This window comes from Equus przewalskii, chromosome 20, assembly GCF_037783145.1.
Source record: "Equus przewalskii isolate Varuska chromosome 20, EquPr2, whole genome shotgun sequence".
In the NCBI taxonomy this organism is placed as follows: domain Eukaryota; kingdom Metazoa; phylum Chordata; class Mammalia; order Perissodactyla; family Equidae; genus Equus; species Equus przewalskii.
This window is the reverse complement of record NC_091850.1, coordinates 52192260-52336438: the sequence shown is the minus strand read 5'-3', so window position 1 is coordinate 52336438 and position 144179 is coordinate 52192260. Positions and strand designations below refer to the sequence as shown.

At 46.6% G+C, this 144179-nt stretch overlaps 2 protein-coding genes across 3 annotated transcripts; one reads left to right on the top strand and one right to left on the bottom strand.

The window, feature by feature from the left end:
* Window positions 1-55583: 55583 nt before the first annotated feature.
* NSUN2 (NOP2/Sun RNA methyltransferase 2) lies at window positions 55584-84826 on the bottom strand. Its single transcript, XM_008518838.2, has 19 exons — window positions 84663-84826; window positions 84386-84543; window positions 83097-83201; window positions 78888-78993; window positions 76066-76137; window positions 74905-74989; window positions 73440-73632; window positions 71550-71624; window positions 70591-70721; window positions 67964-68037; window positions 67261-67391; window positions 66794-66890; window positions 63905-64089; window positions 63442-63534; window positions 62485-62620; window positions 61581-61661; window positions 61065-61203; window positions 59561-59600; window positions 55584-56650 (listed from the first exon to the last, which is right to left on the bottom strand). The coding sequence occupies exons 1-19, from the start codon at window positions 84756-84758 to the stop codon at window positions 56347-56349; spliced, it is 2301 nt and encodes a 766-aa protein (XP_008517060.2). The 5' UTR covers window positions 84759-84826; the 3' UTR covers window positions 55584-56346.
* A 274-nt stretch (window positions 84827-85100) lies between these two features.
* On the top strand, window positions 85101-107585 carry SRD5A1 (steroid 5 alpha-reductase 1). Of its 2 annotated transcripts, none has more exons than XM_070587232.1 (5): window positions 85101-85664; window positions 92174-92340; window positions 95621-95722; window positions 98122-98272; window positions 105634-107585. In XM_070587232.1, the coding sequence occupies exons 1-5, from the start codon at window positions 85384-85386 to the stop codon at window positions 105698-105700; spliced, it is 768 nt and encodes a 255-aa protein (XP_070443333.1). In that variant the 5' UTR covers window positions 85101-85383; the 3' UTR covers window positions 105701-107585. The 2 variants fall into 2 exon arrangements, with proteins under 2 accessions (XP_070443333.1, XP_070443335.1); XM_070587234.1 differs by lacking the exon at window positions 105634-107585 and adding an exon at window positions 99178-102833 and having other exon boundaries at window positions 85139-85664.
* Window positions 107586-144179: the final 36594 nt, after the last annotated feature.

Sequence of the window (144179 nt, the reverse complement as noted above, 5' to 3'; positions counted from 1 at the left end):
GGGAACGTGAGATGCCTTGGGCTCGACAGGGCTGGGTGGGCACAGGGAGGGGCTGGTGCTTGTCCAGGGCAACCAGGAGCCATCTCGGAGCTTCAGCAGGGGATTGCCCAGCCCTCATGATCCTCAGTGCCAGGGGCAGAATGGTCCATGGCTCTGTAAGTGCTTATGGCAGGCGCCCAGGCAAGAAGCCAGCCTGCACACTGGGTGACATGGCTGTGGACGTGGAGGAGAGGGGCAGCTCTGGAGTCTCCTGGCGGCTGCTGAGCACAGGCCTAGGCAGGACAGGACTGGGCTCTCTCCCTCCATCTCTGGCTCAACCCTCGCTCCATCTGACAGCAGAGCTCTGGCTTCCCAGCAGGGCAGGAAGGAGGGGACAGCAGGACAGAGGGCCAGGTGCGAAGGTCCCCGGAGCGGCTGAGTGTTAGGGGGCCCACAGCCTGGAGACAGCAGCAGCTTCCCTCTCCCCTGCCTCCAGCCCTGGACCCAGGCTGCTCTGCTCCTACCCCACTTGCCTATGTAGCAGCTGGGGGCTCATGGCAAGTCCCTAACCTCTGTTTTAAAAAGAACTCAGCTGATGAAAGTACCTCTCAGAAGGTGATTGTGGATGACTAAGGAGGAGAGGATGACTCATGAGCTCAGAGCAGAGTGCCCGGCAGAGACAGCAGAAGGACGCAGGAGCCCCCGCTTTCCCGTCACCTCTGTGCTCCCCTGGGGAGGAGCATCTCTGACCCTGGCCCTGGGAGTCCGTGGGACACAGGAAACCAAACCTTCTGCAGCATCTGGGGAGTAGAGCACAAGAGAGTTGGAGCCGAGGCTCAGTTCCTTCTTGCTTGGGGAGAAGGCGCTGTCCCTGAACCCGGCCACCTGCCCAAGGGCCTCCAAACAGGACCTCCACATCATCACAGGACAATGGGAGTGAGGGTCAGCTAAAGACCTAGGGCACCCCTCAGGGTCACAGCTGGGAACTTTCCAGAATCAGGAGCAGTGGGCGAGGTCATCCCGGAAAATGGGAAGGGTCTCAATCCTGACTCGATTTTCCACGTGGATCAGCTCTGGAAACGGCAGTACTGTAATTTCAGAACACAGTTCTGAAACCTAGACCTGCGACGGTTTCTAGTGATTCACCAAAGGCCAGTGTGGCTGCTGAGCAGCATGTCGGGATGACGTAGCCTCCTCTCCTCCGTTTTGTGACGTGTCTGGAGGTAGTGCAGATGCACACTTGGCGCATTTGGTTCCAAGGCATGTTTTCCAAGCCTTCCACGCTATCCTGTGGACAGGATTATGGAATACGGAGTGGACAACAGCATCTTCCAGTGTATTCAAACCACCAGACAGCCGTCCCCTGAGGGCAGTGATTACTGGTGAGGTGTTGGCCCGAAGAGTCCTCCAGCGCCCTGAACGTGGTTCTGTCTAAGGCGAGTCTCCTCTCAACGCCCGGATGAGAGCTGGCCGCCCAGGGGGTTGGAGGGAGCTCGTGCCCTGAGAATAACCTCCCCAAAGATCTCACCAGCCGTGTCTTGGCCGACGGCTGGAGGGAGCTATGGATGGAATGCTTATGAGGTTTGCAGATGGCCGGTATTCAGAGGGAGAGTTAATTCCACACATGGCAGAACGAAGGCCCAGAGACACATTCACGAGGCTGGAGTGCTTGCCAAACTGAGCTAGGTGAAATTCAGCCGACGCACACATAAAATCCCGAATTTGGATTGCATGGATAGAGGCCGAGAGGACTTCTCTATGATTCACGGAGGAAGAAGATCCGGGATGCAGCACAGTGACACTCTGGCTGCTACCAACTCGATGCTGGTGCTGTGGCTTGGATCGGGCCCAGGTCAGTCTGGATGGTGCAGTCATGAGTCTGCGTTGCTGGGACCACACAAAGTGAATTGATTTAATTCCAGACTCCATGCTTCTCTGCTCAGCAATATCCGGGAGTGGTGAAACTCTGAACACTCTCAGATGCCATATAATAATGTATAATGTACATTATATATTTTTAATATATAACCTTTATTTATAAAAATATATTTTATCTATGTATTTTTTAAAACATTTAAATGCATAGTTAAGCTGACAAGAAAGTGAGGAAAATTCTCAGAATAAATAAATAAGGCTAGACCCCATGTTCAGAGAAGTTAGGAGGTCCCGACCCAGGATGCCTGGTGATTCCTGTCCCAAGAGGTGTCTGTTTGTCTGGATATGTGGGGACAGGACATAAGCCCTTGATGAGATGCCTCCCATGCAGCCAGGACACCTGAAGGACCCACCTCCAGTTAAAGGTGAAGAGGGAAGCCTGCTCGATGGATACAGTGAGAGACATGTGGGAGCCAGTGGTGGAGGGCAAGGAGGAGAGAGAGCAGGGCCCTGCAGGACGGGAGTGAGGGCACAGCCAGCCAGAGGGCACCCGAGAATGGCAGCCAAGGGCACCCTGGGACACACGTCCACAGCGTTTTGGGGTCGAGATGGAATCTCAGTGTCGGCTGGATTTCGGCTATAAGCCTGAGGGCTCTGCCACTAAGGGGCAGGACAACACGCTGTAGGTGGGAATGGAGGAGCAAGCACAGCAGGGCACAGGGATGGAAGAGGACAGCAGTAATGTCCAAGCTGGGAGAGGTGGGGATGATGGTGGGGGGTTGATGAGGTGAGAGCTTAAACCCAACTACATTTTCACCCAAGCTGCACTTCTTTTGTCTCTTTTATGATGTTTCCACAAAGTATGGTTTGGAAACACAATTGGGCACCTAATTCTTTGTGGTTGTGCAGACCTTGGCTACTGGCACGTGGAGATGGTAGAGGGGAGTGGAGGGAGTCCCCTGGTCCACAGTTATGGATGGGAACTGCCTTGTCTCACTGGAAAAGAACTCATAACGTGACTTCACTGAACCTTGGCCCCAGCCTCGTGGCTTCTCCTCTCCCCACCTGTCCCCTCCATGGGTTCCTGGCCGCCCTTTTTCCAATCCAACATTCCCTTCTAACCCACTTCCCCCACCCCACCCCCATCCACCCCTCTCATCCTCCCACCCTCATACCCCCACCAACCTCACTTCATGGATCTCAGATGCAGAGTGTTGACGCAGACCCACTTCTAGTTCACTCTCTCCATGCATGGTCTACCTAGATACCTGTCCTGCTTTATGAGTTTATTTATCCCTGACTACCCTCCTTTCCCATCCTAATCTTCACACACTCACTCACACATGCAAAGCCCCCCCTCAACCATTCCAGTGTGAGTGATACACATTCTTTCATTTGCTCCTGTAAAACATGGTGGATGTTTGGGGCACATGCATTCTTACATAATTTACGTAAGTGTTGGCTGTCGGTCTTGTGCTGTTTCTTATTTTTTCCATCCAGCCCTGTGTCCTTAAGACCTATTGCCGTGTGTACAGGCGTCCTGTGGCCTCTAGCTGCCTCCACTGCCTGATGGGGTGTGTATCAGTCAGGGCTCCACCAGAGAAACAGAACCCACAGGAGACACATATACGAAGCGAGTTATTGCAAGGAATTGGCCTGCCTGGTTGTGAGGCTGGCAGGCACGTCGGGATCCGTGGGCCAGGCCTTCAGGAAGGGCAGGCTGGAACTCCTGGCTGGGCTGAAGCTGTGTCCACGGGCTAAATTTCTTCTCCAGGGAGCTCCAGCTCTGCTCTTAAACTCTTTCAGCTGATTGACTCAGGGCCACTCAGATTATCCAGGATAATCTTCCTTACTTAAAGTAAACTGATTATAGACCTTAATCGTGTCTACAGAATTCCTTCACAGTAACACAAGAACAGTGTTGGTTTGAGTAGCTGGGGACCGTAGCCTACCATCTGGCCTCCAGTGTGCCCACTCCGCACTCTGCCGATCCCTCCCCTGGAGACGACACAGACAGCCTCCGCCATCCCACGGTATGAAAACGCTGTGATGACCATCTTCACACAGGTCACCTAAAGATTCTTGGTGAGAGTTTCTTTAGGATCCAAGTGCAGGAGCAGAACTGTGGGCCATAGGTATGTATATACTTAATTTTACTAAATTCTGATCGATTGCCCTAAAAACGACTGCACCGGTCTATGCTCTCTCCAGAGGTGCAGGAGGGTTCCATCCCTCGCACCAATGGCATCACCCAGCTTTCAAATTTGCAAATCTTATGGGTGGAAAGTAATGTTTTAATGGGGGTTTTTCAATCTGTAATTCTTTAATTACAAATGGGTTTAAACAACCCCATCTGTGTACATCTTTGAAGTTTTTTCTGTAAATTGTCTCTTTGTCCCCCCTGTTCATTGTTTATTTCTCTATTGGGGTTCTTGACTTTTTCTTGTTAATTTCAGTGTTTCCTTGCATAACTTATTTTCCAGTTATTGTTTTTCAGGCCTTATATATATATTTTTTCTCCCAAACAGCACTTAACAGAAATCTGTACTGTGGTATTGCTAAATTCATCAATAGTTTATTTTGTCGTATAGTTTGTCTTACATTTGGGATTTCATTTAACAGGTCCTTCTGCACCTCTGTACTACAAAGGTATCCATTTACGTTGTTTTCTTTTACTTTAGGGAGGTGCCACCTTTACCATATATAATATTCCCATGTTTCCTGGAGTCTCTCTCATCTCTGTCTTCTAGTTCATTGGTCATATTTTCCTTCAAAAATACCATACTGTTTTTATTGCTACATCTTCATAGGATGTCCTGCTATCTAGCAGGACAAATCTCTCCTCTTTCTCTTCTTTTCCAAAGTCTTTAGAGATTTCAAACAAATTTGATAGTAGGTTTATCTCAAACAAAATTCCACTACAAATGTGATTGGCCTTGCATCAGATTTATGGCTAATTTGGGAAGAAATGTCTTCTTGATGATACTGTCATCCCAACCCAGTGCACGGATCGTTTCCTATCTATTCGTATCAACTTCTAGGTCTGTCACTAGAGTTTGCCATAGAAGTTTTATATGGCCCTAGATGATTCCTACACACTTTATAATTTTTGTTATTATTGTGAGTAATATCTTACTTATTATATTCCCTAGTTGATTCTTTCTGGCACGAAGAAGCATAGTTGATTCATTGATTTTTTTTTGACTTAGTCGGGTACCCATCAGCGTTGCTAAACTTTCCTATCATCGTAATTTGCTGACTCTGTGGTTTTTCTTGTAAGATGAATTTGCGTATACTGATCTTGTATTACAGTTGTTCATGTATCTGATTCCTTAGAGAAGACAGAATCCATGCTTGACCCACCTTTTTTCACCATGGCACCAAGCAAAGTGCAAAGATGTTCAATTAATATTTTGAATGTATAAATGAATGTCATCAAAAGAATGGGGTAGACGTATTGAGGTCATTCAGAAGCGAAAAATTCTGTCAAATTGGCTTTTGAAAGTGGGTCCCAAACAAAGCCTACATGTCTAGTTGACTCGCATGAGTATCTGATTGAATCTAATCAGGGCCCGCGTCTTCGGGGACTTATTATCAAAGAGACACTACAGTTGAATCAACAGACATAAAAACAGTCTGGACACATGAATAAAGGACACACCAGTGGCAAAATAGCACCTGTCAGCTCCACACTGTCATGCTCGGGTCTCGCCAGGTAAGGCCAGCAGAGCCAGGGTCCCTCCAGCTCCGCCTCCTGCCTCCCTGTCCAGAACCCATCCTGGCTGCCGTGGTGGTTTCCATCCCGTCTGTTGCCTTTCAACAACCTGAGGGGCTAGAACCGGAGCACTGTTGAGTCATTACAGCCCATGGGGTCCCCTAACCCAGGGCTGCCGCCAGGGCACTTCACCCTCCACAAAGAACTCCGCTGTACCCATTCACATCTCACATCTTCACTGATCACCCAGAGCTGTCAGCCCAGTGCCTCGTGAGGTCCCCCTGCAGGGACCAGCAGCTAAAGTCAGCTGCAGCAGGACCCGCTGTCCTTGTCCCACCTCCAGTCACCTAGTTCCTCTGTTTCTCCATTGCTCATGTTGAAATGCTCTAGGATCCACCAAATGAGGGATTCTCCTTGATCTGGGCCATTCTGAACTTGGAGCTGCTGCCCCTGCAATGAGTGGGCATTTGGGGAATGCCAGGAGGCAGAGACGAGCCCAGTGGTCTCCTTCTCCGGGGCCATACTAGTATTTCCACAGAAGTCCACATCCAGCAGGACCTGGTTATGGCCAACTCCGCTCCTGCCCTCTGCCCGAGGGTGCAGATGCTCAGTCCCCAAGTTGTCCAGGGCCTCTGAACCAGCTCTACCACTCAGTCTTTGGGGCAAAATGACAAAAGGGCCCCCTAGTTGTTATAGAGCCTCTGCCAGCATCGCTGGTGGTGATCCTACAGCATGAGCGTTCTGCCCTCTTTCACTGCTCTCCCCCTTCCTGTCTGGGGCTGGCTTAATGAGGATGTACAATCACCACTGGAATCTCCAAGGGGGGCAGATTTTTTCCCTATTCTTTACCAAAAAAATACAATGCTAGTAAGTCTGATTTCTAGGTAGAGCAGATTGGTATTCGAAACTTGCAAATGTGAGCTGTTCTCTTCCCTGTGTTGTGTGTATCATTTATCTTCTTCTAGAAAGGATTACACAGGTCCTTGCAGAACTGTGCTTATGAGCTATAGAAAATAGCCCCGTGTCTGCTGAAGGGAGATCTTCCAAAACTCTCTCCTCCATATAGAAAAGAAAACTAGATTCCTCCCCGAGCAACCCTCACAGTATCCCCCACCAGGAAGGAGAGGGGACACTGGGTTCCTCCCCCACCAACCCTCACAGCATCCCCCACCAGGAAGGAGAAAGGACACTGGGTTCCTCCCCCACCGACCCTCACAGCATCCCCCACCAGGAAGGAGAGGGGACACTGGGTTCCTCCTCCACCGACCCTCACAGCATCCCCCACCAGGAAGGAGAAAGGACACTGGGTTCCTCCCCCACCGACCCTCACAGCATCCCCCACCAGGAAGGAGAGGGGACACTGGGTTCCTCCTCCACCGACCCTCACAGCATCCCCCACCAGGAAGGAGAGGGGACACTGGGTTCCTCCTCCACCGACCCTCACAGCATCCCCCACCAGGAAGGAGAGGGGGACATGTTCAGTTTTCTTGGGATCTACGTAGCTTCTTCTCCACAGCTCAGCTCCCAAACTTCCCCCATCTTAAACAATGCCTCTCAAACCCCTTGACTTGTTCTTGTGCAGCTCCTTGGAGCCTATGATGGTTAATTTTTACTGTTAACTTGACTAAGCCATAATGTGCCCAGATATTTGATATTTGATACATTGTTTTGAGTGTGACTGTGAGGGTGTTGTGGATGAGATTTACATTTAAATCAATAGACTGAGTAAAGTGTACTACCCTCCTAATGTGAGTGAGCCTCATCTAATTAGTTGAAGGCTTGAATAGAACAAAAGGACTTACCCTCCCCCAAATAAGAGAGACTTCTTCCTGCTTGAGGGCCTTAGAACTGGGACATCAGCTTTCTCCTGCCTTCAGACTCAAATGGAAACACTGGGTCTTCCCAAGTCTCCAGCTTGCCAACTCATCTTGTAGATCTTGGAGCTTGTCTGCCTCCATAATTACAGAAGCCAATTCATTATAATAAATCTATCTATCTATATACCCACAGCCTATTAGTTCTGTTTCTCTGGAGAACTCTAATACAGAGAGTCAGGAATTTCTTTGTTTCATGACTTCAGAAAATGGCTGGCTTGGTTAGGACGTACAGAGTGCTGGTGAGTTCACACTGCCCTCTAGGTATAGAGTCAGGATGTGTGCATTCCCTCCAGTTCCACCACCTCCTATATCATGATGGTCAAGTCACCTTTCTGGGCCTCACTGTACACATCACTAACAGGAAGACATAAGAATAATAATCCTTTACATCTCTTCATTTCTAACATTTTCTCTAAGTGTTATGAAGGCTGGATTCTGGTCTGTCATGTCTACTGCTTATTGTCAAGGGACTGGCATAATGTCTAGTACATAGCAGGTACTCTGTGAGAAGTTGTCGAGTGGATGGATGGATGGAAGGAGGGGTGGATGGATAAAGGAATGGCTGGATGGATGGACAGATGAGTGGAAAGATGGAGGGATGGATAGATGGTTGGTTGAATGTTTAGATGGATGATGTGATAGTCAATTTTATGTGTCAACTTGACTGCATTACAGGGATGCCCAGATATCTGGTTAAATATTATTTTTGGTGTGTCTGTGAGAGTGTCTCCAGAAGAGATTAGCATTTGATTCTGTAGAATCTGTGGTAAAGTAGATTGTCCTTCTCAATGTGCATGGACATCATCCAATCATTTAAGGATCTGAATAAAACAAAAAAATGGAGGATGGAAGGAGTCACTGGCTCTCCACCTGACTGTTGAGCTGGGACATCAATCTTCTCCCACCCTCAGAGCTCCCGGCTCTCAGACTTTCAGATGCAGACTGGAATCTACACCATCAGCTCTCTGGGTTTCAGGATTTTGAACTACACCTCTGGCTTTCCTGGGTCTCCAGCTCGCACATGGCAGATCATGGAAATTCTCCACCTCCGTAATCATGTCAGCCAACATTTATAATAAATTGTACGTGTATATATGGAGATATGTATATACTGGAGATTCTAGCACTGATCTGAAACACCAGAGTATGAGTACATTTTTTTCAAACGTATATTTCCAGATGTTTCTCTGTAAAACCCTGACAATATTGATGGATGTGTAGGGGACTCAATGAATCTTGTTACTCTGTACCCTCTTTCTTTTCTTCGTACTCACACTCTGGTGTTTCAAATTAGTGTTGGGATCTCCAGTAGATTTCGTCAGTACTTGCCAACAAAAGCAGTGACTGGCAGGTATGCGTGCTGCTGTGCCCCTGTGCAGGTGCACAGAGCTATAACACAAAGTGAGGATGGGGAAGCAGTGGACGGAGACTGGACACGGGCCATGATCTGTTGTAGACACAATCCTAACCAAGTGAACGCAGAAATGGAGGACTCATTGGTGTAGACCTTCTGAGTCAGTCTGGCTGGGAAGAGGGCTTCTCAGCAGCCAAGTTTTCCTGGGACTGCCCTGCCATGCCTGTCCCTCACCAGGTCCTGAAGGACTCCAGTCTTGGACTCCTTCAGTAACCATTGGTCAGGCCAGCCTTAGACTTATCCTGGTACACCAGCCTATGAGCTCACTTTCAATGACCCTTTATCTTCCAGCATCATTGCAAGTTAAGCTAATCCACAGAGGTGGTTTTCCACATCAAAAAAATCTTATATAATGTTTAGATAAACTTTAAGTGTTTTAGCCATCTTTGATGAAAGCACTCAAACATGGATGCTCATGACCTTACTCTTGGATCAAGAATTCTGACCCTCGTTAAACATTGTGCTGATCCAGTGTGAGCCTCTAGAATGCCAGTTGTCCTGACATCACCCAAATCCCAGTCTCCGGCAATGTGGTGGTATGCCGGGGAGTTCCCCAGTGCACGGGCGGCTGTGACTTTTCAAGTTCTCAGTCTGCTTTGGATGATTCGGGGCTCTCATCTCTTATTGCAGCTTTCAGTCTGAATCTTCCTCCTCTGCGCCGTTCTGATTTCTGGTACCCGGCCTGTGGCAACCTGGAAAATCAGCTTGCAACATTTATTGGAAATTTACCAAAATTCGGAGTCATAAACAGATTCCTAGTAAGAGCTGAAGAGACTTTTCTTTGTTAAAAATACACATACACATAAATGAGCATGAGCAGATGGATCAGCAGCAGCAGCGTTATCATCAACATCAGTGTCATCATTAGCATCAACATCAACATCAGCAGCAGCATCAACATCATCAGCAGCATCACCAACACCAATAGCAGCAGCAGCAGCAGCAGCAGTAGTACCAACAACATTCTTAACTAGCTGAGGGTGAGGCATCCCTGGTTGTGCCCCTGCCAACCTGCCTTGCAGGGCAGAGTGAGATCAATCTTCCTCTAACAGAACCAGTTGTTTTGTGTGGCTTCCCATGACCTTGGGCATGCTCTTCGTCCACCTCTGAGGCCCCACCCTATTGCTGAGCTGTGGACCTTCCTACTCCAGGCCTGTGTCATCTTTGGCACATTTCCTGCCACCATGTCTGTCTTGCTGTTTCTTTTTCTAGAAGTTCTCTGCTTCCTCCCTCACCCATCCAGGTCTGCCTACCTGCTCCAGGAAGCCTTGCCCGCCTCTTGCCTTCACCACCCCAACGCCCCACCTCAGTCTGCACCTCCCATCCTGGAAATCAGTTGCTACCGTGCTCTTCACAGGCGGTGGTTCCCACTGTTTGAAGCTGATCAGGTTTCCATTTGTGGCCTCCACGTGCTGCCTCTGCTGTGGTCTGGAGCCTCAGGGGCTCCATTCCAGGCTTGGGTGACCTCTCTCTGCCCGGCCCAGCTCTTCTCTCCAGAGACAGGGAGTAGGGGTGGGGATGGCCGTGTCACAGCTGCCAGCCTTGGGCATGACCCCTGCCCTCAGCAGCCCTGCCTTCCCCCACACTCCCACACTCATATTCCTTTTCCTGGGGATTTTTTACTTAGTCACGTTAAATTAGTTACTGAGTTATCTGCTGTTATTATACACTGTAGGTACTTTATGTGGTGCTCATTTCTCATTGACTTGGTTTTATTTGTATTTCCTTTTCTTGTCTGCATCGAATTGTTCTGTAATCTAGTTGTTCAGAGAGAGTGCTCCTGAAACCAAGCTCCCCAGTTTAATTTTAGGAACGTGGATGGTCATCAGTGTCTAATCCCGTGTGATGCCCACTGAGGCCTCGTGCCACAGTCTGGGCTCTCGGTGGATACCTGGGGCCTGGCAGGTTGACTTGTACAACCAACTTCCAGAAACTAAGGTTTGCCACAAAATGCAGGCATAAGATGGGTTCACGGTTCCTGGCCCAGGGTGGACGCTGAGCAACATTTGAACCAGTGGGTGGTTCACTGAGTGAGTGAAGGAGTGGAGACTCTCTCTCCTACGTGAGCAGACGCTGCCAGGAGCTCAGCAAGTCTCAGCCCGGCCTTAGCAGGGGCAGAGGGTCACGCCAGGCTCAGCCCAACCTCCCAGATGGTTTCCTCATCTTCTCGTGTCCTGTGAGAGGCTGAGGGTCAGCGGTGCCGGGAGAGTAGACAGAAACCTGAGAAATGTGATAGAGCTGTAGAGATGGCTCTGCATGCCCAAGACAGACATTGCTCTGCATTTTTTTGACATTTATTGAAATAGAATTCTCTTACTATACAAGTCACCCATTGACAGTGTACAATTCGATGGTTTTAGTATATTCACGCTCGTGCGCAACCATCACTGCAGTCAATTTTAGAACTTTTTCATCACCTCAAAAGGAAACCCTGTGCCCTTTACCTCTCACCCCCAGCCCCTCCAGCCCTGGACAAGCGCTAATCTTCTCTCCGTCTCTATAGATTACCCTGTTCTGGATATATTACATAGGTGGGATGATTCGGTATGCAACCTTTGTGCCTGCCTTCTTTCACTTAGCATAACGTTTTCAAGGTTCATCCATGTTATATCAAGACATCCTCCCTCTTTAAGGCCAAATAATATTCCCTTGTCTGGATAGACCACTTTCATTTGTCCATTTGTCCATTGGTGCTTGGTGGACATTTGGGTTGCTTCCACCTTTTGGCTGTTATGAGTGATGCTAAGAACACTGTGTGTTGCTGGCTGCTTTGGTTTGTCTGTTGTTTTCCAGAGGACAGTGAAATCCAAAACAGGCTTTCCCATCACTCCATGCACATAAGCCCAGCAGGCACATGCTCATAGCCTCGCCTGCCAGGCACAGAGCTGATTGTGGCCACAGTGGCACAGCGAATCCTCCACTGCAGGAGGTCACCACACAGCCCCCCACGCTGGGGGCAGGGGCATATTTTAAGGACTGATATCCTGTGGGGGACAGTGTGGCCTGTCTTCCCTCAGTGTCTGCTGGGCATTCCTGGGCTCTAGCCCCAACCCCCTGATTCAGAAGCGGGGCCAGGCTCTCTGCAGGTGTCTCAGGGTTAGTCAGCGGAGGGGCCCTGGCCTGGCCCTGGAAGAACGGTTTGGGATTTTGATGGGAAGAGCATCGTGTACCTTTTGGACGTCTGTAAGTAAAGCAGAACTATTGGGCCCCCAAGCCTCAAGCAGAAGAGCGCTCCAGTCAAGACCATCTGGCTGGAAAGTCTCTGATTCGTTCATAGCCCTGAGCTTCCAGCCAGGACGGCTGCTCTGGGCACACCCATCCCTGCTGCTCCTGCTGGTTTGCGGGGCCAGCTGTCCCCACAGTGACCCTGGGTTCCCTTCCCTCCCTCACTTCCTGCCTCCCTCTTTCCTCTTCTCCTTCCTTCCCTCCTTCCCTCCTTCCCTCCATCCTGCCCATCATCCTTCCTGCAGGATGAGAGTCACTCAGCCCAGAGGAATCAGAGTGTTCCCGTTTCAGGAAGATGAACACCCCTCTCCTTGTAGATTTTTGGTAACTCTTCTGGAATAACTTTTTCCCTTACAGTAAACTATAAATGTCTGGCTGGGGAGCAGCAGCTCGCTGCTCAGGTTTCCAGGGCTGCTGACACACTGGTTACACCCCTGGGCCCCCTCAGGACTGGCCCCATACCCGTGAGATTGCCTACTCTCTGGCAGGGATGCGTTTCCTTGGGGAAGTGGTGACGGGGGCCAGCGCTCCTCCGCCAGGCCTGGGAGAGGAGACGAGCCGATGGCCCTGTCGTGCTGGGCAGGACACTCGGCGCTCAGAAGGCCCTGGCTCAACATCAGCTGTCACCTTCGCCTTCCCACCACCAGCACCCAGCACAGGGTTTGCACGTAAGAGATGGCTAATAAATATTTGTTCAATAAATAAGTTTATTGGTGTTGTTCCCTTGGCAGATGAGATCAGCTATTTGAGGAACCCATTTGTTTTTCTGGATAGAAAATTTAGAACAATGTCTAATTGTCGAGTTAGAGGAAGCCTGAGCTCCTCCAGCCTGTGGTTCTCAACCCTGGTTGCACAGGGGGTTTTGAAATGCTGATGCCCAGGCCTCAAGCATCCCACAAAGTCGGGTTCTCTGGGGCGGAGTATGTTTTAAAGGCACCCAGGGGACTCGAACGTGCAATGTGAACACCGGCCATGGTGCAGATGGAGAAAGCGAGGCTCAGGCAGGGCCAGGTCAGCTCTGTGAGGCCAGGCAGAACAGCAGGCCAGGCAGAAGGCACAGCCCGGGCAAAGGCTGGGAGAGGGGACAATTTGGTGCATTTGGAGACTCACAGAAGACGAGTTGGCTGCAGCGGAGGAGACCAGCGGGGCTCAGGGTGAGCTGGGAGCCAGGCCGTGTTTTAGCTTCTGAGGTCCTCTCTCTAGAACTCTTCCATACAGCGTTCAGCTCATTTTGATGTAATTTGGGGCAAACCAACTCAGTCCATTGCAGACGTACTGTATTCACTTTGATCACCGTGACAGGAGAAGAGTTCCCATGAGATGCAGTCTTCATCCTCCAGGGGGTTACCATGGCATATGGGGGACCACAAACGATTTGAGCACCATAAAATTTTGTGCACTAATGTTAGAGGGCATAGGATTAAAAGCAGAATAGTGAGGTAGAAATAAGTGCAGTAGGAAATTGGAGGGAGAGAGGGATCGTTGATGGGGTAGATTTGTGAAGTCTCATGGACGGCGTGAGCTGGGACAGGCAGAGAAGAGGGTAGACACTTCCATCAGCACAGGTCAGGAGCCAAGGTCAGAGGGGAGCAGAAGAAACCATATGAGCATTGCACACCTAGGGTAGCGAACACTCAGCTCCAGAGACAGAAGTAAGGAGAGGGGTTACTCTTGGGGAGGGGTGTTGAGATAGAAGAAACAAAGGGGCTTCTGGGATGCTAGGAATTTCTTATCTTGGGGGGTGGGGTCCCCAAAGAGGCATGATACGGTGACCTTGAGGGTGGGCTAGAGGTGAAGGTTCATGTCGAGGAAGAAGTAAGTTGGGAAGGGAAGGTTTTGGGTGACCTTGGCCGAGCCTTGGCCTAGATTATGGAGTCTCATAAGTGGCAGGTGGCCATTTTACCCAACAGGGTGGCAGCTCAGCTGTTGGAAGGCCGCTCTATAGCAGCAGGGAGCTGCTGGGAGCATGGACTGCAGGAGAGGATGCTGAGTCCAGGATGGCAAAGTCACTATAGCAATCATCTGAACATGAGGTTGGAGGACACAACTCAGATGTTGGCATTGGGAATGAGTGTTTGATGAGATTTAAAGTCACTTGATGGAGAAATTGGCATGCTCATGCACTGCTGGTAGGGATGGAAAATGGTGAAGTCACTTAGGAAAACCATCTGGAAGTCCCTTAACTGGTTAAACACAGAGTTACCACATGACCTAGAATTTCTGCTCCTCAGTACATGTTCAAGAGAAATGAACACTGACGTCCACGCAAAAATTTGCACCTGAATGTTCATAGCAGCATTATTCACAATGGCCAAAAGGTAGAAACACCCCAAATGTCTATCAACTATTGAATGTATAAACAAAATGTGGCATATCTGTACAATGGAGTATTATCTGACCATAAAAAGGAATGAAGTGCTGACACATGCTAGGACATGGATGAACCTTGAAAACATTATGCTGGGTGAAATAAGCAATTACAAAAGGACAAATATGGTAGATTTTGTTCATGTGAAATGTCCAGAAGAGAGAACTCTACAGGGACAAAAGTAGATTATGGGCTCAGGGCAGGAGGCAATGGGGAGGGGCTGGGCAGGAAGTCGATAGCTGACAGGCATGGGGCTTCTTTGTGAGGTGATGAAATGTTCTAAAATTGATTGAGGTTGCATATATCTGAATATATAAAAACTACTGATATTTATACTTTAAGGGATGAATTGTATTGTATGTCAATTATATCTCAACAAAGTTGTTTAAAAAAAGTCATTTCAGCGGAAGCATAGGCAGAATCTTGTGAAAGACTGGATATGGGCGATGAAAAAAGGGAAGAGAAATCTGACTAGGATGTAGGTACAGTATCTTGGTCAGAGGAGTCTGTTCTTGTCTCATTCTCCACCATTTCCACTGGGCCTTGATGGCCTTCTGGGCTCCAAAGTGAATAATGGTGCTTAGGATGGGAGGAGAGAGAGCCAGGAACAGCCCAGGTGCAGCCAGAGCAGGAGATGTTGAGTTACATCAGCTTGTAGCAGGAATACACACAGTCATGAACCTGCTGAAAGGTAATGGTGAGAGCAAGGCTTTGAAAGCAGGATTTAAGCATCTTGAAAGCTAGAGGAAGAGAAGAAATCCATAGTCACCCATTAGTATTCAGTGTGTGTATCTCAAGGCCTCCCCACTTGTCTGAGATGTTTCCCAGATTTGGGCAGGAAAGCACTTTGAAAGTGGCAGGTAGATTTAAGAGCCTGGTAGGAATGGAGCCCAAGGACAGCCACCACGTCACTACTGCTTTCTGACTCGGAACAAGCCGTTCCATCTTCCACCCCAGGCTGTGCAGTGGACGCCACAGAAACACATCTTCAGAAACTTGTCTGCGCTAAGAACACAGTAAAAAAAGTTATCGTACAGCGTTTATATCTGTCAAGTCTTTAAAAATGCTGAGTGCTAATAAAATAGCCGTGTCAAGGTCATGGCCGTTCGTCTCTGATGATACCTTTTACAGAACAGCAGCAGAAGAAAGTGGAGAAACTTTTATTAAAAACAGGACACTTGAAGGAGCAGGCAGGGAATTTTTCCTCAACATTTTCCAGACTGCAAATTTTCCTTTTCTACTGCAACTATGAACAAAGCTTAGTAAAGTGAAGAATGTGTGGAAGCAAAAAGTGAAGGGAAGGAGCAAGTCTGAGACTCGCTCATCCCAGCATGTGAGCACTAGAAGCGAGGCAGGTGAGCCTGGCGGCCCTGCCCCTGGGTCTCATGGCACATTTCAAGTTCCTGGGGCCGCCATGTTGGACAGAACAAACCTAGAGCATTTCCATCCCAGCACAGCAGCCCTGCTTTAGGAGAGGTCAGGACTCGGAAGAAAAACAAAGGCAGGGAGAAGATAGGAGGCGCATTTAGACAGGGTGCTGGGAAAGCAGGTCTGACACGGCACTCCCGAAGCAGGGATTGGGAAGAAAGGGAGGCGAGTGCCTGTGGAGACCCAGATGCATTCTACAAAGGGTGAAGCACAAGCAGAGGCCCTGGGGATGGAGTGGGCTGGGCACGGTCCAGGCCTGGGCTGGGGAGGCTGAAAGGAATGACATGATGAGGGGAATGCGGTGGAGCGGGGTCAGGAGGTGGGAGGGACCTGACCAGGCGGGCTCGTGGTAAAGACGTTGATTCTATTGTCGGTGAGTCCTGGAGAGCAGGCCTCGTGGGAGAAGACCAGGGTGGAAATGAAGAGACAGGCGTCCACTTTCACATCAAGGAGGATGGTGGCAGGACTGGCTACGTAAATTGTGTACCCAGTGCAAGTGAAAATGTGGGATCCCAGGGCAAAAATGATTAGGAATTTCAAGATGGTGACAGCAGTGCCCTAAACCAAGAGTGGGCCTTCTAAATGCAGGTCCTGCATGACCTCCAGTGTCACATGCCCGGGAAGCCGGCCCCTGTGGAAGTGGTGTGGAAGGGGTGGGAGGTGAAAGTGGTCATTAGCCAATGCTGCTTGATGGTGTGGACAAGACGAGGCCTGAATCTGCCATCGGACGTGGTGACTTAGCAAGCACACCTTCAGTATGGGAAGAAGAGCCACGTTAGTGTGATTTCCAGAGAAATGAGAGGAGGGAAAGTGGAAGCAGCAAGAATAGATAATGTGTCTGCAAATGGGAGCAGCGAAACGTGCAAGAACGAGACATCCGGGTGGAAGAAGGGGTTGGTTGGTTGGTTTCCAGCTGAGGGAGCTCCCAGCACGTGTGCGTGCCGTTAGGCATGATGCAGACAGAGGGAACAATGACAGAGCCATGGCGAGTCCTTATGTGGAGGAGACAAGGAGGGCCTTGGGCAAGGAAGGGGCACGGGGTAGCACAGGTAGCACGGACAAACAGGGCATGAAGTGAGTGGCACGATGGGGGAAGGTTTCATTTCCTCCAGGAGGTAAGTTGCAAGGTGGTCAGCTGTGGGCAGGAGGGCAGGAACGTGGCCATGGAACCGGGAAGCTGGCATCAAGGAGGGAATGAGTTTGGGAGTTTGGATGCTAACTGGAGGCTCCTGGCCACGAAGTCATGGGGTCATGAGGCCACTGGCTGGCCTGCCTGGTGGGAATGATTTTTCCAGCCACAGTCAGCTGCCCAGATTCAGGTGCCAAGTTGGGGAGAGCAGGATTTCACCAGGTATTGAGACGGTGGAGAATTATGACACTCACACTGGCGGAGGGAGGGGCAGTGGGTGTGTGTGACCCGGGGTCTGGGGGGAGTCGTGTGCAGATCACCCAGGACCTTGCAAAACACAGGCACTAATTCTGGGGTGAGCTTGACATTGGGCGTTTCTAACAGATCTAAGGGCATTTCTAACACTGCTGGTGCCAGGACCCCACTTCCAACAGCAAGGGTGGAGGACTGCAGTGCAGAGTTTGTGGTCAGAAGCAATGACACAAACTTCCGAGGAACTGGGTGGGGGGCGGAGGGGGAGAGTGTGGTCTGCAGGGGCCAGTGAGGCATTGACGAGCAAGGAGGACACAGCCCCCGTCCCAGCACCGGACAAGCTGGGAGGGCAGAGAACAGGAGCCCAGGCAGAACGATTCCTTCCAGGAACTGTCAGGTTTTAGCTGAGGTCGAGCAGATAGAAGGCCTTGCTGACGGCCCGTGAGTCCCTGGGCTCAGGCACAGGGCTTTGAAGAGCCTGGGAAATGAGGAGCCTGCAGGCTTTGGGCAGGTAACCCGGCCTCTCTGGACTCAGCTGCTTGTTTGCAAAACCCTGGCCAGCACTGGTTCAGGGACAGCCATTGCAGGGCCCCGAGTACGCTGCCATCCACACGAGCACCAGCAGGAGCAAGGAGAGCAGGTGCCTCGAGTTCAGGGAGTTGGATGGTCGTGCTGGCACTGTGGGGCGAGAGCCAGGTCGGACAGGACTTGAGAGGAGCATCAAGCCTTGTACTGGCTGGGGACCCTGTCCCCTGGTACAACCATCCCAGGCAGCCTGCCTCATGCCCAGTGCCATGGGGGCACCGAAGGCTCCATGTCCCTAAAATGTTTGCCCACTCACATGTTCCTTGTTCTTTTGATGAAGGTTACTAAAGATGTTATTAAATTGCCCATGACATCTCAGAGTGTGTATTCCTTTCCTGGGGCAGCAGTAACAAATTACCACAAATTGCATGGATGGAAACAACAAAAATATATTGTCTCACAGCCCTGGAGGCCAGAAGACTGAAAATCAAGGGGGCTGTGTGCCCTCTGAGGCTCTAGAGGAGGGTCCTTCCTGCCTCTTCCAGCTCTGGTGTTGCTGGCCATCCTTGGCGGTCCTTGGCTTGTGGCAGCATCACTCCAGTCTCTGCCTCCGTCTTCTTGTGGCCTTCTCTCCTGGGTGTCTGTCTCCAGACATTTCTCTCCTTATAAAGACACCAGTCATTGGATTAGGGCCCACCCTGATAATCCGGTATGACACCTTAACTTGAGTATATCTGCAAAGACCCTCTTTCCACATAAGGTCACCTTCGCAGGTATGACGGGTTAGGACTTCAATATCTTTTGGGGACCCAGATTTAACCCATACCAGAGGGGGAAGCACGTGAAATAACCACCAGTCATTAACTCCTTAGTTACCTTTTTTCTCTCTAATTAGCCCGCTGGTTGCTTAGTGCGCAGAATCGGAGGGCCCATTTTGATGGGTTGTGCAGGAGGCAGAGCCAGCAGCTCAGCAGGGTCTGGGGCAAGAGGATGCAGGGGTGGAGGCAGGGCAGGTGGGTGCTGGAGCTGGGGTTCGGGTGAGGGACCAGACGAGGGAGAAGTTTCTTCTGTGCTGCACACGCTCCTTTCATGGAGCCACACACACCACTCTCTCATGCTGACAGTCGGCGACCAGGCAGGGTGTCCTCCTGTCCCCAGGGGGCACCGCTTCTTCCCCCCACAGGACACTCCAGCCCTCATCTGTCCTTCCACATCTGCATGAGCACCACCACCATCTGTCAGCTTCGTGCCGGCAGGCCATCTGCCCTCCCCCAGAAATTCCGCCCCCATCCGGACCTGTGTTCTTTGGTCATTGCCTCCAAGGGGGACATTGTCCATCTGCTTTACATATTCAAACTACCGGGACATTTGGCATCTTGTTATTTGGAGATGAATATTTATACTGGTAGAGTTCATAAGCTGAAATTTAGAAGTCCCTGGATTTGTTATATTCTCTCCCTCATGTGTTTTGGGAATTATTTTGATGTTTGTGCTTCTGGCGGTTTTGTTCCAGGTAAATGGAACATATGATGAAATTAGCTCAGTGCAGGTGAGGGTGTTTTGTGATTGCAACAACGCCCTTGTGATTGCAAGAACCCCATGCCCACAGAAGTGGCTGGGTGGGGCAATGGGTTCCCCTTTCAAAGCAGAGGGTGTGGAGGGTGGAAGAGGCCAGACAGGGCTGGAGCAGGGCACGAGCGCCTGTGTGCAGACACATAGAAGCTTCTGGAAGCCGGGACCAAGATCATAGCTGCCCCCCCCCCCAGCTGGTTGTACACCCTGCTTTCAACGCTCTAAAATCCTTCCCTGTGTCTGGAGATGTTCCAGGGCTGCTTATAGCCCAGGAAGGGTGTTCTTAGAACATCTGCACTCATCCACTTCAGTACTTCTGGCTTCGGAAGGAAGAGTCCGTGTCCTTGCTTTAGGTGTCCTTGCAGGCACCTCCTCTGGGTCACAGGAGGCCCAGTATCCCCTTCTGTTATGGAGTGAATGCATCCCCCCAAAATTCCTATGTGGAAGCCCTAACTCCCAACGTGACTGTCCTTGGAGATGGGCCTCTAGGGAGATAACTAAGGCTAAATGAGGTCAAAAGGATGGGCCTCAATCCTATAGGACTAGTGTCCTTATTGGAAGAGGAGATGAGGACACAGACCACGTGCACAGAGAGAAGACCATGTGAGGACACAGCAAGAAGGCAGCTGTCTACACGCCACGGAGAGAGGCCTCAGGAGAAACCAACCCTGGCAACTCCTTGATCTCAGACTCCAGCCTCCGACAGTCAGACAATAAATGTCTGCTCTTTAAGCCGCCCCGGCTACGGTCCTTTGTTACAGCAGCCCCAGCTGACAAACGCACCTCCCCATCCAGATGGGAGGGCTGGAGCAGGGCTGGGAGGAGTCCCACGTGTATGACTCTGGCAGTGGGCAGGACGGGGCTGGGGCCTAAGGGACTAAGAGTCCAGGTACATTAGTCAGCTCAGGCTGCCACATCACAACACCAGCTGGGTGGCTTGAACGACAGACATTTGGAGCTCACAGTCCTGGAGGCTGGAAGTCCAGGACCATGGCGCCGTATGGTCGGGTCCTGGTGAGGGCTCTCTTCCTGGCTTGGAGATGGCTGACTTCTCGCTGTGTCCTCATATGGCAGAGAGAGAAAAACTCACTTCTTCTCCTTACAAAGGCACTAATCCTGTCATGGCGGTCTCACCCTCATGACCTCCTCTAAATCTAATCACTTCCCAAAGGCCCCACCTCCAAATACCATCACACTTGGGGTTAGGGCTTCAGCACAGGGATTGGGGGGGACAGACATTCAGTCCATAGCACCAGGCCAGGCATGAGGGGAACCTGAACTGGAGGGAGGTCTGGGGATGAGGCCCATGTGGACAGGTAAGGGGTACTGCAAGAGAGCTGCTCGGATGTGGGGAGGAGGCAGGCCGAGGCAGGATGCCACACGCTCTGTGGAGGATGGGTGGATCACTGGCAGGGCAGCGGAGGGAGGAAAGGGATGATGTTGGCCTCAGGCAGGATTTCCATCAGGAGAGGCAGGAGCTGCCCTGGAAGCAGACAAGGGAAGATCTGGTCCCTGCTGATGTGAGGCGATGGGAAGACCCAGGGAGAACAGGCTCAGGGAACAGCAGCGTCTCCAGGGCGCTCCTCCTTGTCACCAAGGATGTTGGCACCCATTTGGAGACCTTCCTCTCCTCCAGGACCCCTGCCCTCCCTGGGCCACCTCGGAGGTGAGGCCATCTCCACCTGCACCTCTCCTCTGCTGTGCTCCACCTCTGAGGACATGGGACATTCTCGCCACTCTGCACAGCCTCTTGTCCCTTTATCCCAACTCCCTCATGGCTAACAACCATGGACACCACCAAGGCCTTCTTGTTTCCTGGGTCTGCCTTTTCCACACCTAACTTCCTCTCCACCCAGTGCGTGCCCGTCCACATCACCCTGCCTCGCCCTCCCCAGCAGAGCCTGGGCACCCCCCCAGCCACACCCTCCTCATCCCCACGTCCTGTGGGCCCCTCACCCTGACACTCAGAGCTCTAAGCAGGCTTGTATCTGCCCTCAGGCAGTACCTGGACTCCCGTTCTCCTCCTACCAAAACCATCCCCTCAAGAGGAGAGTGTAAATGCCTCTGTCCACACCTTACACACTGGGTCCTGATCACCACTCCATGTGTCTCCTCCCCGCCCCTCCCCAGAAGAACCTGGACTCAGAGGGCAGGGGCCAGGCCTTGCTCACTTGGCACCTGGCGGACAGTGCATTTAGCAAACCCTCTGGGGCATAAGAGAACCTCAAAGTTCTCAGGAAAAATGAATGATTCTTAGGAAAAGCTGACTAAATTCCCAAGAGAAGCTAGGTCATTACTTTTAGACAATCTTGAAAACTCTAAGTTAGCATTACATGTTTAATACTGACATTTTATTATTTAATTAAATATTTAATGCTTTACATCTGAGATGCTTGCATATGGTCCAAGAAAATTAATTTCCAAGTGAGCTTTTCACATTTCCTGGTTGTCCCTGTCTGATCCTGCGCTCTGTGCCAGGAGGGAAATAGGAAAGGACAATCAAGACTGACTCTCCTTGCTTCTAGAACAATCCAACAGCTCCTGAGGCCCCTCCCAGGTCAGGCTGGTGGTCAAGGACCATGGTGGCCGCTCCTCCTCAGAGTGAATGACAGTGAGGACATCTTCTGGGCAACCCCCCACCCCCACCTCCCTGCAGGCCACAGGGAAGCCGCCTCCAGAATGACCATTTCCCACTGGCATCCCTTCATTGGGGAGCAGTTTCCTGGCCCTGGGGGCTCCTGGGAACACTCTCTGGCTGAACACAGAGCAAGCCACAGGGTCCAGAGGCTTCCTGCTAACGTTTCGAGTCTGACCTCTCTCCAGTCCAAACTGGTGTCCCACAGACGTGCACGGAGGGTTCCCGTTCCCTGGGAGAGGAGGTGGCCCACTGGGACGCCTTTTCCAGCCTGGAGGGTTTCGGGTAAGTCAGCACCAGGTGCTGCTCCTCATCCAAACCCATCGGCCACCTCCTTTGTTTCCTTTGATGCAGGTCCTGGGGCTTGGCGAGCTGGCTGTCTGGCCGCCAGGCTCTGGCCAAGGTGAGTTGCTTTCTAAAAGAGCTTATGGCATTCTTGGCAGAGATGAAAGACAATGGCTGCCTGCAACATGGCCAAGTAAGGCTCTGAAGAGCCACTGATGCTGCAGTTCACTTGCAAGGGTTTCCCTCCAGCAAAGCCTTCAGAAGCACGGTCTCCCTGGGAATCTTGCCCTGGCTCAGACAGTCCATGAGGGCACAAATTGAAGAGGTGAAACTTAACTGGTCGCCAAACTCCTGCAGGGACCTGGTGGCCCCTCCCTCCGTGATTGGTGACACATGTGGTGGATGGGTTGTTTGGGGGGCCCTTGGGCTGCAGCCCCTGCCAGCTGAGGGCTCTTGCCCTGCATCTAGTGGCCTGAGTGGAGGAACCCAGCAGACTGTGCTGCCTCTCCCCGAGGCTGTGCATGGGCTGGTCAGCATCCCTCCCAACTTAGCTGCAAGGGGCACTGAATACATTGATTTTTTAAAGGGACGGAGTTGCCTCACATGAAATTGGGTTTCCATCAGTAAAGAAGGGGCTAGTGAACATTGGACAGGCAGGCAGCATGGTCCACCCCAAACACGGAGAAGGTCCTTCAGCAGGAAGTGGGTGACCCAGTGACACTGTGGCAGTGCAGGGGGCAGGGATGCCAGGCTCGCTAAGCTCAAGACTGAATGGGGCCAGGAAGGGCTAGGGCAGCAGTGGGTGCCAGTGATGTTCCCAGGTTCCGTGGGGGGAGGGTGCTGGAGGAGATTGTTTGGGGGCGGGACGAGGTGGTAAATTGATGAATAACATCCCAAGGATGGAGGGGCCGTGGAACCACCTCCCTAGAGGAGGGCAGGAGGCAGGAACTGAGTGGAGGAAGACGTATCTTGTGGGGGCAGGTCTACTGAGCAGGACCCGGGGTCTTGCCCGCCCGCCCCACTCCCTGCCTGAAGTAGGGGTGAGTGCTGCCATCAGCCCCAGAGCTGGGCTCCCTCCCTGCTCCACCTGCTACACTTTGCTCTGTGGCACTTGCTTTGGTCTCTGAGTCCACACAAAACCCTACGTTTGCTCTCTCAGGCCTGACCCTAGGCGGTTGCAAGGCTTTGCCCGGTGGCCCTCTGGCGGAGCTCCCTCACACACCAGACTTGGTGAGCAGCAAGTGCATCGAGTTTTCTGGAGGGAATTGCAGTCAGGACTGAAGACCCTAAGCCAGACATGCTCATGTCCGAGTGTCTGAACCGCCAGCCCAGGCGCCTCCACTCAGTGCTTTTCTCCACCGGGCTCAACACTTTCCCACTCCTGGCCTCCATCTCCCTGCCCCAGCCCCTCAGGTCCTTGAAGAGGCAGGAGCCCTTGGTTTGGGGCTCCTCAGCCTGGGATGACTTTCCCTACCTGCATTGATCCACCTGCCCCCACCTGGTGCGTCTGGGGAGCACGTGGGACCCTGGGCAGCCGATGCCTCCCTCCACCTCCCAAACCGTCCCACAGAGTCAACGAGGGCTTGACAGCTGCTTCTGTTTAGCTCCTTGGTCTAACTGACCGCCTTGACACCTGATTCGTTTTTAGTGTCAATCTGAGGGCCTCTGACCTCCTAAAACGGGGTGAAGATGCCAGGAGAGAAGCTGACTGTGCGCCAGCCTCAGAAGGCAGCATGGGGCCGCAGCTGATGCCCTCCAGGCTGAGCTGGGGTAAAGGCTCCCAGGATCCCCCCAAAAAGGCCACCCCCTGCTGCCAGCTCCAGAGGCCTCACCACTGGGCCCTTCTCACAGGCACTTAAACTCACCTGCCGGCACAAGCACGGCTGTCTCCTCATACACTAGACATTAAGCAGCTGAGGACTACCCGGACCGGCTCTGTGTCCCGTCACTGTTGTCTTTTCAGCACCTGGCCCAGGGCCTGGTATGCATATTAACCGAGCACTCACTGAGTTACTGGGAGAGTAAGTGAACAAATGGATGAATGAAGGAAGCCCTGAACTCTCTGAAGATATCAAGCCAGAGCCATTGGCTGCACTGTTCATGCTCCTCCACCTCCCATCTTATGGTGGGGAGGGGGGGGCTCCTCCTTTAACTGCCGACTTTGAAGCCCTCCCCCATCTCAGGCCCTGTGGAAATGCCTCCTTCCCTGGAGGCACCCGTTTCCCTCCCTTCTGTGTTCACATCCTCTGGACGGAGCCACAGCAGGACCCCCATGCCAGTTTCCAAGCCCAGGCCTTGAGAAAGAGGGAGCATCTACTTCCTGTGTCCTGGGACTTGGTCTTACCCCACGGCCATACGGGGAGGAAGCCCAGGCCACAGGCAGAGGACTCATGGATGTCCTAGCTAACGACCAGCACTGACCACCAGCCGTGTGAGTGAGGACAGCTCGGAGACGACCCCTGCCCCATCTCCAGCTGAGTGTGATCAGGGAAGGGACCCGGGAACCACCCAGCTGAGCCCAGCCAGCCCCAAAGGAGGAGAGGCAATAACATGAATGCAAATCTTAATGAAAGCGTTGTTCAAGCCACTAAGTTTTAGGACGGTTCGCTATCCAGCTATAACACACAGTCCACTGACAAGCGTTGGAACGACAGCCATAGCTCGTCACCATCCACCGTAGAAGCCTCCCAGCTGCTCCACTTCCCTAGAAAGAAGTTGCTCCTCTTCTCGGCAAATCCACAGAATGCTTTCTCATCACTCTGAATCTCTTTTGAGAGATGCCACTGGGCATCACTAACATTGTGTGCCAGAGCGGAGAAGCTAGATCATTTAAGGGGTCCTTAAATTTTAAAATGTCCATTTGCAGAGCATGCCCTAAAGGCTCCTCATAACAAACACCTCGGCGAGTCTAGTCTGTGTGTTCATTAACGCAGTGGTTTCTGCCAGGTTCTTTCTCTGAGCAACATAAAACTGTTTGCTCAAGGACCCAATATTTGAGCATGAACAGGTTGCTTTAATAATTGATAATTAAAGAACTTCAATATAGGATAGAGGTCAAGTGAAACATGAGGCAACGCAGGAAGAAGAATGAAGGAGGCTAATAGCCTCCTCGTGCCAAGCAGGGCAAGGTTTGCTTGACAAGAAAAGCCAGTCACTCACACTCGCTAAAGAAGGTCAGGGCGTGTCAGCCGAGAGCCCGGGACAGGCAGGGGCAGGCTGCGTCTGGGAAGGAAGCCCTTTGCACGGCAGCAGGGACTCCTTCAAACAGCGAGTGTTCAGAGCTCAGACTCAGCCCCTTCTATAGCGAGCCTGGGAACACAGTGCTACTTCCTGTTGCCAGGAAGACAAAACCAAAGCAGCTTCAAGGAAGTTGTTGACCGCTGCATGACGGCTCCATGCAGACTCTACACATAGATTCTAGAACAGCTCAGAACAAAAGGTGTACTTGCTTGGGGGTGGGAATAACCAAGATTGTCTGAAAGATTTTTATAGCATTACATTTCAAGAACTTTCCATTTTTCACAATACGCCCCTTGAATCAAGAGTGCCTGTCAATCCTGGAAGATAGATTTGGAAACTGAGGCGAACCCAAAAGATGCATAAAGAGTGCATTTGTTCCTGGGCATCTTGACATGTGGTAGCTCAATTAAAGCAAGGTATCTATTCTCTTTTTCTCTCATTTTTAAAAAATTGGACCTCACATGCACAGAATTGGGGTCTGTGCATAATCCAAGATTCATGTTACAATATCATCATTGGGCATGCACGGCTGTCTTTGTGACATACGTATGTATATCTGTATTATGTAATGAACACCCTGAACTCACCACGCAACCCAAAGATGAGAGCATTGCAGATAATGAATACCTTCATACGCACTCTTTTTCCATTCTCACTTTACCTCTTTCCCCAGAGGCAACTACTGTCTTGAATTTGGGGTTCATCATTTCTTTGCTTTAAAAAATATATGTTGTGACATACATATGTAGGCCTAAACATATTTTGTTTAGCTGTGCATTTTTTAAACTATATAAAAAGGATCTCACACTATAGGAAGTCTTTTGGGCTGGCTTTATCAAGTAACTTTATGTTACCACAAAGCATCCATGTATTTGATGTGGCTGTAGTTCATTCCTTTTCATCCCTGTATAGTAACCTATTGTGTGAATAGACCCCAATCTATATAGACATTTGGGATGTTTCTAGTTTTTTTGCTATTAGATACAGCAGTGCTTTAGTCTTGCTTGTGGCTTCTTATATGTGTTTGTGTTTCTCTTAGCTATATAAGTAGGAATGGAATCGCCAGATTATAGGGTATGCTAATGTTCATATTTTCAACATCGATTTCCAAAGTGGTTGTAACAATTTACACTCCCACCAGCAGTGTATAAAGTATACTCTTGATCCACTTCCCCTCCAACACTTGGCACTGTCAGACTTCATAGTTTTGCCAATCAAACTGGGGCGTGCAATTGTATATCACTATGTGACTGGCATGCCTCTGATTTCTAAGGTTTGCCATCTCCTCATACTTTATTGGCCCCGTGTATTTCCTCTTCTTTGAAATGCTTGTTTATGTCTTTTACCTATTTTTTGAAAATTATTTGTCTTATTAATTTGTAGAAGTTTGTTTTATACAGTCTGTGTTGGTTACATGTGCTGCTAATGCCTTCCTTTTTCTAGCTTTCCAAATTCATCCATGTTTATAGGGCAGGCTTTCTGTGGATTGCTTAAGAAAGCTTCTCCCATCCCAAGGTCAGAAAAATAGTCATCTGTATTTTCTCCTAAAAATTTTGAAGTTTTGTTTTGACATTTCTATTTTCGATCAAAGTAGAGTTGACTTTTGTGTATGGTGTGAGGTAGGGATCCCGTTTTATTCTCTTCCATGTGACCAATGGAAAACCAGCCTTTCCAGCTCCATTCACTGAACAGTCTCCCAATCAGCCAATGACATTCCGTCTCTGTCATGAACCTGTGGTTCTGTTTCTGGGTTCCCTATTCTGTTCCACTGGTTGATTTGTTACCCTTAGCCTAATGCCACACACCTTCCTGACAAGGCTGGATGTCTGCTAGGCAAATCCTCCTCCCTTTGTTGTTCTTCTTTAGAATATTCAGGGCTAGTCTCAGTCCTTTGATCTCCCCTACACCTGTTAGAGTTCCAGCATCAAGTTCATGAAAACCCTGTTGTGATTCTGATTGGAGCTGCATTAAATCTAAAGGTCTATTGGGGAGGATTTATATCTTTGTGACTTTAAGTTTCCCTATTCATGAATACAGGACCTCCCTCACTGTATTTGGTCCTTCTTCAATGTCTTTGTGGGTACAGGTTTTCTGTGTACAGCTTTTAGAAATGATTTCTTAGATTTGTTCCAAAGAAACCTACAGATTTTTTCTATTATATTGTTTTTGCTATTGACTTTTGTGTATCCATTTTATATCCAGCCACCTTGCTAAACAACTGTTTTTTCTAATAACTTATAGACTTTTGTGTTATCTCTGTAAATAATCATACCATCTGCAAATAACAACAAATTTCCCCCTTTTTCTATCATATGCTATTAATTCATTTTTCTATACAATGTTAAGAAGGATAGAGAAATGGGACATCCTTGTTGCTGATTTTAAAGTGGATGCTTCCAATGTTTCATTATTCGAATGACTCATTTTGTATATTTTTAGGTACCCTTTATCAGATTAAGAACATTTACTGTTACTCCTAGTATAATAAGGAAGGTTTTTTTTTATTTTTCATCTTGAATGGTTAATTTTATCATATGGTCTTCCTACATCTACTGAGATGATTTTCTTTTGCGAAATAATGACAATTTTGAGATTTCCTAACAGTAAATATTTCTTGCATTCTTAGCCAATTCCTAAGTATTAGTTATTATCAGTTTTATACACTCTGGAAATCAGTTTGCTAATATTGTGTTAGAGATTCATCTTCATAAGTGATATGTGCCTGCAATTTGGTTTTCTTGGGCTATCCTTGTTTAGTTTTGGTTTCAAGGTCGTACCTAAAATGAGCAAAGGACAGTTATCTCAAATAAATCAATTTTCTATCCCTGCTGGGTGACGTCCTCAAGTTAACCTGGCTGTCTCAGCAAGCAGGATGGGGCAGAGTTCACAAAGAGGCAAGTGGAGCCTTTTACAAGATATGAACAGCACCTGTTTTATAAAGACAGCCTATTTCAGTATTTCTTAACCCTGGCTGCAAATTTGAATCAACTGGAGAGTGTTTTCTTTTAAATGCCTATGACAGGTGCACACACACCAATTAAATTAGAATCTCCCAGGTTGGGCCCAGCCATTGTATTTACAAAAAGCCTCCTTGAGTGAGTCTAATCTGCAGCTAGGATTAGAAATACCAGCACCTAAGAATCTGAATTTTCCTTCCCATGATGTGGTCTCACAGATCTTCATCTTATTTATGGGCCAGTCCGTTACTTTATCAACCAGTGAGTATTTGCCAACTGCTGGCACATTTCTATGTGGTAACAATGGTGCTGATCACAGCATAAACAACACAGACACTCGATAATACACGATCGAATAAACTGGTTCATTTATTCAGTGAGTCTGTGCAGCCAACAAGCATGAGGCTGGGGAGGACAGTGGCCGCCCTGTACCTTTGCCTTCACTGAGCGTCACCACGAGCTGGGTTTTACTGTCCCAGCCAGTAGGACCTAGGGAGACAGAGGCTGGATGTGTGGACATAATCAAAGATGGGTATCCTCAGTGGAGAGACAGAGCGAGCCTTTTTCTCCAGCTCTCCTCAGAATGGAACTCCAATATTTTCATGAGCATTGGCTCTGAACCAGGACAGTAAGGGCCTTTGTACTCGCTAACCCATTGAGTTCTCTGACCCACTGAGGCCACGGTTGTCCCCACTTACAGATGAGGGGCATGGTTGAGGGGCTTGGGGGCACACATCCACCTCCACATTCACATTCAACATAGCCCTAGTGCACCCTGGAGCCCCTCCCCTTGAGCATGTGCTCCTCCGGGATTCCACAAGGAGGTGTCACTGTCCCCGAGGCCAGGCCATCCTCAGCTCCTCGGGCTCCCCACTCCATTCCTGCATACCTTTGAGTCCACTTTCTCCCTTCCCACAGCCACTGCCTGGGGCCAGGACCTTTCCAGGTCTCTTCTGAATGACTGCACTGACCTCTGAGATGCCAGGCCTGCCTCAAGTTCCCACCGCCCCCCCCCCAGCCCGTGTCATCCAAATTGCCACAGAGACCTTCCTAAACTCCCCAGGTGACAGTGCCGGCTCCCATCTCTGAGCCCCTCCCTGGCTCCCCATTACCTGCAGCCATGTGTCCCAAGGCAGGTCGTGGAATGTTATTCCCAGGAGATGCTCTCTGAGAAAGGACTCTGGGCCCAACACATCTGGAGAAAGAGACACCCTGCCTGCCCCTCCTGGGGTCCATGGACACACGAGCACACTCAAGGCCCTGAGCAGAGTCCAGGAACAAGCTTAGTTTGTTGAACCCAATTGCTTCCCACTCTTTGGTGGTGACCCTCATGTGCCCATGTCACATGGCTTAGATGCTATCTCTGAACTGGCCTGGCCCACCTCTCCACCTCACCTTCGTCCTGTTCCACATTCATACAATCTCTCCAAGCAACCCTCAGGAGCTCACTAAGAAAGTCAAATACCGTATGATTTCACCGTGAGGAGAAGATAACAACAACAAGAAGCAAGCACACAGAGGCAGAGATTGGATTGGTGGTTACCAGAGGGGAAGCAGGGAGGGAGGAGGACAAAAATGGGTGGTAGGGCACAGGTGTACGGTGATGGGTGGTAATTAGACTTTGGGTGGTGAACATGACGTAGTCTACACAAATTGAAACATAATGACATTCACCTGAAATTTATATGATGTTATAAACCAACGTTACCTCAATTAAAAAAAGAATACAATAAACATAATAATAAAAAAAGAGCTCCCTAAATCCAGCTTTCTCCAGCCCTAGTGACCCATGTACCCCCAGCACATGGCCAGGGCGGACACCAATAGCTTCTAAGCTACTCTGAAGCAACAGAACTGGACAGAGACTTTCCCTAATGCCACACCGACGTTCATGTTTTCTGCCTTGTTCTCTTTTTGGCGGGCCAGCAATTCCCTAAACAAAACTGTTGCACTAAAAACATTTCCATCCTCAAAGATGTAAACTCCATAGACTGACCTTTAGTCTGCATTAAAATGCACAGACACCCTCAGAATTCATTCAAGGAACGTCACCGGCTGTCAGAGCCATCAGCCTGCAAGGGTGGCAGGCATCGTAGAAATATTTTCTAGGAGCAAGCTCTCCATTTGATTTTAAAATGCATGCTATGCATATCCCTTGGCTGCTTCCAAGTGATTCAAAAGAACTGTTTTCGAAAACCTATAATCATAATCCCCCTGGGAAACGAAGGGCAGGTACTTCTGTGTCCACCCAAAGAGAGGGAGTCACCGTCCCCCGCAGGCTTCCTGTGCTCCACCCGGTGGAACCCTCGAGCTGCCCCTTCTTTTCCTGCAGGTCCCGGCTCACACCGGGGACCCCTTGGGCTGTGAGCCCTGACAGACCGAGCACGGAAAGAAGACATTGCATCAGCTGTCCCCAGCACAGGCACTGGGTCACAGGGACATCAGTCTGGAGGAGGCTGGAGGAAGGGGAGTCGGGGACAGAGGAGCCATTTGTACGAGGTTTACGCTGTGCCGTCCAGTGTGGGCCAGAACCGGCCCTGGGTCACGACAGCTCCGTCTTCCTCACCGTTGGCTACTGTGAAGGGAAACCAAGACCAACACAGGAAAGCACTTAAGCATTCACACTGTCTACGGCCTGCAGACACCACCTACTCAATGAAGATTTCCTTTTAGAATCTGGATTCTCTTCCTGTTAGTTTTCTATCACTGCATAACAAATTACAAAAAGACTTAGCAACTTCAGGACTCAAACAGATTCTTGTACCCCCATGTTCATGGCAGCATTCTTCACAAAAGCCAAAAGGTGGAAGAAACTCAAATGTTCATCAAGGGATGAATGGATAAACAAAATGTGATCTATCCAGGCATCAGCCAGGTGGCATAGTGGTTAAGGTCACATGCTCCACTTCAGCAGCCTGGGGTTCACGGGTTCAGATCCCCGGGGGTCACTGACACACCACTCATCAATCCGTGCTGTGGCAGCACCCCACATACAAAATAGAGGGAGATTGGCATAGATGTTAGCTCAGGGGCAATCTTCCTCAAGCAAAAAGAGGAAGATTGGCAACAGACATTAGTTCAGGGCCAATCTTCCTTACCAAAAAAGAAAAAGAAAAATGTCTATTCATGCAATGGAATATTGTTCAGCCATATAAAGGAAGGAAATTCTAACACATACCACACATGGATGAAACTTGAAGATATTATTCTAACTGAAAAAAAAAAAAACAATCACAAAAGACAACTACTGTATGATTCCAGTTATATAAGGTACATAGAGTGGTCAAATTCCCTGAGACAGAAAGTAGAATGGAGGCTACCAGGGCTGGGGGAGGGGAGACGGGGAGTCAGTGTTTAATGGAGACAGAGTTTCAGTTTGGGAAGATGAAAAGTTTCCGGAAATAGTGGTGAGAGTTGCACATGATTGAAAATGTACTTAACGCCACTGAATCATATGCTTAAAAGCGATTAAAATGGAAAATTTTATATTATATATATTTTACTACAATTAAAAAAAACCTAAACAAGCAAACAAACCCCACAGATTTACTGTCTCCCAGTTTCCGTGGAGTCTGGGCACACGGAGCTCAGGATCTCCCCAGGCTGAAATCAAGGTGCCGGCCAGCTGTGTCCTCACCTGGATGCTTGACCGCAGAAAGATGTGCTTCCGACATCCCTCAGACAGCGGGCAGAATTTATTGCTTTGAGGTCATAACACTGAGGTCCCTGTGGCCTTGCCAGCTGTCAGCCGGGGACCACTCTCGTCCGCTAGAGGTCACGGTCACTCCCAGACCCTTGCCATGTGGGCCCTCCAGAGGAGCCCCCAACTTCCAACCTCTCCTGCCAGGAAGGGCCCAGTCCTTTGTAAGGTCCCCCCTGATTAGGCCAGGCCCAGCATTTGCTTAACATCAAGTCAAGTGATTAATAACCTACTCACGGGGACGATATCCCACCATGGTCACAGGTTCTGCCTGCAGTCCAGGGAAGGGGGTTATAAAGGGCGTGCCCACCAGGAGAAAGGAATCCTGGGGATCATTCTGGAGTTCTGCCTACCACACCTTCCTGTGCGTCTTAGAGGTCCCACTAAATCCGACTTAACCTGGAAAAACCACATGATGATGGATGCCTATTGAGTTCTCGGCTTGGCTCATGGAGCCCCCTGGGAAAGAAAGTGTTACTGTGGGACGTAGAAGGAATAAAAACGAGTCTTTACCCTTCTGAAGGGCTCAGCCTGCTTTGCAGACCTCAGGAGCATCATTTGCAAGATGCAAGCAGCGGGAAGGGCCACTTGGAGCGGCTCCATCTCTCTGGGAAAGGGAGCCCCTTGTGGGTTTCAATTAGCTGCGCTTGCTGGCTCATAGTCTGGCTCCAGCCTGGACTTGAAAGTAAAAACCTGGGTCAAACAAATGATTTCGGGTACTGGGAGCAGTTCTCCCTGCTGGTCATCATGTCTGTGCTCTGGCACCGTCAGTGCTTGGAGATGGGTGGACAGAGGTCCCCCTGGGAACCCTTAAGAACCCTGGTGTCTGGGCTCCACCCATCCAGACCATCCTAAGCGGTGGGGCGGCCACAATGGAGAACCACTAGGTTGGACAACCATTTGGGAAAAAAGTCCCCAGTAAGATAAGAATTAGAACTTGAGCTGATTTCGTTGAACTGGCGTTAAGCTTAGTAGAGCGAGGAGTGGAGCCCTTCAGGGGTGGGCGATGCAGTCTGGGAAGAAATGGTTTTGTGCAAATGGGGGAGGAAATGGCGTGTTTGAGGATGTTGACAGTCGTTTGATGAGGATTTAGGGGCGCTCCCCTGGGCCGGGTGCTGGAGATACAGCCAACGGCGCACAAGATCGACACAGGCCCCACGCGAGGCTGACGGGCTCCTGGGAACGGACAGTAGCAACCCAACGTGTCCTGAGAGCTGGTAGGACCCTGGCTGGGTTTTGGGTTTTTTTCTCACTGGAGCGCAGCAGGATTCAACTCTGCCAACTTGCACTTTTTAGGTGAGAAAATCACATTGTGGTATGTTAAAACACGTCTCTTTTTTCTTCTGAGAATTTATGAATGAAATAATAGAATGTCTTGGGTTTGCTTTAAAATCATCGGGGGCGGGGGTGTGTGTGTCAGGGAAGGACTGTGTAGAAATAACAAGATCAGCCCTCATGTCCCTTGTCCGAGCTGGGCGACAGCTGCGTGGGGAGGATTCAGTGTGCCATTCTCCTCGCTTCTGCGTGTTTGAAATTTTCCATAATAAAAAGTAAACAAAATTAAGTTAAATTAAATGGATGAATCAAGAGACAAAAGAATAACACATCGATTACAACTTTAAAGGTAAATTAAAAAGAAAAGCTGAGTGTTCAAAGTGGGGCAGAGTACTGCTGTGCGAGGTCCCTTAGCAGTACTAACTGTTACCCGACGCGCATCGTCACTTGACACAACTGTGAGATCCCAGATTGGGCTGGGGGCCCTTGGCTCATGACACAGAGATGGCCGTTCTGGCATGGGCCTCCCCTCGGAGCAGTGCTGGTGGACGGCAGGGTCAGGCTCTGTGTGTCCTCACACCCCCAGCACTTGGGACAGTGCGTGGCACCGAGAAGTGCCTGAGAACTCTGGATAATTAGAACTGAAATGAACCAACACGAGCACTCGATTTCTTCTTCTACTAGTTCCGATCAGGCCCTTGTGGAAAACACATCTAGTTTGCTTCCAGCTGAGAGATGTAAACATGTTGGAGGGGTCGAGATGTCGAGAAACAGACGCCTCAGCCGAGGGCGCAGAGGCACGCAGCAAAGTGTGTGGGTCTGTGCAGGTCTGACCAGGATGGGGACGGCTGCTTCTCCACAGAGCGCCCAGCAGAAGACAGACGGGTTCTGTTCTGGGAACGGGGATGAGCCACGTTAGAAGCGTGCTAGAGGTCGCTGCTGAGGGCTCATCGCCACGGGGCAGAGATCACGCCTGCTCTCACCTGCCATCCCGAGCACACACCGCCCGCCGTGCTGGGCACATAAGGCTACGTTGTGGAAGGAAGGAGGGACGGAGCGGGGAGGGAGGGAGGGAGGGTCATTCTGGGAAGTCATGGCATATTCTTCACTGGAGACCTTTTAAAGATTACGAAAACCATTTGGGATTTGGAATGCTGAATTGCCGTATTGAAGATGCAGGATGCAAACCAGTCCAGGAGCCTGAATCTTGAAGGGGGATTGAAGAAACACACAGGACATGTGGGGCTAGCACTCTGACCCACGGCCTGCATCAGCCAGCCCAGGAGCCCAGCCCGTCTACAGCACCCAGCCCAGGAGCCCAGCCCCTGTCTACAGCACCCAGCCCAGGAGCCCAGCCCCTGTCTACAACATCCACCCCAGGAGGCCAGCCTGCTGCCGTCAGACTTGCAGGAAGCTCGCCTGACGTCTCTAGTGATGATCCAGGAAGGCAAACCATAACCCACGTAACAGTCGGCCCACAGGGCCGGCACTTGATGAATAACTGATGGCTCTCCTAATTTCTTTTTGCCATTTCCTTCTTAGGACCAAGCAGAGAAAGCCAAATGTGCATCCTAACCAAGGACGTGCCCTACTTCTGGCCAGCCCTCCTCCAGCTCCCCCAGCTCACAGCCTCCATCAGGGCCCCCCTGAGCCACCCTGCTCTCCCCATGAGCTTCCCCTGCCTGCCTGAGTGTCTGGAGACCCAGTGAGTGGCAGACTCCCAGGCTCTGAGTGAACAGCCTGTGCTTTTCTCATCTGGTTGGTCATTTATTTCTACAACACTCACCCCGGACCATTTCCCCTACCTCTGCACATGGGGGTGGGGGTGGGGGGCTGCCCCTGGCTGGCCTTGCTCCCTCAGGCTCCTCCTTTGTTGCTTCTCTGCAGGTCACACTGTCCTTTGATGATTTGCCCCACACTCTGCTCCCTGGGGCATCCTCTGGAAGCACCCATACTCCCTCCCTCCCTCCCTCTCCCTGCCCCCACAGCCCTGTTCTTCTTTCTGCCCTCGCTGTCTCTGGGCCAGGGTTATCGGATAAATAATTGTTTAGTATGTCTTAAATATTGAGTGGGACATACTTATGCTTAAAAAATATACCTGTGTTTATCTGACAGTCAAACTTAGCTAGTGTCTTGTATTTTTCTTTGCTCAATCTGGCGACCCTACCCTGGGTTCCCCCAGCGGGCCCGCTTGCCAGCGCCACATCCAGACATCATGGACGTGCGACCACTCTGGCCTGGCCATCTGCCTTCTTGACACATCACTCAGCCGCTTCCCCTGTGCTCCTCACAGTTCTTCTCAGCACGCCAAGAGCCATCATTTACCCCCAGCCTAGGGGACCTGGACAAGAAAAAACAGCCTCTGGCAACAGGGCCACTACCCGCAAGATTTCAAAGGAGGAAGCAGGGAGGCAGGATGTGGAAGTGCCCAGCGCAGCGGAGCCCACACCACGCGGCACACGGGGAGTGTGGGAGGAGAGCCCCCACCAAGAAGCTGCTGGAATCGCTCCACGTCTGCGCTCTCCCAAAGCTGGGACAGGGGCCCTGCCTGCTGCCTGAGAGTCACATGGTCACACACGTCTCATGAACCTGATCTTCAAACCAATATTGTGTGGTTGTGTTTCCCCACCATTCAGATGAGGAAACTGAGGTCACAGCGGGGCTCGATCCCCACTCCGGCCACAGCTCCCTCCCCACCACTTCTCGATGCATGGAGGCCTTGAGCTGAGAAGACGGGGAGGCAGGAGGACCCTGCTCAGAAGAATTCCTCCAAGCCTGGAAATCTGGAGGATTTAGTTTAACTCATCTGCCAAAGGTCACCTTCTGCACTCAGGGACGTGCACACTTGTGCCTTCATTACAGCCACACTCCAGATGCCAGCTCTTAACCTGATACACTGCAAATGACATTTGTCAGGTAGAAAAGATGACCCCAACGGTGACACCATTCTGGCCCTGGTGGGTGTCACCCGGTTTTGCTTCTCCTTGTCAAGCTTCTTCCAGCATCTCTCTCCCAATCGACTGCATCAGTCTTTGCTCCTCAAACGCTCATTAATCCAGTGTGGCCGTTCTGCTGCTCCCTCGCGGGCAAGTTAAATGGATCGTCAATGAATTGTGATCCGTGCTCACTATATACTTGTCTCAGAACCATGTTTTGAAATTTCTGAAATTATACTTGGACCTCGTGACGGCACACTTGTGTTTACCAAGTATTATATATGCTGCAAATCAAGCTATGCTTAAAATATATATATATTCAGTAAAGGTCCAACATTATGATTAGTCTATAGGCTAATGTTTGTCTTGTCCTCAAATACCAGTATTCTTTCTTTTTTTTTTTTAGATTGGTACTTGAGGTAACAACTGTTGCCAATCTTTTTTTTTTTCTACTTTTTCTCCCCAAATCCCCCCAGTACATAGTTGTAGATTCTAGTTGTAGGTCCTTCTGGTTGTGCTATGTGGGACACTGCCTGATATGCAGTGCCATGTCCGCGCCCAGGATCCAAACCAGTGAGAGCCTGGTCTGCCGAAGCGGAGCATGCGAACTTAACCATTCGGCCACGGAGCTGGCTCCACCAGTATTATTTCTTAAACAAAGAAACAGCTTGCTGGGGCATGGGGCAAATGGCCGCAGACAGAGCCCTGAACTTGCCCTCTAGTTGGAAGGTCGTCCACCGACTTTGGATTCCACCGTGGAACGTCACCGCCAGGCTGACTGGGAGCGTGACCCTCACATCTCGACGTCCGGTGACAGTGGTGTGTCTCCTTGTCCATAAAGCCCAGAGGAGCCACCCCTATCCTGGAGCAGGAATTATGAAGGCCACGCAGGTGACCTGATTTGATGGGACAAGCAAGCAGCCCACAGGTGTGTATCCAGCGAGGCCCCATCCAGAGGGGAAAGCGAGGCACTTATCTGAAGCGACAGGGACCACGGAGTGGGGAGTGGGCCCAGACTCAGGGGACCCCGAGTCAGGCCCAGCCGGACACTGTATAGTCTGGTCCCTCTCTGAACAACAAGCAGGGGTCAGGGGAGCCCTAAGACCCAGCTGTGGGGAGAGGCGATTTCAGACTCGCCCTGGAAGCAGAGTTGTGCTCTCCCCCAGACTAGGAGTCAAAATAAAGAGTGAGCAGCATCCCCCAAAAGCATGGGCTTGTCACGGACCTCAGCCATCAGACACTAGAAAGTAAAGCCTCTCCTCAAAGCAGCGCCCAAGCCACTTCATCTCTTTCGGCCCCTTGGCCTCCCGCAAGGTTCCTGGGTCTATTTCTCTTTCTCTCCAGTTACTTCCTCCTCTGTTGAATTGTTTGATTCACAGTAACATGAAAAGAAGAAAACATTTCGCCTCCTTACTTCTCTCTTCCTAAGTGATACCAAAAGCAGTCCGGCGTGGAAATACACAAGAAATAAACAGGATGTACCCTGAATTACAAATGAAGACTGACTGCTCACCAGTTTTGGGGGGCTCTCTCACCCAGCGTCCCAGCAGTGAAACCAGAGAACAGAACCAGTAGACTATATCCAGAGGCGAGAGGGAGAGGAGGGCGAGAGATTTAAAGGAATCGGCCTCTGCAGTTGTGGGGGCTGACAAGTCTGAAATCCTTAGGGCAGGCCAGCAGAAACAGCAAGCTGGAAACTGTCAGGCAAGAGCAAATGCTGCCATCTGGGGTAGAATCTCTTCTTCTTCAGGGAAACTTAAGTTTTGCACTAAAGGTCTTCAACTGATTGGACGAGGCCCACCCACATCATCAACCTCCTTGACTCAACCTCCTTGACTTAACCTGCCAACAATACCTAGGCTTGGCTATGACAGCTTAGCCAAGTTGACCAACAAAACTGACCATCACAAACACGGTAGAATTCACCTTTCCAGTGGAGTGCATGTTATTCTCACCTTCGTGAGCTGCCTGGCCTCAGGAGTGCTGGTGCGTGAGTTGCTCCCAGACTATAGGACACACACAAAGGCCCTCGGCCACCCTCTGAATGTGCATGGTCAAGAGTACAAAACCAGGAGACCTCAGTCCTCCCAACCTCCCACCCAGGGCGAGAGACCACAGGGGGGCACCCAGAGAGGTTTCGGCTCCTCTAGTTCCCTGTGCGGCCCCCACTGTTACAGCTGAGAAGCCGAGGTCCCGAGGGAGCCGAGTGACCATCCAGTGGAGTACAGACCCGGGACCAGACATCAGGACTACAGAATGAGTCAGGAGTGCGTGACTTTACACGCAACGTGCCGTCAGTTCCTCTTCATTCTGGATGAGTCAGAAGGGACGAGGCTTCTCCCAGTGGCTCCCCATTTCCCCCACCTCAAAACCCTTCTACACCCAGATGTAAGAAATGTAAGAAAAAGGACTGATGAAGCATTTGCCCTTTTCTATAGCCAGGATACAGATTTTAGACATGCAGGGATGTGCCATCCTCAGGACCGACGTTTCCACGTGTGGGATGCACAGCTTTGTGGCACATGGGACCCCCACACTTGATCTCTGCATGCCTTTGCTCAGAAGCTGGTGCCACGTGGAACTGCTCTGCATCTGCAGGAGACCTGTGTGTCTTGGGGCCGCCCTGCCGTCCCCAGCTCTGTGACTTTGGACAAATGCCTTCTCTGTCCAGAATGTCACTTCCTCATCTGCAAATGGGTAGGGAGGGCTAGGTGGGCTCTGAAATCTGTGCCATGGTGGATAATGACAATCTCGTCTGTGATTACAGAAGTTTATAGTTGTCATATTTTTGTTTTTATGCTTCTTTTTGGTTTTAGCTGTGATTTATTTGATGCCAGGTCCTTGGTACGACAGATGACTTCCAATCATTTTATACCATCTATTATTCCCATTGCTGCTTTGGGAAAACGCTGCCAGCCTTCCAAAGCAGTTTCTAGAAACGCACTACAGCAAAACGCCTGCAGTGTTTGCACGTCGTCTCTCCTGGTCCCCTGGGAAAGAGCTTTGCCATGGCCAGGAAGGCCGGTCTGAGAGTTCTCGGCCTTCCGTGACTCCCCACAGCGGTGGTTGCAGGGGTTCCCAAGGCACAGAGGAATGGAGGGACTGGGAGGAGAGAGGCCCGGGTTACACGGCCTTCCGAGTCTCCATGCTGCCTCAGACGCCGTGACGGGGAGGTGAGGGCACTGCGGGGACTTGCTCTGATTAAAGTGTTCTGAAAGTCTGCAGTCCTTATCAAAACCACCACACTTGCCGCCATTGAGATCAACCCTCGTGGGGCGATCACGTGGGTCTGGGAAGCTACTGGAATGTCCGCATGTATTCATCCTTAGAAGACGACAAGATCCTTCCACAAAACAGAGGAGGATCTCCCCAAGCCACAGTGCCCGCCAGTCCTGGCACAAGGTACAGTCCTTGCACAAGAGCTGGTGTCCACTGGCAAAGTGGGGTTAAAGGGCATCACGGATTTAGGCTGAAACAGAGATGATGTGGTGGGTCAGGCAGTGAGGGTGGGACCGCGGCTCAGGGACCCTGCAGTTCTGATGGCTCTTCAATGGCTTCCATCCGTACTTTTTTTTGCGTCACTTCGGGCAGTCTCAGTCTGCAGTCTCGGTGGGCAGGGGCCACAGAGGGGCCTGATGCCTGTGGTTATCCAGGCAGCCCGCCCCAGGCCAGGCCCGGGCAGCCAGGATGTTGGTGAGGCACAGGACAGCATGAAACACACACCTGCACAAACTGGCCATGTACGTTCAACGTCCCTCCACAGGCAAAGATCAGCAGGGCACACAGCAACGCCGGTGCTGGGACTCGCGAGCCGGCGCCCAGCATGCACATGGCACTGGAAGCCAGAATGGGCCTCAGGTCCCACGTGGGCATCAAACCACCTGGGAGGTTATTCTAGAGCCTGAGAGGTGTCTTCCTAACCCCAAGCCTCTCCTTCATCTGAGGCTCAACACTGGAAGGAGCAATCTGTTCCCACACGGGGGGTGGGGAGGGTTCTGTCCCTCTCCTCGCTGGCACCTTCCCTCTCATGCGTCATCTTGATCGCGTGACGCGGTTCGTCATAGGAGCTCACTTTCGTCTTAGTCTGCTCGGGCTGCGGTCACAGGATACCCCAGACTGGGCGACCTAAACAGCAGACATTCACTCCTCACAGTTCTGGAGGCTGGAGCAGGTGCCAGAGAGGTCAGGCTCTGGTGAGAGGCCCCTTCTGACTTGCAGACGACCACCTTCTTGCAGTATTCTCACGGGACGGGGAGCCGAGAGGAAGCAAGCTCTCCCGTGTCTCGTTACATAAGGGCACCAATCCCATCACGGGGGCTCCACGCTCATGACCTCCTCACCTCCCCAAAGCCCTACCTCCTAATGCCAACACCTTGGGTATTAGAGCTTCAACCTACGAATTCTGGGAGGTCACAAACATTCAGTCCAAAGCAACATTAACATTTTTAAGTGTTCTATTTATTTTTAGCACAGAACAAAATTTAAAAGTATACAGCTCATTCCCCTCCAATACCGGTCCCCCCAACACTCAGCCTCTGCTCTGGAGACATCCAGAGACGTCCCTGTGGAAAGTGTCGATGCTGGCAGGCTGTGTGGCCAGTCTGCACCCTGCCGTTTTGCCCTTCCCTGTATCTACTGGAGATACACGGCCATCAACACAGAGCTGCCTGTTCCTTTAGCAACTGTGTAGTGTTGGTCCACTATGGACACAGGACAATTGACTTCATCCATTCCCTGTTAGCCAGTGGTGTCCAGCCCCTTGTTCGTACCATGCTGAGATGATTATCCTTGGACACACGTCCTTCGCACTCACCAAAATATTTGTTGGACAAGTTCCTGGGGGTATAATTCCCAAGTGAAAGGGTATGAGACTTTACAGTGGACCAGGGCTGTCCAACCGAATCCAGAAAGCTTTAATCAATGTGCATCCCCACCAGCAATGCGCGAGGGGGCCTTGCCGATGCAGGGTGACAGGGAAGAGACAAATTGTATCTCTTTGCTTAAATTTGCATTCTCTTATGAGATTGAGCAAATTTCACGTTTATTGGCTATTAGCACCTAAATCTTTTGCCTCTTTCTCTGTTTGTTTCTTGTCTTTTTCTTTTCAATTTGGAGGCAATCTATTTATTAGAGAAATTACCCCTTTGGTTTGGCAGGCCTTTCAACTTGTCTTGGCTATTTTAGAGGGTTTGCTTTTCCATACAGGAGATTTTTATGTAGTTGCACTTATGAATCTTGTCTTTCGTGTTTCTGGGTTTGGGGTCATATTTGAGAAATCCTTCCCCACTTCACGATTGTAAAAATCAGCTGCCTTTACATCCTCCCTCCACACAGGCACACACTGCAGGAAACGGAGCTCCCCAGAGTTATACTGCTTCACACCCACCCACAGAACCCGGATCTCTAGGCCGGAAGCGAGATCAAAGATCAGCAGGTCCTGCCCCCTTGTTCGAGCAGCGAGAGAACTGAGACCCCTTGGGGTGACTCTCATCCCCTGAAGCCACATAGCTAGCTAGCCTTGTGGCTGTGTGAGCACAGGCCTCAGGGAACCCATCCTCAGTCTCTCCCAAATTCTGCCCAGCCCCACATCACCTCCACACCTGGCCTCTGGGGGGATGCCCTGAGAAGAGTGGAAGAGTGGCTTCCACTTTATAATCTTCACATTCAGTTTCTGGTTGAAATCCAATTGATTCCAAAATGACGCAATGCCTTAGATTATCGGTTTTGGCAAGAATTTCGAAATACAGATAAAATTCCAGGGAGCAAAGAGGAGAAATGCTTTTCCTGCCAATCCTTTTTCAGGGGAATAGAAAAACATATTCTTGAGAAAGCTCATCCTGGCTGTGTGTTCCCTGGGAGAAAGACATATAACAACCCAGGATTAAGAGCTCAGAAAGGAGGGGCCCCCTCCCCTTCGCTGCTCCCCCCCCCCCCACTCCGTGCCCACTCACACGTGGCCCTTGGGGAGAACCCAGCGGAAGATGCCTGGGCACCTGACCAGCCACGGGTGGGGAGTGAGCGGGGCAGAAGGGAGGGACAGAGCTGTTAAATTAATTATTGGTCTCCGCAGCTCAGTGGAGCCCAGCCCACCAGTCACCTAGCTTTAGTCTAAGAGAAGCCCGCTGACTGGGGTTGGAAGGTGGCTGATCTGCTGGCACGCTTTTCTTTGCTCGTCTGTAAAATGGAGTCATCCATTACCCACCCTATATGAGCTTTCCTAATCCTCTAAATCAAAGAGCAGTGCTCTCTAACCCTCTGTCTGGTACACAGTCTCAAATAGATCCATGTGACCTTCTGCTCCACACCCTAACTCCTGCTGCCAGGACTCAGAGGGGGGCTCACGCCCCAACTCCAGTAAAGGGATGGCAAAGCCACCTCCCACATGAGGAGCCGTGGTCAGGGGAGTTCTGGCCCGGGAAGGAAGCATCTTCAGGGAGTCTCCCTGGCTCTGCTCCCACGGGGCAAAGATAAAAATGGGTTGGCAGGCTGGAACCCCGGGGGGAGGACAGAGCAGGGTACTGGGGAAGGGGAGGGTAGTTCACAGGGCACCGTCTATCCCCTGTTGGTCTGATCATATTATTCCCGGTATATTAGGGTATCATGTGGTCTGTGGCTGGTCCCCGCAGGAGTTAGCCCGCTGCAAGAACATGTCCGCGGACCTGCGCGGCCCCCTAGATTAAGGCTGAGCCTCTGCCCACCACCCCTGCGGATCCCACCCTCCAGGCGCTGATGGCTCACCCTGGTCATCACCGAAGAAGCCGCGGAATGCATCCGCGCCCCCGTGCCCCTGCCCCATGCAAAGGGAACCAACCGCTCCTGGCTCACCCCTCTCTCTCCGAGGGGGCAGCCGAGGGACCTGGGCGCACCGGTCCTTCGTCCAGTCCCGCCCACCTAGCCGCGACTCCGAGCTGCCGCCTGCTGCCCCCTGCTGTCCCCTGGCTGATGAGCCTGAGAGCAGCGCGAGCCGACCCGCGGAAAGCCAAGCCCGCCGTTGTGGGACCTGCGGGGACAGATCCGGCGGGCGGGGCGTCCGCGGGCTGGGCTGGTCCACCTGCGTGCTCTGCGCATCCTTCTGCAGCTCCTGCGGTTGGTGCGCCGTTTGTTCCCAGAGATTCAGGTTTGGAAGACGCACCAGTTACAACCGCACATGCGCGCTGCCTGGCGAGGAAAAGACAGCGGGACTTTGCATGTCGATCACAGGTAAAAACCCCAGCAGGCGGAGTCCCCATTTCGCAGAAACTGGGAGGCGTTTACCCTCCATCCCCTGCCCCTCCACAAAGCAAGAGAGGCGGTCATCTGTCCTCGGGCTCGGAGCGGGCTGAGACCCACCTAGCCTGCGTGCTTGCAAAACCCAGCCCAGCCTTCTGGTTCTATGGCTCCGGGTGTTTCTGGACCTTTTAAAACCCTCTCGATGAAACCGAGCATCTGTCCCCCACGCTCCCCTCCTGAGATTTGGTTCACTCTCCACGGGGCGGGTGGGGGGGGGGGTGCGTTAGGCCTGGGAGGGGGTTCTTTTATACAGCTCCACCCGCCAAGAGGATTATAATGAACTTAATGTTCTGCAATTACTGGGGTTTTTTTTTAACGTTTTTAGTGTCACCTTCCAAATGTAAAATTCATCGTCATAATGCTGAATAAGTAGACCTTTTAAACTATGTCCCCACAAAACTCCAAAAGGAGGCGCTCTCCCTCCTCGTGCGGTCCTTGCGAGGCAGGGGAGAAACCTCAGCTCTGTCCCTGAACAGCCCTCTGAGAGCTCCTCCTGCTTCCTCATCCTAAAACCTGCCCGCCAGGATGCCCACCTGTGGCAGGTCTCCATGCTGAAGCAGGGTGATGGGCAGCCACAGATGTCTGCTAAGAGGAGTCGGGGAGTGGCCGGCCAGGTAGCTGTTTAACAAGCAATGCCTGAGTCAGATCCAACTGCACAAGGCGGGGACAGAGAACTCAGTGTCCCCCTCGAGAGGCTGTCATCACACGAGATGCCTGGTGCTGGCAATTCCTTCACCAACATTCATTCAACCAACGCTCGCTGAGTGCCCACTGGGCACCAGGTACTGGCATAGGCGCTGGGGACAAAGACAAACCTGCGTGTCCACATGGAGTTTGCCTTCTAAAGGGAGGGGCACAGACAGTCAGCAAAACAAACTTGTTGATACAGAAGATGCTGAAGAAAAGGTACGAATGTTGCCCTCACCAGTTACAATGAGCAGGCGGAGCCCCCAGAACCTCAGCTGGTGGAAGAGCCGGGGAAACGTCTTAGCTCTCAGACCTTTCGGTGACACTTGAGGACACCATGGTGGCTTTTGATTCTTTGTGCATCTCACAGTAGGTGACCTGGATTGTCACCTGTGGAGGTGTCACAGCCGGCGGGGCAGAGACTAAACACCCCCCCCCCCACCCAAAGACCCTTGGCCTCCGTTCATCCCCGTGAGAGGACAAGGCTGCTGAGGGGGAAGTTCCTCATCCACCCGACTCCCGGCTTTTTGCAGCTACTGGGAGCTGAGTCCGAGAGCAACCTGGATGCAGGGAGCCCCCTGGGCTGAACTCAGACCTTCGCTTAACCTGAGCTCACGTCCCTGGTGCCAGCAGCAGCGCCGCTCCTGGAGCCAGCAGAAGCTCGGGGAAAGCCCAGGTTCCAGAAAGACGGCGCTAGCCTGAAAGTACCCCCTGCCCCACACCGTCGTCGCCACTGGATATCATTACTCCTGAGACCTTTGTCACTTTGGATGAGTGAAAAATTGAAATCCGTTGATACTATCATTTTTCCTTTTTGAGTCTAGGTAGGGCTACTGGTCACCTGTGTGTCTTTTTCTGCAAGTTACCTATTTATAGCCTTTGTCTACTTTTCTCTCAAATTGTTCATCTTTTTCTTATTGATTTATAGAAGCTATTGACCTATTATCAATGTGATGTGTCGTCTAACATATATATACATATGTATAGCAAATATTTTCTCCTAAAGTGTCATTTTAAACATCTATATTTATGATGTCTTTCATCTTTATCAAATTACTAAACTATTATGAGTTTTTATACCTTTCCAGTTTATTCTTTTAGATTTTCATACATAGATACTTATCTGACGTGCAAACAATGGCAGCGTTGGTCTCATCTTTCCCATTGCTACACCTCATTTCTCCTCTTGGTCTTACTGCACTGACGAGGATTTCCATTGTGGACTAATTGAGATGAAAGCGAGCAATATCTTTTTACCCGGTTCCTCTTTCTAATACTTTACCATTAAGTATGATGTTTGATATAGGATTTCTCATAAATATCCATCAAGTTAAATGTTTCCTTCCATTCTTAGCTTATTGTTTTTTTAAAGTAAGGCATGAGTCTTGAATTTTATTAAATCAATATTTTAATTTTTCACCTTTAACCTCTTAATATTCTTATAATTCTTTATGTAGTTATATTAAATATATTCATATTTTTAATAATATAAATCTAATAAATATATAACATATATAAATATGTAATTATATAAGAATATAATTCCTTGTGTTCGATGAACACATGCTGTGTTTCTTTGTTAAGTTCCTGCTTGTTTCACTAATGTTTTACTTGGGTCTTTTTACATCAGCGGGAATGCTGGTGTCAGAGTAGTGTGTCCTTTTTTGTGTCCTTGCCCATTTCTGGCCTTCTAGGTACACCAGTCTCATAGAAAGATTGGGGAAACATTCCAATAACTTTTTCTATAAAATGAATTTAACACAGGAAATAGGCATTTCCTGAAAATTTGACAAAATGTGCCTGAAAACCCCCCTGGGCCTAGTGGCTGTTCTGGAGGGGTATGGAAGTGGGTGGATCCCCAAGGCCTTTTCCTTTTTTCTGTGGTTACTATTCCTACTGAGGCTTTTCTCCTCTTCTTGGAACAGTGCTGGTAACTCGCACTTTCCTGGATGTTCCTATTTCATCCGTGTCCTCGGTCCACTGGTGTGGAAGGAGGTGAATGTGCTCTTGCAAGCTTAGGAGCCTCCCCAGTAGGCTAACAGTCTTTTCTCTTTGTCTTTTTCTTCCTTGAGAGTTACCAAAGATATGTCTATTTTATTGGTCTTTTCAAAAGCTTTTTAGTTATCGATACCCCCTCCTCAGTATGTGTTCTATTTTGTTACTCTGTGTTTACTCAGGCTTGTTAATTGATACTCAAATCCCTATATTCTACTTCACTCGTCAATTTCTGGTAGATGCTGTCATTAAAATTTCTCAATATAACTTTCGATTTGTCCATTTCTTCTATTGGTAATATTTTTCACTTTTTTCAATATTTTGTTGTAAAGGTTAAAGGCTGTTACATGTACTTGGTAGATTATTTCTTTTATAATATAAAATATGTAAAGTGCCCTGTTTTTCCCATTTAATGTGTCTGGCCATGAATGCCACTTCATCTGCTATTAATATTAACACATCTAATATCTACCATAATTTCAAATGCCCATACTCCTTGACCCAGAAGTATTACTTCAAAGAATTTATTCTAATCCATGTGCATGTGCAATATTTGAAATGAAAGGTCCTCCGTTACTCATTGCAGGCTTTTTGGGTCAAACAACCCCAGTGCCTGTTCCCAGGGTCTGGCTGAATGGGATGTCCTCGGCGCCTTAACCAAGTGGAAGGCTATTGAGGTGCCGAATGAAATGATCTCCAGGCTGTAACAAAAACAAATGCTGGGAGCAGAACAGTCTGTGTAGATGTCAACATTGGCGTGACAGGGGAGGATACCCGCCCGTTTCTGTGTCTGCACGGAAGCTCTCCGGAAGGAGGACGGGAAGTGTTAAGGCTGGCGGCCTCCATGGAAGAGCCTGCGGGCAGGCAGGAGGGAGGCAGCCCACTGATCTGAAACCTCTCAAATGTTGAACTCTGCAAAATATAATTAAAATTAAAACCCACGCCTGCCTCTTTCATTAGATTTGCCTGTGTCAGTCTCATTTCCACTTTTTTGAGCTGTTTTGCATTTTCTGTTTACTGTGTTTCCTTATTTCTATCCTTTTTTCCCTTTCCTCTCTTTCCTTAGACTGATACAATTTTGTTACCTTTTTCCTCTAGTGGGGAGGAAGTCATAGTTCCTGTTTCTGTTTTTCTACCACGTCGACAACTGTGTTTCAGCGGCATGGTGGACGAGCAGCGCTCAGGCAGGAAGCCTTCCTCTCCCAGCAGCCGAGAGCCGGCCGCTGAACTCCTCGTCTTGCTGGACACAGCCCAGCCTGCTTCCTTCCTGCAGCCTCAGGGTTCTGATCCGAACTTCCTGCATGCAAATCTCCAGCCTGGGTCTGTTTTCCAGGGAAGCTGACTAAAACAAACATTGCTTCATCAGCCTTAGAGTTAATCACAACTATTGCCTAGAGGCCGGCCTGGTGGTGCAGTGGTTAAGTTCACACGCTCTGCTTCAGTGCCCCGGGTTCCCTGGTTTGGATCCTGGGCGCAGATCTACACACCGCTTGTCAAGCCATGCTGTGGCATGCGTCCCACGTATAAAGTAAAGAAAGATGGGCACAGATGTTAGCTGAGGGCCAGCCTTCCTCAGCAAAAAGAGGAGAACTAGTGGCAGACATTAGCTCAGGGCTAATCTTCCTCAAAAAAAAAAAAAAAACCACCACTATCGCCTCCCTCCCAAGCAGGACAGTCAACCTTCCCTCTCCTACGCAGAGTCGATTGAAATCACTGAGGAGTAGAGACCTACATGCTATAGATTTATATTTACTTTGTCTTTTCTTGTCCAAAGATTGGTTTGTCTAACAAGTTCTAACACTCTCTAACATGCAGATAGGTCCAATGCTAACAGCGAAAGACGATCTGTTATTCGCAGTCGTAGCTGTACACTGACGCTGGTTAGACCGTGTTAGTGCATGCTCTGCACCATTCCTTTAGGTCCTTTGTAGTTGTCATTGTTTAAAACTGGTTTCAATATTTAGAAATTTTGCTATTGGGAAATGCTATTTGTTGCAAACAAAACCACCTGGAAAAACAAACCACAGATATTTATTTTTATTTTTAAAAGTGCAGCTGTCCTTCTGACTCCAACAGCCATTTCACAAATAATCTGATTGGAACACGAATTTGCATCATTTCCCAGGTGCTTGATACTTTTGATGTGAGGCCAATGTTTTCCAGTTTTTGTTAGTTTTCCATCATTCACTAGTTTAAAATAATCGTGAACACTAAAGTCAACTTTGAGGACGGGGGTGCAGGTGGTAGAACCTGGCATTTGAAATCAAAGAGTGGGGTCTGTTATGCAATTCCGTATTACCTGCTGCAACAGCTCCCAGGCTGTCCATCCCCTACAGCTTAGGAGAAGCCTCAGGAAATGACCCTCCTGGAACGGAAGAAAAGAAATTTGAACAGGAGCACATGCAGTGCCACCTGGCCCTAAGGGCTGTGCTTCTGTGATGACTGCGCTAGTCACCCCAGAGACCAAGGACTGCCACAGCGGCAGGATGTGTGGGCATACACTTCGCCCACCTGATGACTGTCAATCATCAAATCAAAAGGTTTTATCCAATAGCAAAAAGAAACAAGAGCTTACCAGTGACTGTCTTGTCTTAGCAGCCTGAAAAGATCAGCCTTCATGTGGAAACCATTGCTGCCAGATGCCATTCTCAGTGTGTCCCACTAATTGAGTCTTCACGCATCCTAGCAGGTGGGTGCTATCACTATGCCCATTTCACAGATGAGGAAACGGAGGCCCAGAGATGTTAAGAAACATGCCCTGGGTCACACAGCCTGGGTCAAAGTTATGTCTATTTGTCATTCTTTCTTAGAAAATATATCATTCATCTTCTCAACAGGTATTTCAAAGTTCAAAGGGAACAGAGGGCTTTGAGTGAAAATTTGTCTCCCTTATACCCAACCTGCAACAAGGCAACTGTTGGCTCCCATCCGAGCCGCCCCAGGCACACACAGGCACGTCTGCGAACGGGCGAGAAGCCCTTCTTCGGCCAGACCTGTCTCTTCTCCTGCACTCTGCAATGCCCTCTTTCTGAAGCGGAAGCTAATCGCCAAAATGTTAACCAAGATGGGAGAAAAAAGCTTCAGTGTAACCACTGGTGCCCGGGGCGCCCTTTGTTTTTAAACAGTCTCCTCAGGCTTAGCCATACAGCGTCGTCACCCAGCTTATTTTTCAGTAAAAGGGATTTTGTAAAGTCGTTTTCTCCCAGTGTCACCTGTGCTGCTGCCTGTTGCTCTGGTCCTGTTTTCAGGGCCAGAGGCTGCCTTCCGATGTCGCGCAATCCTCGGTGGTCGGCTCCTGATGAAGCGAGCACCACAAGGCACACTGGCAGCCCCGCTGGAGTGGCTCGTCATCACCGCGGCGTGCGCATGGGCCATTTCTTGGAAGCCCAAGGCCACTGTCTTCAGGTCTCTTCTCTGGAGCTGGACAGGTTTCTTCCAATAATCTCCAGCCGGGAGCCCGAGGTCTGGCCGCCCTAAACTCTCTGGGAGCTGAGGGAAGGGCAGCAGCGAAGGGTTGCTAAGCCCCCTTAGACAAGTCAACCCCCGCAGGCCCCCAGCCCTCCGCCAGACCTGGCCCCCAGTCTGGCAGCACAGACGAGGGACAGCTAGAATCCAGCTGCTCCTCCAACCGCCAGCCCCGAGTTAGCCAGAACTGAGCCTTCTGTGAATCCGGGGAGCACGACAGCCGGCCGGCTTCCCCACTGCTCTCGCCACTCGCTCGGGGTTTCCTCTTGGTTCCGTTATTACCATCCGGCCACTGCTTGCCAGCTTGCAAAATGGTGCTGCTCCAGTAATCCCCTTCTCTCTGCTTTGTTTGCTGTAGGGTCTGGGTCTGGGAGGCAGTGAAATTAGCTGCATGGGTTCAATCCATATCTCAACCCAGACAGACCCTCCTCATCATCACTGGCTCTGAGAAAACTTCCTAAGTTCACATCTGAGAAAAAAGCTCTGAGGTTTCGGATAGCCTTGATTTCAAAAGAAGGAAACGCACACTCAAACATCACATTTGCGCCTCTGGAGGTCCACTGATTTCTGGCAGTTTCGAAGGGCTGCTAAAATCATGAAAATGTGATCACTAAAGAGCAGCTGTTGCAATGCAACGGTCCATTAAAAGGGAGGAACGCCAGGACAGAGACCCCCACTCACAGCCAGACTCCTGGCTCTGCTCCTGTTGGTCAAGACATTTTTTTATTTGGAATTCTGGCTTTGTCACTTATTCGATGTGATGTCTGGTTATTTATTTAATTTTTACTTCAATCTTCTTATCTGTAAGTAGGGACACTGGTAACCTTCCCTCCATTAGGGTGTCAGATTAAACGAGTCACACGTCAGTTACCAACGGACTCTCTCATAGCTCCAAACTCACCCCTCATTGCTCTCTGTCAAAACAGATCTGGGCCCTTGAATTATTTTTGGCACAATGCCATGCTTTGTCACTAGTGGGCACTAGAGACACATGGAAGGAAGAAGGGGTTTTGCTTCTTGGTTCTGGCGCCCTCGACCCCCAGGCTACTCCATGGCACGCAGCTTCCTGGTGCCAGCTCCTGCAGGGCACTGGCCAGCGGCACCCTGGGGCCAGCAGCCTTCCCCAGCTCTGCCTTCATGCTTCTGCAGCAGAGCACCTCTGCTGAGATACCCCTCCATAAAAAGATGTCACCAGCATCCTAGGGGGCAGGTTTCCAGCAAGTTCCGCCAAGGCAGAACCACAGCAACTTCCCCGCCATTCAGTGAGTCGTGGTCACACCCTTTCCAACAAATCTCTGGGTGTGGAGTCGGGGTGGAGGTTCCCCGGAGGTGCTCTATCTCAGCCCTAGGGGTAACAGCTGCCCCTCTGCCTGCCTATATTTTCAGCATTCCTACTTTTTACAAGCCAATCCCTCATTACCCCAACCACATTAGAGTTAGTCATCCTATGAAATTTCCTGTTAAACTACTGTGTGGTTTCTCCTGATCAGACCCTGACTGATACAAGTCAAGTAAATCACTTAAACATCATCTGCCGTGGCCAGGCATTGTCCTGTTCGACGTCTGTGATTATCCAGGCCTTGGTTTCCTTCCATGTCAAATTGGGAAGAGATCCACTTAAATACCTAGGGGTGTTTTGAGGTCCAAATGAGCCCATGGTAACTAGGATGCAGTGGGGACATCCCTGCGCTCGGATCCTGGCTCTGCCACACAATGTTTGGTCTCGACAAGCTGACCGTGCCTACAGTTCGATCCTAACTACACAAGATAATGCTTGTAAAGCACCTCAACAAAACAAGCATTAGCTGTCTTTACTGCAAAAGAACAAACAGCCAGGGTTATAATTTGTCGTTACGGTATGACAATGCTGGACGGGCTAAGGTTATTTAAACCCGTGGTCCCCCAACCTGGCCGCACATCAGCACCACACGCGGTTTAGACTCCCCGCCAGCCATCCGAAATTGCGTCCCCAGGAAGCAGGGCCAGAGACCCCCGTGTTAACGGCGCTCTGGGGGGGAAGCTTGGGAGAACTAAGAGCTGCTTCTTCCTTTCGGTTGGTGCTGAAGTTTGTGCTGGCGGGTCGGCAAGCATGTTCAGGGAAGGAGTGGAAGGAAGGATGGGGAAGTTTGGCCCCGGCACAGCCAGTGGGGTTCCGGAGGGCCAGGGCCTGAGGTTTCACAGCCAGCAAAATGGGGAGGTTAGAATGTGCCAAGGTTCAACAACAAGTAAATATAGTGAGGAAATCAGGGCCATGCTGCTACTGTCAGGGAAGGGAGCGACAAATATGGAAGGGAGAGGGTACACAGAACCCAGAGCGTGGGGCCGAATCAGACGTATTGGTGTGACATGGTTTTAAACAACTATGGTAACACACATACATACGTATGTATGGATGCACGTGTGCACACACACAGACACACTTACTTCCTCATTCTGTCTGCTGAGAGGGTCTCCAAGAAATGACACCCCAGTGCAGGGAGCAAACCTAATACGAGTTCTTGGTTTCTAACAACGATGCTGTACAAAAAGGAGCTGGGGCTCCTGGGGTGGCTCCAGGGCCAGAGCATCTCGTTGCGGCAGAAAGTAGAATGATGGGGACATGTGGCAGGACATTAGAACTAGAAGCAGCTCCCACTGGCCAATTCTGGGACAATGTGGGCAACAAAATAATGACGGTAACATATAACTTACTGAGTAAAATAGGAATCCTTGAATCCATATGATATAAATAAATGAATAAAGAAGTAAGCAGAAGAGAGGGAAGAGCACCTAATATAGAATGCAAACTAATAATGTAGAAGAATGATAAAACTGGAAATTATCGTTTTGCAGTTATCATCGCAAAACTTGGTTGAGGCAAAAATGACCAAGAGATGCTGAAGCTGGTAGTTGGTTTGATCAGGAACAGCCATCCACACGATCTTGAAGCTCTCCCTACAAAATACTTCCTAACTTTTCCGTGGAGAAACGTGGCAGGCAGAGGCCATCTTAATCCAGTAAAACTTTAACATCACTAGGAAGGAGACGCATCCACATCACGAGCCTGCTGATTCGTTCCGGTGAAAGAAACAGAGCACCGCCTCTGTAGGACTCGTCAAAAAGGTGTTAATCACAAGGACGCGTTCGACAAACCGAAACTGAAGAACATTCTGCAGAGTAATTTACCTATCCTCCTCCAAAATGTCACAGCCAAAAAAGACTAAGAACCATTCCAGGCCGGAGTGAACTCAAAAGATACGACAACTGAACACATGTTGCTGACCTGTGAAGAGCACTACGGGGCCACAGACAGAAGCAGGTGTGAGGGGGCGGTGGTTGTCTGGCACCCAGGTTACTGTCTGTGCTGCCATTACACAAGAGGGGCCTTTGTTTTTAGAAAAGAGATGCTGAAGTATTAAGGGGTACTGGAATACGTTTGCAACTTAACTCAAATGGTTCAGAAAATAGTTACACACAGACACACACAGGAATTCAGGTGAAGGGTAAATAGGAGCTCTTTACATGAGAGTTTGAACGTATTTCAAATAAAGAGACTGAGATAAACCAACCAAACGCAATGTGTGGTATTTGTCCAAACCAATTAAAATAAGTGAGATAAACAAGTGAACATTAACTAAGCTATCTGTGTGGGGCTTTTTTGTTCTTTATTTTTTCCCTATTTCCCCCACCCCGCAGCCCCTGGCAACAACTTTTCTCCTCTGTTTCTGTGAGTTTGACTTTTTTTTAGATTCCACATATAAATGATACCAGGCAGTACTTGTCTTTCTCCGTCTGGCTTATTTCACTTAGCGTGATGCTCTCGAGGTCCATCCATGTTGTCACAAACAGGACTTTCTTCTTTTTTATGGTTGAGTAATATTCCATTGTGTATATATACACCACATTTTCTTCATCCACTCATCTGCTGATGGACACTAAAGGTTGGTTCCAGACCTTGGCTACTGTGAATAATGCTCGGTAAACACGACAGTGCAGACGCCTCTTGGGGATAATGGTTCCGTTTCCTTTGTATATATACCCAGAAGTTCCATTTTTACTTTCTTGAGGAAACCCCATACTGTTTTCCACAGTGGTTGCATCAATTTACATTCCCACCAACAGTGCACAAGGGTTCCCTTTTCTCCACATCCTCCACTTCTCTCTCGTCTTTGTGATAATAGCTGTATTAACAGGCATGATGTGCTATCTCATTGTGGTTTTGATTTGCATTTCCCCGGTGACTAGTGATGTTGAGCACCTTTCCATGTATCTGTTGGCCATCTGTACGTCGTCTTTGGAAAAATGTCTATTCAGGTCCCTGCCCAATTTTAATTGGGTAAGAGTAGACCCACATTTTTGCTATTCAGTTGTATGAGTTCCTGGTATATTTTGGATATCAGATATATGGTTTGCAAATATTTTCTCCTATCCCATAGGTTGCCTTTTCATTTTGTTGACGGTTTCCTTTCCTGAGCAGATGCTTTTTAGTTTGATGTCATCCCACTTGTTTATTTTTGCTTTTGTCGTTTTTGTTTATACGTCAAATGCAAAACATCATTGCCAAGACTGATGTCAAGAAGCTTACTGCCTGTCTTCTTCTAGTTTTATAACCGGTTTCAGGTCTTACCATCGTCTTTAATTCATATTCAGTTGATTTTTGTGTATGGTCTAAGATAGGGGTCCAGTTTTCCCAACACTATTTATTGAAGAGGCTATCCTTTCCTCATTATATATTCTTGACTCTTTCGTTATAAATTAATTGACCACATATGCATGGGTTTATTTCTGGGCTAATCTGTTCCATTGATCTGTGTTTTCGTGCCAATACCTTACTGTTTGGATTACTACAGCTTTCTAACATAGTTTGAAATCAGGAAATTTGATGCCTCCAGCTTTCTTCTTTTCTCAAGATTGCTTTGGCTATTCAGGGTCTCTTATGGTTCCATACAAACTTTAGGATATTTTTTTCTCTATGAAAAATGCTATTGGAATTCTTACAGGAATTGCACTGAATCTATAGACTGCTTTGGGTAGTAGGGACAGTTAACAATATTAATTCTTCCAATCCATGAACACAGGGTCTCTCTCCATCTGTGTGTCTTCGATTTCTTTCATCGATGTCTTAGAGTTTTCAGAGTATAGATCAATTGTTCACATAAGCTATTTGATATTAAGGAACTGTAACTGGTTTTGGTAGGAAGTTACTGAGATTATTTTTAAAAAGAAAAAGGGTCCATGTTTTGAAATGTTGTTGGGATGAGATTTGCTTCAAAATAATACAAAGAGGTGGGGTATTGATAAAATGAGACTGTTAATGATTGTGAAGGCTAGGTGACAAGGACACGGAGGTTCACCATAATATACTTTTTTGAAAATTGGAAATTGTCTTGATAAATTGTGTCACCAGCCTGAAGAACCCTGCCTGGCACACAGCAGGAACCTACTAAGTGACTAGCTGAAACAGTCACGCAGCTCCTGCCTGATCAGCATCACCCCCAGGTCCCTTAACAGCAGTGCCCCAGGGCCCCGTTCAGCACTGGAGTCTGTTCTCAAACTGCTCCGAGAACCCTCATCCACCCAAAGCCGTCTCCTTGTAGCTGCAGCATTAACACCGCCCTCTAGAGGGTAAGGGTAAACCCACAGGAAGTCCTCGGATGCCAGCACGGCACACCCCCACTTTACCCTGAGCAGCCTGCACCAGCAGAGGCACGACACTTCAATTCTAACACTTCCATTTCCCCAAAAGTAAGTTTGCTCCCTCTGCCTCATGAAGAGTAAACCAAGAGTCACACACATACACATTATCATTAATAACTCTTTATTTAAATGCTTCAAGGAGCCCAAAACCTGTTTAAAAATGAAAATTGCAAAGCACTCCATTCAATAAAAAAGCACATAAAACCCTCACAATTCACAATATGACTCTTGCTCTGAGAAAGTCTATTTTACCCTTTATTACAAAGGCACAGAAGTCATCTGAGACCCAGATGTTGACCCCACTGCATATTAATGTCACACTGCTAATGTGCAACTTAATTATTTAAGCTTAGAGCACAGTTCTCCAACACTTCATAAGGAGTTATAGACTCTTTCTATAAATAATAATTAAAAGAAATACTGGACCTTTAGACCAATATAGGCATACAAAAAGGACCTGGAATCTTCCACAAGGGCAGCCGCACTTCCTGATAGGAGACTTAAACAGCAACAGTTTACTGCCTGCAGCAGGCACCCTGGACCCAGCTTTGCCGAGGACACCACGACAGGGGCAACTTCTGACGAGCAACAGGAGCGCCTTCCGCAGGCCCCTCGTGAGCGCAGGAGCAACTTCTGACGAGCACCAGGAGCGCCTTCCGCAGGCCCCTCGTGAGCGCAGGAGCAACTTCTGACGAGCACCAGGAGCGCCTTCCGCAGGCCCCTCGTGAGCGCAGCGCGGAGTCCATTCACCCGGCGCCCCATCGTCCCGCAAGCGTCCAGTCTTTAAAAATCTGTACTTTGCAGTTGAGCAGAAGTTCTGGATTTGGTTTTCGACACCAAGATGTAGGCCCCTGCAGTGCTGCTGACTCAGGGGTCTCCCTGGGTCTCCTCACCGGGCAGGGCAGCCCCTGCGGGGTCACTGCTGGGGGCGGCATCAGGGCCGGCAGCCGGCTCTGCTCGCTGTTCCGCACTCATCTCATCCTCTGGCGGCCCAGAGCTGGCTGTGCTCTCTTCTGTCAGGACGGCCCCTTCTTTCTTCTTTTCTGTCAACACCTCCAGCCCCATCATTCTGAGATAATGAAGCCGTTCATTCTTGGGCACGAAAGTTCGAATTGAGGCCTTTCCCCGCCATCCACATAACACAATGGGACACTGGAGGGTATCTGGTTTCCTATTAACAAAATGGCTTTGTATAAGTATTATAAGTCCTCATAACTGCATCTGAAGAGGGATTAATACACAACCTCTCCAAAAAAATACCCCAAAACCACTGGGAAGGCATTTTAGTCTGTGATCCCATGGCGGGTTTGCTCAAAGGAAGATCAGCTTCCTCCTCCACGTCCTGAGTATTACCAACATCCTCAGCTTGGCAAGTGTTTCCTTCTAAGAGCTCACAGTGCAATAACCCCAAATCTGCTCTACTATGCCAGCCGGCAGGCAGTTCTGCCCCATGGCTTCACTGCTCCTCACAGCTCACTGCCCGTTTTCACAGATGAACAAACTGAGGCTCCTGAGGCTGGATAACGTGGCCCAGGGTAACAAGGCCACCAGGCTGGAGCACCAGGATGGGACCCAGGACTGCCCACTCTTCTGACACTCAGTGCTTCAATAATTTGGTCTGAGTGACCCCAACCTCTTCATCACCCACTCCCATAACAACATGAGCCCCCCCGGGCACACTGCCCACTGGTTTCCAGCATGCAGCACTATCTGGGTCCAGAACACCCCTGCCTCCCCCAGTCTGCACGACTCCACCTTATAGATGCGCCTACCTGCTGGCCAGGCGCATCAACTCCCCTTTCCTCAACGGGGAGGATGGGTACTGTCTGTGTTACTCATGTGCCTTTCCCCTTATCAGGTGCTTCTGCACATCGTTGTTTACTATACACACCACTAATGTCTTTCAAATGGGACTTTGGCCGAGTTTTGGGTCCTTAAAGGCCCCATTTAATTAAATGTCGCAAACCTACTTTTGTAGGCATCAGTGACACAGGCTGAGAAAGGAACAAATGCAGAAGGGTTCAATTATATTTTTAAAAATCAAACAGTAAAAGAGAAGAGAAGGGCCCGAACCAAGAAGAGAGAAACAAACCACTAAAAACAGAGAGGGAAACACATCAGTACCTTTCCATTTTTCCTAGGGTAAAGCATGGACAACAAGTTGATAAGAAATGATGAGAGGAAAACACAAGAAAGCCCCAGATTCCCACTATCTTTCTCGTTTCTTTTTCTCAATCTAGTAATTCCTGAAACTGTCCTTCCACCTGTGTACTTCAACCAGCAGAAACTAGTGTTTGTATGGGGGAAAGCAGATCCACGTCTTAAATCATCCTGAACTTTGTTACCTGAGCCACAGAGCAGTCATTTTAGAAAGCTGTTTCGAGGTCTTCGTCCAAACATTCTGCGCCACCACCCACACGCCCAACACACGGCAGGCCCTCGTTTTCCAGGTTCTCCCAAAAGTGGAGAAGCATCGGCAACACCTCCCAGCTCAGACCTTCTCTCCACCTGACCACCCACCCTAGAAAGGCCTGTTCGCTGTTTTCCACGGCAAACGTCTGGAAAGCGGCATCTGTGCCAGCTCTCCACCGCTCTGCCCCACCCAAATGCTGTGTCCAGTTACACGTCCACCACGCCCACTGCGACCTCGGCCGCCGGGCTACTGCCCAGGTCCTCCCCAACTCTGCAGGGGACGTCATCTCTTCTCTCAACTGGGTCCCCAGCTTCTGCAGCACTCTCCCTTCCGCTCTGTCTCCCCAGTCCCATTGCTCCCGTTTCCCTGACTTCTCCTCCTCTAAAGCTGGCACATCCCAGAGCAAAACCCTTCTCTTCACCATTGGCAGCATCTTCCTCAGTTTTCTCATCCAGCCCCACGGTTTTAAACAGGATTGATGTGCTCATGAGTCCCCAGGGTCTCTATCTGGACCTTCCTCTTCCCTCAATTCCCAAAACTTCTATCTAGCTGTCTACCCAGGTCCACTGGAGGTCTCTCCCAGCAGTTCACATTTATATGTTAGTTCTTCCCTCTTGTTTCCCATTTTAGGGGAGAGTTGCATAACACAAAAGCCCAGAAGCCATCACTGAGTGCCCCTGTCCCTTCACTGCCCACCATCCATCTCGTCAGCTCTGCCTCCAAAACACATCCCAAAGTGGCCCACGGGCACCACTCCCATCGGGGCCTCGGGCACCTGCACCTGGCTCCCAGCCCCCTGCTGTCTTACCCCGCGTGCCCCCAGGGGAGCACTGCGCACACGCCGCTCTCCCACCGCCCCGCAGACCTTCAGGGTGCTCGGGCCTGCCCTCCTCGGCGGTGCCCCCCAGACTGCTCCGCGGCTTGTTCCCACCCCAGGGCATGAGCTTCTCAGCTTCCTTCTCACCCCTCAAATTCGGGCAAATTCTACCTTCCCAGAGAAACCGCCACAGCTCTACCTAAGCTCTGCCCCAGGTCCCGCTCGAGCCCTGCACGCTGCTTCATGTCCTCCTGTGGGGAACGGTATTTTATGTTTCACTAGCTGAGGCACCCTGGGCCCACCACTGAGCTCTCTGTCCCATTTCTGGCAAGTGCTGACCATCCAGGACCACTCCTCTGAGGTTCCTGAGGGGCTGGAGACACACGGCTAAGCACCACAGGGCAGGGGTCACGTGGTGGCCGCCAGTGTGAGCTACAGGGGGCTGGACCTGTGCGTCTTCTCCAGCGAATCCCCACACCCTGCCCTAGAGCAACCCTGCCTGAAGCTAACAGGGAGTGCACAAACACTGCCCGAACCAGGAGAGATGGAGCAACCCAGCCTCTCTTGACTGTTCCATCTTTACGTTACTTCTGTTTAAGACAGAAATGAGAATTAGATTTCTAAGGCATAGAGAACAAATACTATGTATTTTATTCTCTAAACAAAAATACATTTGGCCTGAGCTAATGTTCTACGAAACATCACCCTCGATATGATGCACAAGAACAGCACTTCTGTTCTACACTCCTCAAATCCTACCTTTAGGGGAACATTCATAAAAGGCATCTCAGACCACCCGCGCCCCCACTGATGAGACGGCCAAGGCCCGATCGCAGAGCATCCTCACTTACGTGGGGTCCGGCTCGTACTTCAGGACGACGCTCCCCTTGGCTGGAAGAGAAACACACGTGCATTGGCCAGGCACTCCAGTAGGTGGACACCTCTGTTGAGCATAGTCACGTGCCCAGCATTGTAGAAAGAGCAACAAACCATCTCTACTCTTGGTCTCAAGGCTCTCAGTGGAGGAGGGAGGCCTTTCTTTCTAAAAACATGAAGCCATCAGCAAGCCACGTGCCAAGTGGGGCAGTAAAGACCATGTGGCAGAGGACCAGGCAAAGGCCTTTGGGGACGGAGTGGGGCTCCACAGCAAGCCTCTCAGAAGCAGCGAGGTGGGGACTCAACACTGGTTAATTCTCAAAATTCAAGATTAAATAAATAATTGCTCCAAAGCCCGGAAACAGCAAGAAACAACACTCAAAAACTGCCAAAAATTTGGGGCCAGCCCAGTGGCACAGCACTTAAGTTCGCAGGTTCCGCTTTGGCGGCCCAGGGTTCACCACTTCAGATCCCGGGTGTGGACCTGTGCACCGCCTGTCAATCCATGCTGTGGCAGGCGTCCCATATATAGAAAAATGGAGGAAGATGGGCACAGATGTTAGCTCAGGGCCAGTCTTCCTCAGCAAAACGAGGAGGATTGGCAGCAGATGTTCGCTGATAATCTTCCCCCCAAAAAAAGGAAATAAAATTGTCAAAAATTATATGGCAATCATGTAAATGTAGGATCAAAAGGAAAACAAACAGTTCCTTTATCCTGTACAAGAATCTCCACTGTAACGGTGGTTCTCATCTGACATGGAACGTTTCATCCTCTTCAGGCCATCACTTTAAACATGAGTAAGAAAGACCCTCACGTAACTGCAATAATTGATTTGTGCAGTTCTCATCAAATTGAGCCAGAAACACTGACCAGTAAGTCATAAAAAATAAACAAGAATAAAAAGAAAAACAAACTCAGAATCCTCAGTGGAATTAATAGTGATTTGAAGTGGAAGTTAATGAATTCTAAGAGCAACAATGTGACGATAATCTACTTTGGCTGCCAGCAAAGCAGTGGGAATGCTGACAGGACTGCATGCTCCCTTAGGACGGGGTTGGCCAAATGCCAAACGGGCTCGATGGCCTATGTGACTTGGCCTCGTGCACCTCGTGATGCTGACACACCCACGCACCAGACACACCCTGGGCTTCCACACGGGGCCCCTCCCTGGGGCCTGCTCAACGGTGTAACTCGGAGTTCTGCCTGGTGGGCCGGCCAGGCCCCAGTACCTGCACAGATGCCCCGCTGGTGGCTGGCAGCCCACGGCTCCACTAGGGCCTGAGGAAGTAGATGAACCCCAGGGTGACCCTTGACCTTCAAGACACCAAGATGTCAATTATGTTTCCAGAAAGCACTCTGGAATTTGACACAGTCAATAAAAAGAAAGCCTCTGGGAAAGACCCAACGAGCGGGAACAGCTGCATCTTTGCAGCCTTTATAAGGACAAGGTATGCCTCAGTGCAAGTCAAATAGCTTACCCAGGTCCTTAGCTTGGCTGTATGTCTCACTGCTAAGTTTCCTAAAAAATGGATTTTCCTGGGTTAATAGAATTTTAACATCTTCCATCGACACCGTGATGATTCTTGAATTAATAAATGGATACAATGTATATATTCCCTGTGGGAACAAAGAGAAAGAGGGATCACCATTACAAATGGTACAACCACTTGCCGTCCAGTGTAAAGTGAGCGTCAGGCGTCTTCAGGGGTTTTCTGGGGTCCCTGTCCAGCCTTCACGCCACCAACAGCTCCAGGCAGGTGTGGCCCCCTGCCTAGAATCTGTCCTATGTGAGCAGCATGCCCCTGGGGCAGGAGCAGGAGCAGGAAACCTGCCCTTGCAGAGCTCAGTGCCCGCAGGGCGGTGAAGAGCCGCCACGCGCCAGCCAAGCTGTAGGCATCCGGGCCCATCGGGCTGGGCTTGGAAACACCTTCCTACGCCCGACAGCTTCACATTTACGAGGAGCTACTGCTATCCAGGCCTATTTCCCAAATTACCTCCTGGGCTAACCGGAAAGCACAGTCAAACTCTTCACCGCTGTTATTTCGACACCAGACTTTTATCCCGGTGTTAATAACCTGCACGTGAGAAAATGAGATGAAACACACAAATCAAAGTCACAGGATAATCAATTAAAATAATCCCTTCAAACACGAGGAGGCAGAGCAGTAAGCAGCTGCTGATGTGGAGAAGCGAGAAGAAACCCTGAGAGGCGTCTGACTAAGCGTTCTCAGGGCCCGCCTCACACTCTCAGACGGCAAGGGCTTATGTGGCTTATAGGGACTGAGAGTTACCACGACAGAGGAAACCGGGAAACTCTGAAAAGACAAGAATATGTAAGCACACATTCCATAGGCCATAGGGAGCAAGGATGCTGTCACCCTGAAAGCCACAGAGGACCCCACGAAAGGAGATACAAAAAGGCACCTAATACCCGAGCGCTGTTACGCAAACACTCCTGAACCCACGGACTCCAGACCACACTTGGAGAGGTGTTGCATGACACAGGCAAAGGGAAAAAGGAGTCGGGAAAACAGTAAAGGCAATGAAAATGGGGGCCTAAAAATGAAAATGTCTAAGAAAATGAGGAGAACAAACACTCCCAGAGGCCCACGGGGCAGCAGTAGTCTGACCCTCCCAACCCTCTGTCCCTGCCCTGTGAAACACATGGTGGGAACACCACTGACACTCGGCCCTGGTGAACACAGTGGGGCAGGAAGCACATGGCTGTGCCTCCCGTGCTTGCTAAGGGCTCTGAAACCAGGCAGCAGGCTCGGGTGCCCGCAGCCCACAACGGAGAGCAGATACCAGGACTCGCTCCCCCCAAGTGAAAGCCAAGCAGATGGGGAGCAACACCCACGTCCCTGGCGGTGCACCGTCACCTGTCCCTGAGAGGCGTACCTTCATCCTCTCACTGTTATTCAGCAGCACATTTCTCAGCTCCTTAGAAACCATGTAGAGCTGCCTTTTCTTCCCTTCTGTAGTCCGAGTTAACAAGTTCATCTTTGGGAATGAAGGATCCAAAGCATAAAATTTCCTATAAACAAGATCGTGCTGTTTACAAGAGTTTAGTTCAAAACTTAACAGACTGTCTCTAGGAATCTCCCTCTCCCCGACAGAAGCCCACCTCTAAAACTCAATGTGATTCAAGGGTGCTCGAGCTGTGCCATGGACTCCCATCCTCTAAACTTAATCTATTTCGCCTGGAACCTCCAAGCAATTTTTATTTGAGGCACAACTACATCAAGGACCTACGTTAACCTCTCTCCCTCAATTGCTAGCCCAAGGACAATGAGCTAAGAACACCTATACTACTTTTGAGGGATTTTTACAAACATATGCAAAGAATCATTACCCAGAGGACAACATAAGTGATCAAGTGATCACTCTGGTAAATATATACTAAAAGTTAATGAATAAAGAAGAGATAAACCCAAGAGTGTTTATCCTACGCACCTTACGTCTCTGTTCTGCCTGGGAAATTCCTAATCAGGGTCCCCCACCTCCCACCTGGACCATCTAGTCTTCATTTCCCAGGCAAGAGACAAGGCGGGCAGCCTTGGCCACTGAGCTCTAAACTCAACCAGCTGATTACATCCGCGATGACAGTCCAGGGCTCTCCATCTCTGTATCAGCTCCCCTCTGGGCAGTTTACTTTCTCTGATTACTGCTCACTTCAAATTGAAAGGTTCAGTCAACCTCTCAAGTTTCATCCAGCTCTAACATGCAGTTAAAGGAAAAACAAATGCTATACACAGCTAAATAAAAGACTACAATTAAACGTGACCAGTTGTGATTTTAAAACTCTACAGTAAACTTCTTTAAATGAAGAATTAAAAAGGTTGAATTAACCCTTACTGGATAGGTGGAAACAATGGGTCATCTTCAGGGATAAATACAAACGGATCTTCTTTAAATCCAAATAACTTCATCTTCTTAGATGGAGGAGGACTAAGAAAGGAATGGGGATGAGAGAATCCATCTGTAACGTGAGTAACAACGTCAAATGCCAGAAGCACACCCTTCCTTTCCTCCCAAGCCCCCTCGCCGGCTCCACGAGGGGGGTGTCTCACACCCGCAGGCTCTGCGGAGGCGGGTGTTCCTCCGCGCCTCCAGATGGCAGACCACAGCACTCACGCCACAAGTTCATCAGCACTCACGCCACAAGCTCATCAGCACTGAGCCCCGACCCACGCCAGTGAGGACGCCCCACACCCACCCTCTGCAAAACCACCACAGAACAGCTCTGGGATCCCATTTAATCTACGAGGGCTGGGAAGACACTGGAACGTCAGGATCAAGACATAACCCTTTTTCTTACCCACACACGCCATCTTTCCTATTTCCATTATTCTCTACATTCTCAGTTCTTTCAATTATTTCTGTGTCGCCAATTCCTGCTACGGGTTTGCTTTCCAGCTCGGAGGGGTCTGCAGCTCCTCCTGCTGTGGGGTCTGCAGGGTTTGCCTGCATAGGCTGCCTTGACTGCGCAGAGTTGCCCTGCAGCTGTAACAGGCAACAAGTTTGTCCACACTCAGAGAGCAACCCACTTTACACTGCCACAAGAAAATTAAGAACACCAAGCTCACGATATCAATCTTAACTATTTTTCTATAGTATTTTATATACAAAAGACAACAACCCTTTAAAAAGTATTTTAAACCTATTTGCGATCATAAACAGAATTCATGGGCACTGCTTCTTCGAAGTTAAATTCGATTCTACCTTCACCCCATGAGGAGCAGAGCTGGCCCGTTTCCTAGCAGAGGCCGACAACGCAGCCAGCTTGTCTTCGCTTACAGAGCTCCTGTCCATCTGCTCTGTGTAAGGCTCGCTGAGGGACACAAAGGAGCCGAACACCGCCCCTAAACAGCAGGCAGGGCCGAAAAGACAAGTACGTGAATGACTGATGTGAGAAGGACGGTGAAAGCCATCCAAGGCACCAGGATAAACTGCTGTGGAAATGAGGAGGAGGACACAGTGTACCTCCCGGGACCAAGGAAACACCTGTTGAATAATGAATGATCTTCTGAACTGTGCAACAGTACAAACTGGCTTTGAGAACAGCAAAATGTTCTACTTAAAATTTTTATATGTATTTTATATAAAATCTCATATAAAAATTATTTAAAACTATGTCCTTTCTACAAGTCACAAGATTGGTAAAAGTAATAATTCCCAATTCTAATGAAGGAAGCTTACAAATTAGGATACTCACGCACAGAAAAGTTAAACATGTTCCCCAAGGTCACAAAGCCACAAGGCAGACGGGCTGGGGAGACTGTAAAGCGACTAATGCTATGCAACACTGCCTCCCAGAAAACTCTTTTATTTAAATGTTAAAAAAAAAGGCAAAAAACAAAACCACCACCCCAAACCTCTTGACAAGGCGAGTGACAGTACATTCCCTTTCTAGCCCCATCTCTGCTTCTGGAAATGCTGCCTTCTTTTTCAGGGCCCATCAATGCCCGATTCTCCAGGAAGCTTTTCCTGCTCCACGTCAGGGATCTAACCTTGCCTCTGTCAATACACCAACAGCATTTCATCAGTATGGCTTTCCCTGGCTTGAACTCTAGCTCTGTCTACATGCCTCATCACTTCAACTAGACCAGGGCATCCTGAAGGCGAAGAGTCCATCTGAGTTACCCGTGTGGCCCCAGCAGCGCCAAGCTGTGCTAGCTCGCAGAGCAGGCCACCAAAATATATTTACTCAGCAAAATGAATGAAGAACTGACATAACAACAGAAAAGGGGAGAAGTAATAATATTTAAACCAGCAAATAACACCAAGTTGTTTTAAAAAGTACGACACCACATCAGAGGAGACAGACTGAAGGAAAAGTTCAAAGCCCACTTACATAGGAGGTTACCTGACAAAAAAGTCTATGCAGCCCCAAATGCAAGTAAATCTAAAGTACACGTATGTATAACAGGCTCTACACCGGTGCTGTGCAGGACAGAGGCCGCCAGACACATGCGCACCCTAACCACTTCAAAGGTGAGGGTGCTAAGTCAGATGCATCTTAGCGTGTAAAACCCACACCTTGTTAAAAACTTAGCATGAAAGCATGTAAAATGCCTCATTAATAACTTCTTAGTTTGATCACATGGAAATAACATTTTAAATATACTTGGATAAGTAAAACATTATTACAAGTAATTTCACTTTTTTTCCTGTTTACTTTTTTAAATGTGACTGCAAGAAAATGTGAACTGCATCTGTGGCTGGGTTCCACTTTTATCAGAGAGCACTGCTCTCAGCTCCCCAGTGCTACTCCTGACCAGGAAGTCCAGGACTCAGCAGAGCCAAGAATACCACGCAAGTAGACGTCCAGTCTCCAAGGGAAATGCTCTCTAGCCCAACACGAATAGCAGGGGGGCTGCCCGAGAAGTGCCCATTTCACTCCTGCGCCAGCCTGAGGCTGTACCTTCCATGTGAATCTGGATTAGCCATATCCCAGAGAACTGTTTCCTTTCTGTCTCTCTAAAGGCGAAGCACCATTTGTCCTAATTTTAAAGCACAGACATGGAAGAAACAGACCTCCAGACTGATGCCGGGCCATGTTCTATGACTATGGAAGGCTGACATATGAACTAACACCACCAGTGGCGTTGATAAAGAGGACGCACATACTGATAAAGACAGCACATGGTAAACGGCCACTTCGTTTCAAGGCTGGGAAGGCTGCCCTCTTTCTCAATCACTTGCCTTCACCGCCTCCCTTACATCCACCCAGGAGGCAGCTGAGATTCACGGCAATAGTCAGGCTCTCTCTACTCCTTTTCAACCAGGGTGGCCAAAGCCTGTCACTGTCCCTCACAGACGGTGAGGACGGCGGGCCTGAGGTTAGCAGAGCTGCTGACCTGCAGCAGGTTCAAGTGAACCAACCCACGAGCACAGACACCAGCCCGGGGGGCTCTGATTCAGAGCCACAGAGCAGTCTTTACATCTTTTCAATTTTTACTAAAGAATTAGACTTAAGATTTAGAAGGAACATATTCCACAAACACCACCTTTCCCACTTCGCTCTCCATTATAAGAAATTGCCTCTTTTTGGAAAACTTAAAATTTAAATGCATTTTCCCCCACCACACATTCAGGGTCAGCCCCAGTCTATCCTCCAAAACTCTTTCCACTGGCCTCTGTCAGTTTCTGCCTGAAATGTACAAAAAGATCACATGGTATGCTACGTTATTTTGAAGTCATTTACCTTTGGTGGACGTTTATTCCATGGCATTGAACATTTTTTCACTAATACTGCCACAAAGAACCCTCCAGTATTTTGATGATGTGGTAATATTCTAAGGCTAAAAAAAAAAACACAATTCATACTTTTTAATTGATCCAAAATACATTCGTTTAGTATCTTACCACAACGATGATTTGTGATAGGAAAGTCACATCTTACTATAATATACACACAACCGTCGCTCACAGAATGGCCACTGTGTATTGTGTCTAAAGTTAATGAAGGATCCAGTCTTATCAATTCAGTCCTAACCACCTTCATTATTCACAAATGCCCGATGCCAGCAGCTAGCAGGTAGTGGAAAGTTCTTACTTGCTGGAAAGTTCACACACCTGAGGTCGGCCGCAGGAGCAGCCCAGGCCTCACAGGAATGCCACAGGGCCCGACCTCTCCACCTTCCCTCAACGCTGAGCACCCCACCAACTCACCACCGCTCTAGATGCATCGCCTGCAGCTTTTCCGGATCCTTTGGCGGGAACATGGTAGGACGAATCTGGGTATGTCTGTTGTGAGGAACATCGTCCCACTCTGCAAACCACTGTCCATCTTTCGTCATCACCTGCAAAATGAAAGGGTAGGATTCTCAATCACCAGCACCATATAATAGAAAGAAAGTCACAGGGGGTAGTGTAAATGCTCTCAAAGGTGGTGATCGGTGACTCTCATTTCTCTCCAAAACCAGGACTATTTGCAAAGATAAAAATGAGATCATCTTTTATTCCATAAAACAGAGCAATCATTGTACAAAAGGCATTTTCTACGTAGTTTTTTTTTTAAACAAGCCTCAGATTCTTTCAGGCTTAAAACTGAAAAGTGAACTGTTTCATACTGGAAAGGAAGCTTGAATCCTCAGACAATAAAAAATAAAGCAAAGCTATACTTGTGGGGATGAGAACAAACAAAGCTGATTTCTAACTACAGAACAAAGGCAGAAAAATTCCTCTATGGCCAGAGAAAAACATATAATCATACCACTTGTCATTAAATACCATTTAGAAATTGATTCTAAAATGTATAATCAAATGTAGCATTTATTCAAGTTATCCAAATGTGGATGCTTCAAAATTGTCAAGACGCTAACAAGCCTGTTAAGCCATCCTGCTCTTCTGAGCCGGAATCCTCAGACATTACCTTCCACTGTGTGAGTCCAGGCATCCACTTCAGTCCTGGCAACTCCGAAGACACATCAGCAAGCTCCAAAGCACCTACGGACCCAAAAGACTTCCTAAAGATCACTCACTCACACACTTAGAACAAGTGAACGTTACGGCATGTACATTACAGCTCAATAAAGCTGGTGAATTAAGGAGTCGCAGAGTCCCCCACTGCATCCTAGACTAAGGGCCAATGCAAAGGCAACCTCATGTGCAACACGGGGCTAGGACTTGAGTGCACAGTCAACTCGTGGTTTCCAGATGTGCACCAGTTAGATGACAGGGGTCTTCACGCCTTTATGTCTAACAAACATTCGAGAACCAAAAAGCAAGATTTAAAGTGACCTGTGAATTTTTAAACATTCAGATTTAGGCCCCAGTTAGTTTTCTAAAATTGCCCATCAGGACAATCAGTCCAGTTTTAAAACACTGTGTCTACAATAGCAATCCTATGACCAGCTGTAAGGTGGGGCCATTATAGCAAACTTTAAATGAACTACCACCCACAGATCACGGACAAAGACGTGACAGCCTCACAGGAGAGGAAAATCCAACAAAGCTCCAGAGAGAAGCCATGAAAAACACAGACAGTTATAAAAACAAATCAAAAGAAGCCCCACAGGGACACATGATGGTAAGAAACCTCTGACAAAAGTGTCACCCTGACTCCCGCTATCACATCTGAATATTCCTCCCCTAACAGCGAACGCTCAACAGCAGTGAGGGCACACAGAAACCAGCTTTCTTGATCAAACACCGCCCAGGGCTCGGTAGAGACTTCCTGCCGCCATCTGGTCAGAAGCTGCCAGGGCTGCCCCTGCATTGTAAACTCAATGTTCATCGGCCGCCCTTCCTCCAGCTAAGTCCCCAGGGACTTTCGGGTGGGGACCACCCCGCCTCCAGTCAACATCCCAGCAAGTATGAAGTGCAAGGCTCAGCAAAGGTCTAACCCTCCCAGGAAGCCACGAGTACACATGATGCCCAACCCGGTGGAAATGAGGAGTCTACAGTGCGGTCTGAAACAACCACGTGCAGAAAGATGGCTGCAGCAGCAACTGGAAACCTGCCTGCCCGGTAAGATGATAATTAGAGTACCACACCCATTGTTAAACTTACTATTAAGTTACATCACCCACAGTCCTTCCCTTCACATGCCTTTTGAAAAGACGTAGCCCCGAAAATGTGGAGATGATGATCATGCAAAAACACCATTCAGAAATCATGTCTTTATATATGCCTACATTAGTATAGCAAAACAAAATAAACTCAATATACTAAATTCGGGTCTAAAGGACTCCGAAGGTGCGAACAGTTAGAGGGCTGACTACAAGCACTGCGCAGAGCAGACCTGAAGCCTGGCCGGCTGTGGACAGACCCCAGGACATATACACTTGTTCCAGTATTTATGTTTCAACTCACTCCTTACGCACATGTACAGAAATCTGGTAGCACTCTATTCTGGAAACATAGATAGTTTGAAACTTTTCATTATTTACTTCAAGGAGAATGAGAGGAAAGGTTAACATTTCAGTGAAAACCTAAAAGGAAAAATAATATTTTATACCAAAATATTATGGAAGTTACTGTTTCAGAACATTTCATACGTTCTGTCCAGTCCCTCAGCATCAACAGTGTTCTAAGACCTCATACCCATTAGGATGGCTACTATCAAAAAACCAGAAAATAACAAGCGCTGGTTGTTAAGTGAGGACGTGGAGAAAGTGGAAGCCCGTGCATGTTGGTGGGAATGTAAGATGGTGCAGCTGCTGGGAGAACAGCATGGCGGCTCCTCGGTCACACAATTATCACATTATCCTGCGATTCCACTTCTGGGGATACACCCAAAGAACCGAAAGCAGGACGTCAAAGAGTTGTTTCACGCAGCCATGCTCATAGAAGCATTATTCACAACAGCCAAAAACAAGGAAGCAACTCAAACATCCATCAACGGACGAATGGATCAGGAAAATGTGGTCCGCACACACAATGGGATATTAGTCAGTCTTAAAAAAGAAGGAAATTGTAATACATGCTACAACCTGGGTAAACTTTGAAAACATCATGCCAAGGGATAAGCCAGTCACAAGAAGACAAATACTGTAAGAGTCCACTCATAAGAGATATCTAAAGTGGTCAAACAGAGAGACAGAAAATACAATGGTGGAAAAACAAAAATGGGGAGTGGTTTACTAGGTCCAGAATTTCAGTTTTGCAAGGTGAAGAGCTCTGGAGATGGCTGCACAACAATGTGAATGCACTTAATGTTACTAACTGGTATATTTAAAAATAGTTAAGGTGGTAAATTTTACATTATTTGCGTTCTACCACAATTAAAATTGTTTTTAAAACCCAGTGTGATAAGCATCATACGTAATCTTTCAAACTTATTAAAACAAAATGGGCAAACTTCTTAATTCATGAAATACAACAAATCCATTATACAAGCATGTTTTCAATTAGGGAATCTCATTTTAGATTTATAGTTACAGACTAACCACATAAGCAAATGCTCAGAATAAGATCTACAGGACTACATACTATAACAATAAACAAAATTTTTTGAAAAGTATTTACTTTTATTAAAAATTCGTCAAGCATGCTTACCTTCACTCTTTTCCAATAAAGATGCTATGACTGCCTCGTCTTCAATGGGGTTTAGAGAACACGTAGAATACACCATTCTACCACCTTCCACCAGCTGTTCTGCACCTCGCGTTGCAATCCGCAGCTGTAAGCTAAGGGTTAAATACTAGGTTACCCTAAGACCAAACACAGCCACACAGCACACACATCATAGGCCCCTATTATATCATACATTCATTACAAGCTTTTATGACAGACATAATAAAGCACAAAATACTCTAGGTAAAATGAACAATTCCCATAAAGAAAAAAACTTTTTAAGGTTCTAAATGGAATTAGAGTAAACCTATACGAGATGGTTCGTATTAATAAAAAAAGCATCTATTTAAATAAACAATGGTTTTGCTGTTCTGTGTACCTTTCTCAACATGTCAACGAGCAAAGCATAAAGCTGATTAATGCCAATTCAGTATATTAGATGAACTTCACTATTAAAAAGCCTCTAAACTTGTACAAATACTTGATTTTTCTTTCTATGAACAATTTGTACCTCTTTGTGCATTCTAATCCTAATGCCTGTTTCACAAAAACAGTGCTAAATATTTATACAGCAACAAAATCAGCTGCTGGAGTTACTTACAGTGAATACTCATTAGCACGCTTTAGATCACCCACAGTCCCACCTTTAAGAATGTATAACTTCTAATGTTAAATGAAAAATAAATACAAAGCTCTGTGGATAGTACAGTCAAAGGTACTATCTACACTTGTACCTGAAAAGTATACTCTTCTGTTTACGACTCTTCGAAGGTTTTAAAAACAACTACTTCTGACAGACAAGCAGACTCTCACGCAGGCGGCCACTAACACCGATGCTTACAGTCGGTCCCTGAGAGATCTGCATGCTCGATTAGGTAATTCCATAACAAGCCTTTACTCGCCGATTTGTCAAACACTCCCAGTCACAGAGCTGTATTTACCCATGCAGCTGCAAGCTATTCAAGGTTGTCCATTTTTTCCAAACATCAATGTTTTTTCTCATAGTGCCATCTCCACTGGAAAGAAAGATAGTGAAGAACTTAACACTCTGTACAGGTAGATGATTAGAGTTTAACAAACTTATTACGTTCAAGCTAAGTTACAAAACAGGTATTATTATTAATACCCATTAGAAGACAATCCAAATTCTCACAAACTACAAGTGACTTTCTATTTCTGTCTTGGGGACACTCTGATACATTAAACTTTTAATTATACTTTTAAATTCAATAGGGAAACAATAGATTTGAAAAAGAAACCTCATTCAACACTTAGAGAGTAACTTGCTTCCATTTGAGAGAAATACTAGCAAAATTAATTTTCGGGCATAGACCACAAATATCCTGCTACTTAGAAACCTGGTTAGTCAACAGTGGCATTTTAATCAGAATTACATGAATGATAAACTCAGACTCACAGAGGACCTTCCACAGCAAACTCAATTAAGCCAATTTAAGTTCTTTACCAAGAATTTTCTATATATCACAGTTAAACATTTTTGACTTTGTACTTTTATTACTGGAAATTATTTCCACGTAAATTTTATAACCCAGACTTGATTCCTTAATCTTTCTGTCCACATCTAATTTTATCTGCCCAGTTTTTCTGGGGGAATTCCTACATCTGTTGGCTTTCTCTGTAAAGTCTATTTTCCTTGGCAGTCTAGTCACATGTCCTTGAGGTAAAGGGTCTACAGGATGGAAATGTCCTATGAGATATAATGGCTTTCAAATGACTCCCTTCACTTGTATGCTGGTGGTTTAAAATTCTACCACAATCTTAGGAATTTCCTCAGCTTACCGCTTAGTGCTCACAAGGTCGCTTCATTCTCACAAAACATAAAAGTGAGTTATATTTCTGATCAAAGGAACACAGGAGTGAGAAAGTAACTGACTCAAAGGAAAACTAGAAAACTGCAACCTAGAGACAAAGGAATGCAGTCCATGACCTATTTTAAATTTTAAAGGGGAACTCTTCCACGTATTTTAAAACGCAGCTATATTCCGTGCTACCAGCTGCAATTTTCAAACTGAGTTCTACCACTAGCAATACGCCCCTTGTTTAAACAAGGTGACATTTAACAGTGATGTCTCATAGTAAACACCGTGTTCAGTGCTAATAGAGTTTTGTGGCCATTTTGCACTTGATAAACTCATGTGTTCAGAAGGCATTAAACTGTGATCACCACCTATGTCACCGCCCCTGAGAACTCAACAGACATCTTTGGTTTTATTCTCGTTTTTGGTGGAAAAACTCAGTTACGCCATGAAATTCTTTTAGGGTAAATTCTAAAACTCTAAAACTTGTATGTAAAATTTGAAGAAAGAGATGTGTATAAATACAGGTAAAACGAGTTTCTCAAAGGTTTGAACTCCTAACTTTCACGATGCTAAGTAACATCCTTACCATAAAGCCCCCATGTGATGAGGTATCACTCTACGATTGAGCGTCTTACGCGCATGTGGGAAGGACGGAGGGAAATACCTGGGATGAGCACACCATTCCCAGCAATAGCCTGAAATGCACCACAGCGAGCGGCTACGGTGCTATTTTCCTCTCAGATATTTTCTTTATCTCTTACCAAAATTACTTATGAAAACCATCCCTTTCTGTAGCTCGTCGTTCTGTATCCTACGTCTGCCGTGCTATTCGTCACTAAGATTGTGAGTGTCTGTCTTCTGCCTAAGGCTCAGTGTCTCTCTCACACCAGCTGCCACAAGAATCACATGTAAACTTGTGCATGTGTTCATGTGCAGCTTCATTTCAGTCTATATTTGATTTGATTTCCTTAGTGGATTTTGGGCTTTCTGGGCTCTTAACAATATAAATACCTGCAAGGGACATCACACAAAATGCGATCATAGAAGAGAACCTCTTTCCTTCCGTTCACGTCTATCGTGAGTCTCGGTATGCTGGATGCATCGTGGTTGACCACCATGATGCAGGGGCTGCTCAACCTTTTGGCCTGATGAACGAGCAGGTAGCAGCGCTTGTTGTCCACATCATTAGCGATGACAAATCCCTCTGGGAACATAAAACGTAGGGTCAGGTGAAACATGGCATAAGGAGAATCATTTCCTGAAATACATAAACTCCAGGCTGGCAGATGAGAAATGGCAATCCACTGAACTTAAGACCACAGCTTAAGATCTGCAGGAACTACGTAGGTGGTCCAAAAAGGAACCAGGTGGCTTGGCACAGATTTTATGGTCACTTCAAAATTTCCAAACTTCAAGATTCATTTGTTTAACAATTATTCACTTCGTACAAACTATTGTGCCAAAAATGCCTTTTCTATTATTAATAACTATTTGTTAAAAAGGAGGAGGTGAGGGGATTAAAAAAGGTGTAGAAAACAAAAGAATCACTGGACGAGTGTTTAAAAGCCTGCACGTGTGCTGGGGCCCCCTGTAGACTCTGAGGATCAGACTCCTGGGGCGGGGTCCAGTCTCCTGAACGTCTGTGCTGTTCCCCAGGAGGTTCTAAGCTACACTCCCAGCTAAGAGCCGCTTCTGAAGGTTTCTGGGTGCTGCCTCTTCTCAGTTTGACTTCCTTCAGTTTGACTTCTGTGATAAAGACGTTTACCACAGAAAAGAGGGCTTTTAAAAAACAGTGCTAACAAGCACGACCCTTGAAACAGAATTAGAGCAGCTGGCTTAAATAAAAGCAAGTAGAATGAGACAAAGGCAGACAAAATTATTACAAGACTAACAAACACTATGAACAGTATTTTTCACTTCTTAATGGAATCTCCATAAAGGAGCAGCATTGATATTGTAATAACTGCCATTTTCTAAGCAATTTGCAATTTTATATAACATCTCCCAAGTTCAGAACTGACATCCATTTCATAAGTGTTGTCGAGTAATGTCACATAACTTGCCTATTAAATGGTGGTGGGATTTGAACCTGGGAAGTCTGACAGCATCTCTTAACAACTATACTCTACTGCCTCTCACATAGGCAGTAAATAACCAAAAAAGAAAAGAAAACCAACATGAAACTGTTACTATTGAAAATTCAAACTGAAATCTCTCTAGTATGGCTTAATAAATAAACACCATTTGCTTTTATAGAAAACACACATAATTCTAAACTAAAGGCTCCCTTCCCACAATGTGTGAATGTGGTTTGAGAACTAGGGAAGGCTGTGTGCCAAATGTCCAGTTCCACTTTCAGAGACAGAAAACCCACCTGCTTGTCACAGGCGGCTTCAGGCAATGTTGTGATCTTTTCCTCATCTACAACCCACCAAGGCAGCATTCCTACCCTCCGAAGAGCCAGCCCCACACATACCTGGGAAAGGGACATTCATGTCGGCATGCAGCATCTCAATCAACTGTGCAGTCTTTGATCCAGGTGCCGCACACATATCTAAGATCTATTAACAAAGCAAGAAAATGACGTTTTTATCTTAAGAATTATCAAACATTCTACATTTAAGACAGTTTTATGAGTCATTCTAGTATTTTGATTTCTATTCCAAGACCTAAATACATTTCTCTATAGAATGAACCTATAGCAGGATGTATTTAACTTACATAGATCTCAATATACACTGCCCCCACATCACAGAAGGATACAGATACTTGCTCCACAGGGGATGGGAACAGAATGGCATCAGAACCCAGTGAAAGCAATAAATTTAGGGAAGAACGAGCAAAGATACTAAGTATAAGACGCAGTGTAACATACTGCTACAGGGCAGAGCTGCCCAGGTTCAAATCTCGGCTCAGCCACTGACCAGCCCGGTGACCTCGGGTCAGTGACTTCAACTTTTCTTTGCCTCCTTTTCCTCATCCAGAAAAATGGGGATAGTGATAGCATCTACTCTCACAGGGATGTGTGGATAACAAATGAATTAATTCATGAAAAGAATGCAGAACAATGCTCGGCATAGAACAAGCTCTAGACACACACTCACTAGGATTTCAATCTGACTTAGTCAAGACCATTGACGACAGTCTGTGTAGTAAATAAATTAATAAACAAACTTGAAAAGGGAAGAAAACAGTTATCCAAGTTGTAAAAATTAAACAGGACAAAAATGCAAAAAAGAACCTAAAACAAAATATATATCATTCCCTACTTTATCCAAAGTGAAAAAACAAAAACAAAACCAAGGATTAATTATATTAAGAAAAAAGGTCTCGTGGATCGGCCCAGTGGTGCAGCGGTTAAGTTCGCACATTCTGCTTCTCAGCGGCCCGGGGTTCGCCGGTTCGGATCCCAGGTGTGGACATGGCACCACTTGGCATGCCATACTGTGGTAGGCGTCCCACATATAAAGTAGAGGAAGATGCGCACAGATGTTAGCTCAGGGCCAGGCTTTCTCAGCAAAAAAGAGGAGGACTGGCAATAGTTAGCTCAGGGCTAATCTTCCTCAAAAAAAAAAGAAGAAAGGTCTCAACAAAACAGAGGCAGCCCACCCACCGCAATTTCCCACGTGACACACACCTTATGGTGAGGGTGGGCGTTCAGCAACAGTGGTGGAATCATGCTAACGGCTTCTTGACGGCTGATATTTCCCTTAGAAAACAAAATTTTAAAGAAATCAGCAATGACATTAGAAAAGGGAAAAGATCCCAATATTGGGCATTATTTCAAATGCAACAGAAAAAGACCATACATTCATACACGAAAAAAAGTCATATAACACGCACATTAAATAAGTAGGACAGATTTTTATACTAAGAGATAAATGGTTTTATACTAGGAGATAAAAAATGCCAGGTAAAGCCTAGGTAGGGATGACCATTAATACTAAAACTTACTGTTAAAGTACCAGAAATGCAGGTATAATACTGAATTTTATTTAAAAAGGGGACTTGAAGCTTACATAGTCCCAATTTGCCATCTTAGGAAAGTAGGAAGTTAGACGAGCATCTCTCAAAGGTAGACAATGCCTCTGAAAGACTTTCAGGAACAGCAACAACCGAAGCACGCACAAGACAGAAAGCCACTGTTGGGAAGCTTTTCCCCCTAGATTCTATCACTTAGTCCTCCTGTTCTCAGGAACAGGCCACATCTGCTTTCTATTCCTGAGAACTGCCTCTCAAAAAGACGAAGACACGGGGCCTAGTCCCATGGCCTAGTGATTAAATCAGTGATTAATCAGCTTTGGTGGCCCGCGTTCAGTTCCTGGGCATGGTCCTACACCACTTGGCAGCAGCCATGCTGTGGGGCAACACACATGCAAAGGAGAGGAAAACTGGCATAGATGTGCCACAGCTCAGGGCAAATCTTCCTCAAGCAAAAAAAGCAAGATTGGCAACAGACGTTAGCTCACGGACAATCTTCCTCAGCAAAAAAAAAACCAAAAAACAAAAAAGATGAAGACATCAACCACTGCTCCTCTCTTCCCTTCTCAACGATAAATATCGAAAATTCTTCACTAAATCATCCCTCCTTAAGGTCTTCACTAGTGGGCCAGGACAACTGTTAAAATGTGTAACTGTTCAGATGCAGACAAAATTTTCTTGATGAAGTTCAGCACATGCCTCAACCACAACTCTATTTTAGCAGCCATAAGAATGAATGCCTTAAAAAAAAAAAGCCGTAACATACAGCTACCAGGAAGGTTCTGCCCCTTTACAACACAGGTCTTTCGTACGTCAACGGACATCATCTGATACTTCAGGATCTGACTAATTCGTACATTCATACCTGCTCATTTTCACCTCGTGGGCTTCTGGCCAGCAAGGAGTCTGTGAAGACTAAATCCTGATCAGCTCACTACGCACACTGATTCCAAGTTCTGAGTTATACCTGCAATTCTGATAAGCCTGCCCTGTTTTCACCCAAAGCATTAAAGTAGGATGGAGATGTCAGGCCCTCTACTACAGACACGCCAGCAGTGAGTCACCTGGTGCACAGCCAGTCTGAAGAACCCAGAGAGCATCCGGCCCTGCTGACTCCTGATGAAAACCTAGACTGGCTCCTTACGATGTATGCGACCAACACTGAACTCCCACCTCCTGCACCTTGTGGAGTCACCAAAATCTGGCTTTTCACAACCTACCCAACCATGCATCACTCCATCCCCACGAAGCCTCTGCTCTGCCGAAGCTCAAACCTAAACCATTCTCCAGCAATCTCTTCATCCTCACCTGACCTTCCCTCCAGATTAAAAGCTAAGCCAGAAAATCCTTTCTTGTAGTCACCCAAGCACAGAAATCAGGTATGTGGCAGTACTTAGTTCTGTTTCTTCCTCACTAATGGGGGGGCGGGGAGGAAGGGGGAGGTGGGACGGACACAACACACAAGAGCTCAGTTTACCAGGTTACCTAAATGGACAGAAAGCCAGCACAGTAGGAAACAGCTGTGGGTTGAGCAGAGGTCAGAACTGGGCAAGGTGAAGGGTTTCTAGATTGGTTATGGCTTCAGGGAAGAAACAAGAGAAACACAATAATTCTGTGAAGTGGACAGAGAAGCTCAGAACGAAAATGAAATAAGCATCATCTGGGACACACAGAGGTATCCTTGGCTAGAAAAAGGAGACCAGAAACCAGGAAGAGGCAATTTCTGAATTTAAATCATGAGATGATTAAGAATTCCAAAAGAATGAAAAGGAAACAGAAAAGCTTAAAATCTCCAGGCTTTGTGGGTATTCATTTAATCACGTATCGCCTGAGGGAACAATTATTCCGTTGGGGACAGTTTGATGTTAAAGGTAAGCAGCCTAGTGACGGAACTGTAATCGAGGAATTTGAGACGGCAAAGAAACAGAGAGGTCATTTTACGAGAACCAAAGTTGTCATATTTAGGTGTTTTCTGTATGTTTGTTTTAGCAAAGGTGGAGTATAGATAGAAGCAAGAAAAAACAAAAGCGATAAAAAGTGAGTTTAAAAATCTCACTTTTAATAAAATAAATAACATGGCCATGAGAACATATTACTTTTCCTGTTCGACAGGCCCCTGCAGGTGCACCTCAGGAAGTGAGAGTGGATGGGCAGTGGTCTCCTGAAGGACGCCCCACCCAGGGCGCGAGTGCTGTGCTCACCCCAGCCCTGCAGCCACCCAAACCCAAGAGGGCGAGAAACGAGAAACCAAGGCGACAACTGTCACAACGTCCTCACTAAATTTCAGGATTAGATGAGCCAAACAAGGTAACAGCTATATAGTCAGAAATTACAGCTGGCACAGACACTTACAGGTGTCTTTTCTGCATGCCTTACCTGCCTAATTGCTCCCAGTACAAGCATGGTTAAAGGATAGCTATAATACTAGTGAGCAGTAAAGCTTTAAGGAAACCAAGAAATCAAAACAAATCTACTCACAGATTCAGTTTCGCTAACCAGAAACTGGTGAAACTTTTCCAGTTGGGGAGACTTTCTCAAGATTTTTCGACTTAAATTTGTGTGCCAGGCAAGTTCTTCAGGATACCTGACCAAAAAGAAAGTAAAACATTTAGGGATTAGATATATTAAAGTGCTCTCCTGACAACTTCTTACCTATACAGGTCACATACCAAATGAGACACCCATTTTGTTCTACTTGCTCACATGCACCATCCTCTCAAGTACAGTCAGCCGACACTGCATGATGTCCCCGGGACAGAAGGAGCACAGTTCTACCTGCACCAGGGCCCAGCAGAAACAGGAGAGCCGGGGCTTACAAGAAACACTCGCATGTGGTATCATTATAAAAGTTTAATGATGAATGTTCAAGAACAGATAAAGTGGAGACTCCTCTGCTCTTCGCTACATATGGTAAGTTAACAACGGTATAGAGGTCACCAGAAAAAAAGACATAAGATAAATTACTTAAATTTAAAGAAGTACAGATCATACAGAATAAAATAATGGGGTAAGGCAGGTCATCAGAACATTTGACAAAAATGTCATTACAATCCTTTTTACTGTATTTTTCACTATTTCTAAAACAAACCAGTCCTATAATGCACTAAAATATTTTAAATATTAAAAAACCTTGGCAAGCACCAGTGCGTCAACTTGATCTCCTAGGCTGTTGTTTACACAGGCCTAAGAACGAAGCACCCCTGCCATTTCTGTAAATGTGTCTGACCTTTCTGTTAATGATAAGGTCACTGATTAGCAAATGTGTTCTTAAACCTGGCTCGCGCCCGTCCATTGATGTCCACTTGCACAAGTCAGTACACTGACGCAACACACGCCCACAACTCACCCACTGCCAAGGTAAACACAACCTGTCCCTCGGTGATAAATGTTACTGCAATTTCACCCCTTATTATTAAGTCCTAGGTGTAATAATGAGCTTAATTTAACAATGCAAGGTTACAACATTTCCACTGTCAAACTACAGCTAAGGTGACAGCCATGAAAATGAAACCAGAATGTCTGGAAAACAACACATTTGACTACTCTGAAACTGAGAGCCCATTTGACAGAAACAAACCCAGGCCTTAGATTGTGAGACACTACTCAAATGTCACGATATTATGAGATACATTTGAAAAATTCTTTCTACCAAAAAATGAGGCTTAAACTGGCTGATCTGTTCACGGGCACCCTCCAAATGTCCCCAGTGCTTTCATTCTATTTCCTATGCCAGGTACCCTCTTCAATATTTAACCTGTTTCAAAAATATAAAAGGAAAATACAATCATACTTATCAGGCAATCAAAAAACTAAGAGTTTAGTTTTAAATATTCCTCATTAGAGGTGAAATGGTACAGATACACTCACCTTTGGCTTTAGCTGTAGTATCCTGCAAAGTCTGCCATCCCATTGCAACCTTTGCAAGGCTGAACAGAGAAATGCCTACTTTTATTTAATTTCTGGCAACCCTGAACCGGCTGTGATCAATGACAGTATAATCATGCCAAGTTACCATCTTACCAATTCACCAAAACATCATTAGTCTGAATGCTGCATGCCATCAGTTATTGTAAATACCTGAGTTTTCATTTTCAAACATAGATAAGCAGTCTAGATATAAGCTGAGTGAATGTTTCCTTATGTGCCTTATAGTTTCTAAGAGTTCAAACGTAAATTTACTGTAACAAGATTAAAATTCTACTCCAAGTAATTACGATTGTGAAAGCTGTTAATCTTATGAAAAAACTATTTAACAACTTTCAAAGAGTTAAATACAAAAACAAACTGACAGTTAAAATGAATAAAAAGAATGTTTCATATATAACTTTAGGAACAACTTTGTTGAGCCAACAAATGTTTATTAAAATCTTTGCAGATTTTAACATCAAACAAAATAATCACAAAGAAATGTACTTAATGCTTAGCGATGTAATTCAAATTTAGCTCGAGTCTGTTAAGCCCTATTTGGAAACTTGTCAAGTCTCTAAAGGATAACTTAAAAGCACCACTGTCACCTTTACAACTTGAAAATTCTTAAGGAAAAATAAAATCTCTGTAAATACACACAACATCTATGATAAACCAGCTCCAATCCAGACATTAAAAAAAACATAAAAAAGAATGATAAGGTGTGTTAACAACATATTGTCAAAACAAGGCTTTTAGAAGAACATTTTAGGACAATTCCTTACAGTTCTGCGTCTGTGAAGAGTAAGGGGAAAAATGAAATCTGCCTAAGGTCTAAGTCCCATACTTAAAACTCCTTCTGGAAAACATGGTCCCCAAAAACACTTCTCTAAATCTTATTCTAAAATGTACCAAAAAGTTAAGAAACACATTATATGATCTTTTTTTTTTGAACAACACAGAAAACCACCAGACATCTTGGTAAGTTTCTGCTTTACTTGCTTGCTGAGAGATTTAGGGGTATCCCACATCTGCCAAGTGAATTTGATTGAATAAATGTTTATACAGTAAAACTGTCATGCAACTGTCACTGATAATGAAAAAAGCTAAGTATCAGGAAGCCAAATCATACAATATGTTGTTCACACCCTTCAGCTCGGTGTACAGAAAAGTAAAGCAAACAATCACACAAACAGAATGACTGGTTGTTATCAGACAGTGATTCACTTTCATTCTTCGACCACAGACAACCTTGGCTGGATACAATTTTAGCATCTGGCCCTTCAGTATTCACGCAAAATGTGTATGCTGTACACATCTATGATATGGACACTGGAAACCCAAATGGCCAACGAAAAAGAAAAGTAAGCAAATCTAAAGCCCATGATTAATGAAAACCTGACCCTGGTTTGTGATCACTAAAAGGGTATCTAGAGAGGAAAGATAACATCACCCACTTGAACAGTCAAAACCTCTACAAGCTGCCAGACAATGCTGGTAAAATTCACCTTTTTACAGCAATCATTTAAAATAAGTTTTTCTGTTTTGTGAGAACTCTCAGTGTCTCAAAGCTGATAATCTGAAATGTGGAACTATAACAATTTACTTTAACGATTCTTTTTTTTTGACGAAGATCAGCCCTGAGCTAACATCTAGCGCCAATCCTCCTCTTTTTGCTGAGGAAGACCAGCCCTGAGCTAACATAGGTGCCCATCTTCCTCTACTTTATATGTGGGACGCCTGCCACAGCATGGCTTGGTAAGTGGTGGGTAAGTCCACACCCGGGATGCGAACTAGCAAACCCCAAGCCGCTGAAGTGGAAGTGGAGCATGGGAACTTAACCACTGTGCCACCATGCTGGCCCCTAATGACTTTCATATCTACAAATTAACCCAGGGCTTGTCGTCCCAACAGTTTGTGCTTGAATATTTCAGGTATTTCACAGGACAGCCTTACACTGTCAACACAAGGGATTGTCTTCAGACACCTGAGACTTGAACTGGGCCATGGGAACAAAGGACCTCCAGCCCAGGTAAAGAAAGAGTTGGCACGGGGGTGCAGAGTATGCTTGGGCGCTGGAGGCAGTGGGAAGACAATCAGCTGGGCAGCCTTGGCGAACCTTGTGAGCTTAAGTCTGTCCTTTTTCTGAAGGTAGAGAAGCCACTCTGCAACAGTTTTGACATGAGAAAACAAGGGGTTTAAATGGAAATGATAGAAGTGGCAACATCACAGAAGGAAAGAGGCTGGATAGACCTGGAAAAATCGACTGAACTCCATGATTCAAATATAGAGAGCCACAATTCATACATGAAAACTTGCACACCAGCATAAAGTAATATCAATAGGGGCTGGCCCCGTGGCTGAGTGGTTAAGTTCGCATGCTCTGCTGCAGTGGCCCAGGGTTTCACCAGTTCGGTTCCTGGGCGCGGACATGGCACCACTTGTCAGGCCACGTTGAGGTAGTGTCCCACATGCCGCAACAAAGGTATACAACTATGTGGGGGCGGGGGGGGGGGTGGTTTGGGGAGATAAAGCAGGGGAAAAATAAAAAAGAAGATTGGCAACAGTTGTTAGCTCAGGGCCAATCTTTAAAAAAAAAAAAAGTAAAAATAAAAATTAACATCAATAAAAAGCACCAGGTAAAAGAACAAGAGGATGTCTGGGAAGTATATTCACGTTCTTTCGCGCTGACAGCAAACGCATTACCAAGAAATACATTCAAGTGACAAAGATTAAAATCCCAGGGAAACATCCAACAGCATGAAGCTTTGTTGTACCTACCAACTGAGGGGCTGTGGAACTTCAACCTTCTGACCATCCACCTCCAGGTCCTCCAATTCCTTGAAATACTTGTTCTTTAAGCAATGGAGAATCTCTTTTGCATGGCTATTAAAAAATAAGCACATTTCAAACTGATCTGACAGGCTAATTTAATACGTTTTATCTTTTTGTAAATTTAAGATTACAAAGGTTTTAAAACTAAAATTATCTTTACATGAGAGAAGACATTCCCTAACCACTGCCTTTTTATTCTATTCCTTTACAATTTAATCAGTCTTCATTGTTTAATCACTAAAGGGCGATAAACTATATACAATACCACCATATTCCTTCCCTCCTAAATGTGCCTACAGTTCCATTTTTACTTGCAGCTGATCTTGGAAAGACATAACGACAAAGATTTAAGAAGAGAGTGCCAGAAGTTGTACGCAACTCTGTAATGTCACAAATTCTCCTGCGTTTCAAGGGGCAGGCATCCTCAGCTCACGAATCCCCAGGAGTCAACCCTTTCCCCGACTTCATTTTTGTTTCTTATTCTAGCTTCCCAACTTGCAATACCTCCTTAACCCATTGTCGACGAAAATAATCCACAACCAATCTATAAATGAAAATTTGGGTGAGTTTATTCTGAGCTTAAATCTGAGGATTATAACCCAGGAGAGTCTTTCCACAAAGGAACAGAGCACTCCAAAGAAGTGGGCGTATACAGGGTGGTTATATACCCTCAAAGAGTATGTTTCACATATGATTGAACTGTCCCTTTTACAACAGTCACGAGGCTGCTCTGTCGGCACAGCGATTGATGGCAACGGCAGACAGGTCTGCTGTCTCAGTGAACACCGCGGGGTGGCAGGTGTGTTGCCAGAGATGAGCACTGCAATGGGTTCCCAGCCTAAAGAAAGATGCTTAATGTTTAAGGAGATGCCAACGTTGGGAGGGGGGAGAGAAGTTGCACCTTTATCTCAAGGGCCTTTGCTCTTGCCATAACGAATCTCTAAAGCAGATATACAATGCATGCTCAACGGCGCAAGACAAGGTCAGGCCGAATTAGTTTTACACAAAGTGGCTTCCTCATATACTCCAATATATCCTACTACTTGCCATTTTTATTTGTCACCATGCCGTTGGACCCCTGCGCTCCCTCCTCAATGCTTCCAGACTCCAGAATCCACACCGCTGACATGCAGCGGCTCTCCAATACTGTTAACACTTCCGGGTGAAAACATCCTCGTTTTTAACTTTGGGGCCCCTCGTACCAATTCATGAGGAAACAAGCAAGGTCCCCCTACCTTTTGTAACCAGTAATTCTCAACGTGGCGGGGAGGGGCTCCCGGAGCGCTCCCATGAACTGGTCCCACTCGCCCTCGGGCACAATCTTGAGCTCCTGGTAGTAGTGCTCGAAGAGCTTGTTCTCCTTGACGATCTCGGGATACCCGCCTTCCCAGCCCTGCGGAACAAGAAGGACGTCCACCCAGGCCCGTGCAGCCGCCTCCCCCCCGCGCCCCGCAGGCCTCGGGGTCGGACAGGCCTACGCGGGGCCCCGGCCCGCCTTCGCCTGGCTCCTACCGCCTCACTGCGCTTCCCGCCGCCCTGGGCACCGTCCTCCGCGCCGTCCGGCCGCTGCCTCTGCTGCAGTCGCCGCCCCCGCGCCCGCCGCCCCATGGCCCCCGCAGCCGCGCACGCCACCCGTGTCCACCGGCCAGCCACCGCCGCCGCCGCCGCCGCCGCCGGACTTCCGGGCCGAGCTGAGGCCCCCGCGCGCCGCGCCGGGCCTGCTCCTCTTAGGGTCTGTAGGGACCTTCAAGTGCGCCAAAAGCTCCGCGACCCGCGCCCCGGAAAACAACGAGCGGGAAGAACCGCCGCCAGCCCCGCGTGGGACAGCTGAGCCAAAGAGGAGTCCACAGGTGCCTGCGCGCCAGCGTCCAGGTTTCCCGCGCGGCCTCAGGCAGCTCCGCGGACAGCCCGGGGTCGCGCGTGCGCAGAACGGCGGGGGTGGGGCGGGCCAGGGAGGGGGCGGGGACTCCGGCGTGTGGGCGGTGCTGGGCCTGAGGTGGGGCGGGGCTCCTGCCGAGTGGGCGAGGCGGGCCGCTCTGCAGCACGCCCGCGGCCCGCCCTCCGCTGCGCCCCGCGCACCTCCTGACCGCCCCCTCCAGCGTGCGGATCCGGACCCGGGGAGCTCGCAGCCCGCGTGGGTCTCGAGTAACCGCGCCTCCCGCCCCCTCGCCGCCGCCCTATATGTTGCCTGCCGCAGTCGCCGGGCCATGGACCGCGCCCGCCGTGCCCCACGATGAAGCTGGCTGAGCGCTTCCTGCTGGACGCGCTCGCCTACCTGTTGTGCGCCGCGGCCTGCCTGTGCTTCGTGGTGTTGAAGCTGGTGAGCTCTCCTTATGGGCGCCACTTGTCCCCGCGCTCCGGCTTTCGTCTGCCGGCGCGGGCCGCCTGGGCTGTGCAAGAGCTGCCCTCGCTGGCCGTGCCGCTCTTCGTGTGCGCCGGGGCGGCAGCCGATCGCCTCCAACGCTGGCCCAACAGCATTCTCCTGGCCATGTTCCTCGTCCACTACGTGCAACGGTAACGGCCGGCTGCCCCGCGTCTCTCCCTGTGCCCCTGGCCCGGCTCCTTCTGCCTGCACCCCGGCCCCGCGCCTCTCCCTGCACCCGGCCCGGCGCCCTCCCCCTACACCCCGGCCCCGCGCCTCTCCCTGCACCCGGCCCGGCGCCCTCTCCCTGCACCCCTGTCCCGGCTCCCTCTGCCTACAATCTCCGGCCTGGTTCCTTCTTTCTGCACCCCAGGCCTGGCCCCCTCTGCCTGCACCCCCTGCCCGGCGCCTCTCCTGTGCCCACCGGCCCAGCTCCCTCTGCCTACGCTCATGGCTTCCGCTCCCAGGGTCTTCTCCTTATTCCCCCCCCCTCCCCCAGCGCCTTCTTGTAGCCTTCTCCCCCCGGCCATCCCCGGTGCCACCACCCTGCGCCCCCCAGGCACCCTCGTCTTGTCGACCCCTCCCTGGGTCCTCTCTCTTCACCCCGACTTCCTGGAGTCCTCCCAACACCCCAGCGCTGTCTCCCTGTGTCTGCTGGCCGGGGAGTTAGCTTGGAAACAAACATGTCTGAAAAGTGGGGGAGACAGGGAGACGGTTAGTGAGGAATTAAAAGGCAGTAATAGAAAAGAGTTTCCTGTAAACCTTAATCTAGAAGGTAACTACCTCATAATCCTGAACTTGGATCCCTTTTATCGGGTGGTGTCTTAGGTAAATGCAGGTGATCTCAAGTCACCCTAAGCAACTTTTTTCTGCTCCTTTTCTGCGTTTCCCCTTTTGTTTGGTGTGGGTAGAGGTGTTTTCTCCCAGCCAAGTGATAACCTGCAGCTTAGAAACCTGGCTTCCCAAAAGGACTTCTTTCCCCCTTACAGTAGGGGCTGTCTCAGCTTGAACCCACCGCTCTCAGGGACTCTCACCTGGACTTTGTGCAGGGTCCCCAGGACCCTGGCAGTGGTTTTCGGAGAAGTGACCTTACACACAGATAAAGTCCTAAAGGTGACTTCCAAATCTTTGGTTTTCAGGTCTTCTAATAAGTTGGGGGCTCTCTCCAGCCTTAGGCTTTAACTTTTATACACCTAAACCAAATGGCTGAAGAAAAGTTTAAAATAAAATTTTAAGATTTTTCATTCAGACTTGACAAGGCTGCACAGGTGAAAAGAATGTTCTCTGCATCCAAGAGAGTGGGGCTCACTTCCTCTGTGACTGTGGGCCAGTTACTTGACCTCTCTTGTTTTGGGTCCCCCCCCTTATAACAGCCACTTCGTAGAGACATAGGAAGAAGTGTGTGTGTATGTGTAAACCTCTCTTCATCTGGTTCTCAGGACTAGCATTCCTGGCTCAGCATGTGTCCCCATCTGTTCTTATGCAGGCACGTTGAATGGGCAGTGTCAGTGTTCAAAAAGGCTTTCTGAGTCCTGTGTCCCTGACATTCCAAGAGTATTCCATTAAACAAGGTTATTGTCACCCTGCCAGATTTTTTTGTAATGTGATTGAGCATTACTGCAATTTGGATATTAATAATATGTGCATGTCTGTATATGCTTCGCTGTAAATGTGCCAGAACCTGTGTCTGTCCCTGTCCATTTCTCTAATGGCCAGAAACCAGCTCTGGAGTCAGCCTGCCAGGTGTTATCCCACCCCCAACACTCAGGACTAAGATAAGTAACCGAGCTGCCCTGCAGCAGGGCTTCCCCATCTGTGAAATGGGCACAGTGATGCGACCATCCTGTGGGATTGGCATGCGTATGAAATAAAGGCAACTCCATAAAATGCTTGCATGGTGCTGGCAAATCTGAATGGTCAATATTGGTAAATAATACCGTTTTATATTGCCATGCAAATGGGCACATCCACGTACATTCTCTTCATGTCACTCATGCACATTGCTGCCAGCTTTGAGTTCCAATAAAGAACTTGTAAAGACATGGCATCGGAAAGGGGTAAAGGCAGCACTTTACAGGGCCTTGTCTGAAAGCCTGGAGTCGAAACTTTTTAATTTAAGACACTGTGTTTAATTGTATCTAGGCTCGCTCTGGTGGGAGACTCAATGCAGCCTCCCGAAAGACCAGAGTCACTTCTAGAGTGATAGAACTTGAATTGCTCGTTTCATCCAGATGTGGCCACTGAGACAGAGAATTCACTTTTCCCCAAGGCTGTTCGACGCGAGATCGCTGGGACTAAAACCCCTAGTTCCAAGATGAGTGGCTTTAAATACTCTGCTCCCGAGGATTTGCTGTGTCAGGTCTAGTTTTTTAAACAGCTGGGCTACTTTTTTCAAGTTGTACATGTTACTGTACTCATAGCCTGTGTGTTTTGGGGACATTTAAGTTTTCCAAATAGGAAGATAAACATTTTCCATTCTACCCAAGCAACTAATTTATTAAACGGTCATTTGACCTAAGTCAGTGAGCGCTTGGGGAGGACCGAAACGCATACAACACTGAGCACTTATTTCAACCCATCCACTGAGCCAGTCAACGTGTACAGAGCCCCCCGTTTGTACAGGGTGCCACAGATGACACCAGGCTGAGTGAGAAAGGAGACTGTATGAATGCCAGCCTGAATCGGGCTGGTGGAAGAGAAACCAACTAGGGACAAGCTCCAACAAGCCCGAAGCAGGTATTGACTTCGGGAATTTGGCAGATGTCTTCAGAGGCCCCGTGCTAAGCTTTGACGAGTGAGGCAAGGCTCTGCCCTAGTGGAGTTTGAGCCTCATGAGGGAGTGGTGAGGACCAAAGCCAGCTAGAGGGGCCTCCCAGGGTGAGGCGGAAAGGTGTGTTTGCTTATAGGAGACGGAGGCCTGGGCGTTTTCCTGTGTTTATTCGGCACACATTTACTGAGGAGAGGTTTGTGTACCTGGAACTGTACTCGTTATTGGGGGCATAGAGACAAGATATTCCCATAGGGAGTCAAGGAGCGCCAGACAGATTGTGGAACAGCTTCTGGATCTTTTTGGCAGAAGAGCCATGGAGGGAAGGGAAGGCCAGCCAGGAAGGGGACAGGGGACAGCTGTAGGAAAAACTGCACGAGGTCCTGTCCAATCCCCCAAGGATGGCGAAGGACCTTTGTAGGAATGTTTTTAATCCACAACGCAACAACTTGGTTGTCCAGAGGCCCTCAGTAGTTGTAGTGTTCACCTGCGTCCTGTCTGCCCCCAGGTCGCCTCCTGCTGATCATAGGCTTCTGAGTTCTTGAGGGCACAGGCAGCGTCTTCTCATGCCGCCCTTGGTTTTGCTGTGTGTGGAGCGGCATCTGAGCCCTTACCTGCTCACCTGGGACACATGCATGCTAGAAGTGGGCAGTGGTTTCCCCTTGTCACCAACATCAGCTCAGAGCTGCTCTGCCTTTGTCAGAGTCCCTGGCTATTGCCCTGGAAGCTGCTGCCTCACCTCAGATTCTGCTGCATTCTATCCAGCCAAGCAAGTTTTTTCAGTATTACCTGAAGCCAGGCTGCCTTTTTCTTTTTTTTATTTATTTGTTTTTTTTTTTTTTTTTTTGAGAAAGATTAGCCCTGAGCTACCTGGTGCCAATCCTCCTCTTTTTGGCTGAGGAGGACTGGCCCTGAGCTAACATCCCTGCCCATCTTCCTCTACTTTATATGTGGGACGCCTGCCTTTGCTCACGTGGCAAAGAGTCCCTGGCTTACTTCTTCATCCACTGCACCTCCACTTAACAGAGGTTAGGCATCCCACTTGGGCATGTGGAGCCTGTTTTCCCGGCCAGGTGACTGCAGACCTTGACTGGTTGGGGGCCACACTGAGAGGTGTTGATTGGCCCCCCGAGTGCATACTTCTTTATGTATGGACACTGAAACTTGAATTTCGTGTAATTTGCACGTATCATGAAATATTCTTTTGATTCACCCCCCCCCCCATTTAAAAATGTAAAAAATGTTTTTGGCTCACAGGTGGTACTAAAACAGGTGGTCGACTGGATTGGGCCCTGGGGCCGCAGCTTGCTGACACCTGATCTAGACTCATGTTGCCATCACAGGCAAAGATCACGAGTGGCAGATGAGGGAGGGGATGTGAAGATCAAACGACAGAGGTTTGGGCTTCACCTCTACAAGGTGCCAGCCAGTGTTTGCCAGTTCTTCAGAAGTCAGTCTTGAACTTGAAACCAAATTGGGAGAAATCTATCAAAAGTTTGCTGTACATGATTCTCATCTCCCAGAGGGAACATCTCCCATGTTTTCATTTCCTGGAGGGGAATGACTACCACAGTTGCAGAATGTCTTCCCCAAGTTGCTTCTTTAACACCTCATTCACTTATAATTTAGAAATTTGTGAGAGCTAGCCCAGAGCTCTTCCCTAGATCATTTTCTTTCAGTATCTATTCTGTATATTTCCAGCATCAGAAAGTTTTTCCTTTCCCCTTTTGGCCCTGCATTCCTATTATCCTGTGTTGAGTTTAGCGTGGATTTTGTTCAGGTCAACAGTCCCAGTCTCTTATGAACTGAGTACTCTGGATTTTTAACAGGGATCTTTCAAAACCAAGGCCAGCACTTGCCTCTCCCATGATGCTTATTTCCTACTCTTTCTTCTATATTTCTTCAAACTGGGAGTTCTCACACTCAGTTCTATACTGCAGTTTGCCTCCTGGGTAATTCCTTGAGAACTTAGCTCCCAGGAGAGTTTTCTCTCCACTTTCTCATCCTCTTCTCCTTTGTCCATTCCCCATGGTTCAAGAATGCCCTCCTCTCACTTTGGAAATGAGGCTGTTCACCCTGGGCGCTTCTCAGGTCTGTGCACTCAGTCATAGAGTGAGAACCGCTTTGTCTTCCACCATTGAGTGTCTCCGCTGGGTCTGACGAGGCCCTCTGCCCTGGCTGAGGAACAGGGCCCGGAAAAGCACCATTACAACAATGCCTGATCCCAAGGCAAAATCTCTGCCTGTTTTTAAGGGAGCCCACGCTGGTCCAAGACACACACACTTTCCCACTCGAGACCCAATCCTCTCCATCCACAGGCAATGTTGGCCTCTCACAGTGCAAGCGTTCACAGTGAGCCTGCATCCCAAATGCCAGCCCACTGTACCAACTATCTGCCCAGGTAAGGATCATGTTTCCACAAAGCAGAGGGAAGAGGCCGGGATTCCCTGTTCTTTTTAGGTGCTTGCCAACACTCTAGCTTCCAGATAAATAACTGCCTCACTCATGACATCATAGCCAAATGGATGCTTCATACCCAACTACTGCTTTGCCCTAACCCTGTATGAAGTCTTCTTTGGGGAGTTGGTCTGAACAAGGCGAGAACCTTGAAGACTGCTTTTGATTCTTGTGAATGTTCTCTCAAGGGGTTGAGTGAGACTGTGGGGGAGAGAACGCCTTGGAGATGCACAGCCAACATTATATTATGATTATCATGCTACTACTATTACTGTTAATAATTAAGTATGTTTCCACCCTGGGGTAGATGACCAGAATGGAAACAAATAGTAAGCTTTTACATTTTTTCCTTGTTTTAAGGTATAATTTACATACAATGAAATTCACTCATTTTAAGTCTATAGTTTGATCAATTTCGATGATTGTGTACAGGTGTGTAATCATCGCCATGATCAAAATATAGAACAGTTGTGTTCCCCTTAAATATCTCTTTGTGCTTCATCACCTCTCCTGACTCTAGTTTTGCCTTTTCTCTAATTTCATAGGTCTAAATTCAATTTCTTTCATTGTTAGAGAACTATTTAAGTTGTTGATTTCTTCTTGGGTCAGTTTTGGTCATCTGTGTCTTTTAGGAATTTTGCCTATTTTCGTCCAGGTTGTCAAATTTACTGGCATAAAGTCATTCGTAATAGCTCCTTATTGTCCACTAAAGGTCTATAGAATATGTAGTGATGTCCCCTCTTTCAGTATATTACACATTTATTTTAAAGAGAAAATCAAACACAAAATAAAATCTTGCATCCTTTCCATAAGTTCCTAATTTCTTGTCCTTATATTTTGTCTTTAAGCTTTTGGTAGTGTCACCTAAGTAGTGTGGTATAAAAGAAGACATGATCTTTGAATTACCAAGGTTTACGGTTAAACTCAGCCACTCACTGGCCCTGTGACCTTGAGCAGATTACTTATCTACTCTGAGTTTTAATCTTGTCCTCTGTCAAATGTGGGGAGCAGTGGCTCCTGCCCGGAAGCTAGGAGGCCTTGCAGGTGGCGCTCAGTGACTGACAGCCTCTGTGATGGTGATGGATGAGATGGTGTCCTCCAAATTGTATTGCTCAGACTAGAATGAGTGACTGGTTTTAGGGTAGTGGAAATTTTGGGAGACTCTTGAAGCCTGTTTTCTCTAACTCCATGTGTCTGTTTCACATTCTGTATAATTAGAATCCTGAGTTTGTGCACTATGGCGTAGATTATTGAAATGTGGGAAATTCTGCTTTCGACAGATATAGTAAACCAATACAAGTATTAGTGGGAATGACTTTTGTACAAGGAAGCAAGATTAAAAGTCCAAGACATTTAAAATAGAATTGCAACAATCATATTCCTTATTGTTGGTTGTTTGTGCTTTTTAAAATTTGCTTCTGTTTCCTGTTTCCGAAGGTGCTTGATTTTCCCATTTCTGATCCGAGGAGGAAAGCCGATGCCGTTGCACTTGTGTGTGTTGGCATTCATGTTCTGTACCTATAACGGCTACTTGCAAAGCAGATACTTGAGCCAGTATGCGGTGTACACTGATGACTGGGTCACTGACCCCCGATTCCTGACAGGTGGGTGTCTTAGTGAGGCACTCTGTCATTCGAGTCATAACTTTAATTTTCATATTCCAGTAGTTTTCAGTTACAAAGTCTGCTCTTCTCGAGAGAACAAAGAGTCCGTGATGGTCCCTGACCTAGCAGCAGGGGGCCAGAGCACCGGAGGTAGTCAGGCTGTCCCAGCACACCATCAGCAGTGGACGATGACGCAGGTGCCTGGTGTCTGCCCACTCAGGCACTGAATGTGCAAATACCTGTTTGAAAGGCAAGCCTAAAAATAGCAACAAGCTCCAGCAGAGTGGGAGGCGTGCCAGGTTTGAGGAGACGTGGCCACCAGTTGACCATGTAATCTAAGACAGGCATTAAACCTCCTGCGGTTTCTTCCGGAACATGAGAAAAAGTCAGACTGGATTATCTCCCAAGAAGGCAATTAGACTTTTATGATTACACTAACTTGAATAAACGTTTGGTTTTTCTTTTTATCAATTAATGTAAATTAATGTATATTTCCGAGTTCTAATGATAACCTTAAAATTCTGAGCAAAAATGAAAATAAAGCATTAGCAATCAAAAATATTTGCAAGAGCATTAAAAATATGTGATCTTGGGGCTCTTGTTTATAAGGAAGGTTCTCCTGTATATTTATGTAGTTTGTCCTAGAGTTTAGAAATTCTAGTGCATTCAGGTGTAGCTTGCCCCCTGGTAGCAAACTGTGTCTGAAATTAGTCCATCAAATTTTCAAACTTCCCCACAGGACTTTACCTTAAGCTACATGAAGCAACCTTATATTCCACTTGGCTTTTTCTCTATGTGTATGAATTTGTAATAATAGAGAAAACTAATATTTGCATAGTCCTTTGTTGTTGACAGAGCATTTCACGTTTCTCAGCCGTATTTTTTTCTGTGGATTAAAATCTTCCAAGGGCTATGCCCTCGTCAGACCTGGGAAATTTTGCACTGAGAGCTCTGTTTCCTCATCTCTCACGGGAAGGATGGAGGGGAATGTTTTTAAGATCCTTTTCTGGCTCCACATCTGTGTCTCCAGGAAATGCTAGGCTAATTTTGTTTGTGCACTGCCACATCTGTCTTCTCATTGACCTGCCCTTTGACGACCCAATTTTCTTCTGCCCCGACCCCGAAGAAGCAGGAAGAACAGGCTTTGGAGCTCCTTGAAGAAGGCTTGGCTTCTGCCCACACACACATTCTGCTTCCCACGGTCCTGAAAAGGGCAGAAATTAGGCCCTTCTCAGGTGAGAAGGGAAAGGTCAGAGGCATGAGCCGTCGGTCCGAGGTCTAAATCAAGGCAGGAGCAGAGCCTGAGTTGAAACCAGCTGACCTCGCTGGTTCTCCCCAAGGAAGGCTACGAGGTCGAGGAGGAAGGGGATTTTGTTTTTTAACTAAAAAGATAAAGGTTTTAAATATTTATTTGAGATTCTAACAGGACTGTGATGAATTGTTTGGATACTTTTGATAAACAACAACAAAGCAAAGAATCCTTTTGGTCTGTGAATTTAAATGTCATTTAAAGGAGCTTGGCAGACAGACCACATCACCTGCAGATGCCTTGAAGCTGGTCTAAAAGTCAAGACACCAATAAATTGTATACAAACCTCTAGAATTTTCTACAATTAAACAGAAAGATTTGAAAATGAAAAAATATGCCAATTGGGAAACAAACTAGGTTACCTTTTGTGTATTATATTTATTTTGTAGAGTTTATAGTTTTTGTAAGGAGACTACATGAAATTATGTGAATAATTAATTACACTTACATAGTTACTATGAGAGCTAAGTAAGTAATAATAATAATATCCTAACAGAAAGTCTTTCAGAGCAAATAAAAGTGGTTGATCTAGAAGGTTTTAAGACCCCTAAAAATGGAATTAAATATTTGGCTTAGATGAGCACAAATACTAGTTTTTTTTTTTACCAATCTAGGCAATTAAGGGAGCTTGTCTCTTAGAAGAGAAATAAAGTAAGCATGGAATTTGGGGAAAGTGCTTCTTTCTGGAACCTCAAATTGGGGGTCAAATTACCCAGAGGTGACAGACTGAAATGCGAAAAGGTAGCAAATCAACCATAAATTTATGGATCCAATAAGTGACTTATTAAACATTTTACAAAATTTGGTGCAAACTGTTTATAATTTCTGTCTAAAGAAATTCTGCCTACAGTGGTGAAATCAGAAGGAAGAAATCTTGAGACCCTTTCTGTAGACCACAAGGTCCTACATGTCCCCATTGTAACTGAAAAATTATTTTAGGTCACTGGGAAAAGTGATGATAATTAATAATAATGTTACTCCAAGTGTACGTTTCTTTGATACTGAATTGAATGCTACCGTTAAGCACAATTTGCCATTGACATTCTTTTAATATTTGAGAACAATCGAATTAAATTTTTATCAAATGAAGTGGTTCTTTTTATGAAACATTATTTTTGCATTTTATCTTTTCTTATTGGAATTAATTGATGTGATACTAGTAAGAATGTGACTTAGTAAGTTATTAAGATGCTAGTAACTTAAAGGTACTCCTTTAAGTGATAGAAAACCTCTGCAGACGTTTAAGAATGGGAGATAAGACATCGGGGATGCTCTGGGATGTCTCGGATGAGCCGGACAGCTGGCGGTTGACAGTTTTGTCGGGAGCAGTAGTGGATGAACAGATCCAGGAATGCTGATCGCTGAGCGAGCAGGAAATTAGTAGTGGGGGAAGTGGTGGGTGTGCATTAAATTGCTCAAAGAGGTGACCAAGGAAGAAGAGAACCAGGGATTGTCTTTTAGGAACCACCACCTCTCCAGGGGCCTGAACACATCTCGTTATGAGACCGCGTGCTGGGACTCCCTCTCCTCTGCACATGGAGAGGGCGGTCCTGCCTCCCACAGTTGTCGTGAGGATGAGTAATCCCGTGGGCTGGCTCCCTGATGACAGTAACCCCTTTTTCTAGGAAGAAGCCTTGTGCCAAAGTCAGAAGTCCTGTTTCTAATCATACCAGTCATCCTAAAACCATGGATTGTGGCCAACAGGTCAAAGTATTTTGAATGGATTAGATAATTTATTAGTGTTATTAGAAAAACTAAGCCCTATTTAGCATACTTGAGAGCAGTGCTTATAAATTATCTTTTAAATAAAAGGCAATGTTTATTATAATGATTTTTTCCTATCAATTATGGCTAAGATGTTGTACTAATAATGATCATATGAAAGATTACTGTGATAGTATTCATTCAGGCTTGGACTCTCAAATTTTGTAGTTCGTTACTCATAATAGTCTTGTGTATTTTTTTCTTTAGGTTTTGTCCTGTGGTTAATAGGCATGCTGATAAACATCCATTCAGATCATATCCTAAGAAATCTCAGGAAACCAGGGGAGACCGAGTACAAAATACCCAGGGGTAGGTACTGAGAGTGGAGAAGTCATTGTCAAGTGGCATTGCCTGGTGCCTTGCTGTGTTAGTTTTGCCAGATCTAACAAGTAAAGTCCAGTATTTGTTAGTTGCAAGTTTTCAATGTGAGTTGCCATTATTAATAGCAGTAATTACGATTATTGTTTCATTAGAATGATAAAAGAACCAACTCTGGGTAACCAAATGGTTATTAGCAAAAAGGACACTCCAGTTATATCTGTGTTTGGAAAGAGAGTATAAGGAAGAATTCCTGGTTTACAAGAGCGTCCGATACTTTGTTTCTGGTAATAGACGTGATATGTGACTGATCCTCCTTCTGAAAACAATTAAAAATGTTGGATGAAACTTTTAAAAAATCTGTTTAAATGTGTCAGTATCAAGAAAGGAAGTAATCCTCAGAGGGCAACATCTAAGCAAGTGCCGGAGTCCAGAGGGCGCCTGGTGAGAGTCCGTAACCACGGCTGCCCTCCCGCTGGCTTGTAGCCCAAATTCACCCCGCTTGAATGGTACAAAAAACCTCCAGCCGTGCACGAGGATCTGTGTGGTCCTAGCGGGTGGCGGCCTCGCGCGTCGGCCAGCACGAGCCCAGATCCCTGGGAGCATCTGCCTTTAACTCGGGCCATAGAGAGCCTGACGGACCACGGACCACGGAATAAGAGCCATCCTGGAAGGTTGCAGAGCCCACGAGGAAAGATGTCAGCACAAAGGATGATGAATGAGTGTCGATGAACTTGAAAGACTTCAGGTCTTAGAATTCACAGAAGCAGATTACAAAGTGAATACTAGATATTTAAAAAATAACAAAGGGTTGGGGCCGGCCCGGTGGCTCAGCAGTTAAGTGTGCACATTCTGCCTCAGCAGCCCGGGGTTCACTGGTTCGGATCCCGGGTGCAGACATGGCACCACTTGGCAAGCCACACTGTGGCAGACATCCCACATATAAAGTAGAGGATGATGGGCAGGGATGTTAGCTCAGGGCCAGTCTTCCTCAGAAAAAAGAGGAGGATTGGCAGATGTTAGCTCAGGGCTAGTCTTCCTCAGGAAAATAAAAAATAAAATAAATAAAAATAAAACAGGATTGAAATTATGAATAAAGAAGTAATACGCTATAAAACAAAGACCAACCAGACATAAGATAGGAAGCAATAGAGCTTCTAAAAATGAAGAAACAAAACCCTCAGTAGGGCTGTACCCATGACCAAGTGGGTAAGTTCGTGCACTCCACTTCGGCGACCCAGGGTTTCACCGGTTCGGATCCTGGGCATGGACATGGTGCCGCTCATCAGGCCATGCTGAGGAGGTGTCCCACATGGCACAACTAGAAGGACCTGCAACTGGAATGTACAACTATGTACTGGGGGCACTTTGGGGAGAAGAAGAAGGAAAAAAAAGAAAAGATTGGCAACAGATGTTAGCCCAGGTGGCAGTCTTTTAAAAAAAAAAAAGGCCCTCTGTAGGTAAAGTCAAACTGCAGCGGAGCTAGAAAGCGCGTGGCAGTGCTTAGCTTGAAATTCCTCCACTTATCTTCCTGGAAGCCATACAGGGAGGACAACACAACACTCAAATGACCGCAAACTCCTGCAAACCCCACATCCCTTCACCTGTGCCCTGAGGTGGTCCAGGGAGTGTGCTCTGCTGTCTGGCCTCGGGGCCTTTGCTTCTCCTGCCTGGGGCGCTCCCACCCCAACAGCTGCAGCCCAGCTGTCCCTGAAAGTCTTGGATGGAGCCTCCCCTGCACAGCCAGGTGGGTCCCAACCACCGTCTGTGACCACAACCTCCCTCCGCCCCCAGCCCCACTCCCAGGCCTCTCCCCTGCTCTGTTCCTCACAGCACCCGAGGCCTCTGCCGTGCTCTGTACTTCCCTGGTTTGTACACTGGATTTACTGTTCCAGATGGGGGGGTCTTGTCCACGCAGTACCCCAAGTGCCTACAGCAGGGTCTGGCCGATAATGTCGACCTGATGAATCTGTGAAGATTTGATGAGTGAAGGAATGAATGAATGAATCTATCCTTGAAAATTTCTATTGTCTTCAATTTTTGGTCTAAGGTTCTATATAGGTCCCTTTTGTGAAGGCAGTTTGTTCATTGTTATTCTGTATTCTCTGTCCTTGAGCCATGAACTAGCGAAGTGATATATAAGTATATCAAAACAGTGGCATTTTACGTTCGGATAAATCGTAGGTGTTGTTATAGGTATTTAGTTACTACCAGAAATTGTGATGAGAATTAGTAAAGCTAGTATCGTTGAGTATATTTCATCGGTTAAAATTCTGTAAAGCTTCTATTTTCCCAGAGTGGAATTTATGTTCTCTGAATAAGGATCTCTTAAGGCGGAATTTCCTGAGGCATCATTTGGTGAACGCACTGCCTGGTCTGCTTTCTTCCAGGAGGCTTATTTGAGTACATAAGTGCAGCCAACTACTTTGGAGAAGTGGTGGAATGGTGTGGCTACGCCCTGGCCAGCTGGTCCATCCAGGGTGGGGCCTTCGCTCTGTTCTCATTCTGCTTTTTATTCACCAGAGCACAGCATCATCACCAGTAAGTTTTAAAACACTTAATAACGTTTAGCATTTTTAATGTGTTTTCTACCTTATTGTAGCAATTTTCCAGTTATATTTTTTTTCAGTTTTTACAAACCTCTTGTTTCTGTTAATGAAGCTGGTACGGACAATGTCCATTTAAAACCCATGTCCCAGGCCAAAAAGTATGAATAAAATCACAAAGAGCAGTGTTCTGTTGTATACACGTCTGCATGAATAACTTTTTTATCTGCTGATGAAATTAGAACCTTTCTGGGATCTTCTGACAAGATTTTTCTTTAATCTTAAAATGCTTTCTCTTCAGTGAAGCCATCTTTGGAGTCAGTCATTACTCTCACCATCTCTATCATCTTGACTCTAAGCTGGTCTTTTGGTCCAGACTCTCAGCTTTTAAAAGTAGCTTCAAGTTAAGGAAAGGTTGTTTTTTCAGAGTTCAGCTCTGAAAAGCTTCCATCTCCCGTGGAAAGGCACAGCCCAGGAGTGAAGCAGTCACACGCTAGAACTTCAGGGCCAACTGGAAAGTCATTATCGACACTCTCATTGGTCGCTCTTATTTATCACGAGCCTGAAAATGCACAGTCCTGGGAGAGGTGCCCTCTCTGTGCACACGTGTAATTTTTAGAAAGAAGAGGGCAGTATGAAGGGGGCTGAGGTTTCATCACCAAAAATCAGCACACTGAAAACAAGCGATAATGAATAATGGGCACTAGAATTCAAATCACCAGATGTTTTAAAGAGGCGGGGTGCCAGTTTTCAGTTCCATTTTGAACACCACATTACAAAAGAACTATTTTTTTAAAAAAGGATTAAAGGAAAAGAAAAGAAATGAAAAGAATATCTAAACGGTTGAATGACCCGCTGTTTGTTCTAATCAACTTCAATCACTTCTTCTTCCATCCCCAGTTCTTTTGGAGTGTGATTATCAACAATTCTCCAGCCTTCAAAGAGAAACCTGAGGGAATTCATTGGAACTCCCTGTCTTTGACAGTAGGATTCTTTGAGTTTCTTGAGATGTGTCGTCATTGTCACTTTGAAGTGAATCTCACCGCTCTCCTGTCCAGTGACTTTTAGTTTCATGGATTCTCCTTCCTTCTTATCCCCCAAATCGTTAGCTGAAGGTTTTGCCTCCTGGTCAGACATGGGGACAGAGGATTCTCCCGAGGTCCCCTCAGTGCAGCACCCTTGGTTAGGCAGGACCTCGCTCCAGGGTTTACAAATCCGTCTCTCTTCCCCTCAGGTTACATTTTTGAAATGTTAATATTAATTTGAGTTGCCAGTCCGTTTATACCATTCTTAGCTAAACAAGTTACAAAGCCGTGCAAATACCTGAAGAATAACCACCCTGTAAGGAATCATCAGATACACGCCAGCACATCGTTGGCTCCACCCCGTTCTGAGCCTCTTTGAATTTACGCTGCTGGACTCAATGGTGAAGTTAACTGTCAAGCGGGGCATTTGGGATCTGTCCTGGAACGCGCTGTCTACAGCAGGGAATGCTGGCTGCGCAGTGACAGACCACAGAAAGCAGCAGTTGGAGGAAACCCCGAAGCTGGAGGGACGTCCCAGCCTCAGACCCTCACAGTGTTCATTCACACAGAGGCTCTCCACTGTGTGGACCTGGGTCCCTGATGGGCTCCAGGGCTCTGCGCACCCCCCAATCACATCATTTTCCAAAGCGTGGGGCCTCAGCCTTTATCAGAGCCCCAAAGGGCCTGTGATCCATTTGACCAATAAAATAAAAAATAGAGGATGTTGAAGCTGAAGTGAACTTAGAGAGCATCTTTCCAGTCCAACAGATGAAGACACTGAGGCTCAGGGAACAAAGTCTCAGACAGGTTGGAAGGCAGGTCTCGTTGAGAAAGGAGAGACCTCAGCCCCGTCTCAGCATCGCAGTGGTCCACTGATGCTGCAGCGATGATGGGAATTTGGCCTGGGCGGGTTGCCCTGGTGCCCACCTTGATCCTGCATGTCCTCTGAGCTAGGGAGAGCACTGCACCGCTTCACTGGCTTCGTTCACTCCAGAACATTACATCAAAATCTCGGATGCCGCCAATGCTGTGAGGCATACAAAAATCTGTAATGTTGTCCTACTTCACGGAATGTGTCCTCTCTTTTGGGAAGAGGACACAGGTAAAAAGCCAACAGAAGAAGAGAGAGATATCATGGCGTAGTGGAAAATATGCAGACTTTTCAGAGTGAAAATTCCTAAGTTTGTTGCCCAGGCTCACCACGTATTGAAAGATGCTAAGGATTATTCGAGATAATGACGGAGCGGTCAGAGCCGTAGCACCTAGGTAGCTAATATTCGAAGACATTATCTTGAAAGCGTGAGAGTTACTGAGATCCTAAGAGAACAACCCCCATGTTTTGAGGTGCTCGGCTGTGCTAGTGAGTGTGGCATCTTTACAGACAGACATTGAGGGGCGAGCAAGCTCCAAGAGCCAGGACCTGTGTGCCTCGCCGACCTGCTGAGACGACAGAGGTGTGAAGAACATTCATACCAAAAAGGGCTCCGGAAAAGGGTGCAGTGTCACAAGTAACAGAAAACGCTGCAGTTCAGGAATGCTTTGCTGCTGTGGCTAATGAATTGCGTCCTCCCAGAAGCACGCTGAAGTCGTAACCCTGGCTAACCTGTGAAGGTGGCCTTATTTGGGAAAGGATCATCACAGGTGTAATCAGTAAGATGAGGTCACACTGCAGTAGGGTGGGCCCCACATCCGCCATGGCTGGTGTCCTTACAAAAAGGAAAACTTGGACACAGACCCGCACACGAAGAAGAGAAGGTCGTGTGAAGACACAGACACCGGAAGGATGGCCATGTGATGGCAGAGACAGAGAACCAAGAGAACCAAGCCTGCCCTACAGCTTTGGGGGGGGCAGCCCTGCCCACACCTGGATTTCGGACTCCTGGCCTCCTGAGCAGTGGGACAATAGATTTCTCTTCTTTAAGCCCCCAGTTGGTGGCACTTCGTTATAGCCGCCCTAGGAAATAACCCACAAGCTTTTCGGCCATTTAAAAATCGATTGGGCCATAGTAAGGGCAACCAGTATGAGTTTCGAAGCCCTCAGTTTTCTCCTCTGTTACATGACGTCACACTGGAGTTTTCCCTAAATCTTCTGCTGTTTTTCTATGGAATGCTTTTTTCAGAACCAGAAAGAGTCATATTCTAAACAGTCTTCACTGAAATAATGTTACCACTTTAGGCGAAATATGTGTAACAAAATCCTCAAAATGCATAACACCAAGGTAGATTTCATGCAACAACAATGACAACCACCAGTGAATCTCTGCCCAGCCTGATGTCCTGTGCATGTGGGGATCCCTTCTCCTCCCAGCAACAGAGCAGAGGCCCGAGACCACCACCTCATCGCTGCCGTCGCCTGTGGGAGAAAATGTAGTCCTGTACGTCGGTTATATTAGATAATTAAAAAGTGAATATTGGCTGGTTTCTAATAATAAAAACAAACCAGAGAATACTGATATTTTAAGAAATTGGATCAGAGGAAGATTAAGCAAGAGCATGCCAAGTCAGTTGCAAAGATGTTTTCTCAAATGAAAAGGGAAGGGGCAGATCCCTGTCAGCATTTGAGTATGAAACTTAGAGAAATAGAAAATAAATAACTCCACTTTGCAAATTGAAGTCTCTGTTAATGAAAGCCCAAAGGTATTCTTTGCAGAAAGATTCATGAGTTGAAAGGGCTCTTTGTCATTCATTTGCTGTTTAAATTGACGTCAGTGCGAAGCCAATTCTAATGGATCAACAATGAATCAGTTCACTTTGGTGAAAGTATGTTCAGAAATGTTGGATTTATAAACCAAGGACAAAAGCAAAGCTGTCCTTTTTTGTTAATAATCCAACGAACCCGACTAATTAAACCATCAGATAAATTGATTCTAAAAGAAGACAATCCGTGGGGCTATTCCTTGCACTGTATTTGATTTCTCAGAATGTTCTCAAAGCAATATTTTATTACAGTGAATTTCTTTCTATAACAGCTAGAAGTGAAGTATTTAAATTCATAAATGATTATGTTGATCATTAGACTCTACATCGGAAATATTGGTTCCACTGTGCTGAGTTGCTAACAGATATTATGGTTGGAGGGCAAAGGGTCTAGGAATTATAGGGAGGCATGTTTTCACACCGTTTTCTTCCCCGCCAGCCTCTAGCAGCCACGCTTATTCAGTGGGGCAATGCGCTGGCTGCACACGCTTTTGCAGCTCTCCGTGAAATGACAGCCGAGGACAGACATGTACTTTTTTTTTAATTTTTTTTAATTATTTATTTATTTATTTATTTTTTATTTTTAAAGATTAGCACCGGAGCTAACAACTGTTGCCAATCTTCTTTTTTTCTTTTTCTGCTTTGTCTCCCCAACCCCCGCCCCGTACGTAGTTGTATATCTTAGTTGCAGGTCCTTCTAGTTGTGGGATGTGGGACGCTGCCTCAACCTGGCCTGACAAGCGGTGCCATGTTCTTGCCCAGAATCCGAACCCTGGGCCGCTGCAGCGGAGCACACGAACTTAACCACTCAGACACGGAGCCGCCCCCAGACAGGTACTTGTTCACGCCTAAATCCTGGAAGCTGGGGGCCGGCCATTGAGGACAACCTTTGAGGAGGGACTCTATTAAAATAAAAAAATCACTGCACATTTACCTATTTGTTAAGTTTAATGTCACTTAAAAAAATGAATTCAGGGGCTGGCCCGGTGGCGTAGCAGTTAAGTTCGTGTGTTCTGCTTTGGCGGCCTGGGGTTCACTGGTTCAGATCCTGGGCATGAATCTATACACCGCTTATCAAGCCATGCTGTGGCAGGCATCCTACATATAAAGTAGAGGAAGATGGGCACAGATGTTAGCTCAGGACCAGTGTTCCTCAGCAAAAAGAGGAGGATTGCCAATGGATGTTAGCTCAAGGCCAGTTTTCTTCAAAAAAAAAAAGAATTCAGTGTGTCTTCAAGACACTATGATTGATAGTGTAATGATTTTTTAAAAATAAGGCCTAACCAGAATATGTTTATGAAATCCTTCATCTCACAGCCCCATTCATCAGACTTGAATCCAAAAAGCAGGATTTGTGGCTGCTCAGAAAGTGTTTACTCAATTGTCAGTGACCTGTCTCCGCCAGAAAATTGGCAACACTGAGCTGTTTGTGAGCCAGAAAAACAGTAACTGCCTTGAAGAATTATCTCAGATTGAGCAGAATCTCAATGTGATGAAATGGGCATCCCCCAGCAGGGGATTACTTCACTTGCAACAAAAAGGCAGTGGACTGTTAGTTCAGGTTCGACAACAGTAAAATCAAGACAAAAAATTGGTGTCCAGCCCTGGTCAGTGTCACATGTCAGGTTTGATTCCAGGGTGAGTGAGAAAAATAGTAGAAATCATGCTGCTTTCCCTTTAAAAAATATTTATACATACGCATATGTCTATAAATCTTAAAATATAATTTCTTGAGGTGGATTTGTGACCTCAGTGATTAAATGAATGAGAAAATTTCAATCTACTTAATCATTTAACAGAGTATATTTTGTTCCCATGTAATGATTTCTGTGAAATAAATTTGACGTATTTGAAGAACATCCCTTTATTGGGAGAGAAATTCTTGATCTGACAAACGTTCTTTCCGACTTGTGAGGAGTCAGCCAGTGCACAGCACTTCAGACCATCATGCAGGTGTGTGTGGACATGGCTGTCCTGTCTCTGTGGATTTTAAGCTGTCATCAGCTTCTGCTCTCGCCCTTTTGGGACCAGTATGTCCCTCTTCAGTGGGCAGTTTCGAGGAGTTGGCCTCCCTGCCTCTCAGTGCACAGTGCTCAGTGCTGCTGACCCACGTGGAAGCTCTTAGAAACTTGTTCGTGGTCCATGACCTAGACCCCTAGCAGGCTGTCTTTGTCCATTCAGGTTCTAATTACAAAAAATACCATCAACTAGGTGGCTCTTAAATGACAAACGTCTATTGCTTACGGTTCTAGAGTCTGGACATTCAAGATCAGGGTGCCAGCACGGTCGGGTCTCATGAAGGTCCTCTTCCGGGTTGCAGACGACACTTCTCAGTGCCCTCACGTGACAGAAGGAGCGAGGAGTTCTTTGGGGCCTGTTTTATCAGGGGGCTAACCCCATTCCTGAGGGCTCCTTCCTCATGACCTAAGCACCTTCCAAAGGCCTCGCCTCCTAATACCACCACCGCGGGTGTTAGGTTTTTAACATATTAATTTGGGGGGTACACCTTCAGCCTAGCACAGGTGTGCTGAAAACTTTCAATCACTAATGAGTAAGCACATGTGTTATGCACCTGCACAAGCTTTGCGCTGCCATTATTTGTAGCCACATTCTGAGCTGGGCACTCTGGTCTCCAGCCGCATCACTGACCTGGAAAAAGCTCTTGTTACTCTACCCTCTTGTCAGGGGAGGGGTGCTTGGTCCAGAGGTCCACTGAGCAGCTTCTCAGGATTTTTCTCATCATGTGCCTTTTTGAGTACACAGAACAGCATCTGAAATTACCCATGGCGGTCTAACATGTTATCCTTCTGCATTTGTGGATTACAGTGTTAACTTGTGTAAAGTCGACAGGATTCAGCTGGCTCACCTTGCATTTGTTGTTGTCATACATTTCTGCCTTTTCTACAAATAGCTAATCGTTTTCCATCAGGATTTTTAGTCTGTTTCGCATTCTTCGGTGCTTATGGAAAGTCCTTTTTTTCTGCCTATTTCTCCATCTTATGAAATTACTTTTAATTTTTACTCCATCCACCTAGTTGCCACTCTTTTCAAGGAGCTGTTACCCCCAAACGAATGCATGTGCCTTTGTTGATGCAATTTATATAGAAACTTAAAATGCCTGTTTGTTCTGAGTGCTGGGCCACATTATGAGCAACCCCATGTTGCATTTTCCCAGGTCTGTTTGAGGGTCACCCAGCACATAGTTGGGTGCCTTTGCAATAGACCAGAGGTCTGGAGCTGTGGTTCTCTCCTAGGCCTGAGAAAGCTATCCGAGTCACCAGAAGATATTCAAGATATGCCTGGTCAGCTCCTCTCCTCCACGCCGTCTGCCTGCTTCCCAGGGCTGGCACATGCTATCAGCATCTGTATCACATGTCAGTCATTTTCCTTGCCAATAGAAAGGTGAACTATATAGGTTCCTTCTTGTGAGTCACACTTTATAATCAGATATATTTAATTATTCATGATATGGACAAAATCAAACTATGTATCTGAAATGCCAAAGCTCTTATTCCTACTTTGAAGAAGCTCAGTATTCCTGTATAATGAAAAATAATGTCCCTTTTGTTAGCATCTGTTAAATGTTTGCGACAGAATTATTTCTTTTGTTTAATGTTATTTTTTCTTATTTTAGGTGGTACCTTGAGAAATTTGAAGATTATCCGAAGTTCAGGAAAAGTATAATTCCATTTTTGGTCTGAGTCCATTGTCAATGGAGTTATCTTCAACTTGAAGCTTTTTGACAATGTTTCCTTGGGGATCATATAAATGAATTGTTTCTCTCTCATTTTCTTTCTACTTCGTCTTTGCTAAGATGAAGATTTCTAAGATTTGCTCTAGGAATTTTTTTCTAGAAAATTTGTAAGCTACCTGATAAGAAACTACTGAAGCAGAAATGCAGGTTGAAGTAAGACACTGCACATCAGGTCAGGAAGCTGGGACTCTGGGTAATGACTGCTGACTGTTTCTCTGATTTTGGATTTACCTCTTGGGGCTATGCACAGTTAAATGTGCACAAGTCCAGAATTTACAAGCCATCTTTGATGGCCTGTATGGACCAAACATTTCTCTCCTCCTACAACTCCCTGCAACACTTGGCTCAGGGTCAAAGGCGATGTTACCCCTCCCCTCCTCTGTCTTCAGAGGTTCTCTCTTCCCTCTCGTCCTGCTGAGTCAGAAAGGCTGTGGTACCCACAGGGTGGTCATGGCCTCAGGGAAACTCATGAGCTCTCACTGTTGGGTGCTGTGCAAATGGAAAACTTGGGGATAGAGAAGGGAGATGTACGAGGCCCCGGTGAGGCCTAGACAGGGGCATCCAGAACTTGCTCCAGCCTGGCTCACCAGGTGACTTCACTGGCAGGGCCCAGCGCTGGGAGTGTTCATAAGGAGCAGCCTTCTTTGTCTCCCATGAAAGGGACTTCTTGGAGACCCACGGGTCGGAGCACGATAGTGCAGCAGGGCAGCCCCCCCCATCTCTGGTCCTTTGCCATGATCCATCACTAGTCTCTTCTATAAGATGATTTTTCTTGTTCCTTCCAGGTAGAACTAGAATTTTTTAAGGCTTTTTTTAAAGTACCCCTCAATATTGCAAAACGATATCTTGACCAAGAATTTCTTACTTTAGATGCACTCAAAAGGTCCATGCAGATAAATGATAGTGATACAGTTTACTACTTATTGCCAGATATTTAAAAGAAATCTCTAGTGAGAAGGCTGTGGAATCTCTTGGCCCCTCTGAGAAAATCTAATGAGCACATGGTAAAGATGCCCTCCTCTACTAGGACAGCACTGCCTTGTTGCTATCACCTTTCCAGAGGTGGAAACGAAAGAGAACTGGAGATAAGAGAATTTGCGTTCACTCATGATCCACTAATGGTGCTAGGGGGCCTGAGGTCATGTCCTGTCGTTTTGCTGCCTGCTGACTTTGGGGAGGGAGCAGGCCCTCCTGCACCCCAGCTCCCGAGGCCCCTGGGCACCCCATACTCCATTGACTCCCTCCACTCTTCTTCTGGCTCGCCTTCCCAAGCAGGGGCTCCCTTCCTCACGAGAAACTGTATTGTGGAGGTTCGTAGTTTTTAGAATCTCTTAGGTTTAGATTACTCAGAAAATTTTTCCTGATGTGGCTATGCTTCAATTTAACTAAAAACAATGTTTTTGCAGGAAATTTTCTCCTTTTCTGACCAACTAATTACTTGAAAAACGTAAAGCAATAAATATTTCGGATCTCCTCAAAAAAGCTCAAACTTCTGAGTCTGTCCTGATTGAGTTGGGTCCACATGTTCTGGAAGGTGTCCCTGGCCAGAAGGATGTCCATCTGAGAGCTAGAGGAGCTCACTGTGAATTTTCCCTCTGTTACTGCTTCCTTGTTATTTTAATGACCCGTATGTACAGACGTTTGCCTTAACTCAAGAGCTGCTGCATAGTTTCTACTTTCCTGGCACGCACTGGATGAACGATTAACATAGGAATAAATCTTGATCTGTCTCGTCTCACTGCCCTCCATTTCCTAAAGACTGTAATTTAGTAAATTATGTCATTGTATTAATTGTAATTAAGGAGATTAATAAAATTACTGTTAAAAGTCCAGTCGTTTTGTCAGTCGTCCGTTTTGCTCTTCTCTGTCAATAGTTCTTCACTCTAGAAGTTCAGACAGTAACATTGTTTTCAGCCCTGACATCTGCTTCCCACTCATGTTAACGTTTCGTCTGGCCAGCTCCATGGCTGACTGGTTAAGTTCGCATGCTTGGCTTCAGAGACCGAGGGTCTCACCAGTTCCGATCCTGGGCGTGGACATGGCACCGCTCATCAGGCCACGCTGAGGCAGTGTCCCACACAGCACAACCAGAGGCACTCACAACTAGAATATGCAACTATGTACTGGAGGGCTTTGGGGGGAGGAGGAGGAGGAGGAAGAAGATTGGCAACAGATGTTAGCTCAGATGCCAATCTTTCAAAAAAAAATTTCATAGCATCAAATGTTCTTTTCTATCTTGGTAGAGCTGTGTAACATTCTTCATTCTTCATGTAAATCTAGTGTGTTTCTGTTAAGGTTATTTTTACATAATTGATATTTTGTTTATTGTGAATAAGAATGCGTCCCCAAGTACGTTTCATAACTAGGATAAATCAAACCTATTGATGTTTGTATATTTGGCATATCCAGCCATGCTACTGAAATTATTTCTGAATTCCAGCTTTTTTCTTTTGTTATTCTTAGGCTCTCCAGCTTTGCCATCATATCATTTGCAAATAAGTTCTTTTTTGAAATATTCAAAGCTGGTGCTTTAGTTGTTTGATTCTTATGACAGCAAGAAATTCAAGAACAATATTGAATCATAGAGGTGATTGTCAGGATTCTTGTGTGATTTTTAACAGGAATGCCCTTTTTTTGAGATTACTATTTTGAGCATTTTTTAATTTTCTTACATGGTTATTGGTCTGTTTTCTACCTTAGCCATTGGGATCATTTCTTTGCTTTTTAAAAAAAATCATCTATTTCTTTTGAGATTTTCAAATGTGCTCCATATGGATCAGCAATGAGAAAGGTGTGCCGACAGGTGTAGAGGAGAACATGGCCACTTGGACATTCCAACCTTGTGGGTTATTGTCTTCCTTAGATATTCTCGAAGTTTATCTTTTTTTGTTTTACTCTAACTTTTATTATGGTAATTTCCTAACTTCTTAATATCTGCTTTTGTCTTATTTTCACTAGTCTAATTTGGGGGAGAGATTTTTGTTGTGCTCGTAACTGCTTAGGGGAAGTGCTTCATTCCTTAGCAAGCGTATTTTTAGCTTTTAAGGCCGCGCGTTTCTGCTAAGTAACCTTGATAGCATTCTGAAGTTTAATAACATTCCTATAATTATGATCCTGAGTCGTCTCCAGTTGCACTTCTTAGGTTTGCTTTGATCTAAATATTTTTAGGAAACTAATTTTTGTTTGGAATGGTGATTTTGCTTTCCAGCCATTGGGGAATTTTATTTAAAGGTTTTTTGCTCTTTTTCACAAGTGTAGATGTAGCAGAGATTTTCTGTGAAATTTCTCCTCTGTGGATTTTGAGTTTCCTTTGTAGTCTCAAGCCTTTTATAACAATAACAAGACCATTTTAAAAAGTTTATCCTGTTTGTTCTATAGTTTATTAATTTAAACATATTAATTATATTGTTAAAATTCTCTGCACCCTTGCTTTTCTTCCATGTCAGATTTTCCTTATATTTCTAATAGGTTTTGCTTTCTGTTTTGATGCTGTTGTTTTGCAAAACTTTCCATCTTAACAGTCTCCATCTGTTATCAGCATCAGATAACATTGCACCTTGAATTCTGCTGTGATAAGAATACTGCCACACTGCTTTTGTTATTGGTAAATTCATCTGGCATTTCTTCACCTATCCTCTCATTCCAACTTTTTAAATGTAATTTCTTTTAGTTCTCTTTAACAACATAATAAATTGACTTTGCCATTTAACCAGTTAGCTCTAATTCTCTTACTAATTGCTAGACCAAAATGTTCTATCTTCTATCACATTTTCTGTTTTTATTGTTTGTTTGCAACTTCCTTTGTTTACTTTCTATAGTGATTTGGAAAGGAGAGTTCCTTTTCAAAGAAAAAAAAGTAACATTCGGAATGGTTTTATGGGTTTTAGGAGTACACCTAGAAGCACTCAGTTAAATATGATGAACTGAACATATGCGTTTACTTCTCCCTTTCCTGTCCTGACCCCATTACGATCACTGGGAAGGAAATTAAGGGCGAGGGAGGAATGGCCCCATGAAGAGAACGAGATTGAGTCGTCACTGCAGAACAACCGCAGCACACGAGGGAACGGGGACAGGTCGAGCAGGACGGAGGAGCTGTGATGATGGGGGGCCCACAGTGTGCCCTACTGAGATGGTAGGTCCTAGATGCCAGGGCTGACAGGAGGGAGGAAGCAAAATGTTGTCCTTAAAATGAGGGCCAACTGGAAGTCTGTGTACAGAGCAGACAACAGTGTCTCCTCTCTTCCTCCTCCCCACAAGCAGCCCATAAAGCCCAGAAATGAGCCATAGACCCATTCCCAGGGAAAAGCAAGGTGGGAGCAGGGGTGCGGGTAAGAAACAGGGGCCTTTCATAAATAGAAATTAGCTCCCTGGGGAGAACAGAGCAACCAGAAGTCAGCATCCGAGAAAGAAAGGATTCTCCACATTTCAGTTTTCAGGGATCCTCCAGCATAATCGTTGGTCACCTTCTGCCTCGTGCTGCACAGGAGCGTGGGGAGGCGTGGTCCCCCACATCACAGGCTCCCACTCAGCTTCCCTATGCTTTTTAAAAAATGTGAACTGATGAACAGGAATCACTGGATACTTAGAAAAGTCTTCATCGTGAAAGAAAAATGAATGCCTTTAGAGAAAATACTATTCCAGGACCAAAAGGGAAATGTTTTTTAAAAAATTGTAACATCAGGGAGATTCATCATCAACAGGTGAGTAGACAAACTGTGGGACATTGTCTACTGGAGTACGACTCAGCAACATAGAGGAGTGAACTACTGATGTAAACTTACAGGTCACACATCTGGTTAAGGTTTTATATCCAAATACGTAAAGAACTCTCAACTTTCAATAATAAAATATTTTAAAACAATTTTTTTAATGAACAAAAGATTTGAACAGACACTTTACCAAAGAATATTTACAAACGGCAAATAAGCACAGACAAAGATGCTTACCATCTTTAGTCATTAGAGAAACACCAATCGAACCACAACGAAGGGCCGGCCCCGGGGCCGAATGGTTAAGTTCACACACTCCACTTCGGCACCTCGCTTTCGAGGGTTCGGATCCTGGGCACGGACCTACACACCACTCATCAGTCCCTGTGTGGAAGCATCTCACACAGAGGAACTAGAATGACCTACAGCTAGGATATACAACTGTGTACTGGGGCTTTGGGGAGAAGAAGAAAAAAAAGGAAGATTGATAACAGATGTTAGCTCAGAGCCAATCTTAAAAACAAAAAAACACAAAACACAATGAGATGCCACTACCCATCTCTTAGAATAACTAAAATTAAAAAGAATGACCAACCAAGGCTTGGCGAGGATATGGAGGCTCTGAAACTCACATATTGCTAGTGGGAATGTGAAACGGTACAACCACTTTGGAAAAGACTGACAGTTTCTTGAAAAGTTAAACATACACTTACTATATGATCCAAACATTTCACTTGTGTGTAATTACCCAACAGAAATAAAAGCATATGTCTATACAAAGGCTTTCACATGAGTGTTTATAGCAGCTTTATTTATAATAGCCAAAAACTGGAAACAGTCCTATTATCCATCAACAGATGAATGACTAAACCTATTGTGGTGTATCCACACAATGGAACATTACTCTGCAGTAAAAAGGAATAGACTATGAATACCAGGAGCAACATGAATGCATCTCAAAATCATTATGGTACCTGGGAGAAGTCAGGCAAAAAAGAGTGCATGCTATATTGTGTACAGGTAAGTGTTTGCCTGGGGATGAGGACAAAAAGGGGTTTATAAAATGGTATGAGGAAATGTTTGGGGTTGATGTTCATTATGAGGTTGAAGTATGAAGGTTTCATGGCTGTATGCATCAAATTATACACTGGAAATATATGCAGTCCATTTACTTTCCATTATACTTCAATAAAGCTATTATTACACTCACAAAACGGGATGCTACAAAAACAAAATTATCTGAAAACAGTGAATCTAGAAAGTTAGAAACCAAAATATGGTAGAAGTAGAAGGTAAAATCAAGACTAACTAGAAAATATAACAAAAGACCAAGAAACACAGGATCATCTACGAGCTCCAACATTTGACTCATGGGCATTACAGAAAAGCACGCTCTCCAATCCTTCTCTAACCTGGATGACTTCAGACACTTCGCAAAAGCTGATCGGAGGTTTGCTTCAAGGCGACCCTTGACAAAGGTGGCCTCAGACTAGAACAGGAAGACCTGGTTGTCTTTCTGGTGAAGGAAGGGAGCAAGTGGCAGAATTCACAGTGTTTGCAACTTGAAAGGGAAACATAAAACTATAGTATCTCTGGAGACATATGTGTAGTAAAAATAGAAAAATATGGGCTGAAAACACACAAGTCCATGACTCTGGTTGTGTTTGAGATGAGAGAAGACTGGAACTGAGGAGAGGAATCTAGGCATCTGCAGCATTCTGTGATGGGTATATTTTCTGTCTTGTTTGTTTGAAAGATCTGAAACAAATATGTCAAATTATCTTTTCAAATGTTTGTATTTATGCTGGATGGTTACATTACACTTTGTAGTTTCATATATTGTTTACTTTTTGATTAAAAAAAGGAAAGAATATGGGGCTGGCTCCGTGGCCGAGTGGTTGGGTTCGCGCGCTCCGCTGCAGGCGGCCCAGTGTTTCGTTGGTTCGAGTCCTGGGCGCGGACGTGGCACTGCTCATCGGACCACGCTGAGGCAGCGTCCCACATGCCACAACCAGAAGAACCCACAACGAAGAGTACACAACTATGTGCCGGGGAGCTTTGGGGAGAAAAAGGAAAAAATAAAATCTTAAAAAAAAAAAAAAAAGAAAAAAAGGAAAGAATACAGAGATGGACCACGGAGTCTAGACTGTGAGGAAAGTGAAGCCAAGATATAAACAGGGAGGGAGAAAATGGACAATAAGGAACACGTGTCTCTCGAATCAGAGCGGCTGCATACGGGAAACTCGCAGGACCTTGGAGAGCTCCACGCAGGCGCCTGGGGCAGCCCTCGCGTTCCCAGGACAGAGGGTCTTCCACGTTTCTTTATGGTCATTCCTGTTGTTGGGGGATGGATAGGAGGCAGCACAGCAGTTCATGGACCCTGTTGAGATTTGATGACAGTGCCTGCACACTGAGTGGAGAGTTTAACAGAGGGTAAATACTATATTCCCTAAGTCCCCATATCCCAAGGGAGATCTGCAGGGCTGGTTTCTCAGTACATTTCTGGAACATCCACTGTGATCAGGCACTGCATTAGACAAATGGATAAAAGGCAAAATATAATTTTGCCCTCAGTAGACCTGAGGTCTAGTATGGAGACAGATGTACAAACAAGGAAATACAATATGATGCTTGCATTACAGAAAATTAAAAGGACAGGGGGCCCTCAAGTCTGATCAGAGAGGATATAGTATTTTTACGATTTGGAGAGAAACAGTCAGGGAAGAAGTCGTGCTAGTAGACGCCAGAGGAGCAAAAGAGCAAGGAGACCTCCTGGGCACGGACATGGCACCGCTTGTCAGGCCACGTTGAGGTGGTGTCCCACATGCCACAACTGGAAGGACCTGCAACTAAGATATACAACTATGTACGGGGAAGGGGGGGGGGATCTAGGGAGACAAAGCAGAAAAAAAAAAAAGCAGTACTTATCCCATGGCAAACTGAACAAGAAATGTGATATTAGAGGGTTTGGAAACAGTTTATCACACACTAAGTATAGACCATAATACTTATAAGAGAGGCCAGTTCAAGTCGGCAGGCAAAATGTAATTTAGACTTAAAGTGCTGTATTTAAAAAGAAAATAAATGTTTAATTTGGATAAATAAAAATAATTTCATTTTCAAAGGCTTAGCACTACAAAGAATGGGATGCACAAACAAAAATCATTACTGTACAGTTGTCCTACTTTGCTCTTCCTAGAGACTCGCAGCTGGTCAAGAAATGATTAAGATACTAGGGGCCAGCTCCATGGCCGAGTGATCAAGTTCACGTGCTCCGCATCTGCAGCCCAGGGTTTCGCCGGTTCGAATCCCGGGCGCAGACATGGCACCGCTCATCAGGCCATGCTGAGGCGGCATCCCACATGCCACAACTAGAAGGACCCACAACTAGTATATACAACTATGTACTGAGGGGCTTTGAGGAGAAAAGAAGAAGAAAATAAAGAAGAGGAAGATTGGCAACAGATGTTAGCTCAGGGCCAATCTTTAAAAAAAAGAAAAACTGGAAGGCTGACAGTTAACGTGTTAAAGTGTTCAGACGGTCATATGCTAATTATTTACATAGAACATTGATTGACTGACGTAAACAAGTAATAACAGCAGCCGGGAGATGACCTCATTCAGCATTCAGAGGGTTAACTATCCTTCCCACTTTCTGCAGGTAAGTCTTCCTATAGATAGAAATCTTACGGCCATTAGTCAGACATCTTCCAGGGCCCGCCCAGTGGTGCAGCGGTTAAGTTCCCACGTTGCACTTCTCGGCGGCCCAGGGTTCTCCGGTTTGGATCCCAGATGCGGACATGGCACCGCTTCTCAAGCCATGCTATGGCAGGCGTCCCACGTATAAAGTAGAGGAAGATGGGCACGGATGTTAGCTCAGGGCCAGTCCTCCTCAGCAAAAAGAGGAGGATTGGCAGATGTTAGCTCAGGGCTAATCTTCCTCAAAAAGGAAAAAAAAAAGTCAAGAGGACAGTCTGGATAACATTGTGCCTGTTGCTGCCACTGGCTAAAGGTCGTTCAAGTCCATATTGCCAAACACTACTGGCCTGTGTATTTTCATCCCATAAAAGTCTTGGAACTCTGTCTCCTTGGAAGCAAATTAGTAGGTGCACAAGGCAACCTGTTTGGGTGTCCCCTCGGGGGGCCCTCTTGGACAGAAGCAACTCCCAGAAGCTAAAGCCCCTCCGTGAGCCAGTTTGGAACCCCCACGTCCGCCCCTCCACTCTGTTACTTGTTCTCAAAGTGCTGCCCCAGCCCTGACTGGCTTCACCAAGGTTGAGATTTGGTGGCATCTTTGGGCTGTGAGGAGGTTCAGGATTGCCATACAAATCGTGACTTTAGAACCTGCCACTTAAGCGTGATTCAGTGCTTCCTGGTCCCTTCAACTTCTTCTGCCCCCCTGGGGAGGGCCCACTGTCTTTGTTTTTCCATCTGAACATGTGTCCCACTCCCACCGTGACGAGCTCATAGCTGGGATTCGATTTGGCCCCTGGCGCTGTCCGCCAGTCCAAGACAGAGGCTGCTCTTCAGGGAAACCGCCCGCTGGGGGCTTCAGCCTCTCCTCAGGGAACCTGTGTGCCAGACCCTCTCTCGCTGGTGAGGGCCAGTGCCCCCTGGCTCGCTCTGCCCATCCACAGCCGTCCCTCATGGTTTGGGATCCTCAGGGAACCAGGTGCGTCCAGGCACCCAGCCCACAGCTCTTCCCACGGCCTGGTGAGGCGCTGGCCACCCCACCCACAGCTCTGCTTCCTTTGGAGCCGCCTCTTGGCATCTGCAGGCTCCTGGGAGCCTCCCACTTGCCCACACCTTGCCTCCCTCTGCCCAAATTACTCTGCTGTGGCTACCCTGGGGCTGGGGCAGAGACAAAAGCCTTTCCCACAGTGCTTTCCTGGCCTGTCTGACCCTCTCCCCTCCTTGGCCCAGGGTCTGAAGACCGTCTCCTTCCTCCTCTCACTGCCCCCAGGTTCGAGGGGCGGGCTTCTCGAGCTTGTCCACTCTTGCCTCGCTGGGCCTTCCTTCCAACCTCAACCTTGTGGTTACGCCTTGGTGTTCCCCAGGGTGCAGGACAGAGGGAGGGACTGGCTTAGCATGCAGGGCTGAAAGTCAGGCCGTGTTCCCAAAATTGCAGTCTTCTTACAATTGCCCACTGCCTTATCTGCTTTAACCTCAAGTGATTTCCCATCAGCTTGTCCGTCCCTTTCCTTCATTGACTCAGAATCCCCTTCAGCAGGCCCCCGGCTCCCGGCTTGGTAGCATCCGGCATGCTATCTGGCAGAGACTTCTCTCCCTACCTCACACCTGCTTCTCACCCAGACCACCTGCATCCAGGATCCTCCCTCAGAGGGGCCATCGGGTGCGGCCTCCGTCCCCTGCTCTCTGCTGTCCATTCAATCGGCTGCTACCTGTGGAAAAACCACACCCACTGGCTGTCCTGGCCAAACTGAAATCCAGCAATGCAGAGAACTTGTTGTACCCATGCCCTCCTCAAAAGATGCTTCTCCAGGCCAGGAGTGCATTCCACATTACTCACTGAGCACTGCAGTCAGAGGCACTGGGGCAGACGGGCGAGTAAAGCAGTTCTTGCCCAGGCGTGGTGATGGACGGGCAAGAAATAAAGAAGTACCTAAGATAGCCGCCGGTAGGAAAACGTGACAAAAATAAACACAAGGCCGAGTGAGGGGATGACAACCCTCTGCGGTGTCTCAACCTCCACCCAGGCCACTGCGGTGACCAATCCCGGTCCACCTTTGTCCAGATGCTGATCAGTCTGCTCCAGGTCCTCGCCCACCATCAGCCTTCTGGGGACGCACTGAAGGAGTTGCCTCCACTCCTCTGCCCTCTTGTCCGTTTGGAGAAGCACAGGCGTCATGTTGGTTCAGTTCTTCTCAATCTCCTCCGGAGACTTCCCTCTCTGCTGGGTCCAGGGGGGATTTCTCTTCTGGGTTCCAAGGCACTGCAGGTTGGACTACTCTGTCCCACTGAGGCCATCTCAAGGACCCCCTGTCCTGTTGGGTAGTACCCTCTTGACATTACAACTCAGAGAAGAGAAATGCCAGAGTGACTGGATACCTGACGGGTCAGCTCATGAGACGAAGCCATCCCCCACAGGCAGCCTCACCCTCCCCTGGCCAGCCAGGAGCCGGTGGGGGCTCCTGTGGACCAACCCCACCTCCAGTGCACACTTGCAACTGGCGCTCTGAGATTTGCAGTTACTGTTGGCAGCCTGAGAAAAGACTTTTAGTTCTAAAAACCTCATTTGAATCAAGTTTTTACAAACTTTAGATTTGAATCCATAGTTTAGAAATCCAATTATATTTTAGAACAACCGAGGGAAAAAAGAAGCCATCAGATTTGATGTAGGTGAAAGGGAGAATTCATAAGAGAGGAACTCACATCTTGCTTTTTTCTGGAGATATTTGGGGGCTGTTTTGAGGATTCAGGTGTGCTGGCCCTCTGAGGCTACACCTCTAGGTGCCTTTAGCCAAATGCATCACCGGGAATGACGCCCTGCGGTCTGCCCCTGGCCACCCTGGAGCTTTCATTCTGTGAGTCTCCGCTGCTGCTGCCATGGACCCTCACTCTGATGGGGGCCCTTTTGTCACATGGGCAGCACAGACCTCTCATTCTAACTGGGTCACTCCATCTCCAGATGTCCTGGGGCACCTGGTGTGCTGCCATCTTGGCTTCTAGTCCTGGTTGCACCTCCCTGTGCTTTTCCTCTCTGGGGCTCCTCTGCCTCTGTCCCAGCGCGATGTGATGCCTCTCCTCCTGCCCATCACTGCCTTGATCTTCCATTGTGTCCCAACCTGCCCAGCAATTCTGAGTTTCAGGGGACGTGAATTGACCATTCGTTAAAATTAACCAGCCCTGATTTAGTGGGCTGTTGGGACACGCAGAGCAGTTAGCAGCACTGGGCTGAATCCTGGCTCCACTGTTTCCTTACTCACATGACCTTGAACAAGTCGCCTAAATTCCTTGCCTCGGTTTCCTCATCTGCCAAACAAGGTTAATAATAGAATTGGCCACCTGGTGCAGTTGTGAGCAGTAAGTGAAATAAGATTTGGAAAGTTCTCAGATGCTGTCTGGCACATGGATGTGCTTAACAGATGTTAAAAGATTCTATTTGTGTTATTGAGGGGTATCAATATGGTGCATTCAACTCTGCACACAAATACTATTGAAATCCTCCACTTACAAGAAAGATACTCCGCTGCCCCATGGTCTTAGCTCACTGATTCCTTTTTAAGTCCATGAGCACCTTCACTTCCTTGTCTTGTGCTCTTAAAGTGACATTTTTCTACACATAAGTAGAAGATTTAATAACTTTACAAGATGTGTTATTGTAGCAGACTGAATTTACATTGGCCCCCATGATCCTCACCTCCCAGCGTTCACAATCTTGTGTGATTCTCCCCTGTATTAGTCAGGGTTCTCCAGAGAAACAGAACCAATCCAATAGGAGATATACGTTAGGGTCATATATATAACTTACCATAGGGAATCGGCTCACATAATCATAGAGGCCGAGAAGCCCCGCTGTCTGTCCTTGGTAAGCTGAGACTCAGGGAAAGTGGGCAATGTAGTTCCAGTCTGAGTCCGAAGACCTGCGCACCAGGAGAGCCAACAGCAAAATTCCAGTCTGAGGGCAGGAGACCTACATCTCAGCCGGAAGACAGTCAGGCAGTGAGAGAGAATCCTTTCTTACTCAGCCTTTTGTTCTGTTCAGGCCTCCAACTAATTGTACGAGGCTCAGCCACATTGGGGAGGGCCATCTGCTTTACTCAGTCTGTGGAATCAAATACTGTCTCATCCAGACACTCTCACAGACACACCCAGAATAATGTTTAGATAAATATCTGGGAACCCCACGTCCCAGTCAAGTTAACACATGAAAAGAACCATTACCCCTCCTCAGGGCAAAGGTGGCAGGAGGAGTGTGATTACGTGTATGTGATTACGACACGTAAGATTGTTAACACTCATCTGTGGAGAGATACTCCCTAGCTGGCTTTGAAGGAGCCAGCTGCCATGTTGGAAGCTGCCCTGTGGAGAGGGCCACGTGGCAAGGAGCTGAGAGTGGCCCCCAGCAGACTCCCAGGAAGAAGCCAATGCCCTCAGCCCCACATGCAGGAACTGAACGCCGCCAATGACCACAGGAGCTTGGAAGCAGATCCCTCCCCAGTAGGTCTCTGATGAGACCCCGGTTCAGCTGACATCTTGACATCTTGACCGCAGCCTGGGGAGACCCTGCAGAGAGGACCCCACCAAACTGCGCTCAGACTCCCCACCCTCAGAACTCTGCAGTCATAAACCTGTGTTGTTCTACCCCTCTAAATTCATGGTCCTGTCGTTATGCAGCAATAGATAATTAACACAATTATAAAGAGTATGACAGCTTGCTCTCTTTGAAAACCATGATTAACCAGGGGCAGGAAAGTTTTCAAAACAGTAAAGACAAATATCCAGGACATCAGTTTTGGCTAGCAAAGAACCAGACCATTTTTATTACAAGACCGCCTTTTGTCTGTTTCGTGTTCTAACCCCAGCGGCAGTGGGATGCTCTGGTCCCATTGTCCTAGCTACCTTAGGTCATTTCAAAACCCAATTTGTCAGGAAGAAAATAAATGGCACTGCTAAGTCAGCAAAATAGTTTTCCTGAACTGCAAGGACTTCAAGTGACGGGATCTAATTAACACTATCAATCAACTGTGACCCAGTTTAGAAACTGTTGAAAGCAGACCACTTGCCCAGGTTTTATTTTTTTAATGACATTCTCCACTTTTCCCTGAAGAAAATGGGGCTGGAAAGTCATATATATATGTTACCGCTGACTAACGGAATTCAAAGGTAATATTTCACAATGTTCACCTTTCATTTATGAAAACCTCGTCTCTGTCAAATACAATACAAATGAACTATGTTGTTACTTCTTCAATTCCTGGTTCTCTTGAAGCAATCAGTTTTACATGAAGTGCATATATATCTAATGGAGCAATGTAAAAATTCCTCAGCCTTTTGTGGTCCGTCAGAACACCTGTTGGCAAATGGACTGGTGTGTGTCTGCGGAACAGAACATGAAGTCTTAAACACCAAGCACCTGCTTTCCAGAAGGATGGTGGGCCTCTATGCCACCAGAGATGAGGCAAGATGGGTGCAATGGGACTGGGGCATGGAGAGTTGAAGGAGGGTCTTAGCATTAAGCTGAGGGCTAAGGGGTTGTATCATTCATGCAGCTCGTCCCACACTGAAGCATTGTTTCTGCCCCAGATGGAAAAGGGAAGGTGACATTCTAGATCTCTTAAAGGTTTGTGTATGCAGCCCTCCTGGTCGAAGAAGAAACCTGCCCACCAGCGTCCTTTTGCAGACTACCTCCCTAACTTTACATTTCCTCTAGGAAGATGCTGGAAACCAGGGTGCTTTATGGCTTACACTGGAAGAAACGGTTCTTCAATATCTACAAATAAGCTGGTTAAGAAAGAATGACTGTGATTGTTAAAACTCTATGTTTTAGAGAAAATATTTGGAAAAGCTTTATGTAATACTCAGAGGTGAGTGAAAACCATAGTAAATGAAGGATCCTTGAGCCAGAGACAAGCCTCAGACAACGCAAAGACAACTCCCTTCCCATCTCACCTCGTGGAGTGATGCTCAGCAGAGCTTGGCCAGCATGAGGATGAAGAGCAACAAAGCTTTACAGGTCTGGGTGAACTTCGGAAGAGTCTGGCCCGGATTCCTGAAAATATTGACTTAAAGAGACATTTCAGAGCACTGGAGCTTCATTATTCTCTAATGCTTAAGGAGGAAAATAACTGAAGCTGTGAGTCAGGGGACCTCCAGGAACCATCTGCACACCCTGACCACTGCAGGCTCCCGTTGAGGATCTCACACCAACAGTCACCAGGCTGTCACACAGTCCCATATTAGCAGTTCCTTCTTTGGGTGGTGCAGCTCAGAGCAGACAGTTCTAATTGTCAAAGTCAAACTAGAGATTGAAACAGCTCAAGCGTCACTGTCAAGCAGACACTGAAGCTCCTGGCCGTTCCATTCTTATTTGTGGATGTTTGCTATCCCTGCCGTGGGCTGCACATTAATCCTGTCTTCCCATCACGGGGAGGAGTGAGCCACCGCTGTTTGCATCTCTCGCTGTGGCTGACACGCTAGTCCTTAATAGATACGTGTCAATGCCTTAATAAATATTAGCATATGGAGAATTTGCTGGAGCAAGCACTAAATTTAACCTCTTCCGTTTGATAGAATTAAAAACAAGCTGGTTCTCTCAGTGAAGCAACAATTTCCTTTCTCTCTTATCTGGCTGGTCTGGTCTAAAATATACACGTGGGAGGCAGGATTATAGAAATATCTCAAATTAGTGTCTAGCTCTTTGCAAAGTATTCAACAGTCTGGATTGGTTGCTTCTCCTCATGGCAAAGCAGCAAAATCTGTTCTCAAAGGCTCACATGGCTGAGACAACTCCACTCCCAACAGGCTCCTTGGGGCAGATATCAGTTATTCCCCGTTGTGTTAGCAGTGATCTAGCTGTCTAATTAGCAAGCGTCTGGAAAAGAAATGTTACTTGGTCTTAGTATCATTGCCCATCACTTTTGAAAGATGTGTTAAGGGAATGTTTAACCCAATCAGTCTAGAAACATATTTCTCCCATAACGACAAGCCAATTCTTTCTGCTTTGACTAAGAAATTAAGCCTATTAGAAAAACTGAGTGACAGGCATATGAAAAAATGCTCAATCTCATATGTCATCAGGAAATTGCCAATTAAAACAACAGTGAGATACCACTACATGTCTATTGGAATGGCCAAAATCCAAAACACTGACAATTCCAATTGCTGACAAGGATGTGGAGCAACAAGAACACTCATTCATTGCTGGTGGGAATGCAGAAGGGTACAGCCACTTGGGAAGACAGTTTAGTGGTTTCTTACAGAACTAAACATACTTGCCCTTCCATCCATCAATCATGCCCCTAGATGTTTACCTACCTAGTTAAAATGAATTGAAAATTTATGTCTGTGCAAAAACCTGCACACAAAGGTTTATAGCAGCTTCACTTGTAATTGCCAAGACTTAGAAGCAACCTCCATGCCTTTCAATAGATGAACAGATGAAGGAACTGTGGTACATCCAGACGATGGACTATTACTCAGAGATTTTAAAAAATGAGCTATCAGGGACTGGCCCCATGGCCTAGTTTTTAGGTTCGGTGTGTTCTGCTTCAGCAGCGGGGGTTCCTGGGCGCAGACCTACGCCACTTGTTGGCAGCCATGCTGTGGAGGTGTCTCATGTACAAAATAGAGGAGGATTGGTACAGATGTTAGCTCTGGACAAATCCTCTTCAGCAAAAAAAAAAGTTATCAAACCAGAAAAAGACAATGAAGAACCTGTAATGTGTATTGCTAAGTGAAAGAAGCCCATCTGAAGAAGCTACATACTGTACAATTCCAACTATGTGACATTCTGGAAAAGGCAAAACTACGGAGACAGTAAAAAATCAGTGGTTGCCAAGGGTTGAGGAGGATGGATGAACAGGTGGAGCACAGAGGATTTTTAGGGCAGTGAAGCTATTCTGTATGATACATAATGATGGATACATGTCATTGTATGTTTGTCCAAACCCAAGGAATGCAAACCCTAATGTAAACTTCGGACTTTAGTTAATAATAATGTGTTATTATTATATTATTAATTCATAATAATGTATTTAATTTATTCATTATTTAAATTTTAATTATTAAATTTTTGTACTATTTTATTTTATAAATTTTATATTATTTTATTTTAATTATTAAGTTTAAACGCTACTTAGATTTTACTTTAACTATTATTATTCTACTATTAATTATAACATCAGCTGTAGCAAATGCACCACACTAATGGAAGATGTTAACAATAGGGGAAACTGTGTGGGGAGAGAAGCTATGTGGGATCTTTGTACTCTCCACTTAGCTTTTCTGTGAACATAAAACTGCTCTAGGGACCGGCCCCATGGCCGAGTGGTTAAGTTCTCGCACTCCACTTTGGCGGCCCCAGGGTTTCACCGGTTTGGATCCTGGGCGCGGACACGGCTGTGCTCATCAGGCCATGCTGAGGCAGCATCCCACATGCCACAACTGGAAGGACCTGCAACTAAAAATACACAACTATGTACCGGGGGGCTTTGGGGAGAAAAAGGAAAAATAAAATCTTAAGAAAAAAAAACTCTGAAAAGTAAAATCTATTAATTAAAGAAAAAACCAGCCGAGTGGAACGAGAGGAGGTTTTGCTCTCTGATAGTGTTTGTTCATCCCTGTGATGGGAGTCAGCCTGGGACATACATTTGCTTCAGTTGAGAGGGTCCCCGCCCCTCCCCCGCCCCATGAGGGTTTCCCGCAGGATGTTTCTGAGGTTCTGATTTTAGGGGGCTGTGTTCCACTGCCCTCCTGTCAAAGATGGCCTGGGAAAATGGGCATTTAACTTCACCATCTGCTTCACAGAGCAGATCATTGTGGTGAATGGATTTCTCAAAGGCAGGTGCATCAACTCCAGCCAAGGGTCACCTTCCCAGGAGTCGGATTCCAGGACACATGTGTCACCGCTCACACAGCTGACCCCTCTCCAAGCCTGGCCCTGGACTGGTTAGGGGCAGGGGGGTTGCCTCCTTGTGGCTGCAACTAGCTCAGGTGGTGCTTTGGGGCAAGCTATAAAAAGGTACCCTTCTTCAAGACACTTCATGTCTACCTGTCAGAAAATTCTCACACTGTTCTAATTATTTTACAACAAAACACCTCCACCTGCTAGAAAACCATCTAGATAAATACAAACCTATGCTGTCCACGCCTCTGATGCCGTCCCCTAGATGTAGTGCCCCCCACCACCACCTATCTGGTCCTGGCACATCCTTCCTGGTGGCGGACTCCCTCTGTCCCCAGGACTCTGAGCAGCTTCCTTCTCTGCACTCACATGCCCAGCCTAGGAGCCAGGTGACATCTCAGATGATGTTCAGAATCCCTTCGTCCTCATCAGGAGCCCTTTGTTTCTTGGATTGAGAGTAAATGGGCTATTGTTCCGCTTTTCTATATATTTCCATCAGTTAATTGGACATGATTCAGCCTGAATAGGAAGGTTTTCTATCCTGGGCTCCTTGAATAGAGAAGCCTTGGGCCACAGTCCTAAATCTTCAGGGGACAGACTCCTTGCACGTCACCCTCCCAGTTCTGAATAGGGTCCTCAAAATGTCCAATGCCCATATTTTATAAGCCATTTTTTTTTCTATTGTAAGTAACAGTTTAATTCAGGACAGGAGATGTTATTCAAAGAAATATGAATAATAACCTCTACTGAGAACTTGCATTGTGTTGAGAATAACCCATTGGGAAATACAAAACCACAAAGTGAATGCTGAGGTTGGCGGGGCTGGGACAATTTTCCCATATGAATAAAGGAAAAAGAGTATAATGTTACTTTCATTTTTATTAGAAAACGTTTCTCATAATAATCCCCAATTGTTCTCTTCCTAACAGAGAAACCCCATCCGACCCTGCAGAGAGGACAGACTCTCAATGTCCACTCTTAGCTCAGCCTCTTTTCCGTCTCAACATCCCCTCAGCAAGCGCTCATTCAGCTCTTGCTGTGTGCCGGGCAAAGTGCCAGGCTGCGGTGCTACGGAGATGAATAGAGGACAGCTCTTAACCTTGACGCACTCGTTACCTGACTCGTCAATAAAATAATTTTTAATACAACGTGGTAAGTACCATAATACAGATATGTACAAGACATATGTTAAGTGGAGGGAGAAATGCCTGATTCTGCAAAGACATAAGGCGACACTTCAGATTGATCTTTGTGGCAGAAATAATTCTAATTATTGTTAACCATTTAATTCCCTTCTGAGTACCCAAGATGATGACATTTACCAGCCCCATTGTATCCTGAGTGGGGCCATGAAACTAATTCCAACCAAGAGAATATGGGGAGATGTGATGGACGACACTTCCAGGTTAGTCCGTAAAATACCTTGCACACCTGATCCTTTCTTTCCTTCTCCTGTGGCAAATTTGGAGGCACATGTTGGAGATGGCAGCATTCCAGGATGGAAGGAGCCTGGATCGCTGAGTCACTGCCTGCAGGACGGTGCCCTAACTGGAAAATCCTCAATAAACTTTTATTTTGTTGAGCCACTGAAATTTGGAAGTTGTCTGCAACAACTAGCATGATTTATTTAATAACATGGAAATTGGTATCTTGCAGTGGGTTGCTGCTCTAACAACATATATATGGCCGTTTTCTTATCAGTTGGGCAAGAGGCGGAGAAGAAACATAGCATGTTAGGTGGCTGGACATCTATGTCATGTGGTGATGAAGTATCTGGCAAAATGGTCACCTGCAGAGACTTGGAAGGCAGACCCCATTACTCTGGGCTGGTAGGGAGAGTTGTTGGAAAATGGAAAGTTAGAAATGTGTTTTAATTGGAATTGGTTCTGTTTGGGAAGGCAATAAAAGAAAGAGATGAGCTCAGGAAATAACTGGCTAGTTCATAAGCAAAAAATAAAAGGTAATAGAGAGTGCAGAAATTCAGGGCCTTGGTAGGGTTGTAAAAAGTAACTGCTTCTAGTCCCCAAACAGTAAAATATGGGAATAAAGAATAATTTCAGCTGACAAAGTTCTGGTGAACTTCCTGAGCGAAATAGAGTGACTCAGGGCAAAGGTGTGAGTAAGCATGTAGACTTCCTACCCAAGCTCAATGACCTCAAAGAGGCTGAGTGACGTTCAGAGAGAATATCACAGGAGTAAGGAGGCAGAGGAACAAAGGAGATTCCAGAATGATGTCCAGGAAAGGTCTTTCGGTGTGGTTATCGGTACATGGAATCGACAGGAGGCAAATGAATCAGAAGTCACTAAGTTTTTGCGACAATTGCACTGCCAAGAATACCATGAGTCTAGACCAAAAAAATCCTTTGGTTTTTTGGAATTTTAAAACAATCTTTGAGTCCTCAGTCTTTCCAAAACAGGAAGTGAGCTCCCAAAACTGTACTGCCCCAAGGAGGACCTCCTACCCAAAGTCTATTCTTATGTGGCTGTGAATAACAATGAGCAACGAGGAGCTCCCAGTGTGTGAGTGAAGTCTGGGGACATAACCATGGGTTTTCGGAGAGCGAACACAGGGTCTAATTAGAATTTCCCCAGCATCCAAAGCAGGGAAACATCACCACACCTGTCCTGCAGGACTGAAGGATGGGCCAGGGATGGATGCGAGGCTTCCATCCTTGCTTTCTCAGATGGAAGGGTTTGTGCAGTTCTCCTGTCCTGATCCACCACTACAGACTGGAAATCTGGGAAGCAGTGTGGCAGAAAACTTATTTCTCAGATCACAGGAGACCAGACCAAAAGGAGCTGCCCCTGTTCTTCGTGGAGAGGCCTGATCCATTCAGAGATCCTGGGCTCTGAGTTGGATGCTGTAACTGGAGGGGTGTTCAAGTTCTCTCTCTTGGGAAGAGGGTGAGCAAGTTGTATTATGTGGGAAGAAAAATAAAGGAATTCGATAAACAGAAGGGTGGCCAGGAGCAGAGACCATGCTATAACTTTATTAAGCTGCTTCATTTTCCTCCTGGGATCCAGGAAACTACATTTCCATGTTCTCTTGCACATGGGTGGGACCATGTAATTGGTTTTGACCAATGTAATACGGGCAGGAATGATGTGAGCCTATATTAGCTTGTGCTATAGAAAAAACAAAACAAAAACTTCCACATGTACTTCTCCTTTTTCCCCCTTCAGTGGTGATCCTAGGAGGTATGTTTTGGGCAAGACAGTGTCCCAAGATGTTTCCTGCACTTGGAGGGGAGTTTCCCAGGATAGCTACCCAACCAGGCGCATCCACGTGAGACCTTGAGTGAATGAGAAGTGAACTGTTATTATGGTGGGCCACTAAGACTTAGGGGTCATTGTAGGTTCTAGCATTAGTTACCTGAATAATATTGTCTTGAATAATGATTAGGAGTTGGCATGGTAGATAAAGGGAAGGAAAAAAAGCCTTTCAGGTGTGGTGAGGACAAAGATGCTGGAACATGTTTGTTAGAAGGGGTTCAGGATGGCTGCAGAATTGGGTGATGCTGGGGCCTTATGGGAAAAGTGATGAAATGACAGCAGGAGCAGATGATAAAGAGTCCATATGTCCAGATGGGAAGCATAAGACATTCTTCTGTAAGTGATATGGAAACAGGAATTTTAAGCCAGAAATAATATGATGTAATATTACCTTTTTTTTTCCTGAGGAAGATTGGCCCTGAGCTAACATCCATTGCCAGTCTTCCTCTAATTTGTATGTGGGTCACTGCTGCAGCATGGTGTAGGTCCACGCCTGGGAACTGAACCCCAGTTGCCAAAGCGGAACACGCTGAACTTAACCGCTAGGTCACTGGGGCCAACCCCCTAATATTACCTTTTAAAATATTTTACAGGATGTAAATGGAGAGAAGTTCTGTTATACCTTACTGATATTCTTCAAAGATGTCAAGGTCATGAAACACAAGAAAAGATTGAGGAACTGTCATAGACTGGAGACAATACAACTAAACACGATGTGGGTCCTGGGTTGCATCCTGGGGCAGTAAAGGGACATTCATAGAAAAACTGGTGACATTTCAACAAGATCTACAGTCTAGTCAAGAGTGCTCTACCAGTGGCAATTTCCTGATTTGATAGTTGCACGAAGAGTTTATGGGAACTCTCTACTATTGTGCAACTTTTCTGCGATCAACTAAACATATTACAAAACAAAAGCAAAAGAATTAGAAATATGTTGGAGGGTATGGTATCAGAGTGAACCTCTAAGCAGGTATCAGGGAATTTTGTCAAAGGGCCTCTGGCAAGGGGTTGGGGGGTGCTGGTAAGATGAGTGAGGTAGATGGAGGAGGCAAGTAGAATCCTAGCCATCAAATGACCACACAGGTTACAAAGTCAAGGCCTCAGACTCTGGGGCACCAGATGCCCACGAACATGTATGGCGCAGGAGTCCAGACTCAAATAGATGTCAAGGGTGACTTGATACTCAACCTCAGAAATTGGGCTGTCACTTCTTCAATCCTTTTTGTGTTCAACCAAGATTCATCCTTGGAGTTGAGACTTGGGAAACCTGGAGGTGGAGACCAGTGAGGTAAAGTAGGGGGAAAACAATCTGTCTATGGCCAAAAAGAGTTGAGAGATGGCCAAGATCCAGTACTCTGAACACTGGATCTGGTCCTGCTGAGCTGTCATCACCAAGGAGCCTCAGGAAGACAGATGCACAAGCTTAGATACAGGGCACTCTTTATGACAACTCTTTAGGGCTTTTGGTTCCAAATCTCTGTGTGAGGTTGGCCCAACCCTGAGTGTGTTGCTTTCCCACAGCCCTTCCCTGCTTCATTCATCCAGAAAAGATTCACGTGCCCCCTCTGTGTCAGGCACTCTGCTAGGTTCTGGGAACGTGAGGGTGAGCCAAGCAAACATGGCTTCTGTGTTTATGGACCTTGGAGTCCAACGGGAGTAGAGTAATTAAACAATCACACAACCGAGGACTCTGCGACATTGCTACAAGCATATTCTGTAAATATCTCTGCAAGTCTTCCCCAAAAGGACCAGCATCCATTTAATAGGATGGAAGTACAATGGGAAAAGTGGGAGAAACTTTTGTAGCACAATGGACGCTGGCTCTGAACTGATGCTAATTTGTAGGATTAATAATGCTGCTGTGCTTCCCTAGTCAAAGGAAAGGCTTATGTTGATAAAATAATAAATGGAGTTTGGCCCAAGTCTCACCATGGGTCCAGTTGGCTCATGGATTCACTTTCCTGTTATTTTCCCAGTGCCTGACAATACTAGTTGGAATACAATCAACAACTAGAAGGCTATGCACCTCGGGTCCCTGATGCTTGTGTGGTAGAAAGCAACAGGTGGAAGTCCCTTGAACTCTTCCTTCCTTCTAGGACAGTAAACCAAAAAAATATAAATATATATACATGTATATGTCATGTCTCTGAGTGGATTGCTGAGATTAGTATGATCATCAAAGACTTGAAAGACACAGGGGTAGGGATAATGGTAGTATTTCTGCAGTAAACTTTGACCAGGTTACTCTTTTTGAGTATTACGTTTTGAGTACTATTATTACATCTCTATTTAATTTATCTGTTGGGCCTTTTGGGAAAGTAACTGCACTTTGGATGATCATAAACTAATTACATGGTAACTCCAATAGCAGCTGCTGTTCCAAACAGTGGCACCTTTCCTGGAAAATATCAACACAGCTCCTGGAATTTGATATATAGCTATTGATCTGACAAATGCTTTCATACATCTGTATTTCTAACTTGCAAGTACCAGAAGAAGTTTGCTCTTACCTGGCAGGGTCAGCAATATGCCTCCACAGCCTTGCTTCAGAGTTGTGTCCACTTTCCTTCTCTGCCGTAATCTAGTTTGTAGGGAACTCGATTATTTTGATAGCCTATAAAATATCACACACATTGCTGGAAATATGCAGTTTGGATCCGATCATCAGGAAGTAACAAGTACTTTAGATTCTGTCTTCGTCAGCTGAGGCTGCGGTAACGAAATACCACACTGAGCGGCTTAAACAGCAGATATTTGTTTTCTCACAGTTCTGGAGGCTGGAAGCGTAAGGTCAAGGTTTGGTTTCTGGCGAGACCTCCCTTCCTGGCTTGCAGGTGGCTGCCTTCTCCCTGTGTTCTCATGTGGCCTTTCCTTTGTACACACCTGGGGAGAGAGAGTGAGCTCTGATGCATCTTCCTCTTCTGATAGGGACATCAGTCCTAGAGAATTAGGCCCCCACTTTATGACCTCATTTAACCTTAACTACCTCTCTAAAGGCCCTCTATTCAAATACAATCATATTGGGGGTTGGGCTTCAACATCTGAATTTGAAGGGGAAACGCTTCGGTCCATAACAGCTGCCTTACTAAGATCCATGACTACCATGAGAGAGAAATGCCAGGGAAATTCATGGGCCCACTACCTTGATAAAGTTCCTGGGCATCTAGTGGTCTGGAGCACGTCAGGATGTTCTTCTCAAGGATAAAGAAAAGTTGCTGCAGGTTGTTCCTCCTACAACTAAAACGATGTTCAATACATAGGGGGCTCTGGGTTTTGGAGACAACGTGTACCACATTTAGTGAGCTACTCCAGCCCATTTACTGAACAACCTGAAAGACTGCCAGTTTTCGGTGGGGTTTCGGAGCAAGAGAAGATTCTGTAGCAGTTCTAGGTTGCAATCCAAAGGCACTGCCACCTGAGCCTCCTGACCCAGCAGATCAAATGATGCTCCAAGCAGGTGGCGTCTCTGACAAGCCCAACAAGAGAATCTTAGGACAGCCATAGAGTTTTGGAGCAAGACTTCTCTTTTGCAGAGCAATATTCTGCTTTTTGAATAAAAGCCCCTGGCTTGGGACTAGGCCCTGGAAAATACTGAACTTCTGATCATGGGATCAGTGTCCACGAGACGCAAACTTCCCATCTTGCACCAGGTGCTCTCTGACCTACCAAGCTTGGGCGAGTGCAGCAGCTCTTCATTATCCAATGGATGACGTGTCTGTGGAATTGGCCTCTGCCGGGTACAGAAGGCTCGAGCAAGCTGCATAAGCACACGGCCCAGACTCTGACACCTGGCCCTGCTGTGTTGCCTTCTTTTCCTTACGGTTGACCGGGAAGCAAAAGCCCTCATGCTTGCTTGATAGTTGGTTCCACACACCCTGGAGAACCTGATGGGAAGTGGCCTGCTCCAGCACACCAATCCAATCAGGGAAGTCCCAGGAAGACTGCGCTGGAGGGAAAGCTTCCCAAAGGGCGGAATGTCAAGGAGCTCATTTTCTCATCACTTTGTCTAGATTGAGAATGACCAGAAGGAAAGATCTACACTCATTCGTGGGTGGCAGCTACTGACTCGTGTGGAAGCTCAGAGAATGATAAGGTGTGGGATTGGAAGGCGGCAACAAGGGGAAGGGTGAGGGAGCCTCTCAGGATTTCACGTAAAATCTTTGGATTTTTAAATGTGAGCAACTAATTCAAAAACACTGCACAGGCCAAATGGTACATGTCCTTGGGCTTCACCTGGGCCTTGGGACACTTGTAAATTATAAAAAGAAAATTAAACAGAACAAAACCAGTTGTTAGAGACCTGACATGTGCCTCACCCTGCCGACAACCAGGACAAACAGATAAGAGAGAAAAGGATGAGGGTATGAATGTCTCCACCCTGGGCTCCAAAGACCGAGGCTGGGGATTCAGGTGAGCAGGGCACGCTGTGGAATCGCCTTCATTAGCATCAGGGAAGGGCTACCACACCGGACTGTGTCTGTGACGTGATACACGTCAGAGTTCTACATCCTTGCGTACAGTTGGTCTTGTCATTCACGTTGGTTTGTTCTAGAAGCTGCTGCAAACCCCAAATGGGCAGGTCCTGGATGGCTGCTCCTCTGGGAAACGCAGGGATAGGTTCCTGCGAGCTTCTGGTCATAACATTATCATCAACCAGTCCTTACATAATCTCATTTTATTGTTAATTGATTATTAAGGACGCGTTGTTTAATACGTCCTGTCGATCAGTTAACGTTGGCTGTACTGTGTAACGTCAATAGTACTATAACTCGTGCCTGCACGAAGCTTATCTAACACCTGCTTCTTCTCCACAGGCCCCATCCCAGTCTTCCTGCCCTTAGAATCACTAGACAGCATGTTGGCACTACGCTTGGGGGGCACCTTAAACAGTGAAATCAACAAAAGGCACAGAAATGAGAAAAATGGAGTATGAAATAGACTGAGAACAGGACCCTCGTTTGTAGGGTGAGAGCTGAAGTGAGAGGGCAGAGTGTGCTTTGCTCGCCTTCAGCTGGAAAGGTGTGACTTGGGTGACTCAATGTTTTCATCGCTCTACACATGTCCACGAATGACCACAGGAGTGCTGCAAGTATTGATCTGGGGTGAAATATAAATTTTAGCAGGGAGGTGAAATCACAAACATGGAATCCATGAATAATGAAGGTCAGCTGCATGTATATGTGTCTACATATGTGAAAATTATATGTGCTTGTGTGTGGTGTGTATGGTCTATGTGTGTGTGATATGTGTGTGTTTTCTTGTGTGTGGTGTGTATGAATGTGGTGTGTGTGATGTGTATGTATGTGTGTGTTTGTGTGTCTGCTTGTGGGGAAACGGTGGGGGTTATGTGTATATGTGTGTGTGTATGTGTGTGGTATGGATGTGGTGTGTGTGTGTGTGTGTATGTATGTGTGGTATCACATCAAAGACCCTCTATAACCTCTCAGAGAATATTAAACCACTTCGGGACTCGCTAACTTGCCTGAGGCCTCCATTTGCTGTGAATTATTTCACGCCTGCATTCAAAGGGAAATCTTAAACTTACTCTTCATTTCTAAAAGGATTTAAAAGTACTCTCAAGATATATTTTATTATAAGATAACCTAATATTTGGACACCCACAATAAATTAAGCAGTGATGGTTCTCAAGGAATAAATAATTCTTTGCTTTTCAGGAGAAATTGCTTTTGAATTTCTTTAAATGTCTGTGTCCTTGTCTGAATTTACTGTGCTGGATCTGGCAGCTGTAATTTCCAACAAAGGTGGCGAGTAGGTAGGGGAACATTTTTAACCTGGTGAAATATTACAGGCAATTTGTTTCAAAACGGTGAAGGGAGAGGACCAGTCAGCAGGACTGGACTTGTGCGGGCCTTGAGGTGCTTGTGTGTTTGTGGCATGTGTGAGGGTCTGTGCTCTCTTTGCTTCCCTCCAGCAAGTGTAGAGCCACTCTCCACGATGGCCACAGACCGCCACCTAGATAGGTGTTTGACCAAACACATGGGCCATGGTCTAGCCAAGTCGACACATAAAATTAACCATCACAGTAACTTTTACCAGCAAGTGTCCTGCTCCCTTCAGGAAATCCAGATCTTGAAAACATCACCATGGATGCAAAAAAATTTACGCAGTTTTAATTGGGAGTAATTCATAAGAAGGATCTAAAACATTCCTGGGCAGGTGGAGGCCTCGGGAATTATGCAGAGGCTGAGTGAAGGGCTGTTGGAGGCGGCCGGGGAGGCCAGCCCGCTTCCTCCAGCAGAGGGAAGAGCCGGAGGCACAGGGCCTGCCACCTGCGCCGCTGCCTTCGCCCCACAGTCCCGGGAGCCGCTGTCAGTCACACAGGCTTTCCTGGGGTTCTGCCTGCTGCCATGTGCCTGGGGCTGGACTGGAGGGGCGCTAACACGATGGCAGATTCCTGCCCTCAGAACCCCCATCTGTGTTACCCTTCCTTTCACAGTGGATTTATTCCATCTTTCGTATTCATTGAACGCCTGCTGGGGTCAGCCCTGCAGTGGGTCCTGGGCATGTGAGCAAAGCAGCAATTACAAATTAATGCCAGACAAAATATAACTCAATGTGTGTTCGTTTATGTTCTATGAGCTTGGTGAAGACTGAGAACCCCCTTCTCTGTATGGTTCTAATTAGAGTAGAGCAAAGGAGAAATGCACAAAATTTGGAAGGCAGAAATCATTAACCTTAGAAACAGAAGTCATAGGGGCTGGCCTGGTGGCGCAGTGGTTAAGTGCGCACATTCCGCTTCAGCAGCCCGGGGTTCCCTGGTTCAGATCCCCAGTGCAGACCTACGCACCGCTCCTTAAGCCATGCCATGGCAGGTGTCCCACATATAAAGTAGAGGAAGATGGGCATGCATGTTGGCACAGGATCAGTCTACCTCAGCAAAAAGAGGAGGATTGGCGGTAGATGTTAGCTCCCGGCTAATCTTCCTCAAAAAAGAAAAGAAAAGAAACAGAAGTCACTAATCATGGTCGGATATAACGACAGACAAATGCAGAGACAACTGATATACCCCAGCTTGTCTTTGCTTTCCTCTGCTCCGGGTCCAGCTTATCCTCCTGACTGCTGACCCTGCTGACCAGCCATGTCCGCAGGCCACCACCAGGCCCTTGGTTGTGGACCTGCCCAAGTGGCAGTTATTCAGAGACAGCCTCTCCTCCGAGGTGGGGGTTTCCCTAGACCTCGCCACGGGCTCGCTCTTTGCGGTCCCACTTGGGAGCTAGACCTGCAGGTTCCCACATGTCCACTACCTCTGGTGCTTCAGGTGAGCTGGTGAGCGGCTGCTTCTCTGATCTTCACCTCCCTCTACAGACCTTCACTCCTGGAGCCCCTCCCGCGCCTGGAAGCCCTAACTCCTAGGATGAATGCCTTATTCTCACAACTCTAATAGCCGCTCTGTTTCTCTGACAGAATGCTGACTGACGTACGAGACAAAGAGGACCGCACAGAGCGCAGGAGGTCATTTCACGTGGTTAAATTGTACAGTTCAGAACAAATATATAACTGTAATGAATCTTCAGTTACCAGCCAACAGCTCTTTTAAAAAAGGCAAAAATTATTCAGAAATACAAAAAAGAAACGGATAGAAACACAACTTCATGCTTTATAAACTTGAAAGCATTGATGTTTTGCTGGAAAGATGCACATAACTCAAATGGATTTGATAAGAAATAGAAAACCAGGAAAGAGCTCTTGAAATTTTAAAAGTTATCAAAAATGTCTTCAATAATCATTATCATGAAATCTTTGAGGAAAAAACGCCATTATTTAAACTATGTAAGAGTCTCACAGATGCAAAAACTTTAATAAAATATTGATGTATATTGTCTAGTAGTCTGATCTAGTAATAATCTGCCATGTCTAAGCGTATTTTTTGCTGTAATGTAAGGATGATTTAACCTAAACGAATCTGTTCTATAATACTTGAGTGAATAAGTAGGTGAAGGGAGAAAGGCTACATGATTTTTTGATTAAGTATAAAAAAGGTGTTTAATAATATTCATTGCTGAATTTAAAAAAGAAGCTTCTATAACTAGGAATAGAATGCCATTTTCTTAATAATCTAATACCCTATTGGAGGCCAGCAATTAAAGTATATTTAGCAATGAAAAATATAGACACTCCCATTAAAGTAAAGAACAAGAAAAATGCCTACAATCACTCGTATGGTTCATCATTGATTTGAAAATTTTAGACAATGAAATAAGATGAGAAAAACATGAAGCAGCATACCGCGAAGTCGGAGACAATATTATCTGTCTTTGCAGGCAATTCAATTGCCTACCTGAAAAGCGCAAGGGAATCAACTTGTTAAAACTACTTTAATTAATAACACACTTGAATGGAGTAGTTGGTTAGCAATCCAATACCCAGAAATCAATATCTTTCTGACGTTGCAGCAATAACCAGTACAGTTAGAAAAAATCATCTACATACTTTTCAGTAAAAAAAATAAAGATACTAGCAAGAAGCTTAAAAAGAATGTGCAGAGTCACTGTCAAGTCATTAATAACACTTTACCTCAAGACGTAAAATTCTTGAATAAGTGAAGAGACATTCTTCTGGGTAGGAAGACTTACATTAATTCTTTTATATATTTAATACAATTTAATAGAATAATTTTACATAATCTGAAAAGGTAACAATTTAATACATTTAAATTTATACAATACCAATGGTTTTTTTTTTTTTTTTTGAACTTGACTAAGTTATTCTAAGGTTTACCTGGAACAATATATTTACTGGAATATACAAGATAATTCGTTTCTTATAAAATAAGATCCAATTTTGGAGGAGAGGAACCCCTTCTTACCAGACACCAAACATACCAGCTTACAATCTAATAATTAAAACAGGATTTTCCTGGTTGAGGAATGGACAGACTAATTATCAGAAAAGAAAAAAACTTTAGAAACATACTCGAGGGTTTGTAAGAATTTAGTGTGTCATAATCTCAATAACCAGAGAAATAGTATATTGGACTGAATGACTAATTATTTGGAAAAATTAATTAGACTTCCTACCTCATACTTTATATGAAAATCAATTCAAAATGCATTCAAGTTTTAGATGTAAAGTATGAATGCAGATGGTGGAAATAAATATACGTATTTGGTTGGGTGAAGGAATTCTAAGCATGACTCACAGACAGAAAAAGCATTCTATGAATAGTTCTTCCCTTCATTTTGGTTGGTCATTATTCTAAAAATACTGTACTAACCCATCAAACTGTTATTTTGTGTTTCATGATCCACCCGTTAAAAGCAGTATAGGTGTTTCTCTCATAAAAAGTTCACAAGCATAGAAGATATTTTCCAGCACTGGGCTTAAATTTACCATAAATATTTTTTTCCCATGAAATTATATTTCGCATTTTAGACATCAGGATTCTAGGTCTTAAGCAATTGCCATTTGAATTTAAACTTGTCCAGCTTTTAAAAACTTTCACTAGCAGGCTACAAATAATGTGCCATTTTGGCAATAATTGTTCACAGCTATTTAAAAATGGTGAATTCTAGAAATGCCTTTGCCTTGGCAGCTTGCTTTCTTTGCTTTAAGCATTTTACAAATAAGATGTTTTTGGAACAGAACTCTTTATCTCCCTCTGAAATAATCTGAGAAACACCCTCATGGTTTGTCATTTTATTGTTTAGACATGAAATGGATTCATCTGTCTCACTCCTCAAGCCTTTCTTGGTTAATAACATAATTACAGCATTTATGCAGATATTTCCTGTGACGTTTCAAATTTCACAAACTTGTTCTTAGAAATTAGTGGTGAAAGAACAAGGAGAAAGTTTCTTCTATCTGCCTCCAATATCTGCGTGCCTTGTGGGAGATGTGCTGTGATCCGTGTCTCTAAAATATGAAGAGTGTATTGTCCTGAAAATAGTCAGCTTCTTTGAGAAAACAACTTAGCCAAGATCACTTTCTCTAAGACAAAATGTAAGTGTTCCAATGAACAAGCACACATTCTGTTTCAAAAGGCATAGAAGTGAATTTTAGAAATATTATTTGATTGAGCCAAAGATAAAGACAAAATAAGTTGAATATCTCCTTTTATCTAAGTGACATTTTCTTTGAAAGTTTTAGCACCCAGGTAATCCAACGTGTCAGTAACTGGGTTGAATTTGTGAATACTACTTGACTAGTTAAGCAACCCATTTCAATCTTTTAGTTTTTACTTAATAAGCGCTTACATTTTCAAACCAGGGTGAAAAACATTTCTGTCTCTCTTATCCCCTAAATTGAGGTCTTCTGGACAGTGCCTGGCTCAGAGCCTAGTGCCCTTTGCACGGAGTGATTACTCCTTAAATATTTACAGATCCGAATGTGTTTCTGTCCTCAGACTCCTCTTTTTGTTTTCTGGAGCACTTGTTTGTCTCATGTTAGTTTGGAACTTCTATTGCTCTTTGAAAAGATCTCTACCCAATTGCTATTAGGAATGTTTCTTCCCAGGCCATGCTGGTGTTGTCTGCTGCATTCTTGGGACAATCCTTGCCCTGTCCACAAGCTACAAGGAACAGAGAGGCTCACAGGTAGATCCGAGTCACACCCACGTATACTGAGCGCCTCCTGCCTGCAGGCCAGGCTGGGGCCAGCGAAGGGCTCAGATTCTCAGGAAGTAAGACTTCTGCTGTGTCGAAGCTTATGGTCCTCTTGGGACACTGAGCAAAAGAGTGAAAAACCAAATAGTTCAATTGTTACCTAATTCAAGGCAATGAGAGAAGCCCATCATTCATTTTCAAAATCACTCCAGTCATTTTCACAATGACTGTTAATTTCTACCTCCTAACTCTTATCACTTTAAGTTGACATGACCAGGAAAGCCTTACAAAGGTTTCAGTTGGACCTGGGTCTGGAAGCCACAGGTTGCATTGGGAGAGGCAGAGAAGACATTGAGAGAAGCTTCCAGAAAATTGGTGCACCCTGAACTGCAGGTCAGAGACAAGAAAGCCTGTGGCTTGCTCAGGGGTTGCGAGCAAAGAATTCCAAGACTTCAGCAAGTCAGAGAGTGGTTGGAATTAAGGCTGGTCTGGAGATTGAGGTCTGACTGGGGAGGATCTTGAGGGTCAGTTCTGTTACTCAGTCAACAAGTGTGTGTGGGACATGGCTCTCAGCCAGGCTTTTTGCTGTGCTCTGCCATACAAGAGTGGACAGGGTTGGCACTATCCCTGTCCCCAGCTGGGGGCAGTTTATATAGGAAAATAAGTGAGTAAATATACGAGGACCCAACATCCAAAATGTGAAATAGCATATTGGCACAACGCAAATGCCAATGCGTGCCAATGGGGCATCTCTTTTCCTGTTTCTATTCCTTTGAAACTCTTTTACGTCAGGATGATTGGCGGAGAATACCAAGTTCACGTCCGTCTGTGATGGCTCATATTCCATCCATTGTGCACATGGTTGGTCACACCGAGGTTTTATACCCAGAACATTTAGCACCTGCTCCAAAGGATTTGCCTTTTGCTAGAGGGGGAGGGAGCTTCCTTGGGGACTGAGGTAGGTGTCTGACTCCCAACTGTGTGCCCCAAGTCCTCATTCTGATCTTCTGGTGGGAGGCACCACCCTGGCTGGATCCCTGCCATGTTCCCTGCTGCCCATCCTGCACTCATCACCTGGGAAGAAGGACTCCATGTAGATTTGTTCAATAATCGCCTAGTTAACACATTAGTGCATGAATGCATCCATTGAAGAACCGAGAAAGACTCAGCCACATGACGAAGCAAAACTTTGACAGTGTTTCTCGACATTGTGAGATCAGAACATCCACTAGTCTTAAATATTTTTATGACAAAAAAAAGTGGACTTGTTAATGGCTGTTTTTAAAGTTAGCTAGACCAAGGCAACAAATAGCCCTCCATTTATTAGCCTTGGCTGCACACTCAAGTGCCAACTCAGACCACAGAGGTGCTGTCTACGAGAAGGGTGGGCCAGTGGTGAGATGTGGAGAGTCACAGGGCGTGGTGCATGTGAGGTGGCATCCTTTGTCTGGAGGTATCGTTGGAGATGATACTGGAGCTTCCCATTATCCCAACTGTTCTCTGTCCTCTCTGTCAGAGGATGACCCATCCAGCCCTCCCCCTTGGGTTGGAAGTGTCTTTCTGGCATGGCTTCAGCCAGTGAGATGTGATTTGATGTGACATGATGTGACATCACCAGATCCCAGCAGAATCTTGAGAGCAATGTGTGGCTTGTCTCTGCCTCTCTTCTCCCTGGCCACGTGACTGAGATACGGCTGCTCCTCCAGCTGGGGTCCCCAAATGAAGAAGGTATGATGTGGAATAATGCCAGGGAGAGGAGCTGTTGATGTGTACCGTGACAGTCCTGTAGGCCAGTGACATCTGAGGGGTGTTTGTCACCACAGCATAAATGAGCAAAAGCTAGCTAGTAAAGGGATTTATATTTTAAAATGTTAAACAACATAGTGTAGGTCAAACAAAGCCTGTGTTGGACCAGTGTATTCTTTCCAACATGATGACCACCCTCCCCTCCTCTAGGTAGGCTAATGGGACCTCCTGCGGTGCTGGATGGGCTCCTTCCCCCACCACCTTATGGTGTTGCCCTCCCTTGAAGTGTCTGTGCGAGGACAGATCATGCAGCATGGCGTGCCCCTGGTCAGCGAATGAACAACAGCAGTGAATAGGATCCTGTCCTGCATTTTTTTCTTAAACAACGGTGCTTGTCATCATTTCTTTGCTGGGGGTGAAATACATGCCTTTTTCGCAACTAGTGGTCTATTAGGGAAGTACTGTAGCATCATTTACTGATCTGAAATCTCAGAAATGGATTTCCTTGATCACGCACTCATCTCAGGGTGCCGCCCAGTGTTTTACAGAATGTGGTCATCCTGTGCTTCTCCCCCCGTCCTGCTGTGGCCACCCCTCATGATGGGCGCTCTGGCTACTGTCCTGTCTGCTTGAATTCAGAAGGTAGGCCATAGTATGGCAAGCACTTTTTCTCAACAGACAGCTGATTGGGCGACTAATCAAGCTCAGTCATTGTCTACGTCTGTCTTCCTGGCGGCACGGAATTCCCTGGAAAGGTCTCTGCCAGCAAGTGTCCAGGTCCAGCCCCCGTCTGAGCCTCTAAGGGGGGCCTGCACCTCCCGGGCTGCCTGGCGGGGCCTGCGAGGCCTCGCTGTCATGAGAAAAGAATCCACAGGTCTGTAAACTAGCTATTTTTAGGCCTTGGTGGACTTGGGCCAGTTTCCCGAGTGTCGTAATTACCCAAATATTTTATTGAATAGGGCTTCAGAAAACGCCAACACACATCTTAAATCTACCGAGAAATTTAAACAGGTTTAAAATGCCATGCAGCTAATTCACAAAGACAAATGACAAGCCTCTGCACCCTGAGTTCTCAGGCTGGTTCCAGCCCTGCTCCTCCCCTTGTGTCCACCCCGACCCCGGGCGACGCCAGCACCGAAGTGTTTGCTCCCAGACGTGCGTTTCCAGACCGACTCCTCTTCTAAATGCAGGAATTGCGTGTCCAACTGCCTCCTCAACGTCTCCCCTGGGATGTCAAGGAACGTCTCAAACCCGATGCTTCCAAAAGGGAATGCTTCATGCTCTCCCACAATGTGCTCCATCTGGGGAGAGGAAGACTTCTGTCAATTGCTCAGGTCCTCAACCTAGGATGGACACTGTGTTCTTTCCTTCGCCTTCCTCCCCAGTCTACCCTGATCACTCTACCTTCAAACTCTAGGCTGAATCTGCCTCCTGGTCCCTCAGCCCCGACCACCGCGGTACCAGCACCCATACCTCTTCCCATGGAACTGCCATGGCTCCTAACTGGTTCCCCACCTCAATTCTCCCCCCGCCCAGTAACCTTTCACAGAGCATGTGGAGTGATCTGCTGGAGAATGTAAATTCCATCTTGATTGCTCAGCTCAGCATCCTACAGTTCACCACCTCTTGCCCTGGCCTGTGATGAAGGATACGCATGTCTGTGGGTCTTGAGGCCACACTTGTCTCTTGTTAAACATCAGGTACAGAAGCTCATGACTCAAGTGCTGGTTTAGCAATGATCAGAAATAGAGATGCCTCCAGTCTACCCCCACCAGTGTCAGTTTGCACAAAGGAACAAAACAGACACCCAGAGGGTTTGGCTAGTGTTCACTGAAATAAAGAATCTGAGTAAAAGTTAATTAAAGGAGTTTATTCAGTAACCAAAGTGAGGTATTTGAATCCCAGAAAACAGTCCGACAGAGTATTCTGCGGAACTGCTCTGAGGTCCATGGGTCTGAGTATAGTTCACATACCTTTTAACAAAGCAGCGTCTGTGCAGGAAAGGGCTTACACATCTAGGAGTCGTCTACTTCAAGCATATCAAGAGCTTTTTGGTTATTCATGAAACAGGGCTTGTAATGTTGGTGTTATCTATGTGTGGAGGAAGGCAAGGACCAGGGTTGTCCCTTTTTTCCCTCAATCAGGAATGTCATCGGGAAATGTGAGAGTGAGGTTTCCGTTACTCTTGCTGTTGCTGATTCATCCTGCTGGTGTGCTCAGTCATGAACTGAGGGGTTTCAAGGTCATTTAGACACAGGCTTATGAGGCCTGCATAGCTGTGTCACAGCACAGCATGGATTTTTGTTGTACTGAACTTACGTCTATGCAGCTCACTTGTTGGATTTGCCTGTTAGACCAGGGAGAGGGGTCTCAGTTTCATTCACAACCCCCCACCTTTTGGTCGTCATCAACCCACGGTTGTATTTATAACCAATGAGGTATTCCTTTGTTTTTTTCCCACATGGTGGGGTCTCTCTCATTTTTTCACTTATCCTACAAGTCATTTATTAAAAATGCATCTGGATCACTTCTCCTTCCCAGCTAACATGATCTGTGCTTTGTCCTGTTGTTGCCTCTTTCAACACCTAGCATGCCATCAGAATAACATGATAATTTATACAATCAAAATTATAATTGTGAATACAGTTTTTATAATTTCTTTCCCAAAAATGTTTTCTGGCAGAATTTCCCTGGTGGCTTTTCTCAGGGCATGCCCTGCATAGTAGATGCATCCTGTGAAGTCAGAATTAATAGGAAGATTTAGAACAGGTTCGGGGAAGATAGATCTTCGACGCTAGGTTTGAAAGTTATACGTGAGTATTTGACTTATGGGCTCACTGTTTCTTGGACTCAAAGTGGTAACCTTCCCTATGACCAATAGTTAGAGTCTTAGAATTGGAGTGGCTTGGGAAGACAAATGCTGCAACAAGAGTAGGTGAGTCCAGTAAAAAAAAAAAAGTAAGATATATTGTCCCTTAATTACTGGCCTGGTCCGGACTTGGGAGAGTTGACTACGTCAGATGTTGGCTTCTTTCCATCCAGGTTTGGTAGCACTAGTCTTAGTCAGTCGAAGCTGGGTGTGAGTAACAGAATTTGAAGTCTACTCAGGAGAATGAGCTTTTTCTTAAAATGAGCAATGTGAATCCATGAATTTATGTTTCTAATTTTGCAGCGCACAGATTGGTTAAGAGTACCTGGTATGGTCCTTTCCAACAAGGCTGCAAAGAGTCTTCAATTTGGTGTCTCTTTTAATGAGCAAAACCTCCATGTTGTAGTTCCTGATCTTTAAGGTCTTTGTTTCCTGGGAGCTCACTGTGAAAAGAATCTGCTACCAATTTTTCATTTCTTTTTAGTGTCTTAACAAGACCTTGACAACCATGCAGGATATCTCCTTTGAGCAAAGTTGGTTCATACATTCTCTTGAAATCAAAGGTGAAGAAAGCCTTTTATAATCTATTTATCAGGAGTAGACTAAAAGTTCAAGAAAATTATCCTTTTAAGAGAAAGAAAACCAAATTCTAATTTTTACACTAGCTTCCTTTTGATGTTAAAATGTGTTCACTTAATTAAATATATTTTAATCTTAGTCAACTTGACCATGCACAAAACTCTTTCCTCAGGGTTTTACTTCCACAAACTGTCTATCACTTTCTTTTTACATTCAGAATTTGTCCTGTGTTTTCTCTTCTTTCTTTCTTATACTTGAGGATAAATTTATCTTTTTTAACAAAACAACAAAAATATTTCCATTCCTTATACCTTCTTTACTGAAAACATACATTTTACTTTCCTTGTATACAGGGTGTATAGAAATATGTGCTTTCTCATAGAAAGTTTCTCAGCATGACACAAAACATGTTTATTAATAAACTTGTTTTGCCAGTTTCTCTGAAATAAGAAGCCAAAGGTAGATAAATCTATGTTGCGTAATTAAGTCTAACATGTATCTTATGTGGAAATGACTTAGATACTCAATAAATTTTTATCATTTAACTTAACTTAGCAAAACTCTAAGGTTTTAAGTTATTGAGAGGTTCTAAGTTATTTTAAGTATATATACCATAACTCATCATTGTTGTTTAAAAGTTCACCCAAAAACTTTTATCCTATCACATCTATTTAGTTTCCCAATAATTATATTTAGATTACCTACAAAACTTCATGAGACACTAGATAAAATCAACTATTATTCCAAGTTGTTATTTTTTGTTGACAAACTTTATGACAGAGATAACATGTCTGTATCGTAGTCAATGCTGCTAACTCTGGAAACATGTTTATTTTAATCAAACCAACAAACTTCAATAAGCTTTCATTTACTGGAGATTATTTTATATCATGTTAACTTGAAAGACATTCGGGTTAGTTTCTATTACACTTAGAAATAATTTATATAAGTGCTTACTTTAAGCCAATTAAATAGAACTCTTTTAGAAATTAAATTATCCAGAGGTAGAAAGATATATAGAGGGACTTACATGCATAGACATACAGATAGACACAAACAGAGATCTTTAAAAAATTTCAACCATGTCTCAGGTACAAAACTCAACAGAATAGTTGCATCCAAATTGTCTTTCTGGCAGAAGGACTTGCTCAGATGGCCAAAGATTTTTACTAAAGATTATTTTTTTCTTGCTGTAAGGATCCTTTCTAGAGCTGTTTTTGAAGTCATTTTGTCTTTTGGAAGCTTCTGCATATTAATCAAAGACTGTATTCCACTGTGAAAAGTTTTGAATCTTTTCTTTTACAGGTGACCCTTAAGGTGGACTTATCTGAAACAGAGGTTCCCCAGAATGGCCATTATATTTGCAAATTATGTCAAAAGTTTACCCATTTCCACTCGCTTAGTTTTAGATCAGGAATTCTGTAGGGGACCCACGCGAGAGAGGAGAGAGGAGCCGTGTGCGTCACAGCACAGCATGGATTTTTATTGTAGCGACTTTAAGCCTATGCAGCTCGCTGCTAGATTTGCCTGTTAGATCAGGGAACGGGGTCCCGTTTCATTCACACTGGTAATGGAGAACAGTTACAGAAATGGAAAAATTAATTAGTTCCTCAGACCTGGGGAGCAGAAAGTTATTCTCTTCTATCAATGGGGAAGATGGAGCCTGACCAAGAGCAGAAAGCAGGGAGCAGTGCCCTCAACTGCATCTTCCCCTCAGTGAGAGCAGGAAAGAAGGAGTAAACTAAAGATGCAAAGAAAATTCCAGCTTCTTTAAGAACCTCAGAGAAATAACATCACGAATATACATGTGGGTCAGGTGCTACGTGCCAGTCACTCTGGTAAGCACCTTACGTGTACTCATTCTTTTAATCCACACACAATCTTATGCATAACTCTTACAACTCTTGTCCCCATTCTGTAGATGAGGAAGCAGAGGCCATTGAGGTTGATCAGCTTGCTCAAGGTCTCACAGTCAGGAAACGGCAGAGCCATTGCAAAGTAAACTGGCTCCACAGCCCCTATTCTTCACCAAAGAAGCAGATCTGAGTTTGAGGATGGGCTGTATGCCCCAATTAAAGTCCTAAAACAGAGGGAAATTT

Bases quoted from the DNA above. Each gene is read 5' to 3' on its own strand.
- NSUN2 (XM_008518838.2), bottom strand. From the start codon at position 84,758: ATGGGGCGGCGGGCGCGGGGGCGGCGACTGCAGCAGAGGCAGCGGCCG. The intron at 70,722-71,549 runs GTAAATACAGCT...TTTAACCCTTAG, and splicing joins AATAGCTTGCAGCTGCATGG to CTTACAGCTGCGGATTGCAA. The intron at 63,535-63,904 runs GTAAGAAAAAGG...TTCCTTTCTTAG, and splicing joins AGGAAAGATGGCGTGTGTGG to TCCTCCTCCATCTAAGAAGA.
- SRD5A1 (XM_070587232.1), top strand. From the start codon at position 85,384: ATGAAGCTGGCTGAGCGCTTCCTGCTGGACGCGCTCGCCTACCTGTTG. The intron at 85,665-92,173 runs GTAACGGCCGGC...CTGTTTCCGAAG, and splicing joins CTCGTCCACTACGTGCAACG to GTGCTTGATTTTCCCATTTC. The intron at 98,273-105,633 runs GTAAGTTTTAAA...TTCTTATTTTAG, and splicing joins AGAGCACAGCATCATCACCA to GTGGTACCTTGAGAAATTTG.